This window comes from Arvicola amphibius, chromosome 4 (genome assembly GCF_903992535.2).
Source record: "Arvicola amphibius chromosome 4, mArvAmp1.2, whole genome shotgun sequence".
NCBI classification, from domain to species: domain Eukaryota; kingdom Metazoa; phylum Chordata; class Mammalia; order Rodentia; family Cricetidae; genus Arvicola; species Arvicola amphibius.
Genome location: NC_052050.1, coordinates 127,432,210 through 127,576,388, shown reverse-complemented (window position 1 = coordinate 127,576,388; position 144,179 = coordinate 127,432,210). Strand labels below are relative to the sequence as shown.

The 144,179-nt window shown below is 44.2% G+C and overlaps 1 protein-coding gene across 1 annotated transcript; it reads right to left on the bottom strand.

Annotated features, from left to right (window-relative positions):
- Window positions 1–23,437: 23,437 nt before the first annotated feature.
- On the bottom strand, window positions 23,438–130,794 carry Stox2 (storkhead box 2). Its single transcript, XM_038327095.1, is given in 15 exon segments — window positions 23,438–26,829; window positions 31,991–33,552; window positions 33,555–33,662; window positions 33,664–33,713; window positions 33,716–33,806; window positions 33,808–33,831; window positions 33,833–33,922; window positions 33,924–34,079; window positions 34,081–34,234; window positions 34,236–34,274; window positions 43,465–43,535; window positions 43,537–43,557; window positions 43,559–43,597; window positions 43,599–43,618; window positions 130,629–130,794. Coding segments are annotated over 15 exon segments (2,790 nt in total). The 3' UTR covers window positions 23,438–26,630.
- Window positions 130,795–144,179: the final 13,385 nt, after the last annotated feature.

Below are 144,179 nucleotides of genomic sequence, written 5' to 3'. Positions count from 1 at the left end.
TGCTTACCTGTTAACAGTTTGCAAGCTGAGACGTGCCACACCCCACTGGCTAACTGCACCCCACAGCCCACTGCATCCTCGCTGCGCTAGGCTAAATCTCATAAGAAACAGCTTAACACTGTCTTGTCCAAGGACCAATCTGCAGAGGATTGCATAGACAGAGTGCACGCACACAGAGAGTATCAGACTACATTAAATGACAATGACGTTCCTAGCCACCACCGGTAGGAGAAACAGGTTGATAAAGCCTGCTTTTGAAAGAAGAGTTAAAAAGTAACATTTCCCACAACTCTCTTTGTAAAGAGATACCCAGACAGGAAGAAAGACGGAATCAAAAAGCACAAAGGTATTATCTGTAGAGATACCCATTAAGAGACAGGATGCTCCACCATCCGGCAAGAAAGCCTACACCTCCGTGTCTTCCGCTGGCCGCTCTCTACACATCCACTATTGATGTCCTTCCAGATTCGGACTCAGTGAGTTTCAGGCCTTACAAAATGCCGCCAAACCACAAGAAAAAATGTCATAAGATGCTAAAGTGAAATGCATAATCACAACCAATTCGGGCTTCATTCTATGTCTGATATATTAGTTTAGTAGGGCTGACCTACATAGCACCACAGACTGAAGAACAAAATGTGATTATATTCTTCAATTGTGAACATAGATCTTCTTTGCAGCTCTGGAAAGCCAGAAGTCAAAGTAAAGTGTAGACAAACTTATTTCACCAAGTGTTCTCTCCTGTGCCTTCAAGCAGTCTTTCCTCTGTCTATCCATGTGTGGCTTTCTCTCTCTCTTTCGAGGACACCAGTTCCATATGTTCAGTGGATTATAGACAATATTATGAAAAACCTTATTTTACATACTTACAATCTGATTCTGAAATACAAAGTGTTAGAGCAGTGGTTCTCAACCTGCGGGTCGTGACCCTCAAATATCTTAAAACAGATATTTACATTACAATTCATAACAGTAACAAAATTGCAGTTATGAAATAGCAATGAAAATTTTATGATTGGCAGTCACCACAACATGAGGAACTGTATAAGTGCCACCGCTTATATAGGAAGGCTGAGAAGCCCTGTGTTAGCGGGTCAACATATGAATTGAGCACCAAGAAAATTCAGCCAGTTACCCTAAAATAGAAATTTAAGATATATGTCACTATAGCTGCTAAATTTATAACTCACTATTTATTTAGAAAAGATTTTATAGGTTAAAATTTCTGTTTATAATAAGCTTTGGATATTATAAATGCTGACTGCAATCCTACACTCATCTTTAAGTTAAATAGCCAATTAGTAGATATAAGCCTGCAGACACATTGTATCTCTCTAGCCCACACTTCTGTTTCCTATTTGGTGCATTTCTGCTCTGATCGCATGTTCCTGCTTCCGACCACAGACCACAGCACGGTCAGTAGTTCAGCCAGGGTAAGAACTGTTGTGTCCAGTTCTAGGATTTCTCAAAAGTCAACCCAGATAGGCAAGAAAATCCTCACATTTCCACCTTCAAAACACAGTCAAATCTGAACAGCATCGCTCCTTATGGTATAAACCATTATTGTCTATTGCCTGTTACATCTTTGATCTCCTAGCAGTCTTCTTCCTGCATTTGACCCTACACTCCATTTAATATTAATGGAGCACCCAGAAATGTACTAATAAATATTATGAGGTCACACAACTCCATCCTCCTTTTCTATATAACGTAAGGAAACGTCAAGGCCCTACCCTTAGTTCACAAAGCTCAGCCCCTTTTGGCTTCTTTGTTCCCCTTGGGCTCATCTTGTCCTATCCTCACGCTTGTCCAGTTACTTGTGACCCCTTGATGCCATTCCCAAACACCCAGCATACCTTCCTTTGTCATTGCCTTTCTTCAGCATCAAAGCAAGATGAATTCTTTACCTCCTCCAAGTCCTGGCTCAAATCTAACCTTAACAGGATGGCCTTGGTCACCACATTGGAAGCAGCAACTTGTTACCATCTCTGCTCTGGATAGTACCAGCTCCCCTTACTTGGTCTGTATTTTCTGTTGTGTAGAACATGCCCTCTATCTATGAGGCTTAATATTGTCACCGCCGCCCTCACCATCTCCCTGCTCTAGATTAGCTCATGAGGGGGGAATGTTTTATAAACTGATATACCCTCTTTGCATGGGACTCAAGTTGGTTATATAGTTGATACTACACACACACACACACACACACACACACACACACACACACATACACACACACACACACACATATGTTGACACATAGTTGGCTGAGACAGGATTTTGGGGTTTGAGACCAATCAGGGTTTCACAATGAGACTCTGGTTCACCAGTCAGTAAATGTTTGCTGGATAAATGACTAAATGAATGGATACAAGTACAAAATTATTTTCAAAAGTACTGTATATCAGAAAGTATTGTCAAATTACAATTGGGAGAATAAACAATTGTAATGTACTTGTGGGGGAATGGGTCTTCTAACTGAAGGAAGGCCAAGGCTCTTGAGATACTCTGATCTGATATTTCCTTGTACTTCCTACAACTCTCTGACAAATCCCAAAAAGCTATCTATCACCTCCTGATGACTTCATTTTTCTGGTTCCGACCACAATAACCCCAATGTTCACTTCTCTTCCTCAGGACAAAGTGTTTTCTGGAAGAAAATAATTTTTTGTGGAAATATGCACTATATCCCAAGCAGTCTGGGTTAGTACTCTGGTCTCTCTTTCATCGTCTGTACAGCAAAGAGAGCAATTGTAGACATCCCATTGGGTTGAATGAGATTAAAACAATGACTTAATACAAGGTCTCCAGGTCAGTGGATGTGCAGCAAGACCTTTCTAAGCATTGGCTACTTTTTGTTCTGAATGTATTTTATCACAAACAACCATGTTCAATGTAGATTTGTATTGTATTACTTTGATTTGTAGGTGGTATTTGTTAAATATAATAAGAACTAAAAGAAAAATTGTATCTGCACTGAAGAAATTATATCCACACGTTTTCACAAAATTTGGAGTGGTCCAACTTAAATATGGAATCAGTGGTATGGTCAAATTCACTCTGGAAAAGTTCTCAAAAGAACATCAAAAATGATGGACAGTTATTGTTCAGACCAGCAAAAGCTTGAGTATAACGAATGCCTCGCAGATTTAATACAGAAAGAGGTAGGTCCTAACTTTTAAGATGTTGCAAAAAGGGAAAGAGGGTCATTTTGAACTTGATGGCTGAGCTATGGATGATGAGCATCTGCATTCCGCAGTGCAGGTACTTAATTGCTCTCAAGTCCTTTTCATCTGAACAACCCTGCATAGGGTGACCCAGCTGAGAGGAGAAAGGGAAGACATGTTTGATCGTGGCTAATGTCTCTCCAGACACCTCTAGCAGGTCATGGAGCAAATAAAAACAAATTGATATTTTCGGGAGAAGTCAGAGGAGACCTACTGAGAATGTGTGAAACACAGCCTCCCACGACATGAAGTCAATTCAAAAGTGCAGGAAAATTTGGAATGGAGTTTAAAGATTATAAATACACTTAGAAATCATTGCTTTGCTGCTGAGAAAAAATTAATATATTGAGAGGTCCAGTAAGAGACAAACATGTACTCTTTGAGATAGCACTCCAACTTTAAAGATGATGCGAAAATAAGATGGAGATTCAAAGAGGCAACACAGAGATGTCTGGGGGGCGTGGGAATAAAGGACAGGGGGCTGGTCCTGCAGGACACTCCAAACATTTAAGAACTGAGTATTTTCAGATACCAAAACCATGACTGCACACAAATGGAATCCTTAAAGAAATAGCATAAGCAATAAGTCCTGGTGTGCAGGAAGGTGATACCTAAAGCTTTTTATTTCCAAAGATGACGAGTCTGTTTCTTTTATTATTTTTTATTACAAATAAAATATCCATGTTTCTGAATTTTTGTGGGCTCTCAACACGACCATTGCTTCCCTGTCTGATCACCTGAAACAAAACCCTCTTCGAGTATACAAATGCTCCAATCTACTGGGAGAATTTTACCCTTAATATCAATGGACCATCTGAGACAAATAAAAAAGGCAGAAGGGGAGTTTGCTTATAATAAACAGTCATTATTATAAACAATCAGGAGAGGTGATCCGAGAAGGAGGGGCTTGGGGAAAAACTAGAGCAAAGCCTGTTAGACTCCCAGAAACTGAAGACATTGCATCTTCAAAATGAACAGAAGGTTTGATAAATCAGTAGGAAGTAAGATAAGCACTTCAAAATTTGAAATATTGGAGTTGAGGGGTGAGGTCTGATTCAGCGGCATAGCCTGGGAGTGGATGTAGGCTCAGTCTCCTCCAGGATGAGAGTCAAGAAAAACTTTCAACAGAATAATTTGAGGAATGAATCAGGAAACCATCTAATGATTAAAACCAAAAATAAAAGAGATGACATGAGAGAAACAATAAAAAAAAACCTAAAGGAGAAACAATGCATAGGCTCGAATGAGAGTTTGGAAAAGAGAAAAAAAATAGAAGAACATAAACTTTCAAAGATACTGTATTTCTGCCTTTGTGTTCCTATGACCAAAATAATGTGGCATAAACAACTTAAAGAGAAAAACTATTTCATTTGGACGATGGTTTCAGAGGTGTCCGTCAGTTGTGATGGAAAGCAAGCAGCAGAACACAGCAGTTCACACGACAGCCAGGAAGTGGAAGAGGAAGCTGCAGACTGTGGTCCAGGTAGGACTGTCTTCCTGTGACCTCTTTCCTCTAGCTAGGTTCACCAGGTGTGGTGGTTGGAATAAGAATGGCCCCCAGAGGCTCATAGACATCCCTCGCCTTTGTGGAACAGGAAGCAGAGAGATCACAGAGACCAGATCTGAACTACAACCTCAACGCCTGCCCCTCAGTGACCCACTTCTTCCTGCTAGGCCCCGCCTACCGGAAGTTCCTCACCCTTCCAAGGCAGTGCCACCCACTTGGAGACCAAGTGTTCAACACATGAGCTGTGGGAATCATTGTGCATCCAAACCATAGTAGAGTTTATACAGAGCAATCTTTGACTAATACTGCTTGATTTCATCTGGCCCAAATCCATTTCTCTCTGTGCGGCTATTACACTGCCTACTCTCCTTTGCGGTTGGACGTGGTCACATGACTGAGCTTCAGCAAACTGAATAAAGGGTAGGAGTCCTATTTTTAAGTCAATCACATGAAAATTTTCTAAATTTTCACTTTTATTTGCCAATCAGATGTTAAGAATTGAGTAAAGAACCCCAAGTTGAATACTAAATTTTATAGAATTTTATAGAGGACTAAAAATTAAGAACACCTTCATATGAAGTTAAAGGAACTATTCTCCCAAAGCATACAAGTCACAAAATAAAAACATGAAAGAAACAAGACAGAATAGTTCTAAATGCCCATAAATCTTCAATGGCTAAATCAAAGACACTGTTGGGGATGAAATATTGGACAAGGAAGAATCCAAAAGATTGCTCTATTTATAATTATTGCTTTCAGAAATCATCAGGAAGCAGCTTAGAAGTATTAAACTTGCCTAGCATGCATAGGCCTAGGCTTCCAACTTTATAATAGCCAAAGCGGAAAAAAAATAAAAGATCAATTATTTCAAAAAAAGCTACAAATAAACAACTCTATAGATCAAGCATAGTTATACAAGACTTAGAGGTAATCTTGGCAAGGGGAGATGTAAAAATAAATGGAAATCTTATAATCGAAGAGCCCAGTAAATCAACTATGAACCTCAGTAAGGGGCATCCCAAAGACTCTAAACCAAATGGAAGAGAGGGCTTGAAGGTGAAGCTGATGGATCCCTACACTGAGATAGCAATAAGGAGAAAACCATGTCTACAAACCCCAAGGCCTCTAAGACATATTTGAGAGACAAAATGAAGAACTTTTAGCATCAAAGAGAGAGAGAGTATTGAGATAAAGGTTAAAGACATAAGAAAAAGTCTAGCAATATACAGCAAACCAACAGCCAACATCAAACTAAATGGAGAGAAACTCCCAGCGATCCCACTGAAATCAAGAACAAGACAGGGTGGCTCACTTTCTCCATATCTATTCAATATAGTTCTTGCGGTCCTAGCTAGAGCAATAAAACAACAAAAGGAGATCAAGGAGATACAAATCAGAAAAGAAGAAGTCAAACTCTTACTATTTGCTGATGATATGATAGTTTACATAAATGACAACAAAAATTCTACCAATGAACTTCCACAGCTCATGAACACCTTCAGTAATGTAGCAGGATACAAGATTAACTCACAAACACCAGTAGCCCTCCTTTACACAGATGATACATGGGCTGAGAAAGAAATCAAAGAAATATCACCCTCACAATGCTGTTTAGAAAGGCTTATGGTGGCAGAGAAACAAACGGGTGTTGTTGAACGACCTTCAGCAACCAGAAGCAACCTGACTATAAAGTGAGGCACAGACTTGGTCAAACTGTTTTCATCAAAGAAAATGTACAAATGGAGCACGGGACATGTAGTTCAGTGGGCAGGGTCCTTGCCTAGCATATACAGAGTCCCAATCCTCAGAATTGCATAAATCAGATGGGGTGGCCCCCAACTGTACACAGCATTCTGTGGGACCAGGTGGTCTAACACGTCATCCTCAGCTACACAAGGAGTTTGAGACCAGTTTAGGACATGTGAGACCCCATTATTTTTAAAAGATAAACAAATGGCCACTAAACATATGAAAAAGATGTTCAATGCCATTAGCCATTAGGAAATACAAACTAAAACTATAACAAGAATTGAAGATCTAGTTCGGAGGAAACATGCTTGCTTATTAAAGTTTTGATCTCTAGCATTATTAAAGAACATTAGAAATGGCGCGCCCATCTGAGTGGCTACTCTCATTCAAACAGAAAATAAGGTTTGGCAAGGATATGGAAAATTCAGAACCTTTGTGTGTTCTTGGTGAGAATGTATTAGGGTCTCACCACCGTAGAAACCAATATGGCTGCTCCTCAACTAAGTAAAAACAGAAGTAGCATGTAATCTAACAATCTCACTGTCTTATAAAATCCAAAGGATTGAAAGCAGAGTCATGAAGAGACATTTGGATAGCCTTGTTCACAATATCTTCACTCACGTTATCCAGAATGTGGAAGCAAACCAGGTATCCACTGACAGAAAGTAAGGCATCAAAGTGAAGTGGAAGAAACCCAGGCATCCCTTGAAGGTGAATAAAGAGCTAAGTGAAGTACATGTACACAACAAACTATGACCCAGGAACCTTGATGACTTTGCACAACGTGCAATTAGCTGGTTACAAAATGATGCCATAGGATTCCACTCACGAATTTAAATTGAGAGACATAAAGCAGAACGGCATGGACTGTAGAGAAAGAATGAGAAATTATTGATTAATACATAGCTTTTCAGCTTGAAAAGATGAAGCATTCTGAAAATGAGTGTTGCAGATTTTTATCTGAGACTATAGATATCTATAGATAAGTATGCTGGTGTATATACTTGGGTGGTTAAGATTTCTATTAAAACTAGAAGAGAGGGGGAATAAAAGATGAGTGGGAGAGAAAGGGAGGGAGAGGAGAGGATGAGAATACTCAGTTCCTTCTTGTTTTCTCTGATGTCATCTATTATGTCTGGGATTGACAGCTCCATAGACCATCTGGAACCCATCATATGACTTCTGCTAGAGCAGGGAAGGGGTGACTTCTGGGTCATCATCAAACATGGAGATATTCTATATGCCCACTAAAGGGAAGCAGGTTTTTCTAATTTAGAGACTGGAGGGAGAGTTCTCCTTTCGATAACAAGGTAGGAGTTCTCGGAACTGTGGCTCTCTAGATAAACACGAGTCCATCTGTTTCAGGGACTATTCAAGAAGCAAGCCAACACACTCCATTGTTCCCTGAACATAATCAACTAAGCAACATTTCATGGCCTTGGAGCCTCGAGTCAGCTAGGTTGAGGACATCTTCCATACTCAAGCGAGAACGGGCAAGGTACTTATCTGTAGACATTGATGATTGCACAGAACTTAACAAGAATTCTCTGTAGAGAAGACTAATATGCAATTAACCCTGGCAGAAACAGGCTACAGAGTGAAGAGCCATGGGTTAGACCTGCCAATAAACCTGGGATCATAGTTCGATCATTTTTTAATTCCCCGCAGTCTCCAAAGGTCTTGGGGGGAGTGTCTGGAGTTATTTCTGTGATGTCAGGACGTGGTTTTGTATAGACAGGAGCTGCAAGTTCAGCTTGCTCTAAGGGATAGCCAATACCATGTGCATACACACGGTGAACAGCCTGAAATGACATCAGCGTGATTACCAAGAACAATAATATTTATTCCCTGTGTCTACACAGAAAAGATGGTTCTGTGTCAAAAAGGCAGTCGAAATAAGTGATCTGTTCTTTTCAATGACTTAAAAAAGAAATATTTACAAGAATTTAAAATGCTTATTGCCAAGAAATTCATTTAACTGTTATTTTAAATTATGAAAAAAAAATGGTCTCCATCTTTCATGTGTTCAAAATCGTAACTGTTTATTGGGGGCAAGATAACTAAAACTTCCATTTTATTGCAGCTTACGGCATAGTCTCAGCTATTAACCTTTAACCGCGAACCCAGACTGTTCCTCTAAGTTCTAGAATTCTCTGGGAATCTAAACATTTTCCCTCAATATTCTTTTATTACTAACAATTTCTGGCTCAGTAAAAGTGCACCCCATTACAAGACTGCACTCAAAACTCAGAGAACTGTGTGTTCATGTCCTCCTGTACATTTTCTATTGCCTGTTAATAGGCAAAGAGTAGCTTGCTGCAGGGGCCTGGCTCTTTCTGAGCAGCCTAAGAACCAGAGCAGCTGATCTTCTTCATAGAGCATCTTTTTAAAAAATTTTTTTGACAATCCCTTTTCACAAGGAGGTCCCACTTATAATCTGTTCCGTACTAAACACACTATAGCCCAACCATTACCGTGAAAGAAAATGGCAAAGAAAGCTCTCCTTGGTTTAAGTACCCTCGAGTTTCTTCATTATGGACACATTTTAAAAACCTGAAAATCCTCTTGCATCCTGGGAATTGAATGTTAGTAACAGAGGCAAACAATGTCAAGTAGTCTTCATGTGTTTTACTCAGGGCTCCAACGCAAAACAGTTTCCATGAGTGGTTGTATCTTCATGGGAATTAGGAAGACCTTGTGCTCAAAGCCATACAGACAGAATAAAAGGGTCTAGGTTGTGTTGTCAATGTCTCCCCAGAAAACTGGGTACCAAATCATGTTTTGCATTGTGCCCGAGCACTTGAGAATGAAAATGTAAAAACAGTTTTGAATTTGAATATACTTTTTCTGGCTGCTTAGGCTGAAAAAAAGGTTATATAAGAAAAATTAAGCCGGGCGGTGGTGGCGCACGCCTTTAATCCCAGCACTCGGGAGGCAGAGGCAGGCGGATCTCTGTAAGTTCGAGGCCAGCCTGGTCTACAAGAGCTAGTTCCAGGACAGGCTCTAAAAAAGCTGCAGAGAAACCCTGTCTCGAAAAACCAAAAAAAAAAAAAAAGAAAAAGAAAAATTAATTTGTCTCAAAATATCTTTAACCAGAAATTCTTGGTTCGGTTTCTCGTGGTACTTTTAGAAGTACAAAAGTCAAGAAATATATTGTTAATATCCTAATTTATTCAAACTTAAAGATATGATGCCTTCATTGGTAAAGACTCAACAGCCAAAATGATTTTGCACAGTGCAGAACAGCCCAGTCATCAAATGCCAGTGGTAAACGAGTGGATGCAATTGGTAAAACGCCAATATGAAAGCGATCTTATGGTCCATTAGCTAATGTTAACCATTGGCGAGAATATAGGTGAACACAACAGATTATTCTAGGAACTGTGGCCACATGCTTAAAAAGTCTTCTGCGTGTGGGCAGAATTTTACATAGCAACTCTAATCCTAGAACACTTCCATATTTTCTCAGCACCATGTTGGCCGAAGCCGAAAAATTCAACATCAGGAACACGCCTGAAGAAACACTCGGCCAAAAGGCCTAGATGGAAGTTGGCCCAGGAGGTGACAGCTAAGCAGCCACTGAAAGTAATGCAACAGAACATTTGCCGTCAGTCACGGGAAATGCTGGGGATGTGTGTGGGGAAGAGGTGGGCTTTAGGAGAGTTAGGACTTCGTGGTTCCAATTATGCTCTAAAATATATAAAACTGATCAAAGAAATATGGTCATTTGAAATATATTTTTTTTGGTTGGCATAGTGATGATTGATTTTTTTTTTGCCTGTTTCCTGCAATGTACATATTTAAAAAAAAACAGCAGTTTTTAAGAGAAACTTTGGTTTCAGTGAGGCACAGTCATACACTGGGCATTTTGGGAATTTGCATCCACCCCTGAGCAGCACTTCCCTAGTCCCTCCCCTTTTGTCTACTCTTCCTGTATATATATATGTTCCCACTTGGACTTGGAGCATGCCAGAGCATCCAGAATTCAATGGCAAGTGGTCCAAGCAGTCACTAGTTTAAAGGCAAGGCTAAGACACTCCAGGATAAAAATATATTCCAGGATGATGCTGGCTGCCAAATCCCAGCTGGGGAGCTAGTGGAAAAGCTTCAAACCAGGATCTGTCGCAGACAGGTGTACTTTTCCGTGGCATGGTGAGCATGGCTGCATCATTCCCTTTCCACTCACAGGGCTGGCCTTCCCTTCTGAGTCCCTTAGGAAGTAATTACCAAATCTTTAACTTTGTATCTGAAGAACCTACAAGTTCACTCTCCTTAGGAGGAAAACACTGAACGTTTGCTACTTTAAATAGTCATTTTATCAAGATTAGTGGTTAAACAAGGCATGGCAGTGCACACCTAAAGTTCCAACCCTCGCAAGGCTGAGGCAGAAGGCTCTCCAGTTTAAGTCCAGCCTGGACTACTCCTTTCAAAATAATGGATATCCAAATTCTATTATGATAAATGCAGCTACACTTGTATAAACATGCTTAATGGACTTAGGGTCCTCACTATTCAATTCTAGATTTAGAAAAGTTGCACACAGGTTACAAGTTGAACATCTGCCTTGGTTACTTTTCTATTGCTGTGCAGACACTAAGGTCTAGGCAACTTACAGAAGAAAGAGTTTATTGGGACTTACAGTTTCAGAGGGTTAGAGTCCATGACCGTCATGGCAGGGAGCGTGGCAGCAGGCAAGCAGGCGTGGATCTAGAGCAGTGGCTGAGAGCTCCCATCTTGAGAGAGAACCACAAGCAGAGAGAGCCTTGTTTAACCACTAATTTTGGTAAAATGACTATTTAAAGTAGCAAATGTTCAGTGTTTTCCTCCTAAGGAGAGTGAACTTGTAGGTTCTTCAGATACAAAGTTAAAGATTTGGTAATTACTTCCTAAGGGACTCAGAAGGGAAGGCCATGGGAAAGGCCACTGGGAAAGGCATGGGCTTTGAAACCTCAAACCCTACCCCCAGTGACACACCTCCTCCCACAAGGCCACACCTACTAACCCTTTCCCAACAGTTCCACCAATTGGGGATCAAGTATTAAGACATGTGAGTCCAGGGGCAGGGCATTCTCATTCAAATCACCATAGCATCCCTAGTCTAAAAATCCAAAATTCTCACGTTGCTAGCCTCAAGCAATCAGGATAAAGGATACTCAGCCTACATTTAAACGTGTCCAATTAAAATGCCCTTTATTAGTATAGTGTTTCAGAAACCCCAAAAAAGACCTTCAGAACCATTCTAAACATCCATAAGAAGGCCCGATATTTTAAAAGGCAACCCCCATTAGTGGCCTACCATTTGTAAGCTCTATTTTTGAAATGCGTGTTTTCTATGTATTACAATTACGGTAAGAAGAAGCTAAGCCCAGTACTGGTTGGGAAGTACTGGATTCCCCAGTGTGTGAAGGGTGTCTGCGATTTTCCCTTGGACTCTGCGAGGAAATGAGTTAGCTGGGGCAAGTCGTTCAGGGAGTGGGGGGGAAGAGTTTAAGTATTTAAGCGAAGCTAAAACAACCTTGGCACCACGGTGCACACTTCAGTTTTCGCTACTCAAGTGGCTGCTGGGTCATGAGAATCACTTTAACCGAGAGTTTCAACGCTCAAAACGTTGATATGGAGAAGCCTTCTATATCAAACAAACAAGCAAAGAAATAAACAGAAAAGAGAAATGGCAGGAGAACATCTTCTGGTTTATATCGGCTATAAATGATTCATCTCTCTTACACGGCAGTTTTGCCTCTGACTCTAAAAGAATAAATGATACTTATTTTCAGTGCTGTCTGCTCCCCCTCTAACTCACTCAGAAACTCCTGGGTGAGTTTCCATTAAAACCATGTGAATTCGTTTGCTCAGTTAAAGAGGAGACTCATCAATATGCAGCTTGAAAAAGAAAATAAGGTTGATTATTTCTTTAGTGCTATTGGGGATGGAACCCACAGCAAGCACTCTGTCAGTGAGTTAGACATCAGCCATCAGTTTACCGGATATGTGGGGGGGAGGGGAGGTGCCAGTGTGGGGGTGAGAATATGGAAGACAGAGCTCAATCTGGGGTGTTGTTCCTCAGGAACAACTGGGACCGCTATTCTTTTGACACAGCCTCTCACTAGGTCCTGGGGTTTGCATCTTAGACCCAACTTCAGGAATTCCCCTGTCTCAGCTTCCCAAGTAGCTGTATTAACAAGCCTGTGCCACCCGACCTGCAGTAAATCTTTTTATACTTAAGAAAACCCAATTCAGCCTTCGCTGGGCAGGGGGGCATCCAGAACATCTGTGGAGGAGAGACTTACCAAGGCGAGTGCTGTGGAGCTTGAGGGCATTAAAATAAACCCATGTGGGTAGTCAGTCCCCCTTCCTTGCCTCTGCCTGCATAGCTTGGGCCTGGGAACCTGACTGGGGTGACGCTGGAGGGAAGAAACGGCAGACAGAGAGGAGAGAAAGAGAGAGAGAGAGAGAGAGAGAGAGAAGAGAGAGAGGTCGGGATCTGGTGGACTGTGCTCCCTCTAATAGAAAGACCTCTACTACACAACCCAACACAGGAAGAGAGGGGAAGGTAGCCTTGTAGGGAAGCAGTCTCTGCTCACAGTCATCCCAGAAGCTGGTGTTGTTGAATTTTGCACACTGTCAGCATCTAGACGCAGAGCGGGGGAAGGCTTTTGTCATTTCCGTGAGCCCTACCTGGGCTTGCCACTCCCATGGGTCTGAGGCATGGGGGGGGGGGGGGTCTTTGACATGGCCCCGCTTGTGTCGACAATACATGTTCACTCAGGACGTCAGCCGTTCCCCATGCTTCCTTCTGTTATGATCTCACATTCGTCACCATTTGCTTTGCCCACAGTGTTCTGACTTTAAAATAAACATCCTTAGAGTGGGAAATCAGAGCGGGCCAGCAACTGAAGCGAGGAGAGCTGTTGCCGTGGAGGCAAGACTTCTGTGAGGAGTGGACGTGGGCACCTGTCTTCCCTATGTCATTCAGGACCCCTCGCCCCCAGGGTACTTGTCTTTGGAGACCTTGTCCCTTGACCTGAAAACCAACTTCAGAGTAGGATGGTAACTATTGTGTCTGAAACCCGGGGCCACCAAGATGGCTTCATTCTTGTAACCCCTCTAAATGTTCCCACCCTAAGAGCTCAGGAAGACTGAAGTGTTTGGAGATTTCTGGTAGCATCTGAACCAGAGCAAGCCTAAGCCGAGATGGTGGCTTGTTAATTAGGAAAAGCAATTGAGGTTCAGCTAAACTGAGTATTGGAGAGGAACCACAGTGCTTTAAGATAGTCGACTCCCCAGTTAATCTCTAAGTCTCTATGTTATAGCTACAAAGTCATTCATATATATATATATATATATATATATATATATATATATATATATATATATATATATGGTTGGGGCAGCTATTGGAGGAAGATAGCAGAAAGGTTATCAAGAAATCAAATTCAAGGGTTTGTTTGAAAAGCGTGCAATGTGCAGAAAGAAATGAGAACATTAAGGTGAAAAATTATCCGAAGGCCAAACTCCCTCCCACAGATGCTTAAAGACAAAGAACAGAAGACTTTGGGGAGGGGGGAAGACATGACAAGAAACAGAAGAAAGAGGAACGCGTGGCGAAGACGGGTGGGGGTTACATCAAGAGAGAGAATAAATTTTTGTTATACTTTTGTGGGAACTTTGCCTAAACAATAGTCAGATGCCTTTAGATGGGAGATACAGCTAAAAGGAAACACGCTGTGCCTGAGCTCATAAATACTGCAGCCACTGGGGAAGCCCCCGCCCCATCTAAGGCCCAGAGTGCGCAGGGCTTCAGAGCCCCCTGCAAATGATCTTACGTTGCGCTAAACAACATTTCCCCCTCCGCAAATCAACAGTTTCTCAGAATTAGCTGGTTCTGTGGGTTTTCCTAGAATTCCCTCCCCCCTTTTTTTTTTGGTAAGACATGGAGTCTCATTCCCGTAGGAGCCCAGGCTGAAGCGGTTATGGAGCTGAAGATGGCCTTGACTCTGATTCTCCCTGCATCCACACTCTCGAAGGTGTGTGGGGCTGGGGATTGAACCCAGAGATCTGCGCATGTCTGAAGCAAGCGCTCTACCCACCGAGCCACATCCGCTGCTCTTCTCCTTCTACCTTAAGACGCCCCCTGCCTATGCCGCGTTGCACCCACCCCCGCACACTGGACACTGCGTGTAGAAACTACGCCCACAGAGTCTAAAGCAAAGGGACCCCGGGTTGTCCTAAGAAAGGCCAGACATTTCCACTTCATCTTCTAATCTTTTAACAACTTTATGACATTCCAAAGGCCAGCTCTTCCTTCCTGGCTTTCCTTAGCCCTCCCCAGCGAACACATTTTCAAAGGCTACAGAGCGGCAGCCTTCAGATGGTGTTCCACACGCTGGAAGTTCCCTTACAGCCAGCGCGCTGAGTCCACTTTTTGCGCAGCGAATCCTCCTGTAACTTTCCTCGCTCAATGGGGCACTGAGAACGCAGGATGAGTGGAGCCCCCTTGTGAAACGAGTTGTTCTGTAGAGGACGAGGTCTCGAATGACATTTGTCTCTAAGATTAGAAAGAAAACGATGAGAACACAGGGCTGGAAACTATGCAGGTTTTACCAGAGCATGGACGGAGAGAAGCAGGCTCAGGGAGTCCTTGTGGCGGCATAGCATTGGAACCTTGAAATATGCAGAAGCTAAGCTCTGCAGAGGTTGGAAGCATGGAGGAGGAGGTAGGGGCGTGTCAACTCCTGCTATAGTACCCAAAGGGTACCAGTGCTTTCTTCCCCCAGCAGAAGGGCCTGTGTATACACAGGCGGTGAAGGGAAACGAAGGGAAGGGAACGAAACCTCAGAACAGGAGACATGCAAGCAAATTTAATATGGAATCCTAGACAGGCTCCTGGAACAGAAAAATTATAGAATATCCAAAGTAAGGAAATGTGAAGGAAGTATGTACTTCAGTGTATAACATTCAAAAACCAGCAAGCTGGCTCATTGGGTAAAGGTGCTTGCTGCTAAACTTGACTAATTGAGTTCAATCCTCAGAGCCCACATAGTGGAAGCGATGGACCTATTCTTTCAAGTTGTTCTCTCTTCTATACACATGTGCACGTGCGTGCACACACACACTCATGCATGCACACATGCAACGCACCACTCAAGAAGTAGAATAAAATATTTTAAAGTTCTAGTAGTAATCATTAAAAAATATTAGTGCTCATTCATTAATAGAGACCCATGTACCCTATTAAAATGAGATGTAGCTAATGAGGGAAACTGGGCACAGGACAAGGAAGAACTTCGTGTGATTTCTTTGCAATTCTATGAGTTCAAACTATTACAAAGTAAAAGGGTTTTTCGTTTGTTCGTTTGTTTATTATGGAAATGCTCTGACCTAAAATCTCCACTAAGTGTCCTCTTGAACTCAGGAAAACCTTCCTACGTGCTTATAGTTTTATCGATTCACAAGAAAACGAGTCAAATGAAAACACATCCTCCAGGATGCCCATTTGCCTGACTTCTTATATGGCCCCTCGGGAGCCTCCCTGGTCTACTTCAGGTGGCTGTTATTAATGACAGAGGAGGCATGGAAGAGACACCTCTCTCCAAGACTGGGGCCTTATTCCAGAGACTCTTTGAACTTACCCAATCTGGACACTTTGCTCTTCAGTTCATATGCCTCGCCTCACGTGAGCTTCCTTCACAGAGCACAGGAAGGCCGCAGAAGGAAAGAAATGATTGTCTTCTCCGGTCTGCTAGAAGTCCATCTCACTTGTCCTGCCACAGTGATCAATGATGGGGCACGTGCTTGGCAGATGGGTGCCCCCCCATGCAATGACCCCTGAGCTGTTATTTCATCGTAGAGGAAGAGAAAAGGGTTCCACACTGAGGTTGGACAAAGAATGGAAGATGCTCGCCGGGCAGTGGTGGCGCACGCCTTTAATCCCAGCACTCGGGAGGCAGAGGCAGGCGGATCTCTGTGAGTTCGAGACCAGCCTGGTCTACAAGAGCTAGTTCCAGGACAGGCTCTAAAGCTGCAGAGAAACCCTGTCTCGAAAAAACAAACAAACAAACAAAAAAGAATGGAAGATGCTGGCTTGAAGCACAGATATTTTAAAAGTTGAGAATAATTTCCCCAAGTGATCTATCTTTCAGAGAGTCAGTCATTACAAACATCTTTTGTTTCACTGCCGTGGCAGAGGAAAAAAAAGATGATAGACTGATCAATGGTAGATAGATAAAAAATAGATGATACAAGATTGATAGAAGGATATGTAGATAGATAGGTAAATAGACGGACACAGTCAGATGATAGACAGACAGACAGTTGATAGATGGATGGAATAAAGAAAGCAGGATGATATGGGCAAAGGAAGCTGAGGAAGAAAGAGAAGGAGGAAGGGAGGAAGAGAGAGAAGGAAGAAAGAAGAAAGGAAGATTTTCTAAGGAAAAAAAAAACCATTTTTTACTCTTGGAAACGTAAAAGGCAAATGATCATAAAATATATTTTAGCACTTTGCAATAGAGATCTTGTTTGCTTATTTGTTAAGAATGTGTCTGAATGGATCTCCACAGGCCCAGGCTTGTGTTGCCCCAGTGCAGGCGACCACAGAAGGTGTGCCTTTATGATACAATAGCCATGATACATGGTAAGTCAGCATCACGGAGTCATCTCCGCCCTCCTTCTGCTCGTCTGATCTTTCGGCCCTCTCTTCTCCAGGGTTCTCTAAGCCTTGGAGAGAGTAATCACCATCAGTAATCCATCCATATACCCATCTGTACATACCCGCCCATGGCCAGTTATTTATCTGACCCCGAGTGAACACACATGGGTGACTCCCATAGGAGAGCTGGCAGTCAAAACGCTCCCAACACAGAAGTGAGCGGAAATGAGATGCTGGACTACACTGGTCTGTGGACTCGGGGCTAGGAATATTTCTATCCACGAATATGAATAGGAAATTTAAGATATAACTAATCCATTGTGGTTATAAATAATTGAGAACATTTTTAAAAATTATTTTCTTTTCAAGCTGTTTTAGGGAGTTGAAGAGAATGTTTCCTGTTCTCCCAGAAGACCTGAGTTCAGTTCCTGTCACTATATCAGACAGCTAACAATCACCTACAACTGCAGAACCAGGGTATCTGATGACTTCTTCTGGTTTTCACAGGAACATGCACACTGGTGCACACATGTGCATACACACACACACAATCTTAAAAAATAGTCCTAATGTTTTTTGTGCATTTGAATGTTCATGTACGTGTGTGGATGTGTGTGCATCATACATCATGTGTATTGAGATCAGAGGGCCATTTGCATGAGTTAGTTCTCCCCTCTTGTGTGGGTCCCAGGGATAAAATTCAGGTCATTAGACTCAGTGACAAAGGACATAACCTGCTAGCCATCTCTAGGCCCATGATCAAATGCTAATAGCATGACAATAATCACAAAAAATGTATTTAGGCAGTATAGTAATATAAAAGAAATCCAAGGTAATAGAAGATAATGTGTGGACTTTTGCCATAAAGAGAAACAAGGAAATACGAAGGGGTGTGACCAAGAAGGCCTTTGTTTGATGGAACCTGGAAGCTGGAGAATAAATACTTAAGCATGCATTAGGCTGAGACTCACCTTGGATTCATGTTGTTCGTCCACTTTAGGGTGTAGTAGATGCAGCCCCAAACTCCTAGACACGACCAAGAAGGAAGCAACATATTCATTTTTGCCCTTTGGATCCAAACTATGTCTTACTTTTCTTACCTATCAGATTGCATTTCACAGGGCATTCCCGTGACCCTTTCAAGATGCAGCAAAATCTCCACCCCGCCTAGCCTAAGTGCAGATGCCTTCTCTTTTCTTGCTATTACTACATGGGGCTGAGTGCATATATTCACCGCACACAGCCTCACAGGTTGCAAGATGAACTATTTGTTTGACAGGAAAAGTCTGGAGTCACTGGGCCTGAAAATGGGAGTATGAGTCAATCCAAGTATTCCCATAGTAGGGATAAGATTTTACAGTTAAGTACATTATGGAAGTCAGGTGACTAACTCCTTTTTATTATTCACTGTTTCTCCATTTCATGGCAGCAAACAGAGTAGGAAGCAATTATATTCCATTTGGATTTTCTCTATGGAGGGGGCGGGAGTCTCCCCACTCTGAAACATGTAAAAGCAAGTTAAATCCATACCATTTCCTTCGGAAAGAGAAGACTTTTACGAACTGTGACTGTTCTCTCAAAGGAGCCAGAAACCTGCTTTCAATCTTCTTATGAAGTTCCCAGATTTCTCCCAAGCATCCAGGTCCCTGGATTCTGCTGAAAAGCACACACAGTGCCCTTCCTTTGACCACAGCAGCCGGTGATGCTAAAGTCACCAGGGAACAATGCGCTGGCTCATTCCCATTTCACACCTGAAAATGGGAGTAGCTCTGCTGTGCAGTGTATATAGACAAGCTCAAGACAGGCTCAACAAAATGAGAATTGCCTTCAAAGTCACCACCTTGGGCTCTTCAAATTAATTCAAAAGATGAGATTATTGTCCAAGACATTTTGGGGAGTCTGGGTTAGGATTCTGCCTTTACAAGAAAATTGATCTTAATTGTAGCAGTCTAGTGTTCGGGGGTTATAGGCTGTTTCTTAGCTTAATCGTTCATTTGACAGAACATCATTTTTAGTTTAAGATAGACTTCATTCTCCAAAGGTCTGTCACCAGGGAGGGGACTCAAAAGAATGTAAAGGCATCCTTCCGAGCCCCAGCGCATTGGCTCCAGGATCCCCTCCCCAGATATTCAAATCCTCAACTGTAGCAGAAAATGCTTCTGTGTTTGTGTATAACCTATGCACGTCCAAAGATGACATCCTTTAAGCCATATCTAGATTATTCACAGTAACTATCGTGACATAAATACTCTGAAAGTAGTTATAGGTGATTGTTAATGGGAACTGACAAAGAATGACAGTCTGTGCGTGTTTAATACAGACACAATTCTATGTGAGATGTATGCATATGTGTTCATGTGTGTGTAGACATGCTTGTATATGGAGACTTTGAGGTTGACCTGAGATGTCTTCCTCAGTTCCTCTCTGCTATATTTTTCAAGACTGTCTCTCACTTAACCCGGAGTTCAACAATCAATCTGGCTTGACTCTTTGCCAGTGAACCCAGGGATCCTGCCTCTGACCCTCTACTATAAAGGAGAACCATTGTACGCAGAGTTTATGTGGGTACTGGGAATCTAAACTCGGGTCCTCATGTTTGTGAAACAAGTACTCTCTTGGGTCATCTCCTCAACCCTAGCCATAAAATGAAAAGAAGAATTCTTTTCAATACATGGTGTTTGAATGCTGTTAGGATTAGAAACCCATGCCTAGATCTTGAAGACCCCGGAACACGCAGGCATCCCTAACTTCTAACTACATGCAAAGATCCCAGTATTTACCTGCAAGACATTTAACTTGTTTTGAAATGAGTGATTTTTTTTAAAAAAAATCCCCCACATAACCATGTTGCTCTATAATTTCATAAAAATGGGGGACCGCACACAACTCTAACCATTGCTCTGTTAAATCCACCCCAAAATGTGATCTTTTTAAAACCCATAGGAAAATAATTTCGATGCAGGAACTCCATTTTTGGTTTTCAATTTAAAAACTGTAATAAAGAATGTGAAACAGAACTCTGTTACAAAAATCACATTAATCAAAGCGAAAACCCGACCTCATCTAAATGATTTTTCCCTCAAGTAGCAAAAAAAAAAAAAAATTCCACTTACACATATAACCAAATGTTATTTAATATCTTAAAAAGTAACACAATCCAAAATGGATATTTCACACAACACTACATAAACAACATGAACACAATATTACCATATGGAGGGACTTTCAAATATAGACTTACAAAAATCCCTGTCCTTTTTTTTTTCTTTTAAGTTATTATACTAAGCATGACAAGGAATCATCATTTACAATATGGTACACGGACACAATAAAAACCATGTTACAAATGTGCTGTTAGAAATCAGGAACATTAGGGAAGACGTTTCATGAACTGCAGTTATTTCATATGAAATACTATACAATATAAACAGAACATCCACCCTGGATGACCTTTACAGCAACCAGAGACCAAGTCATTTAAAGGGTTTTTTTTTTTCAGTGCAAAAACATTTTATTCAAGGCAGTCTTGGCTGCAAAACTCCTTCCTAACGCACAGTAATTCCCACTTGCACTTCTTAGTTCATTGGCCCTAATGGAATAGTCACATTCAGTCGCTCAGAGAAAGACACCTGCAGAACCGTGGTCCCTTGAAACTCGGATGCTCAAACTAAATTCTTCTCCAGATAGTAGGACGGATGTCACTGCTCTAAGGACTTTTAATCTGTAGCTGTTGATACGTACGTGGAGGTGACCCTAGGGCAGTTTGATTCCTAACTTGGCGTGCGTGCACTATACTGCACACTAGTCTGTTCTTCCAATGTGGAAACAGTGGTGGTGTAGGTAGCTAGGTGGGGGAGGGCAAGGAGGCAGAGAGGGTGTTCCTCCGTGGAAAGGAAGAGCTGGGGGTGCCGAGAGTGTTGTGTGTGATGGATTTCCTGGAGCTGTAGAGGACTGGCATTGGAGGAGAGCTCGGGTCTCGGGTTTGATACCTCTTTTGGGCGAGAGCAAGGGAATGGAGGTACCAAGGTCAGCCTTTGGACAGGGAGGTAGGCAGGTGTACAAGGACCAGCCGAGCTCTAGGCTTCCATTTTTGCCTTTCTAGAGCCACGGATGCCTTGCTCGCCAACACTTCCTTGTTCACAGGGCGTGTGTGTTCACAGGGTGTGTGTGTGTGTGTTCGCAGGGGTGTGTGTTCACACGCGAAGCCAACAAGGAGCATTTCGAGGCCTCTGACTGCCCGCGTACAACGACAAGAAGGCTTAGTTCCCCTTGAGCTTTGCCGAATTCTAAATTCTGCAAGTCATCAACTGTTAAGTCTATGAACAGCAGTGAAGACACAGAAGTGTGTATGGGAGGAGCCATCACTGGGGAGCCCCTCTGCATTGCTGATGCAAGACCAGGGAAGGGGACAGACGCCAAGCAGGGAGACGCCAGTACTTTTACAAACACATGAGATTTAATAATCAAATGTCTCATATGTATAATTTATGAAACGTCTCCTACAGAAAACTCCATGGGAAAGTATCAGTTATATCATTAATACTATAACACCTTCAGAGGATAACGGCCAATTGTTTTCTATTTCTTGGCCAGAGTCAGAGGACAGCAATGCTTTTCCTGACATTTTTTTAACTAACCCAAAGAAGAACAATGCCTCCCACGGCATTTGTGCTCATTGTTCTTGTTTCTAGCTTCCCCAAGCCTTAAACATGGGCCAAGGAGTCCCTCACTCACAGGACATTACTGGATGGCTTTGACAATGGGTGGGGGGATGGGTGGACAAGGAAGCAACCACTTCTACTTGGGTCCACTGTGGTCTGACACTACACTGTTAGTTAGATCGGGGACTGGTCTGTGGGAATGGAGAAAGCAGGCATCAAAGACCTTCTGCCTCATCATTTGAGAAAACACTTGGAACTGGACCAGCTTCCCAAATCTTGCAAAGCAGGGCTTTGTGTACTGTGGTGAACGTTACTGGGCTGAGCACTGCGCAGAGCGCTTATAAAGACTTTAAAAGTAACAAAACAAAACTAAAAACTGTTTCAGCACCTTCCACTGCCTGGAACATCCAGTGTTCCCGATGCTGGGGTTTACAGCAATTACAAAAATCCACTAAGAAACTGTAAACAAGTGTGGATGTCTGGGTTGGCCTTGAACGGCAAAGGCCTTGGTGTGGATTTGGTCACCTCCCACTTCCTAACTCAGTACCAGCAATTTGGGCGGAGGTGTTGAGATTCCAAACAGCCACAACTCTTTGAATGAAAATGGACAAGGTGTCAAGCTGAATTTGTTTTCTTTATTAGCACACATCAGAAAAACAGCATTGTAGTGATTTCTCATGATGGTCTATCCAACAGATAGAAAATAGGTCACTGGTAGCTGCCACTGTGTTTCTGGGTGACCATGAGTCACTCCGTCTGTTTGCCCCTGTCAAAGCACGGGGATCACACACAGGACCTGCTCTGTAATCGCACATCGAATGCTTTGGAAGCACTTTGAGATCCCCAGATGAGCTGCGTAACGTTACTAGTGGCTGAGTGTTACCCCTTCCGTTCAAGTTATGAACTTTATCTTCAAGTACACTCGGTGGACAAGTGGTAAATCCTGGGCAGAACTTTACAAAGCTGTGTCAACCTAAAAGAACAACCCTTTCCTACGGGCCACCATTCTAGTCTCGGCTGGTGGCTGCGAAAGAATTTAGATGTGCATTTGAACAATAGTGGCTGAGTTTTTGAAAAAGAGACATTTGGGAACAGCTGGTGTTCAAATCACTGCTCTTCCAGATTCCCTTTCGATTTATAGTCCCTGAACTTGGATTCTTCAACATCAAAGACTCGGGCATTTATTATTTCTCCCCAGCTAGCCTCCTCCCAGCGCTCCTATATGTTTTCTCTAGTGGGTGCACACACACACCCTTTCACACACTCATTAAGGTCTCCTGAGATGTGCAAAACACATCAAATGGTATACAAATTATTTAACAGACATCTCAGAATGCACAGCACAGCTTTTTTTTTTTTTTTTTTTTAAATAAAAAGGAGGTTTGGGCTTCATAGGGTAGCATATCAAAATGGCAGAGAGGCCCAAAGTGCTTCAAGTTGGCAGTTCAAATTTTTCACGTCTTTTGTTACTGAAAAAAAAACAAAAAACAAAAACAAAAGCCTAGCAATCCAATCGAATTTTTAAGGAATTAATAATTTCTCAAATGTTTACCAAGTAGCTCTTTGCCAAAGAGAACCTTCTTTCCTTCCTTCCTTCCTTCCTCCCTTTCTCTTTTTTTTTTTTTTTTTTTGTGTGGCAGGAATGGAAGAATGGGGAAGACAATAATTTTAAAACATTTTAAAATGTTCATTCACTTGTAACAAATCAAATGTGCTTTCACGGGGCAGAAAGGAGAGAGAAAGAAGACAACAGGTTTACAATTGGAAGCCACAGCGTGATGGGGAAGAAAAACCACGCCAGTGAGAAAGTTATGAGTCCAATGGGCAAGTCACGCACACACGGAACACCATGGCCTACCGCGGAAGCGTGTTTTCAACATTGCTTTTCTGAAGAACACACTTGAACACACTGCTGCCATCTCATCAAATTCATGGAGGTAGTTATATGTAAAAATAAAAATTACCATAAAGTAATATGCTGTATCATAATAATACATATAAGTGTGCAAAATGCTGACAGATGTGTTGACCCTTTAAAGTTGAATGCCTCACAGAGATTCAACCAGATTCAGTTTTGTAAACCTTTCCATTGATAAACGCTAAGACTAGACATGCAGTCATGTAACACAAAGCTAGCTTCCAGTGGAGAGGAATATTGGCAAAGCCTAGGGAGGGCCTCAGGGCTGTGGGCGTCAAGAGTCTCACCATCTTGATGAGGTCATCTTAGACACATAGACTTGTCATGTCTGCCATGTGCTTCCCACCACCAATGTCCCTCCATTCAAGAATCCAGATTAGAAACAGACAGGAGTGTTTCTCCATGGAATATCTGTTTATGTGGCATATCACCTTTGAAGTCCTTCGTTCTATGCTAATGGCTGCTGGTTACGGGAGGGTCTTTTGTTTCTTTCTGAAATCATGTACCCCATAGCGATTAGGCAAATAGCGTACACATTTTATTTGAATAACGTCTTCTGTAAACCTATTTCTTGCAGACCATCAAAATTCATGTCTTTAAAGCTTCTTCTCCTGAACAGAATTCTGTCCTTCCTGCTCACACAGTACTAGATTCCTTCAATGGCTATGTCCAGAGGGTCTATCAGAGTCTAATGTATTGTTTGAATGGTCCTATTATTAACGGACTGAATATGCCAAAAATTTGAGAGCAGGTTTTTGGGAAAAAGTTAATTTAGACAGACCAAATCTAGGAATCATGTGGCATACAGCTCCTCAAGCAAAAAGACTCTATAGAACACCAGATCCATGGCTGCTCATTCTGGATGTGGATACTTGGTTGCTCTGGACATACTTAAGTAATGAGAGAAACAATGTGTTTTTGAGTAACTGAGGCATGCCTGGGGGGGGGGGGGAGAAGGTATGAGATTCAAAACCCAATTGGCTTAAGCATTTCAATGACGTAGCAGTGTACTGCCCACTGTGCTTAAGTCTTACTCCAAGAAGCACACAAAAGCAATGTTTTATACCAAAGTTGAGGAGCCCAGTTTGACCCAATGCAGCTTCCGAATAGCAGGCAAAATGTGAGAGACTACACCTTTCCCACGACTTCACATGACTGTGTTTCCTCAAACACACCGCTAGTGATTAAGCCTAACACAGAAAAAGAAACCTCTCACAGATTTATGGTCACCACTGAGATCTTGGCTGAAAATACTTTACATTGATTTTAAAGTTGTTTATTTATGAATCAATTTATGATCCATGGCTCCAAAAAGCACCATCCAACACTAAGCTGAATAAAACTTCATGTCAGACCATCTACTGGGATCAGAGGTAACCCTTGAGTAGATAGATAGCTTTCCAGTGCCTACAGTAGGAATCCTATGGTATACAGCGTTTCTGTATAGTCTTCTGTCGAAGTGGGCCTTACTTGTAGGACTGAAGTGTATTGGCTAGTGGTTCCCCCCCCCCCCCACTGCGGAGCCTTTTGATACTGAGCATGGCATTGCAAACCGAAGTAGAGTGTGAAGAAATCATCTTAAAAGATGCCCAGTGAGTGAGCACACTGTCCACCTAAAACACGCCTCCTGAAATCGTTACAAGGTATCTGTAAACATTACTCTGGCATAGTTCATGTATGCATAATCATCATTCTGATAAATTTTAGGGGAGTACAAATTAAGGATATACCATACCAGCGGAATGAGGACATTCTGCTGTTTATTATACGGGTCCATGTAGACTTCTAATCAAAAATTACTTTAAAGGTTTTTTTTTTTTTTTTCTATAGATATCTTCCCAGGAATAAAAGGCCTGAAGTTCAACTCTCCCTAAATTTGCTCTTTCCTACAACCACTAAAAATTATCTCCCACAGCCTAATTTAGGCATTCTATTTAAAACTACATAAAATAGATTTATGTCCCTTCCATTAGAAAGAATAACACCCTCAGGCCACATTCTTCATTTGTATCATAAAGAACATTTTGCTTCCAAACAAGCTAACCACTGCATCTATGATAGGAAGAAAGCTCGTCCCAGTGTCACAAGGAGGAAGGTATCTTTCTTCAATATCTGATTCAGCCCTCCCGAAAGTCCACACCACCTTCTCCATCACTCAGTGCTGTGGTCCAGCGCGACCGACTGGATTCCCCTTCCTTTGTCCACTTCAAAGGCCTATATTCCCGTTTGTGACCGTGGAAGGTTAAACAACTCAAGACAAGCATCGAGTGCACTGGAAAACAGAATCCTGAAAACAAACACTCTAAGGACTTCCGGCAGGACCCTTTCTGACACGCTGCCATGGGCTCCTGCAAGAGTGTAGTGAAAACTCACAGTGAAAAATGACTGGCACCTAAAGGACTCACACACAAAGGGCTGGGGTCCCTTCTGCTCAGTTTGGCATCGATTTCTCTCACGGTGGACACCCTCACATTTACATTTTGTGGTGACTTGGCTTTTTTTTTGGGGGGGGGCGGTTGTCAAGGATTAGTTCCCTGGCCCCATTCCCCATTGGCTGGGAGCAACACACATCTGTGGCATTTCAAAATGGAATTGGCAACTGCATGACATTGAAAAATGCATGTTCCACTTACAGTGTTTAGACTTGCCTATGTGTGTTCAGATACAGTTAGTGAAGCAGAAGTATACATATCTCCCCTACTGCTATTCGGTTGCTACAGAGCCATAAATGTGAAAAGCAATACTCTGAAATAAAGATTTCTTTTTTTTTTTTTTGCCCTAGCCTACTTAGCAGCACAGCTCAAGTGACCCCCCAAGCTGTGCTTGAGATGTTTGTCTTTGCAAAGATGTAAACGTCAGCCCCAATTGTCGTAAACGTTACTGTATCGGACAAGACAGAAGGTCTGAGGCAGAGGGACAATCATACACTAGTAACAGAAGCTTGCAAGCAGTTGGAAGGTTTCTGTAATTTCTCAGCTTCGTTGGTCGGGGGATCCGTACTTGTGCGGAAGTTGAAGGAAGTTGGACCAGCTCCGCCATGGGCCGGACTCAGAGCAGGATTCTGACGGCGGTTGCTTTCAACAATGCTTGATGTGTTGGAAGCCAGGCTCTCCCGAGTGCTAGAAGAGTAAAAAGGGGTTGGTTTTGGTTTTGCTTTAAACATAAACAATTACATATTGAGCCCAGAAGGAAGAGCAAATGACGGAGCTAATGGATTTCCTGTTGGTGCATGAAGCCTAATCAGTACGCGTCTCCACTGATTATCCGCATGTACCCTTCCAGCCCAGGCCCTGGGAATCATGGGAGACACGAACTGCAGCTCACGCAGTAAGGGTCTTCTGCCTACCAGATGTGTGGCTTCCCCTGGTCTTTATGAAAATGACTTCAAAATATAATGTGACAGACGGCCATCACACTAGCTTTGACAAAGAATACGCATACCTGTGTGATGGTTTCACCAAAAGTTGACAATTCAGACTTCATGGCTCTCGAATAAACTCTGTAATTGGACTTAAAGATTCCCCTGTTTTTTGTTGCTTTTGAGTAGATGTTAATGTGGTGGGTGGACTTCAATTATGCCACTAGCTGACTTCCCCACAGGGATAGGAATGCAATTATTTGTAAATACTTTATACCCTTGTCTCTATTTTAACGCTTCAGTTAAAACACAATTATATGTTCGGATAAAGAGCATCTCCCCTTTCCCATTGATTTGTGAAGCTGCAGTTCATTCCTGTCTCCCTTTAGTAGGAATATTTTCATTTCTTAAGAATGAGGTGATCTTTAAAACTTCATTACTTCTGCTTATGTTTTCCAAGTTGGAAATATTTGAATCTTTTTTTGCCGCAAAAGGGGATTTAAAAGATTCATGTTTGAAAAGTCAGGACAACAGCAGAAATAAGATCACTCAGCAGACGGAGAGGGAGGGGAAAGGGTCTGTATTTAAGATCCTCAAGGTGACTTGAAGAAATTTACCCACTTACACAGAGCAGAGAAATCAAAACCACTCTCAAAATACCTACCCCACTGGCTAGATTCAAAGTTCACCTGGTCTCTGTATCTAGTCGAAGCCAGCTAAACCTAGCTATCATGTGAGCAACCCCAGTCAAGACACCACCTCCTCCATTGGCAGCCACTTCCAACGAGGTATTTAATCCTGATCCCTTAGCGACCCGAGTCTTCATCATCAAGAAGGTGGGAATTAAATGTTTAAAAGGCAATATGTTCACTGATTATCAACCAATCAAACAAACAACAACAATAACAAAACCCCCAATACTCATTCTGAATGTAGAGGATTAATGCACTTAACGAGCTAAGCCAAGTTTCCCCACCAAGCCTCTGGTTAGACGGGCATAACTAAAGAATGCCTCTCAGGATAGAAAATGCCTGACTTACCTGCTTACCTGCCTGGCCTCTTTCTCCAGAAAACCCATCAGTACTTCTCCCAGAGCTGTGTCTGTGGTGTGGGGTCAGTGGAGGAAGGGTGAGGGCAAAGCACATGCTGAACCCCAAAGGTTTTATGGCACGTTTATTCACTGCACTTTCAGTCTCAGTAGTGACTTTTAAAAAAAGATCTATTTAGTGTGTGTGTGTGTGGGGGGGTGCACACTATGGTATGTGTGCAAAGGTCAGAAGACAGTTTGTGGGAGTCATTTCGGATCTACCCTAATATGGAACCTGGGCATCAACCTGAGCTCTCAGGGCTGGTGGCAAGTGTCTTTTACACACTGGGCTATCTGGTCCATGAGAATAACTTTTAAGGGCATCTAACTTCCTCGTGTCTATAGTGGAGGGGATTGTGCTGTGATTTACCTACTTACAGAATGCCTGTGGAACAGAAACAAGCACTGATGTATTGGCATATTAAAGAGCCAGGGAAGCGCTATTTCTGCTATACATCTATTGTAGACTCATTTAAATAACTACTGTAGATCAGCTTGGAAATCTAATGATCACCAATGGTATTTTTTTCCTATGGAAAAATGGATTGTAGGGTCCAAAGGACCTATTTTTTAAAATAGCTTTTGAAGAATCAGCCTAACATTTATGAAGTGCCTGCTGTATTCTGTACAGTGTGCTTGGAACTAGAAACGTAAAGCATTCCAACATGACACGTTAGTTAAGAGATGTCTTTGCAAGACACCTTTGGCCACCTTTGAGCTGCATCCAATGCACTCGTAGGGATAAATATGCACAGTAGTCCAGTTTTTGCAAAGACTATATTTCATGACAGCTGGAATCACGAGCTCCGTTTGTGACATTCATACGGAGGGATCAGGGTATACTGATGGAACATTAACATTTATGGCAAATATGGCAGTAAAATTCTTCTCAAATTTAATTTGGAAGAGAAAGAAAATAATAGAATGCAACCTTTAAGATGAGCTATTTAGGCCAGGAGCCATGGCGCACACCTTTGATCCCAGCACTCAGGAGGCAGAGCCAGGTGGATCTCTATGAGTCTGAGGTCAGCCTGGTCTACAGAGTGAGTTTCAGGGACAGTCAGAACTGTGAAGAGAGATCATGTCTCAGAGAGTGCGGAGTGGGGGGGGGAAGAGGGGGAAAGGAGGGTTTAGGACTTCTTAGGTGGGAGGAGAGATTGACTAAGTGGCTCTTCTATTCATCCTCTTTCCAGTACAGGCTTTCTAGAGCACACGCCCATGGCAATGCGTCCTGTCTCTGGTAGTTGTGTGGATGTTGCTCAGCCAATTTGGGGAGTCTCACATTTGAAACTCTTCATTTCAAGACTTTTCATTTCAATATGACTTCTCACACACAGTTCAAGTTTTTATCCTTTTTGGGTTCTGTTTGTTTGTTTGTTTGTTTTATATACTCTTTAGTTTTCAACAAACGGGACTGAAAATGTGGCTAAACATGCTGCCCAAGTCAACACCAAATCCTTCAAGTGTAGAGAGAAACCATTTGTCTCAGGAGAATCGTAGTTGCTTAGTGGCCTGTTTTAAGGGAAGATGCCCACAAATAACTTAAACTTTATGCTCCTCATGGTAACAGAGCAGCAACTACAAGACAGTGTTATTTCACTGGGTGCCACTCACAGTGAAAGCCCTGGGAGTCCCGTGTTCTCTCTCATGCATAGAAAGGCAGCTTGGTGAACCTTAAAGTACATAGAAAGCAAGCCTGTCACCCCATTTTTAACTAAAGGGTTTTCACTATCAAACAGCAAAATTGGGAATTCTTGAATTGGCATCCTGCCTAAAATTTGTGGGTGATCTACATTTTCCCGGAAAGGAGATCCAATTCAACTACTACTAGACAGACCTGTGGCTAGTGGGTAAGCGTTCTCTCTCTCTCTCTCTCTCTCTCTCTCTCTCTCTCTCTCTCTCTCTCTGTCTGTCTCTGTCTCTCTTTTTCTCTCTCTATAATTAATGTTTCCTTCTACAGTGACAAGGCATTTAAGTACCTATTTAAAAATGAAAACAAACTTCTATAAGCTACCCACTTATAAATTCTACATTATACAGCCCGAGTTTCAAGATAATATATTCGTTGAAGATACTGGTTCAGCTATCTCATGGGTACTTCTTTTCATCCCTAAACAAATAAAACTTTTCAATATTATAAAGGGTTAGGAACCACTCCCTCCCAACATCCCCTTGATAACAGTCTTGGGAGTGCCACTATTTACTGCTGAAGTCTGGGTGCTGAGGGGCAACGTGAAGGGCATGAAAGAATAACAAGAAAAGCATTAGGCAGAGGAGTCTCCATGATAAGAAATAATGAGTATAAAGTACAAGCAAGTAAACCATTTTTTCTATAATCAATGAACTCTTACCACAGACCTCCAATGATCTGGCTCCTACTGCTAGAGTTTCCAAGAGAGGAAAAGGCACAGAACAGGAAAATCGGTGGTCAAGGACAGAGAAACTCATTGGAAAATAAAATCTGATGTGGGAGGGGGAAAAATTTAGCAAAACAGATTCTTTAAAAAGGCCAGGGCCACTGCTCCCAGGGTTTCCTGAGGATCCTTAATGCACTAAGAGGCCTGGGCTCCTGGATTCCCAAGCACTTTTTCAGAGTACCAACTCTGATAGATGTGCATTAGACATTGGAATTTCCATTTCTGGGAAAACTTGGGGTGAAAAGGTTACATAATCAAAATAGTAACAATAATAAGTCAAGAACTGGTCCTTCAAGAAATAGCAAATGCCCAATTATGGAATAAATATTATAAGAATCCCCAAGTCTGACTTTGAGATGATGTGTCCCCAAGCTACCCAGGAATAGGGTGCAATAATCACAATGGAATGAATTTCAGTTCTTAATAACATGAGTGAGCGGATATGAAGTACCTATGTGGGTACTTATTGTGATTATAAATGCTATCATATCGGGAATCAGAGATGATGGGGAATATGCATGTCTGAGTAGCATTTCTGCATCTTAGAGTCACCAATCTGGAGAAGAGTTTAGAAGCAAGATTCAGGTTCCAAGTGGCTGTTTAAGGAGAAGAAAGAGTTACAGAGAAAAACAGGAGCTGGGACGTCCCTGGGTTTGTGTTTGTCAGCCCTAAACAACCTCAGTGCGTTGACGAGGACCATCGGGTCTTATGCACTCCCAATTGTCAGTACTGCTGAACTAGCAAGACTACAAAACGACGGTGTCCAGATACCGTCAGTTCTACAAGCAGGAAAGCGAAAGCCCCGGCGACTGCTCTCGTCGAGTTATGGCCCCTTACTTCCGTGAGAGGAACAAGCTTCTGTGTCTCCATCCATCCACACACAGGTGGAAGAGGAAGACATCTGAGCAAGCAGAACAGACCACGTACGGCATAGGAATTAGAGTAGAACCAAGCTTTTAGATCCTTTGGAAATACTGCAAAGCCCATTACTATAGTCTCACTAGAGGGGCCATTATCCTGGAATCTATTTTACTACCCAACCCTTTCTTCCCACTGACTAACTATGTTATTTGTATTCAGAAAGTTACTTTTTTTTTGAAGGATTAAAAAAAAATCCCTTTTCCTGGGATTACAAATACAAATAGAAGAAACCGCTGGGAGTGTTGGTCTTAGTCTTACTAGACTGAGGCAAGAATTCGGGAAGGGACCAACCCACCAGTCCAGATTGGTGATCTCTACAGCTGCAGAAACATTTTTTTTTTCAATTCCTGAAAAAGAAGTTAGAAACAGGTTGTTAACAACACAAGTCACATAACCCATAGCCCTTATTCACAGCCTGAGACTGAAGTCAGTTATCTGCATAAAAAGCCCCGAGCCCCGGCGGGTGTATGTGGATGTAGAGGGAAACCTCTCCCTACCGTGGGGAGTTGAATCCACTGTCCACCGTGATGCTGCTGCTGTCCATGCTATCCAGGCGAGCTGAGTGGGTGGCTCTCTGGTTGCTGCTGCTATCAGTTTCTTTTGGGGTGAGGAGGGTGAGGTTCTTCTCAAACTTCCTCTGTAAATCCCGTTCCTTCTCCCTCTCAAGGAGCCACTGCATGGTGCCCACATCATCTCTGTTTTTCTCCTCCTCTGTGTTTTTGTTGGCCCCTTCCTCAGAGTCGTCATCATCGGAGACATTGTAATAGTCAAAAGAGGCCTCCTGGTTCCCTCCAGGCTCCTGTTGACGCTGGGACGGAGGCATGGCTTGGGCCACGGATGTCCCAAGGGAAGGTTCTAGTTTTTCGCAACGGCCTGGCAGTGTGTCAACAGGTGACTTCGGGTGAGATTTGAGGAGGGACAAGCTGGATTTGTGATAGCTGTTTACAGACAAGGTGCTGTGTAGGGGTTTGAACAGTGTGTCCTTGCTGAATATTTCTTTCCTTTTATCCAGGCTGCTGGGTTCCGCGCTATGATGTTGGACGAGGCGCCCATTGGCCATCCCCTCTGCCACACCACCGGAGGCAGCAGGGCCCCCACCTGGCCCTTTCGGTGACTCCTCCTTGTGCCCAACAGGTTCCCTGGAAGAATGAGGGGTCTGCCTCTCAGACGGAGACAGCTTTTTAACCCCCTCCACCAGGGGTCAACGTGTCCTGGTCCTCTTTATTCTTCCCAGAGGCGACGGCGCCGTGAGCACAGTCTCGCTAGAGGTGTTGCATTGGAAATAGTCATCCACAGCTGTTTTTGCTGGGCAAGGGCTGAGTTCCCCATAGGACGGCATACTCTCAGAGGGTTTGCCTGGCTCCAAAAGGCTACAAGCACTAGAAGGTTCCTTGCTGCCACCGACTATTTCTGGAATGCACACCTCTTTATAACTGGCAGAGGATATAAGAGCCCTTTGATGACCAATAGTCTGCACAGGCCGTAAGGTACTGTCGTCAATGTAGGACTGGCTGGGGGTCTGGTCATCTTGGCTGCAGCCTTCAACCAGGTCTTCCGGAGTCCCGAGAGAAGAAGCGCCCAGGGGGCCCTTGGAGTTATCCATGGACCGGGATCTCTCCTTGGCCTTGTTGGATCTCTCATTCCTGGACCTCCGGTCCTGGGTATGGCTGTGGCTTCGGTGCACTTTGGAGTGGGAGCTTCCCCTGGAAGGTTCGGGAAAGGGCATCTCCGTTCTCCTTTTGGCCAGTTCGCCAGACACATCCCACTCCGGCGTCATGGGGAAATGGGACTCGATCACGTTTGTGTTGTTGTGCATGATGAAGCTGTCTCCTTTGTGTTCGATGATGAAGCAGCCTCCCTGGGGGCCCTGGTTAGGGGGGTCGCAGAATTCATACTCCCTCTCACCCGGGATATCCAGATGTGAGCCATCTGAAGGATCACCTTTCGACACGCGGGTCTTGCTGTGGGACCGAGACTTCCCGTGGGACTTTCGGTGAGTCCGGCTCTTTTTACTCCGCCCACTGTGGTGGGCAGAGGACCCGGCCTTGCTCGGTCGGTGAAGCCTTTTTCTTCTTCAAGTTTCTTCATCAGTGCTGTGTGCCTCATGACATTTTCCACCGTCAAGTCCGGGTTGATACGCCGTATGATCTCCATCTCCACCTCCCGGGGGAATGGACGTCGGCGTGTCCTCGTCTCGCAGGGGCCACTCCTCGGGAGGAACTGGGCAGAGAAATTGGCCAGCTGTTTGGTCTTGTCTTTCTTAAAACTCAGCCGGAATAACTTGAGGCCAAATTTTTTGGACTGTTTTTCACCCGTCTTTAGGTTTCGAGAGAGTAGAGTTCTGTCTTGTAGGAGAAATTTATAGTACTTTTGCTTTTTTCAGTGGGCGGCACCTGGCCCAGTGGAGGAGGGCAGTAGGGGTCTTTGCAGTTCCTTGGCGGGTTTCCTCTGCAGAGTGGACGATGCATGCATGCTGTGCACGTCTTCTCGGCAGCAGTGGCAAGCAGAGTCGCAGTGCTTTCTGGGTAATGTCCTTTCCCTGACACAGCCTGAGGCAGAGGGCGTTATGGTTCCCGGTTGTGGCGAGGGTACACTGAGACCTGTCAGGTACCCTCTCGTCCAAGTGGTACCACTTACTGTTAGTTCTTATGAGGGAAGGCGTGATGAAATAAGTTTGTGGGGTCACAATGAAATAGCCTTCTGGAGTCGGGTAGATTTTCCTCTCCCGTACCAGTGTGTTTGGGATGCCGTAGGATTTCTTGGCTTGGGTTGGAACACCCTACAGACAAGAACAGAGATGCTTGTGTGAGAGAAGAAAGGAACAGGTGAGGAGCCCTGATTTTCAGAGTCCCATGAACATTTGCCAGATTTGAAGTACGCCCCAGGGCATGGAAGCAGGCTTCGGAGGTGTTGCTATGTTTAGTGTGAACCCCAGTTCTCTCTGATGACGCCTGTGCACGGGTACCACCCCTGGGGAGTGAAAAGGTGTTTAAATCGGAGAGCACCGGGGGGATGCAGATGCTAGCTAGAACGCTTTGTCCAGCATGCGTGAGACCTTGCTTGGGTTACTGAGGCCACACCAGAAAAACTGCTGCAGGATAGCGAAGGAAGTTAGACAGACTTAGATTGTCACCGCTACAAAGCCTTTCTTGAACATCTTGAAAGAAGACTATTTTATAAGGACAGGACAATGACAAGTTTCACCATGCAGTGAATAAATTTATGGAATTTTTTCAATAAGAACTATATATATATTATACATATAATATATAAAACTTTATTATGCACCAATTTTTTAAAAGATCAAGTTAAATTAAAATAATTTTTTTTGGTTTATTTTTTTTATATTTAAAAAATTTCCATCTTCTCCCCTCTTCCCTCCCCCTCCCTCCCCTCCCCCTCCCCTCCACCATACCCCCTCTCTTCAGGCCAAGGAGCCATCGGGGTTCCCTACTCTATGTTAAGACCAAGGTCCTCCCAACTCCCACAGGTCCAGGAAGGTGAGCAACCAAGCTGAGAAGGCTCCCACAGAGCTGTCCATGCAGAAGAGTCAAAGCTCAGGCCTTTGTCCTTGGCTTCTCAGTCTAAAATTAACTTTTATAATTTTATAAAAGGTAACTAAATTGACTACTCCTTTTTTTAAACTTCTTTTAATTTTGGACTATAATATAATTCCATTTCTCCCTTTCCTTTCTTCCCTCCAAGCCCCTTCTGTTTACCACGCCTGCTCTTTTTCAAATTCACACCTTATGTTTATGAATAATTATTATATGAATGTACATATATCTGCATACCACTTAATAAAAGCCCACTTCATTTATAAAATGTTACTCCCATGTATGTTTTCAGATGTGACATTTGTATTGGCAAATAATTGGGTGTCCTTCCCTGTGATTACACAATTTCTCACCCCTTTAGTTACCCACAGCTATACCCCTAAAATCTCCCCGAGGACTGCCTCAACATGAGTTGAAACAAGACAACAAGAGCTGGGGATGGGGGGGAAGCATCATGAGACTCAATCCCCGCCAAGAGGACTGAACCACTCTCCAACATGCCTTGTGACTTTGAAATCCATCACTTTGCATGTTGAAACTGTCTGCTGCCATAGTTTACAGTTAGATACAGCATTGTCTGTCCTTGGCAAGAGTCAGCAGAAGGAGGTGGTTCTTGTCCTAGTTTCTAACCACTGAGTCCTAACCCACACACGGTGAATATACATAGAGACAGTCTGGGTTCGATCACTAAGTCCCAAATATCGCATTTGCTAGAAACATAAATACAGGGGTGGGCGGGGCATGGTTTTCATTGTGCCATGTGCTTAGGTCCCTCCCTACTGAAAAGATAAAAATCAGGATGAGACGTCTTTAGGAAAGTGCACATCCTCCAAGCTGTAAGTCACTTCCTTATTTCTTGGATATTCTGCATTTACCAGTGTCAGGTACCATCAAGGGTGTGGTATCTACAGAAATGATCTGAATGGTATAATCTAGAAACAGGCCAGATCAAACTATATAATACTTCCAACACTTGACCCACAAAAATGGCAGTTTCGCGTGTCACAGTAGGAGGCAGTACAGTCAAGAATGAAAGCAAGCTTGGATGCCAAGGCCAGACTGTTAGATTGGAAGTCTTGCTTGTCTTTGATAATGGCATTAGTGGTCGAATTGTTCATTCTTTTTCCACCTCCTTCCCCTACTGTAGTTTAGATCTAGAATGTTCCACTAAACTCCCGTGCTAAAAGCTTGACCCTTGGCTTTGTTGCTATTAGGGGGTGGGTGGTACTTCTAGGAGGTCAGTTTAATGGGAGGTCTTTAGGTCAATGAGGCCCTTGATGGGCTCTGTGTGGCCCAGGTCTCTTCCTCTCTCCTTTGCTCCTGGGCTGTGAGCCTACCACAGAAAGCAGACTCACCATAGACCTGAAAGGAAGAAGCCCATCTAACCACAGGCTGAAACCTTTACAACTACGGCCCTAAATAAATCTTTCCTTTTTACGAGCTTTCATTGTTATAAGAAGTCAATGCCTCCCTGCCAAATTCACACCTTACAACTCTCACTTCTCCAGTACCCGCCTCCAACTGACCTTTGTTTGGAGCTAGGGTCTTTGCAAGAGTAGTCAAGTTGAAATGGGGGCATTAGAGTGGGTCATAGTCCATCAGGAGCAATGTCCTTCTGAAAGGGGAAAAATGGCACAGCTAGAGGCATAGATGGAAGACAGTGTGAAAAACATGGGTCAAAGATGACCATGCCACAAGTCAAGGAGAGATGCTTGGGACATACGCTTCCCTCACAGCCTTCAGCCCCGCTGACATAGTGATTTGGATTTCCGGTTTCCAGAACCCTGCACTCCTTCTGTTGGTTGATCTCATCCTGGTGGTATCATTAAGGCAGCTGGTAACCTAGCCTCTGAGGCATCCGTTCTCAACAGAAGCTGCTGGGAAGATGTACACGGGTTTGGGGCTTGCACAACAGTGTGTGCCAGAGAGCAAGCACTCAATACACGCCAGCCGCCGGTCTCAATTTTAGATCAGGAAGGCCGTGGAAACTCAGATTACCTTCACATAATGTGGTGCAAGTAACCAGAACCACTGGGTGAGGCTGGGAAATCTGTGTGCCCTCGGACCTGCCAAACAATGAAAGTGGGATCTAACACGTTAGAACCTGGCATTCTCAGGGAGAGGAAGCCTGTGGGTGCAAGGCAGCCGCCCACCTTTGAAGGACATCCTTAGCAAGGGGGGGAGAGGCTCACATACAGCACCCACCTTTGGAGGACATCCTTAGCAGGGAGGAGAGGCTCACATACAGCACCCACCTTTGGAGGACATCCTTAGCAAGGGGGAGAGGCTCACATACAGCCACATGGCTAAATGCAGTTATCTTGTTAGTTGCATACCTTCCTTTAATCTGATGATCTATTTTTGATAAATGTACACTGATTTTTTTCACAACTAAGTAGAAGACTGGTGTGATAAAGCTTGTTTTTAAATTCTTTGATACGGTGTACAAAAATAGAAAACTCTTTTTTTCTTTTGGTTTTTTCGAGACAGGGTTTCTCTGTGGCTTTGGAGCCTGTCCTGGAACTAGCTCTTGTAGTCTCTTTTTTAACGGAATTCGTGATATACTTCCAACCACGCAATTCTTGGGTGCTGCCATAAAAGAAAAAATAGCTACACACAGGTAAGCAACTTGAGTTTTTTTGTGTTATCCTCCTGAGATCCAGAGCCTGCTGTTGAATGGCAGAAGACCCCATCAGAATATGACTCCTAAGATAGGCACACACGCCATACTGTGCTCTTCAGATGACAAAGCTGTGGGCACAATGCCCACACAACAAACCTGGTCTTAAAATAGCATCTTCTATGGTAAGTTTCAATTTAAAAACCCACAGGTTTTTTTTATTAATAATCAGCAGGGAGTAATGGCTCATGCCTGTATCTCAGAACTCATAAGGAGAACTGAGCGAGTTCAAGGCCAGCCTGGGCTACATAGTAGTTTCTGATCAGGCTGGACTATATAAAGAAACCCCTTTCTAAAATGAAAAAAGAAACCTCATGATTAATTAATTTACTTTGACTGTTACTAAAGAAAGGTAAGTTATACTTCTTTTTATTTTCTTTTAAGTGTGTGTGTGTGTGTGTGTGTGTGTGTGTACCAACATATGTGTGGGTACCTGCACTGGTCAGAAGAGGGGCTTCACATCTTCTGGAACTCAAGTATCGAGTATCAGCCCAACATGTGCTCTGAGGACCTATCTTGGGTCTCCGAGAAGAGCAACGCGCCATTTCTTAACTGCCTAGCCAGCTCTCTAGCCCATGAATCATATTAGAGCAATCATAACTGCTGGTCTTGGAAAAACCCATAGATTATACAAAATCATGGCTATAAACATAATATATGCCTAATCACCATTAAGAAAAATTTCTCTAGCTCTTCCTCAATGAAGGGACAAGAGAGAATCTGTGAATCACATGTCTGGGAATTCTCAGCGACACCAGTCAAACCAGCGTTTACTTTGAACACAGAAACCACAGGCCCACGTTCTCCCTTGCCATCCAATCTAGTTTCACACTTCCACCTTGGCTTTTCTGGTTCAACTGAAAGCTGTAAAAATTTATACTTGTTACCATAAGTCTTAGTATATAGTAACTGATGTTTCCAGCCCTCGAATCTCACCCTGAGTTCTATCAGACACTTGTGGAGTAAACCTGACAAAGTGAGGCTCACGTGAATGCTCCACCCTTTCAGATTCTACACCAGCAGTTTATGGTGAATCAGGATCTGCCGAGAACAGAGGACAAGCTCTGTATTCTAACCGAGCTAAAACTGGACTCTCCCTTTCCCACACCTTTACAATCTTTTCAAAGGCCACAGGAAGGTATTTAAAGCTATCACATGACTATATGGTGTTTCCTTGGAAGCACATTTTTGCTTTTGCTCCTTCAAATCTGATTGGTTCTCAGAAACAGAGTACACATATGTGTTCTTTTGCTAGACAGTTTGGTATTAAAGGCACTTTCATTCTGGGGTAAGACCTGTGCACGTTATTCAAGACTAGCCTTGGTACTGATGGGCTCAAGCAATCTTTATCCATTACCTTCATGTAGTTCCTGAGACTACAGGCTCGTGACTTCATGTCCAGTGTTAGATTAACTGAAATGTTTAATAATTCAATTATTATTTTTATTTGTGAAGAACGCTGGCTGAGTGAGAATTCTGAACGATGAGACAGAGAGAAAACACGGAATGGGCATGCTAACATTCTGCAGTGGACGCTGAAGCTAGTTCCAACTCTGCATGCTGTCCCACAGCCCTCCACGTCCCTGAAGTAAGTTGGCCTAGCATATACAGGGATTAGCCCAATGTAACTGAGCTCTCATCCTGGATGGGTGGCTGAGCAGTTCTTCAGGAGAATGGAAAACAAGTATTCTTTTAAGACCTTTAGAAATATTCTTGGGCTGAGGGTGTGGTTGTGTGGTAGGAGACTTGCTTGGCATGTACAAGGCCCAGCAGGGTCATGTCTCTCTCAACACACACACACACACACACACACACACACACCACAAGCCCACCACACACACGTGCGCACCACACAACCTACCACACACACATACACACACACCATACACAGCCCACACTACACACACACCATACACAGCCCACCACATACGCAACCTACATCACACACCATAAACATACACACACCACACAGTCCACCACACACACACCACACATACACACAGTCCACACCACACACACACCATAAACAGCCCACCACACATACACATAGTCCACACCACACACACACACACCACACACAGCCTACCACACATACACACACATACATATACACAAACCACACAGCCCACAACACACACACATACATATACACCATACAAAGCCCACCACATACACACCCCACACCACACCACACACACACACAGATTCATACACACACCACACAGCCAACCACACACACACCGTAAACACACACACACACACACACATACGCGTGCACGCGCACAGTCCACACCTCCCACCCCTCCAAGCACACATGCACATGCAATTCTGTAATGGAAACTGGTACACAGAAGTTGCTGAACCGACTTTCAAAATTCAACTTACATTAAAATGACCCAGCCTGCCATTTGTTTCTGGTCCATTTTTACTCTTTGGAATACAGATGTCCGAAACAGTGAGAGGTCATATTTGAAATTATCCTTTTTATTTATAAAACATGCATCAAATATAAGATTTCAAATTCTTTAATAATACTGTTACATTTCAACATCTCTTTGTCAAACCGTAAACTACAAAAGAAGTAAATACCCTTACCTTTAAAACAAGGAAGGTTAAAAAAAAAAGAGGTAAACAAAGAGTTAAAAACCCTCCAGACTTTTAGTACTGTCAGTGAAAATGGACTTTAATTTAGAACTATTTTAAATTCTCAGTGATGTTTGGCTCTGACATAGCTGATGGAAAGCAACAAATAAAAGAAGGAAGAAAAGAAAAGAGGGCAGGTAAGGCAAGGAAATCTCCTCTTTTAGGAAATCCTAGTTAAATGTTTGGAGCTATTAAGTCAGGCATACTGGTGAACATCTGTAGAGGCAGAGTGATAAAGTTCAAGGCCGGTGTGGTCTTCACAGTGAGGCTGTGTCTCCAAAACCAAAATTTTAAAACAAAACCAAACCAAAGGGAAAAGGTAGCTGTTACTAAAGAAGAATTTCAATAATTATAACCATGTCCTGGGCCAGGGGTTGAGGGGCCAGTTAGTAAATACTGTAGGCTTTGTGAGTCATATGACCTAAGCGGCAGCTCCTCAACTCTGTTCCCTATCCAAGGAGCAGAGGCTAAGCCAGAGTTATCAGGGATGGCTGCGTTCTAATAAAACTTTATTCACAAAGACAGGTGCTACTAGGCTTTTGAAACGCTCCACCTGTTGCAAAGTCTACACGGTGTTTCTGCAAATTTCTGGGTCTGGCCCACAGTCCCCAGTACTACACAGATGGGAAACTTTAGATAGTGCCCCCTTACCATAAAACTTGGCAAAGCAGTTACTACTTTGCCAGGGATTCGTTTTGCTACAGTGTCTTGTAGCTTGGAGGCACTGTTTGTTGCTCAGTAGCGATGAGCATTTTACTATTGCTTATGGGTTCTGCATTCTTTCCTGGTTTACAGTCATGGGAGGCATGGAACCACTTCTGAGAAAGTCAGCTGGATTCTCGTGAAGCTGTGTAAATAACAATCTGAAGAGTTAAAGCAGAGCTGGACCTGATTCACTGTCCAAAGCAATGGCCCCTAGTATACAGCAGAAGGGTTGTCCTGTACCAGAGGGTGCTGTTTGCCAAGAGTATTGCCCTCTCTTACCTGGGGAGCTGCGTGTTCTTACTACCAGTGGAAAGGCATGCTGGGCAGCTAGAAAGGGAAAACAAATAGTGACGAATGTTTGGAGATAATAAACTGTTATAACATTTAAGATAATTTATAGGGCCGGGCGGTCGGTGGCGCACGCCTTTAATCCCTGCACTGGGGAGGCAGAGGCAGGCGGATCTCTGAGTTCGAGGCCAGCCTGGTCTACAAGAGCTAGATCCAGGACAGGCCCCTAGAAACTACAGGGAAAACCCTGTCTCGAAAAACCAAAAAAAAAAAAAAAAGATAATTATAGGTTTGCAAGTGTAGGTTGGTGCTACTGTTGGAATAGCATCTATAAAATTAAAAACACTGAAATTGAAAATGGAGGCAGAGAGCATGGTGGCGCAGTTCTTTTAATCCCCAGCACTCAGGAGGCAGAGGCAGGAAGATCTTGAGTTTTGAGGCCAGTTGGTCTACAGAGCGAGTTCCAGGACAGCCAGAGCTACACAGAAAAACCGTCTCGAAAAACTAAAAACAAAACAAAGCCGAACGAAGAAAGAAACATAATCAAACAGAAAACTTGAAGAAAAAACGGGAACAAAAAAAAAGAAAGGAGGGGAAAATTTACTGGGAAGGAAACACATTGCTTTGAGGCCAAAGAAAATGGAAATGTATGGAGACGCGGAGGGTGTAGGGTCATGTTCATGATCTTCACTGGAGTTGGTTCTTCTAGCCATATCCCTGTGTGTGTGCGCGTGCATGCATGCACGTGTATGCTCACGCACACTTTCACACCTTGGCTTCCGCCCCAAGCCAAGATCGCTTCATCAACGCATTAGAGCGTAAGATATGACCAAAGGTCAAGGATTTTTTTCCCCATAGACAAGCAGTATAGGCAGCACAGGCCCACCTTTCTCAGTCCAGCCTACTCCGGGCCACCCTTAGACTCAGGACATAAGCAAATGCTTATTGTGCTCGTCTTTAACTGTATTCTGGTTACTTACCACTCCGTTTTTCTGTAGCCAAAGCAGATTCAGCCAACAGCATATATCCTGAAGTCTCTTTGAAAGCGGAACGAACATTAAGTAGATCATGCATTGTTTGTTTTAACGTGATTTCTATTTCAGTCTAGAAAGCGGTTATAGTATTTCCCTAAGCCGGCAAACTAGAAGTCCCATAAGGTGCACACCTGCCCCATCTATTCTTTTTCCCTTTTTTTTTTTTTTAACGACAGGCATTCTCTATGTAAAAAAGCCTTGGCTATTCCTGGAACTCACTCTGCAGACCAGGCTGGCCTCCATCTATTTACATGTTAAAATATAACATGCACAGAAATTGCCTGTATCTAAGGAAATTTAGATTTCACAGCAAACGGGACTTTTGGAATTCTCTTGTAACGCTTAGACTTGGCAAACTCCGGCAGGGGCGCCAGCACTAGAGGGGAGTTAGTGGATCCCCTCCATGGAGATGGGGCATGGGTGTTTAGTATAGACCACACCAAACAGCTTGGCCACTGGAATCACCGGCAACCCACTGACAGCACAGCTTGTACCCACTGTCTTTATTTTGTAATAGTTAAGGGGAAAAAAAGCAATTTTTTTTCCTTTTTAAAATGAAAGTCTCAATTCATGAAGTAACACTTTATTAAGGGTTCCTCAGATGATAACACAACACATGCGAGGGTGTATTTATTTTAACACCATTTCTGTAGTTGAAACTCCTGGGACTAAACATTGCCAGCTGTTTTCTGGATGAACCCAAGTTTATATATTTAAGGAAGGACCGCGCCGAACTGCGATGAATGAGTAGACTCCTGGTCATCCTCACCGTTTCTTACAATGCTGGCTTCATTTTCCCCCCTTAGGCATCAAGTTAAAAAGTATTATATCAAAATACAAAAGTAAATGAAAAAAAAATAAATAAGAATAATAATAAAAAGTATGTATTTAAAGGAGTGACTTTGTGATTGTTACTAAGTCACAGAAGAAAAGTATCTAGTCAGTTTGGGTGAATGAAGCTTTTTTTTCCCTAGTGTCCCTTTAAAGTCATGGAGCCCACACCCCACATCTCACATCCGTAACACGGTCCATTTGGAAAGAGCACCATTTTCTCCTGTTACCTGGGAAAACACGTCGTCAGGTGTTCCATCAGTGCTTCTTGGGTGACAGGCTTCCTTGCAGAGTTCATTGCCGAGGATGGCCAAGCAAAGGATTTCCGCCGAGTGGAATAAACTGGGACTGGCTGATGGGGGACATTACTGATTGGTGACACATCACCTGCAAAAAGAGGAGTTTCAGGTGAGCGGGGGTCATTAAAACACACCACCATGTCCCCACCATCCTGGGCCTCCACCATGCACGCCCTCCCAGGACGACTCTGATCCTTGCAATATGAAGTCCATCAGTTTTGAATGCTGAAGCTTGTTGAGATCACAGCAAAATCCACTCGGGTGGCAAGACTTCCAAGCACAGTGGACGCTCTGATAATCTCAACAAGCAAAATTCTTCTTAAAAACCTGAGCTCTCATTTGAATAGTGAGAGTACTAATGTCTTGTAACAAATGAGGCTTTGGAAAAATAACTTCTGCTTTTAGTAGTATGGAGATGATTTAGGAAGCAACCACTGCTCACATTAAAAAAAAAAAATTTGTGGTGAGTAAGGGTGATTCGTCCTTCAAATGTTGAGGGTCTTTATGTGCTGGGCATCTGCCAGACGAGTTGGGAGCTCACACTGGAAGAGAAGCGTCCCTTCCACAGCTGCCTCTGCCTTTGAGCAGTTTTATTTAAGTGGAAGAGATAGACAGAGATCAAGGTCACAGGGCTGAGTGATGGGCGGAGAACAGAAGACTGGGCAGTAAGCTCGGAGGATAATATGGGACAGCAGTATATTTACCCTCTGAGGGGACAGTGGGACTCAGAAGCGGACTAGCGGGTTCCTTTTAGGCTTTGAGATCTGAATCTGGTGTCAAGGAGCAGGAGGGTGGCTGGGGGCTGGGGGCTGGGGATGAACTGGGGATGAGAAGAGCTACAAGCCAGTGTTTCTCCACAGAGTTGTAAAGAAGGGGCACAGCTCTGTAGGAGCAACCACGAGGCCACAGCTAAGTGCTCAAGGCTCTCATCGTATGAGAAACAGTGAGCCTGGAAGAAACAGAAAACCCGAAAAGACAGATGTGGCTCTCATGAAGAAGGCTGTGGTGGCCCTGCAGATGACCACCTGAAGAAGGCAGGGCAGATCAGAATGAAGTAGAGACCATGGCCCTCAGTATGCATCTCTGCCAGAAGGATGGTGGAGACTGGGAGGCTTGAAAACCTAGCATTGAAAGGTCAGCGGTTGTGTGTGTGTGTGTGTGTGTGTGTGTGGTGTGTGTGTGTGTGCAGTGCCCATGGAGGCCAGAAGAGGGCACTGAACTGCAACTGGAGTTACAGATCATTGTAAGCCACCCAGTGTGGATGCTGGAAACGGAATTCGGGTTCTCTGGAAGATCAGTACATGGTCTTAATGGCTAAGCCGTCTCTGCAGCCCCAGCCCCCCCGTTTTTTTTTTTTGTTTTCTTTTATTATTCCTTAAGCGTGCTTTCTCATGTAATAAGCTAACACAGCTGGCCAAAGACAAGACTCCAGTCAGTTTGTAACATTAATTAACATCCTCTCCAAAAGATGTTTGGGTGCCCTGAGGTCGATGGGCCTCCCTGCTGTCAGGGGACTTAAACTGAGCTTTGACACATCTCCTAGGTTGTGGGAGGGTACAGAAGACCCTAAGGAAAGAACTTGAACCCAACTTGAAAAGATTGTAATGAATGAAATTAGGCAACAGAGCTGAGTTCCCTGAGTGTTGGAACCAGTTCAGCAGGTGTATTGAAGGGAGCAGCAGAAAACCAGTGTCCAAAACACGAGGCTTGTACCCCTCGCGGATCCCAGCTGAGTTCAGTGCTCCCCTCCCCCACGGCATTACTTGGGGACTCCATCAGCTCTGTTATGACGTCAGGTGGATATGAGAGGAGTAGATGACACTACTAAATGGATCAAACTCAAATCTAGAAAGGGTCCAAGCAGATTTTAAAAAGATCAGCAGAAGAAACTAGGAACACATCTAACGGAGAGGACCTGCAAACTCTGGAGCGGTCCAAAAGCGGAGCCCTCTGAGAAGCTTTGATAGCATCTGGGGGAGGAGCAGCAGTGGGAAATAAATACGCAAGACTACAGCTGCTGCTGGGAGAGTCGGTCTTGCGCAATGTGGGGTGGGAGGCGCTCAGTTCGCACTGCAAAACTGCATGCTGGGATTGTCCGAGTGGGCAGGTAGACCGCAGTGTACTGAAGTTACTTTGTTTAAAGGATATGGGCATTGTTCAAACAAAATTCTGACAGAGTTGTTGCTCTGGCCATTTGCACCTCCAAGTCTCCTGAAGTGGTTTTAACAGTCAGGAGAAGGGAGGGTGGGGTCTTCCACTAAAGGGGAAAACCAAAGCAGATTCGGGGATCTTTGGAGCTCTAGATCACTTAGGAAGCAACACCTTTACCAAGTGTGCTATCGTAAGAAGAATTTCTCAGAGACCAAGACACAGAAGCATGGACTAGAAGTGCTTTAAATGCAGGTTGGAATACTTCATGGTTCTGCAGAGATTACAAGACTTCTCTACACAGATGCCAATTAGCGAAACAACTAGTTTCTGCTTGTCCTTCTGCTTTACGGGTCGTTTCTGTCATCTCCTCCGTGGGTTTCTTTGCCTTCGCTGCGTGCTCACTGGAAGAGGCAGAAACTGTGTGCGTGCCAGGTGTATTTTTTTGCCAGGACCTCGTTTCACCATAACAATGACTATGGGCAGTAACTTGGATACAGAGCAAAGTGGAAATGGGATGTTCGAGATATGTCTCCATGCCGACTCATTCTATACTGCATTAAGAGCAATTACCTCCCACTCCTCATCCCATCCCCAAATCAGTCCACACTGTCTACGCCAGCACTTCCTTGGGTCCGTTCCAGAACTCCAGCTGCAGGGCAACCTAGCCCATATCCCCCATCTCTACCGCAAATGGCCATCATCTCTCACCTGGCCTGTTATATTAGCTTCATGGCACTCTGTTTTTCTGCCTTAGTTTTTAACAGCCCCTTTCTTCAGAGCAACCAAGCTCCTCCCGAGAAGTCATAAATCATGCCACATCCCTGCACAAAACCCCACAGCCTCTTACACGGAAAGAGAAACCTGACTCCGCATGGGTTGGTTCCACAAGGCTCTGCAGTTTGGACCCGCCTAACCGCCTCTGTGGGATAGACCCCCATCCACTCACCACCGCCTTTCTTATTACAGGCTCGCAACCTCCTGTTCTTGGATCCTGCCAGGCTTTCCCCTAAACTCAGGCAGGGTCTTTGTCGTTTGTATTTTTGCTCCTGGCCGGGGGTGCCTCTGGGGTGGACTTTTCCAGGACTGGCCCCTTGTCATTACCTATGGCTCAGAAGTGAAAAGCCATACTCCCAGGGAGCTCCAGTCACATCACCGAAGCCAGTGCTGGACTTCCCTCTCTGAATGTGTGTGCTCACGTTTATAGCTTACTATCGGTCTCATCCACTAAACATGAGCTCCATGAGAAAGGAGACCTGAGCAGCCTGTGCCCAGCACCTACAACAACATAGTGCTTACACTAGACAGCCAGTACAGGCTGAGTAGAGGAGTACTTTCTTTAATAATGTAATAATACAAAGGGTTTCTAGGGGTATTTTTTAAACCACAGTTTTATTCAGATTTTTGCTAAGCAATTACAAAACAAAGACCAAATATACTAAACTGTTTGATTTTTAAAAAAAAGACTCTCCCTAATTAATTTTGAGAAGGAAGCCCCCCCCAACACAGTATTTATCATAGAAAAGATATCATACATTAGGTGAGGTTTTGAGTATGTGTTTAAGATCTGTTAAAGAAATCATAAGATCTCTCAGTACAACAGAACACATTCAGAGTTATCAAGATTTTCTGGGATCCCTATCAACATGATGAATGAGACAACTAGTCACTCTTAAAATATGTCACTAGAAAATTCTTCCAAGTACTGGAGATATCACTGAGCAGTTAAGAGCACTTGCTACTTTTACAAATGACCTGTCTTCAGTTCCTAGCATCTGTATGGTAGCTCAGAACCACGTTTAACTTAGTGCCATGTGATATGACACCCTCTTCTTGTTCTATGGGCACCAGACACATGTGCGGTTGTACATTGAAACATGCAGGCAAAACACTCATGCACATAAAATAAAAGCAAATTGTTCTTTAAAGAAATAAAGGAAAATTCTTCCAACTACTCCACATTTATTTTTTCAAACCGTAAATATTGTTAAAATATATAACTCAAAGATCCCAGGATTTTGCATAAACTATGAATCATAACTACTTGTCTATATCTTTATTTTACCTTATTTATTGGAATGTATGTGTGTTTGCCACGTCTGTGGGTGCTCTCAGAGGCTAGAAGAGGGTGTTAGGACTCCCTGGAGCGGGTAGCTGTGAGCCTCATGACTTGGGTGTGGAGCAGAACTTGGGTCTGGAAGAGCAGTGGGTGCACTCGCCCACTGAGCCATCTCTCCAGTTCCTCACTTGCCTATAATCTATAGGATGGATTTTTCTATTGTCAGACTGTGTTTGAAGATAGTTAGGGAAAGTCAACCATGAGATACTTTGTGGGAAGAATTCTTTCTGAACAGCTACCACTCCACCCTACTATACTTTAAAGGGGGGGGGGGGGGTAACTACATTTTATTTTCTTACAAAATTCGACTTAAATACAGCCCTTGGGTACAAATGCCCAAACTAGGATAATTCAGATACTATCAAGCTCAGTATAAGCATTCAAGGTGAACTTCAAATGTGAAAAACCTGAAAATATTCCAGTACTAAGTGAAGAATATTTAATGACATTTTGGACACTCTTTTCAAGTAAATGACTCTGTGAGCTGGTTAGCATGAGAAAGATAAGTTAGTGGGATGAATGATGAAGGGCGCCAAAGATGGTCTCCGGACCACTAGAGGCGAGAGAGAAGCCTGCAAAGCATGAAGGGACACGCTGAGCTGGAGAGCAGGCAGCTCCGGGGAGCGGGCTGAGGTGAGAGGAAGAGAAGAGCTGAAACCTGATCCTGGTAGACCAGATGGCTTAGCACTCATTCTCACTAATCAGGGCACTGGTTGTGTTTCCACGGGGTCATCATGTGACATGTTTGTGTGAGTCAGTCACTCTTCTGTGCTGACAACTGCCACTCCCACATAAACCAGGAAGGCCTGACACAATAGGACACCCTAGATGCCAGCTGGCTGTATCTTCCGGTCTACCTGTCTACATTCCTCTCATCCCCCCTGGGGAATGTCACTGTCTAGCACATTCTCACTATTTGAATCTCTCTGTTTTTCTCTTCCAATTTCTGGGCAGTACTTTAGTTGGAATTATTTTACCAACACACACACACACACACACACACACACGAGAGAGAGAGAGAGAGAGAGAGAGAGAGAGAGAGAGAGAGAGAGAGAGAGAGGGGGAGGAGAGAGAGAGACAGACAGAGACAGAGAGAGACAGAGAGAGAGAAACCATTAGATACTCAGACTCCAAAAGTGTAAAAGTGTTCTCTCTGGGATCTGGGTTCTGTTTTGGTGTGTGTGTGTGTGTGTGTGTGTGTGTGTGTGTATACAAATTTAAAAATAATGCAAAACACACAATAAAATGCTATCTTCTATGAATGTCATTTCTCCCGTTCAGTCACTAGTTCTGGCTTGCCTCATTCAACCTTTGCATGGCAGAAAGACTACATAACCCTTAACATGAAATATCCATGTTACACATGACAACTTACATTCACCCCCCACCTGGACAACAGAATCACTGTCTAAGACTACATAGACAAAGGCCACACACACCTATCTCATACACTTTTTTTAAGAAAAATACCTCTCCTTATAACGGTGTAATATGAGGAAAGTTGTAAGCTTTCCAAGAGCATTGTATCATAATAAATGGCAAAAAAAATACACCAGCATCCATGTTTGTGAACAATCTGTTCCACAGCGCGCGCGCGCAGCGCAGCGCGCGCACACACACACACACACACACACACACAACACACACAACAAGAGCCTGAATTCAGAATCAGTTATTCTATCTCTTCATGTCCTGTGTTTTACTGTAAATGTTCACTTAACCTCTTCTGTGGGTGGAAGGGACTTCCTGGAATTCATACCCTAGATTCTCAACTCATGTACCATATTCCCATTCTCAACAATTAGTTGGGAAACAGGGTTGTTTAGAATTGGGAAACCCCTACTCTGTGAAGGCCCTGGGAGAGACACAGCTAAGAACTCACTCTCCTCTTTGCTTCTTAAAATATCACGTGATATCCTTCATATTCACCCACTCTATGTTGGGACAGCGTGTATGCCACAGTGAACACAAAGAGGGCGGGCATAAACCGTGGGAACTACTTAGCACCTTCTACTACATGGCTCCCGGGATTGAAACGCAGCTCATCAGGGCAAGCACTTTTACCAGCCAAGCCATTTGACTGGCCCAGAATCCAGTCTCTTAAGACAGATATGGTAGCCTGCTTCCTCATCTGTAAAATAAAGGTTTGGATGGACTTGTAGTATGCCTTCTTCCAGCTCCAAAGGTTTGTGGTTCTCTACTAATTCAGCGGGATTTGGGCAGAAAAATCAACTCACAATACATTTCTCATGCCCAACTCTAGGTCCAGGTGTTGTAGAAATCATTCCCTGCTGAGCTGATCTGGAAGAGGCTTTCATTTTTAAGGAAAGGGCAAGCTATGTCAGCTATCATCTTTTCCCCCTTGCATAATAAAAAACTGTCACGGTTTGTTCTAACTCAAGTCTGATCGAGCTTTGTTCCTCGGGACCCAACGTACCTTCCCTTCCTCGCCTCCGCCCAAATTAACACTAGCATTAAATTATGGATGCCAGTACAAATTACCACATGCAGCAGCTATGGCGGCCCCTCATAAAAAGTCTGAAATGCACTTCTGAAATGCTCAGAGCCCACGGGGAGGAGACAGCTCTATTCCATTCCGCAGAATGTGCTACCTTTGCCAAGTTTTATCTCAGATGCCCCTGGGCGTGGGGAAATCATCAGCTCGCTAAGGTTACAGTCAAGTGAACAACTTCTCCGGTGCGCAGCCTCAGACAAATCTTGTGTTTTACAATTAATTCAATTTATTAACCCCGATTTTATGTGTAAATGCTGCTTGGTTTTTTTAACAGAAGATCTGCTACGGCATTGTCCAAAAGTCCTTCTAGAAAAGCACGCATCCCTTTCCCATATTGGACTCGCCAAGACCACAGCGGCCTGCTGGAGGGCACAGAACATCTGGCTTCATTAGCTCGCGCGCTGCTAAGAAAGTTTCTTTGAAACCAGATTACTGTACTTGACTTTCAAACTGCTTGCACTGAAATCTGGGAGAAAACTGACATTGAAAACGGCACTTTTACCAGTCTACTGTAAGTTTGTTTTCAAATGCCACTGGGCTTCAAAACTTAAAGGGGGGGGGGGCTTACTGCAATAGGCAACGAAGGAAACTTGGCAATTAAGAAGAGGAGAGTGTTTGGTCCTTTGAACTTCTAGGGCAGCCTTTCCTGATTAATTTCAACCCCAACCGTTCTCTGACACAAATCTAATTCTTAAGCTGTTATTTGAGGAGTAAGGAGGAGGGGGTCTATTATTGATGCTGAAGCTAATCGTGACGTGTTATGACTTCCGAAGAAATTTCTAACGAGAGCTGAGCTAAGAGCAATTTATGGTGACTTAGTGCGCACACACCAAAATGAGTCAATGGCCTCGTGTTACCCAGAATGCTCGGCTCATGGCTGTATGGCACAGACAGGTGCAGCTGGGTGGGATTAATCAGCTCATTGGTTTCCAGGAGAAAGTATCGTCTTCCTAGCTTCTGAGCTTCCATTTGTCATCTTCGCTAGCGAGACTCAGTACTCAGTACCTTAGTTACTGGAGTTTCTTGCTACCGAGACCTGGCTGCTGTTGGAAAGTTGTCACAGAATAAGGAGAGGTTAAAAGCATAGAGAAGGGCAACCAGTGGACAGCAGTGGGTGAAAACTCCCTCGGCATAATAAGAAACATCTGTCCTAATCACAGCAGTTAGGAATGCTTTGGACCACTTGCCCGTTGGCTATAGATTTGTAGCCGAAGAATTAGAAGGGCTATCGGAAGAGTTACATTCTTCAGTACATCAAATCTTTGCTAAAACTCCATGTTGTAAGCCACCCGCTGCCCCTGGGTATGTGTGAGAAATTAGGGGGTAGGAAAGCAGCAGACCACCATTTCCACATCAGGCGGTCAAGTGTATGGATGAATGAGAAGGCTCTGCACATCAGGAGAAGATCAGGCTTGGCTCTTGCTTCCTACCACAATGGTGGTGATACCAGCTATCTTCCCTGTTCTCTGCTCCCTGACTCAGAACTAAGTTAAAAATGAACTTAGTTATAAATTAGCTATATCTCCCTGACCTGAGATAGAAATCACGAGAAAATGCCAGTCTTGGCCAACAACAGCTAATACATCCCCTGAATATACGTAGTTCCTGTATGGTGCCTAGTTAGCGAGTGTTCCCATGGAAAGCGGAGTCTTCCTTTAGAGGGAATGCCTCAGATAGAACCGACTCTAAATTCCTCGTGGAATTCCTAGTCATCTACTTCTCATCCATTTCTACCATCCAGCAAAAACCCTGCCTATCCATAAAGATGTACAGGCATTCCAATTTTCTACTGATGAAAATTTTCAACTATAATTTAATAAAGCGGCCTGACATTTGCAGGACTGTTCTTGACATCAGGCTCCCCAGGGCTGTGTCTCGGCGACTGCTTTACTGCTTCATCAGCTGAGGGATCTGACCTACGCTGTGGCGGATTTCTGTGAAATAGAACTGCAAGCCAGCCCAATTAAATACAGGTCAGATGCGGTTAGGACAGCAGTTCCATACAGCACCCTGGACGGAACAGCTGCCACGCCACACCAGCCTCCTTTCTCGACTGCCACCTTACGCCCCCTTCCGACAGCCGGAGAGGTGGATGTTGAACTGGGTGAGAGTTTGGAAGGACAGGAGAAAGTTTTGTGGCTTTGAAACAGACTCAGAGAACACCCAACTCAGAGTAGCATTAAATAACTCTCCTCTCGAGCCGGGTGGTGGTGGGGCACACCTTTAATCCCAGCACTCTGGAGGCAGAGGCAGGTGGATCTCTGTGAGTTCGAGACCAGCCTGGTCTACAAGAGCTAGCTCCAGGACAGGTTCTAAAGCTGCAGAGAAACCCTGTCTCGAAAAACAAAACAAAAAAAATAATAATAACTCTCCTCCCTACATGTCAGGACAGCAACAAAACCCAATAACTCTGTTCTTATACCATGAGATTGAGATCTCCGCCCTGAGATTGATTAGCACGGGGGGGGGGGGGGGGGGGGGGGGGGTTTAATTTTTCGTGTCTCAATTTCTTCGTTTTTTGCAAAGTGTCTACGGCAATGGTTCTCAACCTTCCTAATGCTGTGACCCTTTAATACAGCTCCTCATGTTATGGTGACCCTGTTACCACTCCATAACTGTAATTTTGCTACTGTTGTGAATTGTAATGTAAATACCTGATATACTGGATGTCTGATATCCGACACCTGAGAACCACTCCTCTATAGTGACACTGACCTTACAGTGATTGAGGGGATTAGATGAAAGAATAGATGCTGAAATATTGCCCTTGAGACCTAATATTTAATAAATAGTAGCTAGTATTCAAAATATATTATCTTCAAGCCTGTCTACATTTAATCCATTTCTTCTTCATCGGTACTTGAATTATTCCAACGGAAAATTAATTTAGTTAGAAAAAGAAGTTAATTTAGCCATAAAAATTTAGTTATAAAAGCCCCTCTAAAAGATACCTTAGCCCATGCTAAGGAGAGCAGTGGTCCTTAGACCACTGACGACGAAGAGTGTCCTTCTGATACTTAGCTAAGAGGGCCTGCCTTTAGGAAATGGAGTATTTCCCTTGAGACACCAGGGGTCTTATAACTTCTGGGCTGGGAGACAATGGCCTTAGAGCAAACACAGGGCAATTTACGGAGAGTGTTGCGGGTGGTAAAGAAATCTAGCCCTTTTTCAAAACTGGAGGCTGGACCAGTTCTTCACCCACACTGCCTAAGAAATAGCTCCTGTACTAAGAGGGGTGACCTTGGGAGTTAGAGAACTTCAGATGGTTTTTGGGAGTCTTGTCACCAATATGGCTGCCCCTTAGGTAAAATGTCCCACAGCAGTTCGAAACGTGACTTTTACACAAAACTCAGGATTTTGTTTGCTCCTTACTTAGAGATGATTTGCCCAATAAAATCAAAGGAAACTGTTACTGAGGGCCACACTTAAGAGCTACACCCTCATGCTTGTTCCAATGGCACCAGTCCTACGCCACAGGCATGCATGGGCTTTCTCAGCTGTCACTGCTCTCAGTGTGACAACGGTCATAATTTCCAAAGCCTCGCACAACTTCTGAGGTTTGCCCTAGCATTCACACATCCCTGTGGAGATTCTTTTAAATTTTAATTTAGTCTTTAAAATGTATTTATTTGGGTATATTGGGGGGGGTAGTTAGGATATGTAAATTTACATCGCACGTGATTAAATGAGGGCACTGAGAAGCAATGCTTCTATGCTGCAACGCTTGGATTCTTCCATCTATTTAGGTCTATCGTAAGATGTTACTGACTATGGCTCCCTGTCAGCGCTATAAAACACCAGGAGCGACCCCCCCAATAGCTGTACTTTAGTCCTTACTATCTGACCCCGTCATACTTCTCCCCCTCCCCATTCCCAGTCTCTCATGGGCTCCATTTCGCTTCTCTTCTTGGAGAGACTGGCTTTTTCAGCTTCCACTAATTTATTAGAACATATTTCGTTTGTCCTTTCATGAGTGGCTTGTTTCACTTAACACGATGCTGTTCTGAGTCTACCAAAATTAATAGTGTATTAATTTAAGTACAAGATAAGTGATGCTTTTCCATAACTTCCTACTGAGCTCTTCTGCATGTGGAAAGTGAGAGGCGATGTGAATCGTAGATTGAGCATACATTTAAAGCCCTTGCTTTCGATGACTACAGGTCAGACATAAAAATGTGAAAAAAATAACAAAATGTTCAAATTAGTGTTTAAAAGCATCCTTTGAAGGACTGTAGCAAAAATGAGAGCAATAAACAAAAACGCATCACTAGCAGACTGTTCAAAGGACCCTAGCCATGGGAACGGACACACACGCTTGGGAGACAGGTAGGAGGACTGGAAAACAAGGGGCAGCCTTGGTTACATAGCAAGTTCAAGACCAGCTTTGGCGACATGAGACCCTGTCTCAAACACAAAGACAAAATGAAAACAAGACCCTCTAACTTAGACCCCAGTGGCTGAAGCCGTGACAACAGCTGACACGTGGAGTCTCATGAAGTTAAAAAGTGTCCCCCTGCAGAGGAAAGCCAACTGAATAAAGAAACGTTTGCGAGCTACACAGCAAATGTCACAGTGTGTGACACAGGATGACTGCCTTCAGTACACAAAACCGACAAAGGTCTGAAACAACGAGAAATTAAAGGAACTAATCGAGAAATGGGATGATGAAACAGATAGTTCTCAAAAGATGAAACACAAACAGCCAATAAGCGGAGTCATCGGAGAAATACAAATTCAAACCAGATTGATACTCCATCTCACCCCATTCAGAACGGCAATCATCAAAATTTAAAAATGCTGGCAAAGATGTGGACAAAAGTGGGAATGTAAGCTAGTCCAACGTGTATAGATAAAAATATGTATTTTTAAGAGAGAGAGAGAAAGAGAGGAGTTCCCCCAAAAGTTAAATATAAAGCGTTATATGATTCGAATATACCCATCCTGGGTATTTATCCAAAGGACCAAAGGACTCAAGTCATCACAGAGACACTGACAACACTGTTCACAGTAGCTAAATTTTGACACCAACTTAAATATGTAACAACAGAGGAATGGAAACAGAAAACGTGCATGTGTAAGTTCACACACACACACACACACACACACACAGCCCACACAGACCTTTTAGCCGTAAAGAATGAGGTTACATCGTTTGCCGGAAAATGGATGCCACTGGAGACAATCATATTCAGACAATGAAATCAATCTCAGAAAGATGAATAGCATATTTTCTCTTGTCTGTGGTAGTTAGATTTTACAGAGATACATAAAATCACGTACGTTACACGTGGCATGGAAATAGCAGGGGCCTGGGGAAGGGAGAAGGGGAGAAAAAGGAAGCTAAGGAGGTGGAGGGGTGACGAGACATGAAGCACCATCAACTTCTGCACAAAGATGTCCCCGTGTGATGACGCCTGTACAATGACCACACACAAGGGAAACCCAAAGGAAGGGAGATCGGGTGGACGAACAAACTTCATGTTGCGGCAATTTCCTCCATTGGGAGAGTTTATGTGGAAGAGGGGTCTTAAAGGGGGGCTCCAAGGATCAGCAGCACCAGCAGGCTGTGGGGTCCCCTGACAAGTGCTCTCCTGACCGAGCATCCTTTGAGACCGACTTGGCATCCTCAACTATAACGAACCAAAGCATCCTTAGTAATGAGAAAAGAAAGGCGCCACGCTTTCTTTCCCTTGGTGGAAGGGGAACTGTGAGCATGGCCGCAACCACAGAGAGAGAAGAGGGGACCTGCCAATCGAGATTTGAACTTATTTAAAACGTTCCAATTATGCAAATTACCATAAAGGACCTGATACTCTGAGACATATCGTTACTAAAGAACAATATTAAAACTACATTTGGGGAGGTGGCAAAAAAAATCATATTTTCAGATGCTGTTTTTGTGTTGGTGAATGCAATCTGGCAAGTATCTTTACCATTTTTTTAAAAAAGATTTTGTGTGAAAAGCTCATGGATGTTATAAAAAATGATAGCCCTGTAATAATCAAAATCCTAAACCAGATCCTAATAAAATATGCCAACTTTGTGAGTTCATAGAAGCCTCAATGTGATGCTATTCTTAGAAAGCCTGGCTCTGAGGGTGTAAATAGGACTTCCTCAGCCTTGACTTGGGGGCATGTGGTCTCTGAGTGGGTAAATCGGACTCCTTCAGCCTGGAGTGTGATATATGTGGGGTCCCAGGTCAAATAACACACATCTCATGAACTGTATATTAAACTGAAGAGCCAGGCGGTGGTGGTGGCCCATGTCTTTAATCCCAGCACTTGGGAGGCAGAAGTAGGCGGATCTCAGTGAGTCTGAGGCCACCCTGGTCTAGCAAGCGAGTTCCAGGACAGCCAGGGCTGTTACACAGAAATCCTGTCCAAAAAAAAAAAAAAATGAAGAGAAAAAAAAAAAATCCAAGGATGTTTTTCCCTTTAAGGAGTGAGAGAGACATGCAGAGAATGGAAATGCCAAGCACTCTAGTTACTTCCTAGCCTCGGATCTACAGCTGCTTGCTCACTGTCTGGCCCCAGTGCAGCAATGGCTCATGCTGGTGTGGTCACATGCAATGGGCAGCCTCCGTGGGAGAGTTTGCACTGCCTGTAATGAAGGTGGAGGGCACACTAACAGTAAGACCACTTCCCAGAGGTCCGCTCACCAGGTCACAGGTGGTATCGACATTTTAAACATATATAGATATATAAATTTTTTTCATACAACAATTTTTGAAATAAAAGCAGGGGAAACCTACCTGACCCTTTCTGGACTGGCTCCATTCCCCAGGTAGCTTTGATGCTAAAGCCTGGTGCATGCTAGGGGAACGCATCCAAGCACAAGAAGGAGCCAGTAACAGAAATGGACGTCCTAGAATCTGTAATAAGAAGAGAGAGTAAACGTTCGAGCAATCGTATCCTAAATGAGCATTTCAGATTGGTTACTGCAGGCCTGTGGAACACAACAACAAACCGGCGCTTTACCTTGGAAGGTATAAATATTTGAAATGGGCTAAAGAACCCTGGGCTCTTCTTACAAATCAGGGCTTGTGACACGGAGACAAGCTCCGTCAAAAGCACCTACCAAAGGCTCTGTGGGTGTACTTTCTGGTAATGGTTTTACAAACGGAGAGGGGGGAACGAATCATCTTTACCACCCTTTCGTCCTATTTGCATGAAACGGCTGGATCCTGATGCAAGCACGCCTAGCCCACAGATCCCAGCCATGAGGACTGAGCCAACATCCCACTGCGGTGTCTCGGGATCTGCAGCGTCATTCCTCTTCCGATGCCTCGCTGCAAAGTGAAGTCGCAGGGACCAATCAGCCTGACTTCTCACTCCCCTGCCCAGAATCCTTTGTGAGCTGAAATGAGTCATCGCTCCCAGAAAAGCTACAGCCTGTGCGTGTGTCTGTTAGATCCTTTGTCTGTGCGGTGCAGTGTGGGGACTTGGAGGGCAGGACAGACCCCAGGTGCAGGGGCTGAGGAGCACACGCTCCTCTCCAACGGACCCAGACACCATCACAAGCGTTACTTTCCCCAACACAATTTTTTTTTTTAAATCACCAAAAGCAAAAGGGGCACATACCTCCAAAATGCTTGAAGAAAGAACACACACATAAAATTTGATCTGGCATCATATACTCAACAAACCGCAATCAAAGACCTGCTACATTGTCCTATTTTTTTGTTTGTTTATTTTTAGGGCGGTTCTATAGCACACTGGATCAAAGTTCAGCCGCAGTGAGCTATTTGCAATGAATTCCAGTTACCACACAACTCTCTGCAAACCCAGGGCTTGTCACCCCGTCAGGCTGCTGCCCGGGGAAGCGGTGGTGCAGCTCCGCCACTGCCCATAAAGGCAGCATCGGGGAATGAGGTCACTATGTCAGGAGCTCAGGCGCAGCTTCAGGCTCTCCGGAGCTCATAGCACAACTGGTAGGAGTCAATAGGATCTGTGGTTTTGTGTCGCAGCTTTGTCTGCTTTTCAAATTTTTTAAAAAGAAATCCTATGTCTAAGATCAGGAAGGGAAGAAAAAGAATCAATTCTGTGTCTATGCAAAATATTAAAAAAAAATGTCTTGTTCGTTGCACCATCTGTAGCAAGCTCATTATTAGCCCACGCTGAATCCCTCCTACATTTATGTGTATATGTGTTATATATAAACACGTACAAACACACAATGATACACACACACACACACACACACACACGCACCCATGCACACACACGCCAGACTCTATAGGGCAGAAGTACTGAGAAAACATTCGGCTTTGTACTGACAGATGAAACGCCATCACAGTGTTCTCAAGCAGAGAAGAGGATGAAGGTGGACGGAAGACAGAAGGCAGGGACATCAACCATCACACAAAGCTCAGAGGAAAGAAAAATGGAGTCTGGAGAAAAAGAATAATAATGAAGAGAGAAATGAACAATACTGTATTCAAACAGCATCACTCAGTCCCCCCAGACAGGCAGCCTTACTCTCTCACCTCAGGACCAAACAGACACACCCATCAGTGACCCCCCACTCTCACTACCAGACAGATCTGGGCTGCAGATGATGTCTGTACAAGCCACCCTCTGGCGAGTGCCAGTCACTCTCTCCCCCATAGGGAGTGATTCCCAGTCTGGCCTTGGGAAGCTCTGGCAACATTCAACCCTCTTTGGCCTGTCAATGCATCCAATAGCTACAAATATCCATCAGTCTGGTTCCTATAAGCCAGACTGCCTCTTCTCTAGCGGCTTGCTACCTTAGATGCTCAGTAAGTATGTGACGCAGACTGTGTATTCATTTATTGGTCGATTGATATTTTTGATTCCAATGTTAAGCAAACAAGTCAAAAGCTTTGGTGTCTGTCATCTTCTGGCTCTTTTCAAATCCTCAGTCCCCGTGGGTTTCTTCCTTTGCTCACTCTTTCCATGCTGGGGACACCAGGGTTCCCCCTGTGGCACTACTGCGGCTTTGTCATGAACTCCACTCATCGATGAGTGTAGTAGACGTTACCTACTGTGTATCCCCAACAATCCCTCAGTAACTATTACTAAATTAGGTAATGCTTTGACTTATTGAAGCCTTTGACATATCAAGGCTTCATGCACTTAAAAAAACTATGAATTATACCATTTATGCTTTTTTTTAAGTCTTGAATTTCCCTTCAAAGGTATTCTTAACTCTCTCTTTCTGGTCAGTCACTGTAGTCTGAACCTGGGACTCAGGACTGGAGCTTTCTATCAATGCAACCCCCAAATAATCAATTCTCTTTTAATGTAGCTGGATCCTTTATTATAAATCCAGCAAAATCTACCCAATGCATCTATGAAGGTCAATCTTCATTGTCAACATGACTGGATTAAGAATCACCTAGGACATGGGCGGGGGTAGCATATGACTTTAATCCCAGCACTTGGGAGGTGGAGGCAGGCAGATCTCTATGAGTTCAAAGCCAGCCTGGTCTACAAAGCAAGTTCCAAAACAGTCAGGGCTGTTCTACAGAAAAACCCTGTTTCAGGGGGAAAAGGAAAAAAAAAACACCACCACAACAAAATAATCAGCTAGGCGACACATCTCAGGTGTCTGTTAGCGGTTTCCAAAGAGACTCAGCTGAGGAAGAAAGATCACTGAATGAGAAGCCAGTTGAACACCAGTATCTGTCTTTCCCCTTAGTTACTACGGATTCGATGTAGTCACCTTCCTTTCTGCCACCATGACAAAGTCATTAGCCCTCACAGCCTAAGGCCCTCCAGGGGAGTATCAGACCATTGTACCTACTATTAACAGCTAAAGATTCCACTTTCCTCTTTGTCTATTTAATGTCAAATCAGTGAATAAGCAAAAATAAAAGCCCAACCACCCAAGGGGATAGAAAACAACCACGAAAGAAGTTTCCAATATCTAAACATAAATGTTTCCACCCAGATATGGGTCTTTTCTGTTCATAGATAGAAGCACCTAACCCTTACAAGGAGCCTGAAAGATAAGTTCCGGTAAGATCCCCATTTTTAAAAGAGTCAACCTGCCTCCTTCCAGATGGTACAACCACTGAGTGCAAGGCAGGATCTGAATCCCAGACAATTGGCACACGTGCGCGCGCACGCATACACACACACACACACACACACACACACACACACACTTGCACACACACGAGTGCATATACACTATCTCTCAGCATAATAAATAACCACCAGAAAAAAAACATTTAAGAAACATATACCTCAAGTTTTAAATTAAAACCAAAGCCAACTGCTGACTTAGCACATGAAGCCAAGGTGGCTAACGTTGCAGGTCAGATCCTATCAGTAACAGGTGGCTCTATCCAGGTCTAGAGAGTCTGGTCAGCTGCACTCTGACCTCAGATGCAGCTTTCATTGAAAGACCATGCAGAAGAATTCAAAATACCTGTCAATGCTACAAACAAGCTTTCTTTGCTGTTCTGCTAATAGCAGGATAAACTGTATGATAGGTATCTATGAGCCTCAATTCAGAAACGTATGCAAGAGAGGCTGCGCTGATAGCTCATTTGAGCAAGCGCTTGCCTTGCAAGTACAAGTGTCCAAATTCAGTGCCCAGAACCTTAAAAAAAAAGCCTTATATAATGTCAGCCATGGAAGGGCAAAGACAGGCCAATATCTGGATCTCACTGCCCCACGAGCCTGACTTACTTTGTGAACTTCAGGTCAATGGCAGACCCCGTCTCAATTGTTTTGAATTGCATCATGTTTAAAGAATGACACCTGAGGTTGTCCTCCAGCTTTCACAGGCGTGTGTGCACCTGTGTGTGCGCACACACATGCACACACCTGCGCACACGCGCAAAATAATAACAGACAAGGAAAACATTTGAGACAAGTTTTAGACAAGAGAAAGCATGAAGGTCAAAAGTGACCCGCAGTCATAATGAGCAGCCCCCTCCTCCTCCTCAGGCCGCCTGCCTTCAGTCCCTGGAGTAATGGCTTCAGGGAGAGCGATGGTTTACAACCATCATCCAGGGGATCCCACAGGTAACCTGCCCAGTAGACGAGGTGTGAAGAAGAGGCGGTGCTTGGCACTGGAATGCCTCCTTGGCAGAAGATTACACTCCAGTGCAGCCTGAGTGACAGAGTCACACGGAGTTGTAATCAACATTGGGATGACTAACTGTCTGGCAAAGGCTTTGGGCTGCTCCAAGTAAAAAAGGAGAGAGCAGTGCACACACCCTTGAATCAACTGAAAATACCTGCTGGGAGCTTTACTGTAACCTCGTATGGTTACCAGGGATGGTTTAAATACGTACAACATTGGCATACATAATTCACGGAGTGTATACTTTTCTTCACAGATGACTTCTACCTTCAGAACTCAAAATATGCTGGAGTAGAAAAGAAACTCACACCTAACTACAAAGAAATACAGGGCAGGACCTGTCAAAGGCAAGGCAGTCTGGGGAGCATCCAGAGAATTCGGGAGGAAAGGACTGGGGCTGGAGCGGACGGGAATGATGTCAAAGGAGAGGTGAACCTCTTCCCGAACCTGCAAGGTGAAAGAAGAAAGAAAGGCACCCCCACTAGACCATAAGCTCTGGAAAAGAGGAATTTTTGCAGGCTTTGTGTTAAAACTGTGTTCCCAGAAAGTGCCTTGCCCAAACGACCTAAGTATTAAGCATACACTGAAGGAAGGAGTTACCAAAATGCGGAGTTTCCAGAGGGAGATAGAGAATAAGCCTTGTAGGGCTGAGTACTCATTCTGAGAAGGAAAGGGAGAGCAGGCAGAATGGGCGGTAAGACAAGGATCTGCCTTACAGTTGCAGCGAATTTTACTCAGCGTTTGTGAACTAGTTAAATTGTATCCCTTAGAAGCCTTTCACCTATGTGAACCTACACTCTGATAATAAAATTGCTGCTAAGCTTTTGGCAACTGGCTAAAGATGAAGACATGTTGATATATTCGAAGTGGCTTTCCTAGGGACTTCTACGCCTCCCTTACCACCCAAGAGTCCTCAATACCAACACTTTCTCCATTATGAAAGACTGTTCCAATAGACACGGGGGGAAAAAACCCTCCTAGTCTATAACAGTAGTCTAGTCCAAGCCAGGCATTATTTATTCTGTGAAGCACACAAGACACAGTGCTTAATGCTGAGGTCAATGGGAGCTAGGTTTAGTGCCTAGTCTACAGCTTTATAATTCACAGGAGAGGGAGAGTGACCCACGAGAACGAAGGAAGGTGATTGCTCCCGATCTGAAAGGAGACACCAAGGAAAGCATGGTGAGACCTGGCAAGCACTTCAGGGAGACGGAGGCAGCGAGGGGGCGCAGCACAGGTGCATACGGAAAGAGGGAGAAAGAGGAAAGACAAGGCCAGTTCCAGTCAAGTAAAGATAAATAGAGATGATGTGGTTAGAAGGTTCATGGTGTTTTAGAGAAGGGCTGGCTTCCTGTCCAGATTGGCTAAGATGAAGACACACACACACACACACACACACACGCACATACACACACACACACGCATGCATACACATGTATATGAAAGAGACAGAGACAGAGAGGGCCAAGCTGTATAATCTTGTGAAGGATATTAAATTGATGGATAAATGCATTGATTTATATACATACATATATACATATATTGCTATCGATAGCAAGGTTTCTTTGTAAGCAAGTATACAATGGACCCAACAAAAGAAAAAACCTATCGAGGCGTGGCTTTTATTTTTACCTATTGTGAGAGATCAGACAATACGTAGACTGCTTCATCAGGGAAGAAAATGACCAAGGGATATAAGAAATGATCTATTCTTTGATAACACACCAACAAGATTTTCTAGCATGAATAAATTAGGGATTCTCAAACATGCAAATGAGCTGCCAGTAGCTCAGTGGTATAGTGCTTGCTAGGAGGCATGAGGGTCGGGGTTTGATTCCCAGCACAGGGAAGGAGGGACGTGCGTTCCTTGGAGCGTCACACACCTCACACTGACTGCCCAGACTCCATACAAAAGTCTGGGCCAGAGCAGAGGCCTGGCATTTGGAGTATTGCACGGTGTGGAATATTAGTGCAAACTGAGAAAAGAAATCATAGAAGAGAATCCTCCACAGAATAATTCCTGAGCGCCAGCACCAGCTCGGATTTCCCTGGCTGCACAAAAGCCGATGAAAATACACAACTTAAAAATTCAACAAGAGAGACTTAAAGGAAAACAGAAAGTTCCAGAGTTTCCAGGGCCTCTCTAGTTCAGGATTTACTGAGCTAAGTGCATTTCTATAATGAGAGAAGAAACAATTTCAATTAAAGTTGGATTAGATGCAACAGAGGATGGAAAAGGCAATTAAGTATCTGAAGAGCAAACATTCTTGGTCCCCTCCAGGTAGGAGGGGACACAGACACGAGAACCCGGCGAGGGTCTGACCACTCTGCCTCCCAGCTTTGCAGCAGGCTTTTTAACAGAATGGTTCTCACGGGTCAGACTAGAGTAAGGATGGCTGAGACCTAAGAGACAGCAGAAGCTATCCAATACATTGTCACAGCCTAATCGGGAGAGCAGGCGTGATCAGGTGACAGAGTTAGAAGCTAAGCCAAAACTAGCACCCTGTCTTTTGGTTGTGTGTTACTCTATCAACTGTGTTAAATATTAGTTTATAAATACATTAAAAGAAAGTTAATACCTAGTACCTTATAAAATATATGAAAAGGAGGCTACACTCTAAAGCTTCTCCAGATGTCTTTCAGGTAAGAAAATACAAATTAAATATGCAGATTCCAAAGTATAGTGTGATGTCCACTATTGTTTTTCTTGCTTTTAGCTCCTCTAACCAACATCTGAAGACAAGAAAGGAAGAGAAGGAGGCACGGGGCTGAGTGTGGCAATGCGCACTTGGGATCCTAACTCCTGGGAGGCCGAGACAGAAGAATCTGAGACTCTGGAAAGCTGGCTACAAAGGCAATTCCAGACAAAGAAAGCAAAGTGGGGGCAAAAAAAAAAAAAAAAAAAAGAGCCTGTAGGATTTTTTTAAATTTTAGTTTTGATGAAAAATTTAAAATTTTTAAAAATAAAATGGCAAGAAAACTATGGAAACCGCAAACCTGAGCTATCGCCCTTCATTAGACTATTAATTATTGTGTCGTGTTTGGGTGTGTGGGGTCACATTGGTGACCGACTGGGCTAAAACACACCCGAGAACAGCTCTCAGACGCTCCTACTGTCTCCAGCTGCAAGGAGAGTGAAGGCGTGTTTTTAAAAGTCACAGTTTGTAGGGGTAAATGTGAGGTCCTATTGATTATTTACTCTTTAGTGTACGTATGCGCACGCGTATATGTGCGGAAGCCAGAGGTCGACTGCGTCTTCCTTAGTTCCTCTCCACTGTAATGTTTTGAGAGAGGGACTCTCACTGAGTCTGAAGTTTACTGAGTCAGCAAACTGGTTAGAGGTACCAACCCAGGAACACACCTGTAATGACAGGCACACCATGGCCAGCTTTTTAGAAGGGTTATGGTATCCCTATTTGGGTCCTCATGCCTACACTCAGCAAACACTTGACCAGATAGGCCATCATCTCTCAAGGCCCCAGACTCCATTTTGAAGACTTCATAACAGACTACTGTCTTGATCGCAAAAACTTTCAAATCTATTTATATTCTGCACTGGTTTCCAGAATTTGCAGGTGAGCTCCCCTTTGGGGAGTATCTATGTTTATCCTGCAGTTACAACCAAAGCCAGTCAGTGTATGGTCCCAATCTCTGGAGACAATTATGCCCCATATTGGAGAAGCAGCAAATCCACCTGAAAGCAGGCCTTAGAATGGTATTTCCCAATTAGTTTCTGTTGCTTTAAAGATACAGCGTTATTGAAACCTGAAGCTTTTTTCGCTGGAATTTGTTATAAGGTCAAAGAACAGAGAAACTAAATTACTCTATCGCTGGCTTATTTAATCATGGCTGAGTTACCGCTCTGTGGGCGTCATTCCTTTTGTAAGGTTGAATCGTGGGAAACATGAAGGGTGCAAAGGCTGCCACATTTTTTTAAAAAGAAGACGCTGCTATGGAAGTAACCTCTGGCGTCAAGGTGCTTCCAATTAAGTGAGGAATGGAAAGTCAACACACATGAAAAGGAGGTATGGAATACTTTCCCACACGGCACTGAGTGACAGGGAACAAGTCCAAACTAAGTGTAAAGCAGTACTGGGCAGAAAGATCCACCACGAAGCTGGACTTAGCCTGGCTGGAGTTGAATATGTACAGTGTGTGTGTGTGTGTGTGTGTGTGTGTGTGTGTGTGTGTGTGTGTGTGTGTGTGTGTGCGCGCGCGCGTGCGCGCGCGCGCACGTGTGTGCATGCATAAATGACTGAGTACATGAGTGTATGTGTCTCTGTATGTGAATGTGTATGTACATGAGTCTGTGAGTTCATGTGTCTCCCTGCGTGAGTATGTGCATGAGTGTGTGTGTGTGTGTGTGTGTGTGGTTGCACATGAGTTTAGGTGCATGTGTATACAAACATACATGGAGGCCTAAGACTGGCTCCAGTTGCTTCTTCTTCAAGGCAAGATTTCTCATTGAGCCCAGAGCTAGTTGATAGACTACCCGAGCCCCCGCCCCTGAGTTCCAGGCACTGGAGTTGCAACTGAGCCCCATCCTGCCTGTACCACATGGATGCTGAGAATCCGGAGCCCAGTCCTTAGATTTGTACAGCAGGTGTTTACCTACTGAGTTATCCCCCTGGGCCAGCTGTGACTTCTGTTAGCCTCCGCAGTGCTTGTCAGAGACAGCAATCCACTGCCTACACACACTTCCCCTCAGAGAAGGAGGCTTGAGATCTGTGTGCCGTTTTCCAGACATCTCAAGGTATCCTGTGACTTGCACTTGAAGCCTATTCTGCTGTGGCTCTTATTACCTAGAGTGACACAGGTTCAGACTGTGCCTGCCACCATGTTTTCAACACCTACCAACAGCCAAAACAGGAGTCACACTACTCCTCAGTTTCCCTTTTGGGGTTTCAGATACAGTTAATCATGAACTGAGAAGTGTAAATGGAAGATTCCAGAAATAAATAATTTGTAGGTTTCCTGTCACATGCCGTTAGGAGTAATATGATGGTGTGTCATCCCCATCCACTCCACCTGGGATGTGGACCACATCTCTGTCCAGTGTTTCCACGCTGTATATATTACCTGCACATCAATCACTTAGCTGGGTCTCTGCTAGCAAGCTCACTGTTTTTAGACTGTAGTGTTGTGTTCAAGCCTTGTTAACTTAACAAATGCCCCGAAGAACAAGATCAGTAGTGACTTCTGATCTTCCAGATGTGCTAAAGACAAGCTGTAAGGTGCTTGCTTCCTTTGGGTGAAAATACAGGAAGAATTTTGAGGAAATATATTAAGATGACTCTTATCACAGCATACTGTTGTTAAGTGTTCTATTTTATTATAAATCGTTGTTGATAAAATATTAGTTGTGTCTAACTTTAAAATTTTATCACAGGTAATGCATAGGAAAAATATAACACTACCAATCAAGTCAGTAGCTTCAGTCACCCACTGGGGAATCTTTGAACAGATCTCCCAGAGATAAGGGGACTCCATCACGTTTGTTGACTTAAAACTACTACCTGGGTTTCTACCTGCGCTACATCTTCCCTACAGACAACTCACCCACTAACACGTTTATGCTGAGCCAGCTCTCAGTATTTCCAGAACACAGCACTTACAGAAGTCAGATCACATATCTCTATCAAAAGGTATTACAACTAGGAAAGAATCCCGATGTCAAAAATAAAAATCAACCCATAGTCTCTGGTCACTTCATAATGTATGGATGAAAATTAACAGAATTTCAGGTCAGCATGTAGCCCAGTGGCAAAGCACTTGCTTGGTAAATGCAAGGTCCCGGCTCTGAGCCTCAGCAGCACAGAAACAAATAAAGATAAATAATTTATTCAGTTAATTAGTTGATTCAAATAAAATTAAAAGCTAGGTGTGGCATTACATTCAGGAGACAGAGGCAGGGGAATCGTGAGTTTAGGGCCAACAACCTAGGCTATATAGTAGAAACATGTCTTTTAAAAAAAACAATCCAACTAAATAAATATAATTTCTTTGTTGTCTGACATAACGATGTTAAAGTTTTCTAGATTGGTGCTGTCCGGGAGAAGAACTAGCATTCATGCATGGCCAATGCCAACTTAACTCTTAATCAATCAGATTAAAGAGTTAATTCCTCTATTCGAGTGCTCAGTGGCCACAAGGGCTATTATTTGACATACTGGAACATGTTTGTCACTTAGACATTTCTACTGAACAGACTTGATCTAGTTAATCAACAGGCAGTCGTAAGGAAACCAGAAACCATTTACTTATGACCATGACAACTTGCATTGTCAGCATAATATTTAAAAATTAACAGATATAAAACTGAGGTCTTCTGATAGAAAAATCTACAGATTACAGATTAAATGAATAATAAGTAAATAAATAAGTGTGACATCACATTCAAGATACAGTCAGCTTTCCAAAACTTCCCTTTACTGTTTCTAACAGACTTCTAATCCCTAGGAGCCACCAAGCCATTCTCTCTATCCATCATTTTGCCTTTTCTAGATTGTCCTAAGGGTGAAGTCATACTCTTTTTCCAGACTGGCTGATGTCATCGAGCACAGTGTTGAGATTCATCCACGACAGTCAGAATGCAACCTCTGGTTCTTAGGGTATGGATACGGTTAACTCCACTGGAACTGCTAAACTATTTAGCAGACAGACCGCACAATTTTGTAGTTCAAGTAGCAGCTTTTTGGTAGATTTCCTGTGAGTTTTCTCCCTGGCCCATCAAGCTCTCTGCAGTAAGATTAGCTTTATTTCTATCGGCAGGTCTTACCTTGTTGTGGCTAGGGATTCCAGCATGGTGTGGACCAAAACCGGGGAAATCTCTGCCCCCGTTCTCAGTCTTGAAGGCAGGCTATTTCATCTTTCCCATTATTCTATCAGTCATAAACTTTTATTATCAAGTCAAGAAACTTGTCTTTTATCCATAAATTATTAGAAGCTATTAAGTTAATTTTGTTGGTTGTCTGGTCAGTTATCTGAGCTTTCTTCTTTAGTGTGTCAATGTGGTAGATTACAGTCATTGATTCTCAAGCCCTGGATTAACCCTTCCACCTTAAGCCTTAAACCACAAAGCCATTACCTATTACTGTTTTTATATACTGTGGAATTCACATTACTAATAATTCATAGAGTTTTTTCCTGCCTCTGTTCATAAAGAATATAGTCTCTACTTTACAGTACCGTCTTTGGTTCCGGCATCAGGATAAGGACGAGTTTATAAAATGAGTTGGGAATTATTGTCTGCCCTTCTAGTTTTAAAGCAGATCACGTATTAGTTCGTCTAGAATGTTCAGTAGGGCTCTCTGGTGAAGCCATGTGGGCCTGGAGTATCCTGACATGTGACCCTTTTGTAAAGCTTCAGACTTACGTCCACTGAGAAGACAGGACTAGCCAGGCAACACATTTCTTCTCAGGAAAGTTCTGGTGGTTTATTTTTTCTGGAATTTGATTCGCTTAAATTATTGAATTTACAGAAACGGACCTGTTTGTTTGTTTACGATACTGTTACTGTCTGTGGAGACTGCAGGATTTCACCTTCCTTCACGTCTTACATTGGTAATTTCTTTTGTCAATCTGCCTAAATAATTTCCGATTTCATCAATCTTTTTACAGAATCAGGTTTCCATTTTATCAGCTTGTGTCTCTCTCTGCTTAAAATTCATCAATTCCTGCTCATTAATTCCTTCCTCTGCTCACTTTGGGCTTACGTTTGCTCTTCCCCCCCCCCCCTAGTTCTTTTAAGTAAGCAATTACTTAATCTTAAATTTTGTTTTCTTTCTTAATATGGGCATTCTATTTACATATCTCCCTCTGAGCCTTACTTTGACTGGTCACATGAATAATGATACAATATATTTTAATTTTTATTCCTACCAAATATTGTCTACTTTCCCTGGGGTGGGGGGAACCTCCTTTCTCATTCATGGGCTACATAAAAGTGTACGCTATTGATTTGTATTGGAAGATGTCTCAACTTTATCTTTCTGTGGTTGGCTTCCATTTAAACCCCTTATGGTAAGAAAACGACTTTGGATCATTTGATCTGCTCCACTGTGTTGCTTGCCTTAAACTTCAGTTTACTCTCAGCCTGCCTTGGGAGCGATCCTCGAGAAGCACACTCGGAGGAGTGTGCACTCTACTGTGCGGAGGAGGAATCCTAGGGAAGTCAGTCGGATTGAAGAGTCTGATGGTTTTTGGTCTACTCCTTCTTGCCATCACGCAGGGAGTCATCCTAAAGTCCAGATCATAACCATCCATGCTCTCCTTCCATCTTATTCATACTTTATGTGCATGCTTGCATACACTTGATAAACATCCAGTTTCTCTGCGTACTGATCCTCTGTGCCCTTCATAACTTTTCTCACCCTGAAGTCTGCTTTTTCTGACATTAATATGGCCACTTCAGCTTTCTGTTGGTTAAGGTTTGCACTGTAATTTTTAAAAGATCTTGTGTTTTTAAACCATTAATATTATATTTAAAAGATGTTGCTTATACATAGCATATTCAATCATTTAGGAACACTCTGACAATTTCTATGAACTGCTAAGTAGGTGATTCATATTCAATGTAATTAATGCTATGATGAGATTTAGATAAACCTTTTATTACTTTCTGTCCTACCCCGATTTTATTACGCCATTTTTTTCCCCTTTCCTATTTTCATTTGGATATTTGGAATGTTTCTTTATTCTATTTTCTTTACTGAGTTTTTACTATGTTTTGGTTTTGTGCTTTAGTTGTTGCTCTTGACATTTTAATATGCACTTAATTTTAACAGTGATTCAGGTTGAATATGAATTGTCCCAGGGACTCATGTTTCAAATACTTGGTGTCCAGATGATGGCATTATTTCATTGTGGAAACCTCAGGAAGCGAGACCAAGCAAGACGAAGTAGGTCTCCAGGGGTGAGTCATTGAGGGTGTATTTTCTCTGTCCACTTTCGGCCTTGCTCACTGCTCTGCGGTCAGCCCTGAGGTGAAGAGTCCTCCTCCACTACAGTCTTCCGCTGCCATGATGATATCATGTCTCTCATGTCTGCCCATGTGACCAAAAGTCCCATGAGGCAAATTCCTGAACCCATGAGCCGAAATGAGTCTTTCCTTCCTCAGATTTCATCTCTGCTGTGCATTATTTCAGATGAACAAGGTCACTAGCACCACCTCGTACACTCACAAGCACTATTTCACTTCTTCGAGTGGTGACCCTGACCACCACATTGGCTGGTCTCCTGTTCACGCTATAATTACCACATAGAAGGCTCCACTAGCCATTCAACACTTGCTTTCTACGGACTATTGACATTCTAATGAACTTGACAATCATTATATTTGCATAATACCTCCCACCGTTGGGGTTGTCTGCTTCTTCATGAAGTAAGGTATTATCTTCTCCTCACTATGTCTTTGAGACCAAGTCTTCCTCTTATCTGAGAGTGTCATCATCCCACCTTCACATGTGAAGGTCAAGCATTGCTCGCCCCAGCCTTTGTGGCTTCTAGTGGAAAATCCGCAAGCACGGCATCAGCTTGTTCTACTATACACGCTGCCTCGTTTTCCACCTAGCGGTAAGAGTTTTGTTTTGAACCCAAGGCTTCTTAAAATTCCCCATTCACAGACCATATGACCATAGCTATATAAAATAAGTATCCAAATCAAACATTCCCTGATAATAAGTCATTAAGAAGTTTACTTTAAGGGTTGAAACATTGGCTCAGTGGTTAAGAGCACTGACTGGTCTCCTAGAGGACCCAGATTGACTCTCAGCACCCACGCTGCTGCTCACAACCATAACCGCCTGTAACTCCAGTTCCAGGACATCTGACGCCCTCTTCTGGCCTTGGCAGGCACTGTGCATTGACATACATGAAGGCAAGACATCCATACGTGCAAAATAAAAAATAATAATAATTAATAAAAAATTTTAAAAGAAATTTATTTCAAAGCAATTCTTTAGTATGCGTATACATTTTTCACCAGCAAAAATTAAAACAAATTTGATACTAATGAGATGAAATTGCTCATTTATTTCTAGATAAAGAACTAAGTCCCAGCTTAAGAAGTTGGGTTTTAAGTGGTTTATTGCAGGTCTAGTCCAGATTTCCTTGAATTTCTCCCATTTACATTTGTCCAGCTTCCTAAATCTGAAAGTTTATATCTTTTATCAAAACTATCTTTTGTCCATTATTTCTTTCAGACTACAGTGTTCTGTGCAAAATGGTGGACATTTGTTATGTTATCCCACACATCTATAATGCTCTCTTTCAATGTTTTTGTCTCATTGGATAAGACTGGGTAATTTCTCTCTATTTTCATATCTGCAAACTCTTCCATTAACTACACTATCATCGAGGTCATCCACACATTTATAATGTTGGCGATTACATAGGGCCACTTTGTTCAGAAACCTATTCCCCAATCCCACAGGTCCCGACTGTGGCTGTAATAGTGATCTAAGGTCTTCCTCTGAGAATTCCAGCATCAATGCCACGGCCATGACTGTGACTGCTCACAGTCATTGCCCATGGGCACCAAGGTCACCTTGACTTCCTCAGATGCTAAACAATTTGAGCAATGATTATCAGACTCTGAGCACTTAAATCCCGAGGGTTGTGTTGAATTCATACCATGTTTTTAGACGGTGGTCAACATGGTTAAGTCCAGGGTGAGAATAGCCTCCTCCCTGCTATGACTAGACCAACAGTTGAGGGCAGAGGTCTTTATAAAGCTGTTGGGGGTCTATCTTCCATGCATCACACCATCACATGGTCAATCCAAGGCCCGTGGGATGGGTCTAGCACGTTTCAGCTCTCAGAGTAGAGTCGCTGCTTAGAGTCTGATCCAAACGGGCACACTGCAGAAGTGGGGCCAGCTGTAAATTCCCAGTAATTGCATCTCTGATGAGAAGAAAGAGATCATGGAGAGAACAGTTGCTTTTGTCAGCAAGAGGACTTCCCTTCCGTGCTGGTTAGAGTCAATTGTCAACTAAGAATAGCCTAAGAAGAGACTCTTAGTGAGGAATTCTCTAGATCAGGATGGCCCACAGATATGTCTGTGGGAGGATAGTCTGGACTGTTCAGTAATAAAGGTTCAAGACCCAGCCCACTTCGAGAGGCAGCATTTTATGGGCTGGATCTTGAACTGGCCAAAAGAGGATGAAGCTAGTTGAGAACAAACAAGCAAGCATCTTGTCTTGCTTGTCTGAACGTGGCTGTGGCTATGCTATACAATGGGAATCTGAAGCTACTGCCTCTGTGACTCCCTTCAATGATGGAATCTGGACTTGTAAGCCAAACCAGTCCTTCCTTCGCTAATTTGTCTTTAGTGGGGGGTCTTTCATCATAGCCACAGAAAGGAAACTGAGACACCATTGTGGTAGTTTGAATGTAATTGGCCCCCATGATCTCATAGGGAGTTGCATATTAGGAGGTGTGGCTTTGTTGGAGTGGGTGTTGCCTTGTTAGTAGAAGTATGTCACTGTAGAGGTGGGCTTTGAGATCTCCTATGCTCAGGATACCACCCAGTGTCTCAGTTGACTTCCTGTTGCCTACAAGATGTAGGACTCTCAACTACTGTCTGCCTACATGCCACCATGTTCATACCATGATGAAAATGGACCTCTGAACCTCTGAAACTATAAGTGAACAACCCCAATTAAATGTTTTGCCCTTCATAAGAGTTGTTGTGGTCATGGTGTCTCCTCATAGCAATACAAACCCTAAGATAGCTATCCTTCATAGCCTTAGGTGTCTGTCCAGCTGTAGCCACTATTGTACTGTATCACAACTGACTACCAATGAGAGAGGAGCACACACACACAGGGAGAGCACACATACACACACACGGGGAGAGAGAGAGAGAGAGAGAGAGAGAGAGAGAGAGAGAGAGAGAGAGAGAGAGAGAGAGAGAGAGAGAGAGAACACAGCTTGAGCCCCATCCCCACCCCCTACTCCATTCAATGGAGCCCCTTTTCCCGCTGCTAAAGTAAGAACATCATTCTGCCCACAGCAGCATGTCCTCTGGATTGTCTACCTCTGAGTCAGCTCTTCATAGAAGAACACTACACACAAAGCATATGGTAGCTGGGTTGTGTTTCAAATTTCTATGCCCCTGCCCCCGCTGTGTGCTTCCTACCACCCACTTTTCAGAGATCTGGAGCAGTTGGCATCACACATTCTGTCCAGCTAGCTTTACAGCTGCACTCAGTCACAGGGACAGGGAACAGTGGGCTTGCTCCAGCTCTCTTGGAGACAGAATCTGGAGGGACTTGTCATTGTTTCAAATGATACTGTTACTACAAAGGGATGTGTGCTCACCTTGGCCTTTGTTTTTAATGAAGATTGACTTTGACTTTAGCACCTCTCTCTCTTTCTCTCTCTCTCTCTCTCTCTCTCTCTCTCTCTCTCTCTCTCTCTCTCTCTCTCTCTCCCTCCTTTGTGTCAGTTTTAAAAAAATATTTCAAGCTAGGCATAGTGGTGCATGCCTTTAATCCCAACACTCAGGAAGGTAAAGACTAATAGATTTCTGTGTCCAAGGCCAGCTTGGTCTACAGAGTGAGTTCCAGGACAGCCAGGACTACCCACAAAGAAACTCTGTCTCAAAAAACAAACAAACAAGCAAACAAACAGAAGGTTCCCAAGCAGTTCACCTCCTTCCCAGGTTTCCCACATACCCAGTGCTTCATGCCCCACCCATCATGGCGATAGCAGATAGCCCCAGCTCACTAAACATTACCTGTTTTGCTGTGATTCTGGTTTCCTGGGCATAATATGCTCTTTGGAGTGATGAGAAGTTAAACTGACGGACACTATGCCAACTGCCCCTCCCTCAAGTCCATCCTGGCATAGACTTAATGAGCTTTGCCATCAGGGCTCTAGACTAGGAGAAATCACCCACAAACCAGATCATTAGCATCAGCTATAATCATGGAGATTATCACCTCTCATTTTAACCCTCCCTCTTTCGTCTACAGGGCAAAGAGAAGATTGATGGGTGTGTTCAAAAAACTCCCATCTTCTCCTTGGCTGAAGCCACTACAGCTTGGGGGAGAAACAGGTTAAGAGGCTAGACTTTTCCCTGAGAATTTCCACTTCTTCTGCCTCAAGCTGTTGCTACAGTAATTTGCAGAAGATCACTTCGGAGATGCTCAGCCTCTGAGCTAGACTTCTTTGGTGCAACAACTCAAAACATTCCACCACAAACTTAACCTTCAAACTTTACATCTCAACAGTAAGACTTTCCTGCATAAATAACAAGCCCCAAATTCTGATGACCTTCCCATTGGTACATATGACCCCAGTAGTAATCTAAAAAGACTTCCATGAAGGCCAGGTACACATTACATATGTTAAGCCTTTTGTATAGCAGGGCCATGAAATGTCTGTGGACCAAAAGCCTCGTGTAGACAGCAGGATGAGTGGGCAAGAATGTGTTTGGAATTCTACAAACATATCTGTTAGCAAAGAAAATATGAAAGTCATACAGGTAGCACAAGCAGATCTACAGAAAGGTTTGTGCGTAATAAATAAACTTTCCTACTTTAGCCAAATGGGAAATTGCCGCTCTGATCTACAGGTACTTTAGAGGGGACAGAGTGAGGCAGAGGAGGATGGCAGCGGCTGGACACTGGCTGTTCTTAAGAATATCTCCTTAGGAATCTCTCAAACACTTTCTGAAAAGATCCTTTCTTCATTTTTGGGTGTGGATGTGAGGCTACATGAATTTATGTGTGCAACATACACAGAGATGCCTAGTGAGGAGTGACGAGAATGAATGTCAGGTCCCCTGGACCTGCAGTTACAGGTGATGGTAAGTTGCCTGGTGGGAAGTCGGGTGTTGGGAACTGAACCTGGGTCCTCTGGGAGAACAGTGAGCTCTCTTAACCACTGATCTATCTCTCCAATCTGGCAAACACTTTTCTTGTACAAATGTGATGGCCACTTTTCCTTCGACATGCTTCTGCCATGAGTACTCAGCACCCTTGAATTTGGTGGGAGATTGTGGTTAAACCTGGGTCAGAAAATGGGGCCCAGAGTTTTCTCAGTTAAATAAAATGACCTCGGTCGAGTCAGTGTACTGGGGCTCCTGAAAGCATCCAATTCATCTGAGAAATCCTCACACTGCTGTTCACCTGTGGCTAAGAGATCTTGCACAAAATCTGTACGGACATGGCTGGCAGGCATTCAGTAGACTAAGGCTATGTCTAAAGTATTGTTCTTAACACCATTTACTGAAGCTGTGGGGTTTCAATGTGAGCAGAAACTCATTTCTAACTCAGACTCAGGAGAAATTTGGGTGAAACGCATGTGGGCATGCATGCACATGCGTGAGCAAACACACGCACACCACACACACCACACACACACACACACACACACACACACACACACACACACACAGAGTCATAGATGGAACCCAAGAACTGGCTAAAGAATAGAAAGTACTTGCATTGGTCTACGAGCAATATGGCATTGTATTCAGAAGGGGAATGGTCACTGATCTGCAACCTTTATCAGAACTCCAGCCACCGATCGATCAATAGTTTCCCAACGCCAATCATGAATTTAACACTTAAGAGCAGCAGATCCTACAAGTTTCAAGACCAGGGCTAATACACATTAAGAATGAGAACCAAAGCACACTAAGTTTTCACATTAAATGTTTGTGAATACTGAACTTTTAATGTTCTAAATTCATAATGCTTGGCCACAGATATTGTGGGTAGGAGTCAGATTAGACATTCTTTTTCCTCTTTCTGGTTTTTACCTTTTGCACCTTTCTTTGCTGAGTCTCAGCCACACCAAGCTGTTAATGTCATGGTGACACACACATACATTGATGGAGAGACTACAATGACCTGTGCCCATTAGTAAGGGTCTTTGTTACCTTCCCCCAGACCAGCATGTGTGCCCCATTCGCATCTTGTAATAATGGCGTCAGTTCTCATAGGAATAGCACAACTGCCCCCTTTAAAGTCCCACACCTCATAAAAGGCCTGTTTTCAGCACAAATGCTGATGAAGAAAGACATTATCCCCAGTGGGATACTCTATCCTATTTCTCTATGCTAGAATCAAAAACACTCCTGCCTATACAGTTTAGTCATGTGTGCTTCATCATTATACATGTGAAAGTGTTCCACGGTTTCATTTTTCACCATTTGCTCTTTATCCCTCTACAGTCACTCTCCCTAACCAGTCTACTCTCCAACAAAGAAAGAAAGAAGGAAGGAGGGAGGGAGGGAGGGAGGGAGGGAGGGAGCGAAGGAAAGAAAGAAAGAAAGAAAGAAAGAAAGAAAGAAAGAAAGAAAGAAAGAAAGAAGAAAAAGAATCCCCTAGTAACAAAGGTCCTTTTGATAAACTGACTTGAGGTCACAGAGCGGTCCAGGAGAAAGCACTGGTCTTTTCAAAAGCAGGAGTGTGGCACTAGAGGTGGCAGGATTTCTGTCTCCTGAGCTGTCCTGTGCTGGCCACCTGGGAGCCGAACCAGAACTCCCAAATCCTGGTGGATGGATTTGTGATGTGTGGACAATTATCTCACCCGTGCCCATGGAGAGAGTGAGCCATTAGGACATCATAAAAAGTTTTTATAAAGAGAAGTCCCTGAAATAAAAAAGTCTTTCATTATGCTCTGGGGGGGGGGAGGGGGAGTCCTTTCTTTTAATGCAGTAATGGTGACAATAGATGGTAGGGCTTTAAAAAAGTACTTACTTGCCAGAACTGAAAGTTTGCAGTCTTGCATTGATCTGTACAAACTTAACTCAAGTATTACTAAGCTGAGTCCACATCTCAAGGATCCTTGGACTGGATTTCTGATGATGAGGGGGGCATTGTAGGTCTTTGCTCTTTACAACACAAATACATCCTGAATCCATCCGCCAGCTCTACTGTGACACCCAGACCTTTTTTATATTTATTTATTTATTTATTTATTATGTATACGATATTCTGTCTGTGTGTCTGCCTGCAGGCCAGAAGAGGGCATCAGATCTCATTTCAGATGGTTGTAAGCCACCATGTGGTTGCTGAGAATTGAACTCAGGACCTTTGGAAGAGCAGGCAATGCTCTTAACCACTGAGCCATCTCTCCAGCCCACACCCAGACTTTTGAGATCTCCATTACAACCCCTGATATCCCTTCATTAATTGACATTAACATTTGCTTTCCAACTCCCTTTTGTTTGAGGCAAAAATTTTTTTAGTGTATATTCATTTATTTTTCAAGTATGTTTCTTACTTTGTGTTTCTTCTTTTATCTTCTCCTACTTAAAAAGGGGGGGGATGGTTTTCACCAGGTTTAGAGGGCATGTCTTTAGTGCCCATGCCTTTAGTGGAACAAGAGGCGGGTGGATTTCTATGAGTTTGAGGTCTCTGGTCTACACAGAGTTCCAGGGTAGCTATATAGTGAGGCCCTGACTCCATAAACAAACAAATTAACAACTAAGTATGAAAATGACTTCATTATCCAGCTTTCAAAGTCAGCATTAAAATATCATTTGTTAATGTTTATAAGTTTTAAGATATATATACATATATATATGTTTTACATATATTTTCTTTCAGGTATATGAGCGCGCATATGTGGGGTCAATGTGCACATATGTGGAGATCAGAAGTCTTGTCTAGGTATATCCTGAGTGTCACACAGCACTGTGGGTTAGGTATATGTTGCATGTCACACAGCACTGTGGGTTAGGTATATGTTGCGTGTCACACAGCATTGGGAGTTACATATACCTTCAGTGTCATTAGGTTAGGTATACCTTGAGCAGCAAATATACAACTGTCTGCTGTGAACCCCAGCCCCTGGGTTGACAGTATATGTTCTAAGGTCTCCTCTCCTTCCTTTATCCTTATGGATCCCAAATACAGTCATGATCCCTCACCGTCTTCAACCGCTTCTTCTCCCTTCTCATGCCTACCCAGGACCCGTGTTCTGACCTCTTTCCTCTGCTCTGTTAGCAACTGTCCTTTTTCGGGTGCCAGGGTAAAGCAAACATCACTGCAGGGGCTTTCCAAGTGTCATTTACGACTCAGAACAACCTTAGGAGGGTCATACCACAAATGGCACATTGTGGAGAAAAGTCTAGGCAGTTTGGATACCCTGTCCGACTTTATGAACTTGCCACAGTTAACCAACAGTTTGATGGAAGGCAGTCAAATCACTACAGTACTGGCAGAGCTACAAGAGGAACAGTTCTCAAATCGAATTTGACAAAGAATAATCAGCTTGTGTAAACAGCTCTCAAAAGTGTTGAGAGGTTGTCAGATTTTTCTATGTATCCTAGGTCACCTCCTCTAAGAACAAACTTATTTAAATAAGTTGTTGAAGATAAAAAAAAATGATTTTTTCATTTTGATACAATGAAGTTTGTGTGTGTGTGTGTGTGTGTGTGTGTGTACACCACAACTTGTGAGTGCAGATCAGAGGTCAGCTTCTAAGAGTCGGGACCCTTCTTCTAATACGGGTGTCCTGGGGATCAAACCCCTGTCATCAGGCTTGGTAGCAGAAGTCCTTACCCACTGAGCAATCTCGCCACTCTAGTAACAAGTTTTTTGGGTTTTTTTTTTTTTTTTTTTTTGGTTTTTCGAGACAGTGTTTCCCTGTAGTTTCTAGAGCTGTAGTTTCTAGCTCTTGTAGACCAGGCTGGCCTCGAACTCAGAGATCCGCCTGCCTCTTCCTCCCAAGTGCTGGGATTAAAGGCATGCGCCACCACTGCCCGGATAGTAACAAGTATTTTTAACTTCAGGTTTTTGTTTGGAAAGTTCAATGTCTCCCTTTTTCAATCTAGTCTTCTACATACATTTGAATGCATGACTAGTTAGAGGCAATGTATGGCGCCTAACCTCCCTGAGGGCAGCCTCCCAAGGTACCACCACTGGAAGGGATCAGGGGGTGATAACACAGAGGTTTTGGGGGGAGTGGACAGAGACAACTGCCTGAAAATGAAAAGCAGAACTAAGCAAGGTTGACTCTTCAGATTGGTTTCCGGGTTCTAAGCAATTGACTTGGGTACTTCTTTGTGGGCAACCCATTCTATGTAGTCTATTGGATGGAAATTTAATTTCCCCACTTGGGTCTTAGTTTCCTCCTCCTCCTGTAAGTGTTTCCTTGTTAGAAATAAACGTCCACAGGGCGTCCAACATCAGCCCTGCTTGTTCCCTGAGCTGCACACCTCGCCCATTCTTAGCCGTGAGTCCAGTCTTTCTCTGAAGGATTACAGAGCTGATGGGTACCAAGGTTCCTGCTCTGGTACTGAACTCTCCTCTGATGCCAGCTCTTCCTCTGCCAGATCTCCATCAGCAGCATCTCCATCAGCATCATCTCCATCAGCATCTCCATCAGCAGCATCTCCATCAGCGTCTCCACCAGCAGCATCTCCATCAGCATCTCCATCAGCAACATCTCCATCAGCAGCATCTCCATCAGCATCTCCATCAGCAGCATCTCCATCAGCATCATCTCCATCAGCAGCATCTCCATCAGCAGCATCTCCATCAGCAGCATCTCTATCAGCATCCCCCTTTGACATCTCATGGCCTCAGACTCAACATGGCCTAGATTAAATTTCTCTGTGCCATAAACCCCGCTCTCTCTCCTGTCTTCTAGTGTGAGCATTGGGCCTGCATCAGTACCACCAGGGTACAACAGGTGTGGGATTCCTGCTGCGTCTTCACCTACTGCCCCACGGCCCATGCTCTAAGGAGTCAGTAGAGCAGTCTCATCACTGTTCAGGTGTCGCTTTCCTTCTACCTCACTCTTGGCCAAGTCACTGCCCCTTAGGATAGTGCAGGCCTTCTGAAAAGCCATTTGTTAGTCTCATTTAGTGGTCAGAATTAGTTCTCCTTCCTTATATGTGTTGACTGTCTACGGGCAAAAACCTCAACACTCTAAATATATGAATATCAATTGCATCCTTTTATTTTAGTTTTTCTTAAAAGAGTATCACTGGGTAGTCCAGGCTGGCTTCCCACTCATGCTGTTCCTGCTTCAACCTCCCAGACACCATGATTACGGTGGTACATACCATATCTGTTTTATTTTTTATCCTATTTTTGACACTATCAAAACATGGCTGCTACATGAATATCTGGTAGCAGAATGTCCTAACTCTCTCAGAATGACGTTCTTACAGAGAAACCACAAGAGTTGAAAGAACAAATAATATCACTCCTAACGCATCCCTAAAGATATCTGGTGAAGGCTAAAAGAACTTGGTCCCTTTAGCAATGAAATATAATCAGGTATATCATTGAGCAGCTGCCTCAATGATATTGTATTGAGGTCACCTAACTTAATATCACCCTGTGATGGGGATATAACTCTGATTTCGAGTATATAGAGGTACTTGTTCTATACCTTCAAGCAAGTAAATGGTGCATCTAGTAGTATTCAAATAGGGTTCTTTCTGCCCGATATCCCAAACCCATGCCCAGTTCCCGTCACTAAGAACATGTTCAATGTGCAAGTACAGTGGATAATCAAGACAGACAAAGAAGAGAAGAACTGCCTTGATTATTAATCAATCATAACATTTCCGATTATGCTTTTTTCCACATTTCAAATTTCAAGACAACAAATGTTTAGATTAACCAAGAGAAGGCATGGATAACAGGTAACGCTATTTGGTCATAAGGAAAACCAATAGACAACACATCTAAGATGTTCCAAAAAAACCCTCCTATTTCCTGCTTCAGAGATCAGAAATAGCTCTTCATAAGTTTTCCAAATAGAACACCTCCTCTTTTTAAACATCTAAGATACATATATCAGAGTCTGGTTGACAGAGAGTCCTGGTCTCAGTGCGTTGACGAGATCAGAAAGACAAAAACATCGTGCTGCTTACCAATAAAAACCAAACTGCAACTCAGGCAAGTGCAGAAATATAGCTACAATTGACACAGACAGGAACTGAGAGAGGAATTAAATACAATCTCATCATAGTGTTATGAAGAAAAGCAGCTCCAAAAATACAGAAGCCTTTGATATATGAAAACCACATAAATGTGTAGAATAGACCATATTAAAGGCGATTCTAGGTCACAGAGTTCTGAAGGTGAATTATTTCTGAAAACGACAGCCAGATATTAATTAGCCCATCTAAAGAAATGCAGCCACTTGCAAAATCTATTCTCTACAGCAAGTTCTCTTCCCAGTATTTTTCAGTGCCATTCATTCGGCAACAACAACAACAACAAAAAACCCTCCCTTCGCAAACAGTCCTTTCAAACTAGCTCCTACTTCTGTGTTAAGACCCTGGATTGGCACAATGCAAGTTTGTTTACACCGTATCATAAACAGCATAGCAATTCAGATATAGATCTTCTTATAATAATAATAATAGATATCACAAAAAATCATTTTGTCCCACACACGGTGCTGTAGGACTGTAATCTGAGCACTGGAGAGGCTGAGGCAGGAGGACTGCACATTTGGACACATAATAAGAACTTGACACACCCAACAATCAAAAATTCATCGTGTGAATGAGGTTGAATGTTTCACAAAATGTGACCTTCTGATATCATAATAAAAGTTCACACAATAGCCACCATGATTTTCTCGGTAGGGGCAACAGCCACTGTCTATTGCTTCCGCCTCTCATGTAAAGAAACTTCCTGTACAGTAATGACCCGAGAGGGCACTCTGCCCCATGTCCCTCACCTAGGGTAGTGTAATAGCCTGTACTGGGGAAACAACAATCTAAAACAACAACCACGACCAAGAATTACACCCAAGAACTGCAGAACTGATATTTCTGTCTGACCCCAAAACTTGAAGACTCTTGACATTCTTCTGCCTTCCAAACTCCCCATTTTTAGTCTTTATATCTCCCCATTTTTAGTCTTTATAAGCTTTGTAGCTTCATGCATTTTCCACAAAGCATTGACTATTACAGCTAAATCCCTTTTGTAAACACGGGGCAAGGGTTGAGACTTGTTTGTAATGGGGCATCTTTCAAGAAAGGCATTTTTAATGTCTTGAATTGCTCCAATTATCTACAGCCACCTTTTCTCTCCCCCTCTAAGAGCCCTGGATGATCACATTTGGGGAGACTTTTGCAGAGCGGGGAGCATCAACAACTATGCATTATTCTGAGCAAAGGCCTCTGCTAAGCTCCTGGATCAACTTGGTAATATCAGCGAAGAAAGAGAAACAGGATAATGCTGATCCACGATTCATCTCCAGGCGTCGGGCCTCACATCGATCACAAGTCATTTGTTGTGGAACCTGTCACCAGACAGAATGGCTCACACTAGTTGGAACTTGCAATCACTCCTCTCCAAAAGGGGTTTTCAAATTAGTAAAAAAAAGTCTTGCAAAACGCAGTATACGCAACACAATGTTTCCTTACCTTTTATTTTTACTCCGTCTTTACCATATTAATTTTGCATATTTTAAATATTGTAGGTGGACTGTCTAATGCAGAGCTTGCCAAGACAGATGGGATCCATGAATCATACAAATCTCAACTATTTGAATTTTGTCACTCGATGAAGGAAAACAAGTTAGCGTGTAGCGCAGACAATAAGACATGCCTGCCTGTGATGATAAATACACAGAACTTCTCAGGTGGAGGAAGCTGTGCAGCCTGCAGAGTTGTGGAAGGTAAAAACCAATCCTCCCTTTAACAACTGGAGTTTGTTACCTAGGATCCAATCTCATGCAAACTCGGAATCATTAAATGAGCCTAAAATGGTTTAAATTGGCAAAGCGTACCTGAGATTTGAAATCATGACTGCCCTCTCCCCGGGGAGAGCAAGGTTACAGAGCGTTAAGATGTTTACCATGAAGAAGTGTCAGTCTTGCCAACAGGTGGACTTCTCTTCACGAGATCTCTGCACTTTGCTTTGTTTTAGACAAAGGACTCCAGCCCGCCTATCTCAAAGGCCTCTCCACTCCTGGCCTAAGGAACCAGCTGTGTGGTTCCAGAGTCTGCGCCACTGGAGAACAATCAACACACTGGAAAGAAGCCACAACCCACGATCGTATTCTTGCCATGGTGTTTTGAATTAATTGCTTAAAGACTAGACGCAACACTCCCCTTCCTCCTCTTTGGTAAGGTCTTTCTTTGCAAAGACACAGAAACAGAGTGAAAACCAACCAGGTTTAAATTCTTTAAGTAATAAAGGAAGTGAGATGCACAGGAAAGCCTTCTACTCACTCCTTACAGCTTCTAATTTTCTGGGATGGATAATCAACTGGCTCCAACCACAGGCCTCTGGCCTGACCTCAGATTTAAAGCTGGGCAGCTGCTTACCATCCTCTGCAGCCACGGAGGAAGCCATTCCTTGCCACTGATGTGGTTTTATTCTGTTTATACATTTCAAGACTCACACATTTTGATGAGCAGGCACATACAACAAGGTGACAAAACCTGTAACAGCTCACTCCAAAAGCTAGCTCACACACTGCCCACTTGTGAGAGGGGGAACGCTGATCGCCCAGTGCGGCTTCCCCGCCCCCACCAGCTAGGGACACCACCAATGGAGATGCTGCCCTCACCATCATAGGGCACCAGTTTATTATCGGTACATCTGATCAAACATTCTCAAACCACCCGACCAAACCCTGGAGAGAATCTAAGTCACTGTGTCACAGAGAACCAGGGTCAGAGCTTAGGGGTTTGGCTCTTGTGTCTCTGTCATCAGCCTCCTCCATGGATTTGTGTCACAACCCAGCCATCCACAGTCCCCCCCCTCTTTGCCCAGCTTCCCTTTTCAGATTCAAGGCATTCTTCAGTAGATCATTCTGAGGCAGTCAGATCTTCTGTTCAGTTAATGAAAGACCCCCATAAGATATGCATCAGGATATAAACTGGCTGATCTCAAGGAATCAAAAAAAAAAAAAAGAGCTACACTTACTAGTGAAGCAAAGCTGACGCCTCCTGCAGCCCCCTCTCATGGCTATCATAAACACTAATCACATAAAAGACTTTAAAAAGTAATCGACGCCAAAACAGTCTCCAGGTAGGAGCGAGTTTGCTTACCCAACACAAATGCACTTTAATCTATCATTTATCCACCAAGAGATACTGTCACTGCTGCCAGAAATCAAATGGAATGTTGACTCTGTGCAGAAGGAATAGCATGAAGGGTTATCTCTTTTTTTTTTTTCTCTCCTTTTTTAGAATACGCCTGAGATTCTATATGCCACGTCCACACGTGTTATCTATAATACACACATGCACATATAAAAGAACGAATAACGGCGGCTGCAAAACTTCCTCACGTGTGACAGTCAGTAATTAACGCAAAGAGAAAGGAAAGCACTCTGGACCGCAGTCTTTTGGAGGCAGGAGCTCGTAATCCCCAAAGATTCAGAAGCATTACCTCATTGCAGCCTTGAGACAAGCCGAGCATTCACTCTCGGTCTTACCCAGCATCCACCGGTTCACACAAAGACAACAGAGGCGTGACCAATCACATTGTGGCTAGCAGGCACTGTTTCAAAGCCCTCTCCCAATCTTACCCATTGACATGCTCGCTAGCAGCCTGCTGAACTTGTCGTCATGGCAACACATCCCAGCTGCTCACCGAGGCTTGTTACATTACTTTTCCTTTTCACCACTCACTTAGCTAATTAAAATTTTAGAACTATGTTTTGCATGTTGGACGCAAATTGAAACAATGGCAGGGTCCTTTCTCCTCTTTTCTTTTCGCCAGCCTCCCACCCCCCCTTTTTTTTTTTCTTCAATGGAGCTTTAAAAAATGCTGGGAAAAGCTTTCTGAAGGACACTCCCATGAAGTCCCAATATAACCAATCAATGAAGAGACTGCATGTAGCTGTAGCCAGATGGAATTTGTCGCTAAACCTAATCTGCAGCAAAGCAAAACCAAACCATGAACATCGCTGATGACATTCTTCCTGTTTTGAAATCTGTAAGCCAATTTGGCATAGATTATTTATGTTGCAATATTCAAATTGCACTTGGTCGAAACGTTCTTTTAAATGTTGTCATTTAACATGATGGTGATTTAAAGCAGCTTTACCCAGAATTCCATGATGCAAGCAGAGCAAATAAATAAATAAATAAGCACAGAGAGGATTGGGGCGGGGGGAAGCCCGCCAATACGGCATGTGCTTAGAGAGGTTCTGGCAAAATCACCATGCTGGCAAGCTGCCACATGGTTTCCATTATACCAGCAAACTCTACCACGGCTGCAGCCCTGCAGCTGAAAAGCCACGGACAGAAAATGCCAGCTTTTGTTTACCAAAGCAGAGAGAAATAAATCCAACATTCCAAACTGCTTCAGGGATGATGGCGTCTCCCACGGACCGTCTTTCTGAAAAATCCCCTCGGTGCCCTTAGACAAACCGTTGTCACCGGGGATGATACCAAAGGCAATCTTTGAAGGCAAGCATCTTAAATATGAAGGTAGCTGAGTCCGTCACGAACACAATTAGTGGAGCAGAAAGCAGATCGTGATTGGAAACTACGAACAGGGTGAACGAGCAGCAATAACAGTCCTCGAAGTTTACAAGGTGCGAGTGTTACAGCTAAGGAGCAAGGTCTGTACTGATGTGAGTCAAATGGAAAAAGCAGGGTAGCAAAACCAGACCAAGAACAGTGGCTTAGATTCTGTTGCCTCCACGGTCGGGCTACTCATCTGTCTCGGTGTGAAATGATACACAATAGACAGATTGGTAGCCCCGAGTAACAGAAAACAAATATCCAACCAGACAGGGTGGCTGTCCACTCAGCAGCCCTGCCCACATCACTGAATGGTCAGGTCTACTTCCAAGTACCAATGAAAGAAGCCCTGCCCGCTGGGACAGTCAAGCCTGGTGAAGAACACCTTACAGGGATCTACTTCTGCCCCTGAAGGGGTAGGGGAGCAATGCAGGATGGGAGATGGAGGCAGAGACAGATGACAGACAGGTGGAGCCATCTTGGATATCGAAGGTAAAGGCTGTTTTCTTCCTTCCAGGCTTCACATTCATGTAGCTAAGGGAAGGACCAGGTCGGATGAGCTCTCGTTAGACGTGGAGGAGAGCAGACAGCGCCCTGCAGCTCCCTAGGACGGCAGGACGTGGGATTTTAAAAGAGAAGACTACAAACAGGAAGATGAAAGCAGATGCAGCAGTCCGATAATTTGGGGGAGTTGGGAAGCAGACGGAGGAGAGGTGAAGAGAACTTGAGATACAAACAAGTGGAGCCGCCGACCGCGGACGGTGGTGTTGGTGTACAGCTCCGGAAATAATCGTGTGTGTGTGTGTGTGTGTGTGTGTGTGTGTGTGTGTGTGTGTGTGTGGTGAAGCTGAGAGAGTTAGGGAACATGTTGTAGGAGAAGGAAGACACAAACACAGACTCGGGAGGAGAGCCCTATAGACTCCAGTTCATCTATGGACCCTAGGAACACATGTGCCCAAGCGCGCAACTGTCACCAGCTCTGGCCACTGAGATAGCCCATGAGTGAAAAGGACGCCAGTCTCAACACACACACAGCACTCAGCATCAAGGGCTCTGAATAAATCCTACTATAAGAAACCAGGTCTTCTCTGAGAAATAGCTGACTCTCACATCTAATTGGTCAGAGGTGTGAAAAGCAGGTAAATAAATAAACCTGGAACTTTATGTATCAAACCCCAAGGCAAGGCAAAAAAAGAAAAAAGAAAAGAAAAGAGGGGGAGGGAGGGGGGAGAGAGAGAGAGAGAGAGAGAGAGAGAGAGAGAGAGAGAGAGAGAGAGAGAGAGAATCTATCAGGACCAGACTGAAAAGGGTTTCCATGGATGGCTGAAAAGGTTGAACATGATCAGGATTCCCACAAAAGACTCGGCATAATGAAATAGAAAGAACCCATAACTCCGCTGCACTGGAAAAACAAACAAGACACCATGGGCTGTGCTGAAATGAACAGCACATTAAAGAATGAACAATCACCAGTTCCCAACTGTAAATGCAACTCCGCAGTTAAAACATGACACTGTAGCAGCCAGTATTGCAATGAGCGGCTCAAGCAGAAATCACTGATAGATGCACGGTCAAAGGTGGAAGACTGTCAGGGAACAAGCCATTTTACAGTCTCAAAATATCCACACATTCTGCTTTATATGAAAGGAAAAGGGAAATGGAGAACACAGGCCAACAGCGACATCGTCAAACGATCAAACTTCAGAACCACTGGGGAAACAAAGAGCGTTCTAAGCCTTCCCCAGCTATGTCCCAAATACAATGTAGCACACTGTTCGCAGTATTCTTGCTTTTAAAATGTTTATTCTAGGCCTCGTCATGAAATTACCATACAGCTTCAAACTGGGGGGCATTCTGTGAAACTACTGGGATATTATGTTCAAAAGGTCAGAATCACAAAAGGCAAAAAGTAAATGGAAATTTGTTAAAGGTTACCAGCGGGCAGTGGTGGCTCGTGCCTTTAATCCCAGCACTCAGGGAGGCAGAGGCAGACGCAGAGGCAGGTGGATCTCTGTGAATTCGAGCCCAGCCTGGTCTACAGAGTGAGTTCCAGGACAGCCAGAACTACATAGAGAAACTCTCGTTTCAAAAAAAAACCAAAAAACAAACAAAAAATCCCTACCAGCATGCAACATGAAACCCTCAGAGCTTAGGCTTAAGTAGAGGATATGGTTGGGATAACAGGAAATTTAAAATATGGACGTCATGGGGGTAATCATATTAGAGCAAGATTTACTTTCTGACTTTGGTGCTCATCATCTCACTATGTAAAATAATGTCCTTGTTCTCAGGAAATGTACCGCAGAAACATGGGTGGGTTGTTGTGAACTTTGCAGTCAAATGGGACAGACATTAGACTTGGGCACGAGACAGAGCCTACCAACATGGCCCCGTGGCATCAGTAAGTGTAGAAAAGTGTGTCCTGATACTCTCTTGATTTACATTGTCACCTGTGTTACAAGAGATTAAACACTAAAGAGACGAAGGAATGCTAGCAAGCCTCTAGAACTTAGGTTTCTCTAAAAGGAAGGTGTGAACTGGGATTGGGAACTTGTGCGTGTGTGTGTGTGTGTGTGTGTGTGTGCGCGCGCGCGCGCGCGCGCGCACATGCATGTGTACTGAGCATAAGTGTGCAGGTGTAGGCGTCCATGTCCCCACATGAGGAGACCGGAGCAAGACACCTGGTCTTCCTCCGTCATTCCTTGCCTATTGCCTCCAGTCAGGGTTTCTCACTGAAGGCCAAGCTCCCTGTTTTAGCTAGACTGGCAGCCAGTTCTCTGGATTCACCTGCTCCACTTCTCAGTGCTGCTGTTACAGGTGTGGGGGGCTTTTTCTGTAGCCATTGGAGATTTGGGTTCTAATCTTTACGCTTGCAGAGTAAATGCTCATATCTACTGAGTCGTCTCCTTCAGCCCCCTGAAAACTCCATAAGCATCCAGTGCAGGCAAAGCCCCATTTCTCTAACACAACTGCCTCCCAAGCAGGCGGACAATGGGAAGTTTACATTCTGCGGTGATTATACAAGTTAACTGTGGATACTAAGTAGAATTGAGACGGGGAACCAGGAACTCAACAGGATTATGTAAAAATGAAAACTACAAATACCTTTGATGGAAATAAGAGGTCTGGCTAGAATCTTCCTTGTGCAAGAAGAGCAAATTTCAGCAGTTCATTAATGGATGTTCAGTGAGAACTGCTGGTTCCCTGCACACACTGACTGTGTTACTCTGACCAACTTTCTAATCGCAAGCGTATGGTTATTTTTTTTTGCATGCAAAATGCTATAAGAAAAAAATGCACAGCTCAAAAATTGTATATGGCCCAGAAAAAAAACCCTAATTCAGACAACTATTGTTCATACTATGATTAGTGAGAGCATGAGGTTGCCACTGAGGTACATCATGAACAAGAGCTCGGGTCTCTCCAACGCCTCTAGTGATGGGGAAAGACAGTCGTGAGTCGACGGCTACAGTACAGACACAAGAGCCTAAAGTGTGTTGTTAGATTTGCAGCACCCCGCTTTCCCCAGCCTGTTTCACAAGAGAATAGCATTTCCTAAGTAAATTCCTCATACAAAAGTGGTTGCAGGGACTGAAAAAATGGCTCAGTGGTTAGAAGCGCTTGGTGCTCTTGCAGACGATCTAGGTTCAATTCCCAGCACCCACACAGCTCACAACCTTCTCTAACATCAGTTCCAGGAGACCCAATGTCCTCCTCTGGTCTGGCCTTTCTTGGCATTGCACGCACACACGTGCATGCGCGCGCGCGCGCGCGCACACACACACACACACACACACAAGCTCATACACACAGGCACACTCACATACTCACAGTGACAAAACACTCATACACATTTTAAAGACTCAATTAGCTCTAGAACATACTTTTTGTGATGAATTCAGACTGGAAAACACTCCATGTTTTACCCCATCAGAGAGTCGCTCTTCCCACCAGCAAACGTGAGCCCCTCTCCAGCAGCAAGGCAGACGGGCTCCATTTATGTGACCCAGTCTCTCCCCCTCGAAACCTGACCATGAGCCTCTCTTTATGTTCATGAAGCCCAATATCACAAAGCTACCGACAGAGGTTTCCAAGACTATGGATACGGAGACATGTATTTTGTTTCTACTTTGCAATTTTTTTTAAATTCCTTTTCAGTCGACTCTAGTCAGCCTGACAGTTTTAAAAGCCTCCACATTTTGTCAAGGAAAATATTATTTTCATGGAAAATTCTCAACTAAATGACTGCGGTAAACAGGACCCTAACGTATATTAATGAGATGTGTACACACCTTCAAACATGATCACACTTGATTCAAAGCCATTCACTTAAAAGCCCTAACTTAAGGGTTTTAGGGGGAGAAGTAGTATCAAGAGATGAGGTTTCTGTTGTTTTTGCTTTGCTTTTCAGGGGAATGCTGTGAATCGCAGGAAACTGATAAGACACTTGGTCTTTGAAAGGCGTGGGGCGATCTCGCTCGAAAGCCCGCCTTTGAACGCCATTCTTCTGCAACAGCTGTCCTGTTTTGAATATGCACAGTGGATTCTGTGGCGCTCACTTGCTTCTCCTGCCTCTTGAGAAAGCTCATAAATACATTCTTTCTGTACTAGAGAGTTCTGAGGGGAAAGTGTCTGGAGCCAGCGTTGGATATCCCAGAGAAAACCAAACGGCTTTAATGTGGAGACTTAAAAGGGTGGTCAGAAGCACCGCCGGGTGCTGAAGACAGCAACAGCCTTGCTTTGAAAGAACTGGAGAGAGGGCTGCCTTCCTCCAAACTGTGACTGAGGATCTCTGAGGGGCGGCAGTGACCAGTTTCTTTTCTCTGGTCTTTCTTCTCTCTCTGTTCACCCCCAAATACTTGCTCCTCCCCATTTCCCACTGCTTCTCTTTGACCCCTACACTCTCCTAGAGTGAAGAGCTTCAATGCCCATGCCCCTTTCTTCTGCGAAAGCTGACGCCTTTTCAACATGGCTTTGAACTGCGACCCCAGCTCCCAGCTCCAACTGGGACTCTTCACAGTCATTGGCCCCTTCTTCACCCAGACTGCCTCGAAGAACTCTGCGCTCCTGTGTTCAGTCTTGGACTTCCTGGGGCACTGATGCTGCCCTGTTGTCTGAAGGCCCCCCACCCCCGCAAACACAAACATCACACATTTCTGGGGTACAAAGTTTCATGTACTATCTAGCTCCATAACAAGCCACCTCCATACTCCACAGTGTCTGTCACCAGCTGAGCCTACTGGTGCCATTTCTCCTACTGAAGTGTAGAAGGAACGGCGGGGCTGCGTCCCACCACCCGGCTAGCTTTACCCAAAATAATTACACGGAAACTGTATTCTTTTAAACACTGCCTGGCCCATTCGTTTCAGCCTCTTATTGGTTAATTCTGATATCTTGCTTTAACCCATATTTAGTAATCTGTGTAGCACCACGAGGTGGTCACTTACCAGGAGAGATCTTAACCTGCGTCCATCTCAGAGAGGAGAAGCATGGCGACTGCCTGAAGCGTCTCCCCAACTCTGCTTCCTTTCTCCCACAATTCTGTTCTGTCTACTCCGCCTACCTAATTTTCTGTCCTCTTAAAGGGCCAAGGCAGTTTCTTTATTAATTAACCAATGAAAGTAACACATAGACACTCCTCAATCACTGAAGGCTTTCAGGGACTTCTCGTAGCAACACTTCTCTTGGGAGCTCTAGCCAAGTGCCTCCACCCTGTACTCCCATACCAATTACACTGCAGGCCTGTGAAGGCAGGCAACACTTCTACCTTGCATATGAGAGGATGCACTCAAATAACTTCCACTTTTACACACTGCCAGGTAGGTACATGGTAAGTCTCTATGAACATGGGCTGAATGGATGGATGAATGGATGGATGGATGGGTGGACAGATGGGTGGGTGGGTGGGTGGATGGATGGATGGGTGGGTGGGTGGATGGGTGGGTGGGTGGGTGGGTGGAATGGCAAAGCATAGGTCTGAATCTACCTGAGGAAATACAAACTGAACGGCAGCTTCCCTGGGATACAACATATTATAATAAGAATGTAATGCAGCTGTCACATTAACCAAACATAATAAAAACATTGTGTGACAGTGATGGTGGGGGCATGTTTAAAATGAAACCCTCATGACTTCTCAGAGGAGGCCTTAAACTTCAGAGGGACACAGTGAGAAGGCAGACAGAGGTGACATGGTGAGATGTGGGACATACATGCTGAGCAGCACGAAGTCCTATGTGGAAGCACCCCAAGCAACATGTGGGACAGCCAGCCTGAGACAAGTGCTCCATAAGACAATAATATCGTTAACAGAATCCTCTAAAAATCATAAGACAGTATCATTAACAGAATCCTCTAAAAGCCATAAGACAATATCATTAACAGAATCCTCTAAAAACTGAAAATGTACTAGTCCTAAAATTAAGAAAGTACAGAAATCCCCAAACCCAAAATATTAAGATTACTACATTTTTTAACTAAAGATAAAACAAAAGAATAGGTGGGAAATGCTTCTGATTTTGTGTCTAAAGAATCCGTGGTGCTTGTGTGTCTTTAGTGACTTGGACCCTAGGTTTTGTGGCTTGAGTTCCATTTCATTTTTGGTAGTGCTGGGACCAAACCCAGGGCCTTGCGCCTGTTAAACGAGCACCACCACGAAGTCAGATTCCCAGCTCTCTTGAGTTCATTTCTGGTTCCTCCTCCTCTCCATCCACTTTGTATTTTTTTCCTTTCCTATTTCACCTGGTCGTCAGGTCTAAAGGGTGGCTGTGAAAACTGTCTAACTCTGATACCACAACTTTAGTGTCTCCGTAAAAACATCTAATTTATTTTACAAAACCACAGTAACACTACTGTGTAAAACTTTAGTTTGCATCCAGCACTTAATACTGTTCCCATGATCTCCAAGAATTAGCGTATTATTTCAGCAATGGTTTCATCCATCAGGGACAAAGAGAAGAAAAGATGCAATGTGGTTACTGAGCACAGTCTAAGTACCAGGGATACCAGTTCACCTCTCCTCTCACTAGTTCTGGATGCAACCCCAGCCCTGTAAACCAGCTCTCATCACACCTATCTTGAGCATAAAGCATTAAGAAGTTAATAACTCGTCCGGAAGCTAAAGAGTCACTAAACCAACAGTCCTGAGAGCGCTGGATTTCTGCCTGGGGATTATCCCCTAAACTGAATTGAACTAACAGTAACATGAAGTTAAATTGGAAAATACTCCACTTGCCACAGCGGCTGGGCATGGTGGCACATGCCTAAAGCCCCAGAGTGCAGGGGAAAGAGGTAGGATGTGACCGCGAAGCCCCCTCAGGCTATCCAGTGAGACCCTGTTTCAAGTGACAAAGCAGAAGGGAAGGGAGAATGGGGAAGGAGGAAAGAAAAGCTATTCAGTAACTTAAGAGCAAATAATAAATGTGTAACATCAACATAATGTATTGGCTACTCCTTTTTAAAAATAAATAAGGTTCCATATACTTGCCAAAGATCTCTCCCTATAGTAGCTCTTGAATATGAGTGTGTCAAAACAGAACCTTGCTGTAACATCCTAAGATAGTACAGAAACAAGCCTAAGTCGACTCATTCTGCTACCATAGGTCAACTGTGATGATATGAGCATGTGCAAAAGGCACTGGGACACAAATTGAGACTACTGTGCTCTGTTTGGGAGACTATGAAAACAGAAGAGAAGGTGACAAGGAAGGTCCTGGGAGGAGGAAGTGGGAAGGACCTTCCAAGCTAGGAAAACAGAAAGCCAAATAAGAAAGAGAGTGGAGGAGAAGGGAGAGCAGCAGGGAGGGAGGAGGGAGGGAATAAAGACTGAACAATAAGGCAGCTATTGCAATTTATCCTCACAAGACACCTCATGTGCTTTTTACGGACAGCAACAGAAGGATACAGAAATCAAGGCCAACAGCCCAAGGAAGAGCAAAGCTTGGTCTATAACCAAGGATCCCATACAGAGCCGATCTGGGAGCGAGTGTTTTATGAGCTGCAAAGATAAGCCCACTCCTAACTACTCAACTAATAAGCCAGGAGATGCTGGAGCCAACACTAAGTCTTACTTATTACTAGAATCTTCCTAAGAGCTGGCCCCTTTTGCACACAAAATTGCACTTAGTCTTCGCTGGTGTGGTTATGACAATGGCCATCGATACGTGAGAAGGGTGAAGCTAAGAAGAGCCCTGCCATTTGTCTAAGGTCACACAGCAAATAAAGGCTGGATGGAGAACCTGAGATCAAGTCAGTCTGGTGAGAAATCCCAGGATTTTAACCACTGTTTTAGCATGCTTTTAGGACTTTTGAAGGTGAACCTACATCTCCCCAACAGGCTCATGTGTTTCAACACTTGGTCCCCAGTGAGGTGGAGCTGTTTTGGAAGGTTATGGTACCTGTGAGATGAGAGCCTAGCTGACGGACCTATGCTACTAAACACCAACATTTCCTGTTGGTTCTGATCTACCAAGATGTGAAAAGCATCCATGGTAAGCTCCTGCCTCCCTGGACCAATCCCACCATCTTTTCCCACCATGGTGGGTTGTGAACTCTTAACCTCTGAACCAGAGCAAGCCTCACATTCCTTAAGATGATGCTGTCAGGCTCCGTGTCAGAGTAACAAGGAAAGTAATAATACAAGGGCCGTTTTATGAATGAAACTGTACTTGGTCCTCTCCAAAATCTCCAGCCCTGAGCACCCACTTACACAGGCAGCGTTTTAAATCAACCACTTAAAATACTGTATTCCTAAGGGAGCCGTGCAGCTACGTTCAGAGTTGTTCTATTTGGATTTAGAACATTAAGCATTTCATGACTGGGGTTGTTTTATTTCTGATTTTTCTTTTTAAGAGTTTAGGGAATCTATTCTGCAGGAGGATACGATGACTATAATATTTACCAGGGAAGGAGGAAATGGTGTGTCCTATCAAAACATGCTGAGGATAAAAGCACGCTCTGAATGGGGACAAGCAACATCTTAGTCAGAACCTAAATGACAAGTGTCCTTTGTCTCCACTAGAATGGTGTGCTTTGGTTTGAAGAATGGGAAACAACTTTGCCATATAGCACGCTAAATGGACTTGCTCAGCACTTGGCGACGTGTATAATCCCCCCAAGAAAATGGAATCGTTTTGTTTTCATAAAACTTGTTCCCCTGGAGAAAGGCTAAGCGTCTCGTGTACAAACGTCACTTCTAGGCATTCGTAGCACCACAAGTAGCATAGCCAAGTTCTGCTCCTATATGGAGACTACCTGAAAATGATGCAAGAGAGCTAAGGAACACAATATTAATATTTATAATATAATAATACCTATTATATACTATACATTACATATAATATAAATAATATATAATACAATTGATAATTTATCATTATAAAGCCAACTGAATGAATCAAAGACAATCAATAGCCATTCAGCCCGTTCCTGTACTTGCTTTCTGGGCAATGAATGACTGTACCATGGGTTCTTGACTCAGGATGCTGTTGGCTAGAATGATGTCTGTCCACACCTCCTCTTCTCCATCACCCATTCTGCAACAGGGATTCTCATGTGCTCTGTGATTTGAAGAAAATTTACAACCATAAAAGCATTCGGAAGTGTCTCTAGAAGACAGCTCCCCCTGAAACAATTGCTGAGATATTTTAATAATTTCTCATATTAGGAAATGAAAGCTTTGGGGAAAGGCACTGCATTCGTAGCTCCACGGCCAGAGTCAATCATGTTCGTGAATTGATGTTGATCTTTCTTGTACTTTTCTAAATGCTCTGACATTTGCAAAATGTGATGTACAAACAACATGTGGTGTTTTTATGTGCACAACCCAAATGCTAAACGAATGGCATCATATCACACATCATTCTATAACTGTAGCAATCTTTTTCTGTGGATATAGGACCGAGCTCAAGGCCTAGACCTGATAGGTATTAGATAAATATTTGTTGAATGAATAAAAGATAGATTTGTAATAGGGAAGTTCCATAATTTGCTGAATAAATATATCCCTCCAAATATTCTTTATTACTTGGCATCTTGAGGTGCCCAAAGGGCATCTTCACCCATACGTTTAAATGTGTACTCAATAAACACCTGACGAGTAATGATATATTCTTAATGTAGTATTGGAATACGTTATTTGCTAGAGCTTGGCAGATGCAGCCATCAGCAATGCTGGCAACCACTCTTCCAGTTATCAAGTCGTCTTCAAAGAAAGGCATGTGGTCCAGGACACGCGTGCAGTTTTGTCTTCACTACACACACCTAGTCAACACGCTAGCTCTCCAGCAAGGATGAGCTGATCAATAATTAGACTTATACCCAGATTTGGCAACCAGTTCTGTCACAGACTCCAAGCTTCCTAGGAAGATCCGCTTCTCTCTTCTTTATGTGTCTGCTTGAAACATTTGTAAGACTGTAATTTTTCTCTACACTGACATGTCTGTGTTGTATGTAGTAGCACGTGTGCTTCTCAAGGATTTGAGACAACTTGGATCTGTAACAGTGAGGGTAACGCTTACCCATGCATGCACACATGGAAGCCAAAGGCTGGCATGGGGATGTCTTCCTTAACTGTGCCTCCACCTTCTTTATTTTAGAAAGTATCTCTCACTGTCTCTGTACTCTCAAATTTGTAAACAGAGTCATTATTATATGATCTTCTTTAGTAATAATAATGAGTGAATGATTCAATATATTTACTAGTATAAGATCAGTGTTCTCTTCCTGTCTCTGTTTTCATCTGGATTAATGAATTTTAGCAAATTTGGAATCTCATGGTTTCTGCCATTCTAAAAACTGACTATATCCTAAACCAGTGGTCTCAGTCTTCCTAATGGTGAGACCCTTTAATACAGTTCCTCGTGCTGTAGTGAGCCCCCCAACCATAAAATTATTTTGTTGCTACTTCATAACTGTAATTTTGCTACTGTTGTGAATTGGAATATAAATATCTGTGTTTTCTGATTGTGTTAGGAAATTCCTGTGAAAGGTCGTTCGATTCCCAAAGAGTTGCAACCCAGAGGTTGAGAGACCCTGTTGAACACTACTGTTGCCCTAGCTAGAATTCAAGACCCCAGCATACAGGTGAGCTGGTAAGTGATGCTTTCCTAGCAATATGGAGCACAGAATTTTTTTTTCAAGAGAGAAAAAGAGAAGGGGGAGGGGGAGGAGGAGAAGGAAGACTCCTCATTTCAAACCAAATGAAAAAAAATTTAAAAAATTATAGGACAGGCCAAATCTTTGTAAGTGTGATGTGTCTTTGTTCCCTATGAACTGGCCCTGACCTTGTCCTTCTACAAAAGTCATCAGTGCGGGGTCAAGTTGACACTGTAATTGTTCCAAATTTTGCAAACAAGTGTATCTTCTAATACCCTTTGAGAACGTCTGAAAAGTCCATTTACAAGCATAAGTCATGCAACATGGAAGGCCTTGTTGATAAGAGAAGGAAGAACACAGCTGAAGGGAAGCCTGGGGGCCAGGGGCCTCTCAGATCCGAGTAACGAAAGCTCAAGGAAGACATTATAGGCAGCTCACAGTTCTGAGCTCCCGAAGGGTCAGAGCCAGGACTGGTCTTGCAATTCCAGAAGGGACATAGATCTGGTATCAGAGATCTGGTTAACAGTGAGTGGCAAGGTGTTCTTCAATGACCCAAGTATCTCTCTTTCTTTTTCTCCTCCATTTTTGTTCCCCCCCCCCCCCCCGTTCCCCTAGGAATGTCAAAACAAGAAGCTCCATGCATGCACCTACTGTAGAAAATAACTGTTTTGCAAATGTCTCAAGTGAAAGGAAATTAACTGGCTGATCAATCAATAGTAAATTGGATTGTGCCTTTGTTGACATGTCTGTACCCAGTGTCAAAGTTTATTTAACTGCTGACTGCTGATCTCAGAGCTGTTAACATTAAAATTACATTGATTGAACCCAAATCAAAGACCCCTCTGCTGTTTACACATTAGGCATGAAGGCTAATTACTTATCAATCTTTGAGGGTTTTAAACACTTCTGATGCACTAAATACCCCTGAGGACCAGTCATATGCTTGTAATGCATTGGGGACAGACCCTTCAACACATACAATCTAATAGCTTTGATATATAAGAATAAGATTGATAGATGTTGAGATATACCCTCTGTCGACAGAGCTGTTCTCTCTTGTCGCAGAAATCCCAAACTCTTCCCCTAACCAAAGAGGACAAAAGAAAATTCACAATCCATTGATTCATATGCCATCCCTATGTTCTTTCTCATGGAGCTTTTTGACATAGAATACATAAACTTAATGATTTTACCATTCATTCCCTAGATCATGTGCCAATGGCTTTCTATACAACAGGTACTGTGTGAAAATTTTAACCATGTGACATAAGCAAGCTTAGCATCTCCTTATCACAACACACCCAGTCTCCCTAGTGTACCCATAGGGCATAGATACATCAAGAAATATCTTATGGTTCGGTGTGGTGGCACATGATTTTAATCCCATTAGGGATTAAACCCCATGATGAGGCAGAGGCAGGCAGATCTCTGTAAATTAGGGGCCAGCCTGGTCTACCATTGTGATTCTAGATTCAGCAAGAGTCACTTGGCAATACTTTAAATCAATAAAGGAAAAGAAAAGAAATGTATCTTGTGAATGAATGAAAGAACTGAAGAACAGACAGAGAATCTAAAGAATGAGTAATTCTTTATTATGTTATGGATGAATGAATGAACATGTATTACTCAAGACTCCACCAGCCCATGATTGAATCCCTAATTCAATCATGCCATCAGTAAAACGACTTCACAAATGAAAAGATAAACCAAAGCATTTTTTGGCTAACTTATTATCCTCATCCTTCACCCCTGTAACTTAGATCTAACTTTGTTTTATAAAGTGTCCGGTTAGCCATACTGGATACCACACACACACACACACACACACACACACAGAGAGAGAGAGAGAGAGAGAGAGAGAGAGAGAGAGAGAGAGAGAGAGAGAGAGAGAGAGAGAGAGAGAGAGAGAGAGAGAGAGAGAGAGAGAAAGAGAGAGAGGAGCAAGCCTTGTGTCTTCTTCTTTATCTTTGTGTCAGCTGCCCAATGACATGTGCTTTTTTTGACCTGATACACCTCAGCAAGCCTTTATTAGAAGGAAATTTTCCAAGTTTTGAACGCTAACATGAACATATTTGACAATTCAGAAAGAGCAGTGGGATTGTAGTAAGATAGAAATGAAAATATTCAGGCTAACGAAGATGAGGTTTGTTTTGTTTATTTTTAAGAAAAATGGTATTAATTACCTCTCTTGGTGTTGCATCAAAAGTACCCTACAAAAGCAGCTTGACGGGGGAGGTGCTTGTTTGGCCACAGTTTTAAGGCTCAGTGCATCATGGCGTGGAAGTCATGGCAGCAGGAACCGGAAGCATCCGGTCGCATCGTATCCACAGGCAGCAAGCAAAGAACCGTTAATGTTGGTGCTCAATGCACTTTATCTTCATTCAGTCAGTAGAGAGCCTCAGCCATGGACGGTGCCATTGACATTTAGCTAGGCCTTCCCAGCTCAGCCATGGACGGTGCCACCCACATTTAGCTAGGACTTCCCAGCTTGGTTAACATAATCTAGATAACCCATAATCAACATGCCCAAAGGCTTGTCTCCTGGGCGATTCTAGATCCCGTCAAGGTGACAAAGCTGACTGACCGTCACCACGTAGAAGTCAGGTTTCCAAATGTCACTGATGAGGAGGTCAATTACTACTAAACTGGAAACTGATCCTTGGGCACTGCCTGGCATCCAGGGGACAGCCAGCTTGGGTGACTAAAGTTTTAAACTTAGGATAGGTTTGGTAGTTCGGAAAGAGCGGTGAATTGAGAGTCCCTTTCAATGGCAGCGTTTTTGGGATGCTAGCTGTTAGCAGCTGCTATGATGAACTCAGTGGGACAGAAGTAAGGATGGCCATAAGCTGCCAATCCCAGGTCTGAGGGGTACTGCATAAGGTGCACACATCCCCACAGGAATTGGGTTTATGGGATGGTAAAGCAAAATATTTTCCAAACTGTCAGTAAACTGATAGGAAGGAAGTACTTTTCTTCGCCATTTGGCACTCACTAATGAATAAACAGAACAATGAAATATTTCTTCTGCTTGAGCAGCACCACCATGGGACAATTACTAAAGCAGGAAAGGTTCTCCGACTGACAAAGTCAAAGAAGGAGAGACAGACTGTGAAAACATGATTTCAGAAACGATTGTAAATGTCTAAATCAGAGTTCACTGGGGCTAGAGAGGTAGCTCAGAGGTTAAGAGGCACAGACTGCTCTCCCAGAGGTTCTGAGTTCAATTCCCAGCAACCACATGGTTGCTCACAACCATCTATAATGAGATCTAATAGCCTCTTCTGGCCTGCAGGCATACATATAGGCAGAGAGCTGTATAAAAGAAAATACTGTTAAAAAAATTTAGGTTTTATTCCCGATGTAGCCAGCACAATATTTTTAACATAATACCCCTTCGCTCTGGTGTCTGTTTACAAATGAGGAAACTGAGTAGCACAGAGGTTAAGAAACAAACATGTCCCAGGCCACAGGCCTACGGGAACAGTAGGGCCTGAATTCAAGCCCAGGACCATCCACCCTGCACTCTGAGTTTTCCCACAGTCTGTCCCCTACCAGCAATGACAACAGCACACCACAGATAACACTTCAAAGACACGCAGTAACCCTACAATATGTGTTCATCTGCAGGGTCTCCTAGTGGTGCCCAAATGGTATCATCTAAGTCTTAACCCTGAACCCGTGGATGTAGCCTTAATTCAAAAATGGGGCCTTTGCAGATAAGACATCTCAAGATGGGAGGATTACCCCATGGTATCCGGCTGGGATCCACGTCCAGTGACAAGTGCTCTATGGTCGCAAGAGAAGATACAGGAGAGGGAAATGTCACATGGTCTCTATGACTTGGCCTGGCTTGACCTAGAGAGACACAACCATAAGCCAAAGAATACCCAGAGCCACAGGAGCTGAGGGGGACATGGAAGGATCATCTCCGCAGATTTGTCCTCCAGAACGTCAAGAGAATAAAGCTCTGTGATTGCAAATCAACTGGTGTGTCCACAGGGCTTCGTTACGTCTGTGCTATGAAACAATACCCCATCCTTCTGTCCCAGCCAGGAAATGACTTCGTCACAGGTTACTTCAAAAGCCAAGTTATCTGATTAGCTGCTGACAGCTTTTATAAATCCAACATCGGAAACCACTCTCTACCCAGTACATCCCAAAGAGCTGCATCTTCTCATCAGACTTATAGCACGGCTCTCATTTTAGAAACAAGTTATTCAAAGGAAAAAGAAATACCTGTAATGACCAAGAGCTCAGGATGACTGTTTTAATAAGAGTTGATGTCCTGTAACTTACAGACAGGGTAAGGAACTACAGGCAAGAAAAACATAAACCAAATTAAAAAATAAATAAATAAAACCAGTAATGTCCCCACTCTTGCGAGGTAAAGAGGGGCTCCCGGAATCTAAAAGACTTTATCCCATGACCTGGACAGACCGGGTTGCAGTAGACACTGGGCTAGAGTTGAACGTTAAGTTCCTCGCAGTACTAAAACCATTCATCCCTAATCACACCACTGTTTCCCCCCTCACCCCAGTCTCCCTCCCACCATTTCCGGAACAGGGAGGTAGACTTAGCCTTAGAATTGTCTTTGGGATTGGTTCCCAAGTACTACAGGGCGGGTCTAAGGGAAAGGCGGCCCTGACAATGAGCTTGTAGTCAGTTGTATCATCTTTAGGGTCAAAGGATAACAGACTTTCACTGCGTGAGCCTTGCTCAAACCTGGCCCTGGCACCTAGTAGCTAAAGTTCTAGGTTGTTTCAGGTTCCGTTTTGATTCTGACAGACCCGTCACCCCGCCATGTGATTTCCTTTTGTTGTTTGTTTGAGGGCCCACTAATGCAACATGGCTGACCTCGAACTCACAGAGATCTGTCCTGCGTCTGCCTTCTGAGCAGTGGAGTTAAAAGCCACACCTAGCTCAAGATGCAGCTCCTAAGCAGGCTTGCCAGTGTCTTGCTGGGCTACCATATCGAAAATCTGGGGTGATCTGCACTTAGAATTCCACCTTGTATATAAGCAGAAAACCAGCTTGGTTTCATCAAGGCAGAGCTGTGCAGGGCTGTGATTGGACTTGGAAACGTTTCCTCAAGAGAGAGCTCGTTTCATAAATCTAGCTCACCAGAGGCAACAGAGACGATAGGGTACACTCAAAAACCCTGCTAGCTCAGTGCGCATGTGCAATCATGATGTCATAGGAGGAGTTAAAAGGAAGCAACCTCTCGATCAGTGCGCATGTGCAATCATGACATCATAGGAGTTACAACGAAGCAACCTCATTTCTTTCTGAAGTGACATCCTAGCGCACAATGTGCTGTTTGTAAGCATGCGCGTACGTCAGTTACATTTCAGAAAAGGTTGAAAGAGGTTGCCAAAGTGCTTCTAAAAAATAAAAGCTGTTTTCTAAAGGTTTGTTGAGGCTAAAGAGGTGAGGAAGATCCACCACACTCCTTAAATGAACAACTGAGCAGAGATTGGGGAATTTTTGTTTTAATTGATTCTGGCACTAACTGCTGTATTACTGGATAAGTCAGTGCAAAAAACAAAAACAGATGACAAAGAATGTAAACTATAGAAGATAATTATAAAATTTTAATGACTAGATCAAGGTTACTGAATAGGATTTATGGTTTGTTTGTTTTTGCTTTGTTTTGGTTTTTGAGACAGGGTTTCTCTGTGTAGCCTTGGCAGTCCTGGAACTCACGCTGTAGACCAGGCTGGCCTCAAACTCAGAGATCCACCTGCCTCTGCCTCCTGAGTGCTGGGATTACAGGAGTATGTCACCACCACCCCCTAAATAGTCCTTTTGTCCTGATTTAGAAAAGAGTGAAGCCAGATAGTCAGAGAAAACTGACTTATATTCAAATAAATATAATATTTCTATTTTAATCTTTCAGTTGAAATTGGGTTGCTTTCTGATACCTCTCAGCACATGTTTTAAACTTTCTGTTTGTTACTGTTCTAGGATTGTGAATCTAGCCTACATCCTTATGTGTGACAGATAATGCAGCCCAGGCTGGCCTTAAATCTATTGTGTCTGCTTCCCCATGCTACAGTTACAGATACTGCCCACTCTGTCCAGCTCTTAATTAAAATCACCACCATCATTAAGTACCCACATTTAGCTCTTTCCAACTCTTTTTTAAAGAAATCATTTAACTTTTTATGAGTACTGATTTTCCCAAGGATCAAGACATTACCTCCTTTTTAAAATTTTTATTAATCTATTGTTTACACAGTGTTCCACCTGCATGTACATCTGCATGCTAGAAGAGGGCACCAGGTCTCATTCTAGATGGTTGCGAACCACCATGTGGTTCCTGGGAACTGAACTCGGGTCCTCTGAAAGAGCGGCCAGTGCTCTTATCCTCTGAGTCATCTTTCCAGACTCCTTCCAACTCATTTTCTCCTTTCCATTTTCACTTCTTTAAAATTTTTTGAATCATATATTTATGCATCTCTCCCTAAGACATCCTGAATCCTTTTCGTTCAGAGGGGACATTAAGGTAAAGTATAAGTAAATCACAAGTGTTCTTCCAACCATAAAAACACTAATTTTAGTTACCACATCCAAAACAGAAATCATCAGTACCGTCTGAGCTAGAGGCAGCTACTATACAGATCGCTTCTCTGGGGTGTTTGTTTGTTATGGATTTTTATGCAAACCTTTCCTTCAGTTTCTACAAGACTTAGACATGATGAAGAAAAGCCACTCCCTATGATGCCCTTTGCTTGACTGCGGTACCAAATTCAATCAGCATCATTGGGGATCATCACTTTGGGGATAGGTGCTAACATACCATTTGTATCTGTCCACAAACGCAGATAAATCCTGGGTGTGAACCTGATCGTCTGTTTTGGAAATCAAACAAGAGCTTAACGAGAATTACTTTCAATTGAATGCACATTAAAAATGTAAACAGTGGGCTAATAGAAACGCTAACTAATAAATCATTCAGAAAGCCACATTCTATTTCTATACCTCCCATTGCCATTCAGAATAAAAATCTGCCTGTTACCACCGTCCTATGTATAATCTAAGGGATGGTGGGAAAGCATGGGCTTTAGAATAAGTGCTTTAAAAATACAAGAGATTTTTGAAGTACTACTTGGCAAGAAGCTATAAATATTGCCGAGATGAGGAGCCCTTGTGGGGGACATTTATTGAGGCCCGAAGCTGCGGATCCACCCACACCTTCCATGTTCTGACAAGGAGCTGGGAGACAGTGCCATTGTAGGAGGCCAGCTTCCCCAGAGTCAGAGCCAAATTTAAGCTGCCTCAGGACGGGCGGCCATACTACTGTTCACGAGGCTCAAAGCAGTAACTAATTATTCAAGATTGCCATGATCCCTTGGGTGAATCGCAACAAATCTTTATCGGGATCATAAGTCATGAGCGGTAGCACGGGTGTGTGCAAGCCGATTTTCAGATTAACACATCAAGGGAAACAAAACGTCTCGTAGATACCTCCGCCTGTGTAACCTACATATCCCCAAATGGAACTCACCAAAGTCTGCCCCTCACCACCGCTACTCGTGCTACTCAGAAACCGCACCTCTCAGCCAGAAACCTGGGTGTTGCCACTGACTCCTCCCTCCCGTCCCTCTGCAGTATTTGTCAATCTCCAACCATATTAGTTGGGTTTCCAGAGAACATGTTGGTCCTGGAGTCCACCGTGCCTTCCACTGACAGACATCATTCACACCAGGCTCTCACTGGCATCCTTTCCGCCAATCCATCACTGTCTCCTGCCCAGATTCCTGGACCAGCCCTTACTTCTCCATGCAGCCCCCTCCAGCCCTCTCCAATTTGGCGTGACTTCTGTAATGAGTTATAACATCACTCTCCAGATTTAAAACCTTCCATGCGTTCTTGTGTACTCCCCTTTGATAAACGCGCTCATCTTGGTCCCCATAAGTAGAGCAGCTATGTGTCTACCTGAAGTCATCTCCTGACACGTCCCCTGCCCACGCAATTCCAGCTTTTCCTTCCTCCACACATCATGACCTTCCATGCAGTAAATCCCTTTCTAGATCTTTCCCCTCTCTCTGCACACTGCCCAGGAACAGAAGACCTTTGTCTTTCACTGTCCCTAGACATCTGTTCTCTACAGCTGTGCTTGTGCACAGGCACTAGACAGCGGGCAACCAATCGATAGGAGCAAGCCCTGGATAGTGGGTATCTCCATAATACATTGTGGTGGGATACAAACACCAAGATGCTTTGAGAAATTAAGAGGACGGGTGACTTTTTAAGTGGGAGGCTTATGAGGATTGCAACAACTGTACGCTGTAGTTTTTAGATAAACACCTGGGTCAAGGGCTATTCAGAACCTAATTAATAAAACATCTGTATTCACCCCCAAAAGAAATTCCTGGTTCAATACTTAAGGTTTATGCTCAGTCTCTTTGTCTTGAAGACATTTACAACAGTCACATAAGAGGCTGGTATATCAGGCAAGAAGGGAGGAAAACACAGTAGATCTAGATCAGTATTTTAAAACATCAAAAGAAAAAAAAAACAAACATTTAAGCAATGGTTTTCCCATGAGAAGTGAAACAGAACTGCATATTAATAAGCAATGTGTGTGTTTGTGTGTGTGTTTGTGTGTGTGTTTGTGTGTTTGTGTGAGTGTGTTTGTGTGTGTGTGTTTGTGTGTGTGTTTGTGTGTTTGTTTGTGTGTGTGTTTGTGTGTGTGTGTTTGTGTGTGTGTTTGTGTGTGTGTTTGTGTGTGTGTTTGTGTGTGTGTTTGTGTGTGTGTTTGTGTATGTGTGTACCCCTATATATCGGCCATAGATCAAATTAAATACCACTCACTACTTTAGTGCTATATCCATTTTTTTCTTTAAGGCAGGGTCGCGTACTGGCCCAGAACTTGATGTCCAATGAACTCCAGGGAATGGCTCTGTCTGCATCTCCCCAGAGCTGGGGTGGCAAACACTATCGTGTTTGCCTCTTCCTATATGGGTTCTGAGGCACAAACTCAGGTCCTCATGCTGTGCTGGGGTTACAAACACACCCACCATGTCTGCCTTTTTGACTTGGGGTCTAGGATTCAAACTCGGGTCCTCGCTGGTGCAGCGGGTACTTTACCTGCTGAGCCCCTACAGTAAGCTTTTCAACTTGGCATTAGGCAATCACTTCCTCTTTAAAACAAGAGTTCTATAGCTAGGCCAGTCACTTGTAATTTTTTTTCACTGGGCAAAAACAATCACAGAGCCCTGAGCCTGAATGCTGGCTGCTAGACCTCAGAAACACAGGGAACCGAGTACCCCTCAATTCTGTCACCTTCCTCACTCAATGCTGCCTTGGTCTTTTTATTCTTTTTAATATAATTACATCATTTCCCTCCATTTCCTTCCTTCCTTCCTTTCTTCCTTCCTCCTATTCCTCCTATGCTCCCCTTAACTCCTTCTCAAATTCCTGGCCTCCTGTTCTTTGCTTTTATTTGGGGGGATTGTTGTTGTTTGGGAGGACATTTACTTATTAATTTATTTGTTTTTGGTTTTTCAAGACAGCGCTTTACTGTGTACCTTTGGCTGTCCTGGAACTCATTCTATAGACCAGGCTGGCCTTGAACTCACAGAGATCCGCCTGCCTCTGCTTCTCGAGTGCTGGGATTGATGGTATGCACCACCACTGCCTGGCCTTCTCTTCTTGTTATTGCTACTTACACCAATACAACCAGCTGAGCTCTTTCAGTGTTGCTTGCACACACATGGTTGCAGGACTGACCACGTGGCGCTGAGAAACCAATTAGGAGGCTCATTCCTTGGGGGAAGTCTACTGCTCCAGCTCTCAGAACCCCTCAGTTGCCTACAGTTCTTTGTCTGGGGTAGGGCCCTGTGAGGCCTGTACCTTCCATGTTAACATGCCTATTGTGTTGTCCTTATTTGGCCATATTGTTGTGGCATCATGAATGACGCATCTCTGTCATCTCTAGGAGATACAGCCTCACAACATCCCTGGTCCTCTGTTAGAACCTTCCACCCCTCTTCCATCATGCTGTCTGAGCCTTGGGTGAAGGAGTTGTGCTGGTGTGGGTACACAGACCCAGGTGATCACAGATCATACTTAACTTTTCTCCATATTTTGGCTTTGACCGTTTTCAGTGTTATATAAGGTTGGCAGGAGAAGGGAGGGCTAGGAATTCTAAGCAGGGACCCTCTTTGCTCGTTTGATTTCAATATTTAGAGAGGCCTCAGAAGAACCTGGCAGAATCTATCCCAAAGCTTCAATGACTCCAACCAGTTCCCTTAAAATATTTTAATTATGACCAACAATTAATTGGTTATTGATATAAATTATGTCCCTAAAATACTCAGCTATAGCAACGACTCAACACGCTACTCTTTATGTAGGAAAAAAGAGAGAATGTGTATTCCTTCCAAATCCAAAAGATACCAGACTTCCCCTTGAATTTCCAAAACATTTATCTAAATTCTGTATCTGATTATTCAAGGGAAGGCAAATATTACTGCAGAATCAACAAAGAGCATACTATATCTAACTTAATGACACAGTCAGCTCTGGACAGTATGGGCCCCCCCCTGTATGGATCACAAAAGAAATGAGCCAAAGGCAATGCAGAGGCCCCAAGACTCTGGACAACTCCCATGCTATTGATTGGCAATATCCTGTGAAACTGCCCCATAGCTAAAAATTTAAACTATTGTTTTAGATCTTTAAGGACTGAGGATATGAAGTTTATGACAGCAAGCTGACATATCCATGTGAGGGCATTTGGGAAGGGAACAGCTCTCTGGTGAACCATCACCGTTACATCATACAAGGTGCTGTGTTTCATTCAAAGCATTTTCCGCTCTGGTTGAGAACTACGATTCTGTCTGATTTCTTCATTATCTGCTGGTGCCTATGACCAGCAGTAGTAGTTAGTGTCTTTTTAGGATCATTTTCCAGAAAAGGAGCCACTTTGAAAAGACAATTTCTCCTTTCTCAACAACTCTCGCGAATGGCAGGCTCACCACCAACTCAGTCACTGGCCATTGTCCACACTGCCAGGACACAGGATCAAACTCTGCCTAAGATGACATTCATATCTATGCCAGAGCTCCTTCCTGATCACACATTAATAAATGAAGTCTCCGATCCATTCTTCAACACTGAGACCTGCAGCTGCCACTTCCCCCATTGTCCTTTTGGAATTGGAATAGGCATATCTCAAGCATCCAGAAAAAATAAATTCCTGGAGACACTGAAGTGGTCTTTTACGCATGTTCTGGTTTCGTTTGGTTTTAATCCCAATAGTTTATAATCTTCTGTCTATAAAGACAGCTATTGATGGTCTATGGACGGTCTATTGAAGGTCTAGGAATTTGGAGGTTAAATGGAAAAGGTGCAAGAGATGAACAGGAGGACAATACCAGACACGGTGACGCCCTAGCGGTACATCTGCCCTGCTCCCTAGGCACACTAACCCGAACACGTGCACTCCAGACTCCAGACCACCTGGACTGAAAATGAATCCGTGAGAAGAAAGCTACCACAAAGCCAGCCAACTAAATGCAAGATGAAGTGAATGGCATAACTCCCTATGGGCTCCCAAGGACCTGGACGTGGATTTCCCTTTGTGTCCTCTCTACAGAACATCCTGGCTGCTGCGCTGGTCCCATTACAGTGTCAGAAGGACCACTGACCCTTAGCAAGGAGGGGGCGGAGCTCTGTGCATCTTTGGGCAGCTTTCTGAGAACCCCAGACTCTGCTGAGCACTGCTCACTTGTCAGAGGAGCAGGCCAACTGATGGCAGTTCCTCACAGATCTCATGACACAGTCTGTCCCAGAAAGGGCAAAACAAGACGATAATTAGGGTGGCTCACCAACACACACGCACACACTCCTACATCCTATCCAAAAACATTGGTTGGGAACCTCATGACTATTAGCCTTAATTGCTACTTCCAGATCAGCCACACGTGCACTGAAAAATACCATGTCTACCCTACAAAGCCCATCTCTTTGAAACTGTCTTTCAGATCCCTCCTATAGGTCAGGGGCCATTGTAATTATAGCCAGATAAGTCCTTCTCACTCCAGGGGAAAAGAGAGAGAGCGAGAAAGAGAGAAAAGCTCTTAGAAACAAGACCCCTTTTTTAGAAATCCCAAAATGGCCAATGCCAACCTTAGATGCTCAACTTATTAATAACAATAACTTGACTGACTAAGCATAAATGGCACACCAGCTAATGGTCTCACGCTCTACATTTAGGAAGGGCATTTAATCATCAGGACAGTCTCAGGAAGTAGGTGCCATCATGGTCCCATTTTACACATGGGACACAGAAGAGCTATAGAGCTGGCTACACCAGAACTTACGTGTGCCTCCACTCAGGAAGCCCCCTCTCACATTGCCAGCCCTGACCCACTAAGCGTGGACTCTGCTAGAGAAAACCCACAGAAAAGGTCTTCACGTGTGCAGAGAATCCCAAACTAGGGGGTTGAAAGAGCAACTCCGGCTATGAATAATGCGCCTCAGAATGCAGTGTTTGGATTCCCGTGGTTTACTGGCTGCCTCCCGGACTCCAGCACTTTCCTTCTCGGAGTCAACAGTCAGCTGATCTTTCACTCCTCGCCCAGTTTCCAGTGTCTGCTTCTCTTATGGATCTAGTTAAAGACTCTGCCTACTTTATCCTGATCCTAAGACAGAGGATGAAGTACCAACAGTTCATGGTAAGAAAACCGAATTGATCTCAATTCAAATCCTAGCTTTGCCATGCACCAGCTACGTAAAACGTTCAACCAGAAATTCTTTTTTTTTTTTTTTTTTTTTTTTTGGTTTTTCGAGACAGGGTTTCTCTGTAGCTTTGGAGCCTGTCCTGGAACTAGCTCTTGTAGACCAGGCTGGTCTCGAACTCACAGAGATCCGCCTGCCTCTGCCTCCCGAGTGCTGGGATTAAAGGCGTGCGCCACCATCGCCCGGCTCAACCAGAAATTCTTTATCCGTAAATGGACACAAAGATGCCACCAACTCCATACTTGTGGTTGTTGGGTCAAATGGGAAGATATAAATGTCACCTAACTGGCCCTCCATATGTGAAAGGTATCCCAAATTCTAAAATATCTCCTATGTCTCAGCAACATATTATCATTTAGGGTGCTTTGGTTGACTGTTTTCTTTAATTATTTAATTATTACTCCATCTTGATTTTATTTATTCAATTTTAGTCATTTATTTATTTGGGGGGCACGGTCTCATATAGCCAGAGCAACTTCCAATTTAGCACTCTGCTGAGAATGACCTTGGCCTCCCCAGTGCTAGAATTAAGGGCATGCTCCACCACGACCTTGAACTCTTGATCCTCCTGCTTCCCCTTCCTAAGTACTGAGAATACAGGTGTGTGGCACCATATTTGGGTTTTATATGATGCTGGGGATCAAACCCAGACCACTGTGTAGGCTAGACAGGTATTCTACCAACATAGCCGCACACCTAGCCCTGCCTTGAAAATTGTATCTTAAATTTCAGTTTTTTACTTTGTAATTTACCTTGACTATTTCGCCCATTTGTCTTGAATATTTACATAGGTATCATTTCCTCTTCAGTTTCAGAAGCGCATCTGTTCTCACACAGATGGTAGGGCACAAAAATATCCTACTGATTCCTCAATGTAACAAAGCCTCGTTTTCGTATGCAATCTACCAATTTTGAGTGTGGGGATTACGGGAGAGGGCCAAGTTAGCAGTCACTTTCCCTTTGGTTAGTGCAATTAAATGGTGTAAATAAGATTTCAGAGGACTGTATCTATTATTGAAGATGGAAAGAATTTTCAAATGCTAAGGAACTTCTGCCATGGCAACAATTGATATGCTAATTATAAATAATTTATCCTTTCGTTACATAGCCTAAGGACATAAAAGGAATAGCTTTCTTTCATTAACTATTCCATAACATTTAAATCTTTCACTTCCTTAGACAGCTCTTCCTCCCAATTATCTCAAATTAGTGCGGTTAGGTCCAAGTTAGATGTATTACATTGTCAGTGGAACATCTTATATATACAGCAAGTCATGCCTTTAATTTAATTCAATGATCAATTTTTCTTGACTACGGCTAGCAAGGATTCCTGACTGTCCTAAGGAAATAACCTTAACAATGGCAGCGCCTGCTTTGAAATATTCTTCAGGCAACTTTAGAAGTGAATTTGGTGGTTTGGTTTGAGAATTTTCGCCTTCTGTAGCTCGAAGACCCCTCTTTCTGGATATTCAGAATAACATGCTCAGAACTATACAGAAGATGAGGCGGAGCTAATGGGTCAGCTCCTCCCACACTGCACCTTGGCCGATGTTTCTCTACCAAGAACAAACCTCCAAAGGTAATGTCCCAATGGCTTCCACACGGGTCTAGATTCGGTTACATACCACAGGTCTGCTGTTTGTACTTCTGCTCTCAGATCATAGAAGACTGTCTATAAAAATTCCTAACTCATACAAGTTGGAGGCCACCACAAATTCAGGCCACACCCTCAGCCAACCTCTGTCTTCACTGTGGTTTTGACCCCTCCCCTTCTCCCTGTCCACCTCTCCCAGTGGATAGACGGTATCTGCTTCAGATATTCTGGGCGTGTTCCTCTCATACAGTACCCGTTCTCTGCCTACCATTTCCTCCTCTTGACTACTTAACTGAGATCCATTTTGGCTACTTAACCGAGATCCACCTGAGTCAGGGTTACCTTTCTGTAACGCAAATCCCAGCACACCACACCCCTACTTAAAATTCTTGGGTTACGTATTATTATACTCAGAACAAAACTACTGCTCTCGGCTTAAAATATAAGGTCTTTTTCGATGCTGGCTCCTCCCTTCTTGTGTCTTCGTCTCTCACCACACCTACCTAGCTTCCAAAGGGACAGAAGGGCTCATTGTGACCCCTCCTGTCTCTAGTCTTCCCCACCCCCCAATCTCCACAGCCCTTCTCTTGCAGGGATGGCTTCAATAAGCTTTTCCTGCTGGCTCGGGGCTTTATGCACCTTTCCTGGGGTCCTTCCTTGTCCCTTCCAGCTCTGTTGAGTGCCCCTGCTCCATGACATCCCCACTCCTAACTCTCCAGGGAGGAATGGGCTTCCGGAACCTAAGTTCTAAACGCTCTAGAGGAACACGCTGGCCAAGGCCTCCCCCACAGGCATTGATACCAGCTTAATGGACGCCAAGACAAGTAAATAAATGAAGACAGGGCAGCCCACAGTCTGAGACAATGGTAAATCAGTGGCTCCCAGACCCAAAATTACCTAGAGAGTGTTTAAAAACATAAAGTTCTGGGCCCGGTCCCAAGCCTACAAATACTTTGAGAATGAGGCCAAGATGTGTGGCGGCTTAACCAGCTCCCTGGATGATGCTGCAGGAGGACCGACTTCGACGCTGGTCCCCAGATGGTGTCTAGGAACTGCAGTCTACACAGAATGTCCCTGCCATGGTTATTTCCTGCTGCGTGCCGCTAGAAGGCAGGGACAGTGACAAGTGGGCGCTGCCAAGTGGAGCCTGAGGATGTCACACCACCATCCTGAGTCGTGTCCATCCCCATTCCGGTCCCACTCCCCCATCCCCCCACTCCCCCCACCCCTGTGGAGCTTCGGAACTTTACAGAGAGCAGCATTTTGGTTTCTGCAGGACACCTCCAGTATATTCTATGCTCATAACTTGAAGCAACTTGAAGGCAAGGACTGAAGGGCTTCATGCCCTTACATGTTACAGTACACGCTGCAGATGGGGATCAAAGTTGAATAATTAGAAGTTATGTTCATATTTAAACACACCTTCCATTTAGAACAATTTGGAGAATATTAATCGAACAAGAAAACAAGGAGGCCCTGTCTCTTAGTTCTGCCTTCCCTTGTGGTCATTACTGGGCAACTAGAGTCTTCATATAAAAAAAAAAAAAAAAAAAAAAAAAAAAAAAAACAGCACTGTGAAACCACTGATAGCTGTTCTTTTGGTTAAAAGTGTGTGTGTGTGTGTGTGTGTGTGTGTGTGTGTGTAGGGGTGGGTGCCTGAATGTTGCAGCATGTTGTGAGGAGCTCAGAGGACAGCCTTGCATGTCAGTCCTCACCTTCCAACTTGTTTGAAATAGTGTGTCTTCTTGTTCGCCATGAAGCACACCAGACTAGCTTCTGGGGACCGCAGTGAGTTATTCTAGATGTTTGTTTTACTTTGTCCTTCCTTATGTGGATTCTGGGGATCTAAACTCAGGTTCTCTTACTTGGAGGGCAAGAGCTTGCCTTTACTCACCCTTACCCTGAGCCCCAGTTCAGGTCCATAGACTTAAGATAGGTGACTAAAACTACTTCACGCTCACCTGCAGCCTTATCTAAAACAGCTAGAAAATCTGAAGTGGTGTTGAAATCTAGAATGGTGGATTGTACATTGTTGGCTGGAACGTAAAACGGGGCTATAGCTGTGAAAAAAGAAATAAATTAATTAATTAATAAAATAAAAATGAGAGACAGAAGCTTTGTAAGAGCCAACAATTCCAAAAGTTATTCAAAGGAATTAGAAGCATGATCTCAACGTAAAACTTTCTTAATAAAGCGTCCGAATCAAATGTTCATGGGAAGATGAATGTGATGTACACACACAGTAGAATATCATTTATCCTGGAAAAGAAAAGGCATCTGAGGAGGTACAGCATGGTTGAACTTTACAGGACCCGATGTGAAGTAAAATGAAGCCAGTCACAAATAAATCCTCCATGATTCCACATAGAAGGGCTTCTATGTGGTATCCAGTTACTCAAATTAACAAAGACAGAATGGCAGTTGCTAGGGACCGGGAGGAAGAAAATAGGAACTGAGTCTTAAAAGCGTACTTAGAAATGGGTTTACAGAATTAAATGCATTTTCACTTTAGGGACAAACTATTTTCTCAAAGAGACATGGCATGGGGACCTGGTAAAAATCTTCCTGCTCATGGTGTGTGGGGGGGGGGGGGGGGTATGCTGCGGTGGGAAGTGGTAAGTGGACATGACCAAATTACATGGTAAAATGCATGACAATTTCAGATTATACATAAAATATTATTTAAAAACAGAAAGTCTTATTTTTTATTAGTCCTTGTGTAGGCCTGTGGGTGTGAGATAAATTAAATCCAACGTAATCAAGAAGTTAATAAAATAGGAATCTGGGTGAATTCTTTCCATCTTCAATAATAGACACAGTCCTGTGAAATCTTATTTATCTATGATAAAGATATAAATGGTTAAAACTGGGGTAAATGAGTGATGTCTTTGCCAGTCAGTTAATTGGCTTAGAATATATATTAAATGTGTATTATAAAATCTTCCCTTGGGGTGAGGGCTACACAATGCCTGACATACACTGGGCGGCCTGCATATTGTTCACAGCCCCCCGCTTGACCCCACCCTGGCTGAGGCTGGAGCCTTATAGAGCCCCCAACCCCCACCCTTGTCCTTAAGTTGCAATTTACCACTCAGAGTTGCCCCAGCAAATCATTAGACATAAAATGATAACATAAAGTTCAAAGAAAAACCATGAAAATCATTTTAAAATTCTAATCCTGAGAATGGAACACAAGAGAACCTGACCTTTTACACACTGGTGCCTTTATCCTAATGTTTAAAAATTCAGAAAAAAAATATATAAATCACATTTTTTTTTTAGTTAAGAGCTATCAGCTTTGGATTTTATTTCTCCAACACTTTTGTTTATAAAGGATTGGAGTGTTAGAGCAGAAATAATTTCAACTACTTTTACTTTACATTTGGGAAATTTTGAGAAAACGTGATTAAAACCTTGACTTTTCTTATGTACACTGAGAACTGGGAGCTTCCCAGATTTTTGCTAACTTTCAGTGTTGCATATTTGGAGGATCTTATTGGCTCTAGATTTTGCAAAATATTTTTACCAGTAGAAGAATGAACTAAATTAAGACGATATCTCCATCCTGTTCCCATTCCCTACGCAACCCTGGGTAGTGGAACTCATCCTCCCGACACTGAGAAACCACAGAAAACTAGGAACTGTGAAGGGTTTTCTCAGATGGAGTCACTGCCCTATAAGGAGTCACAGGGACAGCCCACCCCCAACCCCAAGGGAAGATTTTATAATACACATTTAATATATATTCTAAACCAGTTAACTGATTGGCAAAGACATCATTCGTTTACCCCAGTTTTAACCATCTATATCTTTATCATCAGATTCACCCAGATTCCTATTTTATTAACTTCTTGATTATGTTGGATTTAATCTTATCTTACACCTACAGGCCTACACAAGGCCTTCTTTGCCTGATAACGTCATCCTGAATTACAGTGTGGGTCCTGTCAACTCCCTAGTGATTTGGCCTGTGGTTATCTTCAGAGTGTGTTTAGTCCAAAATGCTTCCAAAAACACATGGCAGAAGTTAAGGTTACACTTAACCCTTTTCCTCGGTCATTTTTACAACCAAAAGACTCCAGAAGAGTATAAGAGAAATTAAGAGAGCAGAAGAAAATTCTCTGCTGGGCCAGGGAAGATGGCTAAAGGCTAAGCACATGTACACTTAAGGATCTACCTGAGTTTGGAACCCCAGCACCCGCGGAGAAATCTGGGTATGCCATGCCTTTGTGTGCCATCCCAGCTCTAAGAGAGGTGGAGAGGAGACAGGAAGATTGTGGGGGTTTGATGGCCATCAGTCCAGCTCCAAATTCAGTGAGAGACCCTGTCCAGAGGGAAGGAGGTGAGGAGTATTAGGACAGCACACCCAGTGACCTTTAACACAGTTCCTCATGCTGTGGTGACCCCCAACCATAAAATTATTGTCATTGCTATCTCATAACTGTAATTTTGCTATGAATCCTAATGTAAACGTCTGATCTGCAGGATGGTCTTAGGTGACCCCTGTGAAGGGGTCCTTTGACACCAAAGGGGTGGCAACCCATGGATTGAGAACCACTGACCTACTTCCTGTTGCCTCTGCATGCACACAGACACAAGCACACACAAACACAAATGCACAAACATGACACACCAACACACTGTACTCACACATGTATGCATGCACACCACACACACACACACACACACACACTAAATATATGTATATATCTGTCTGGCATCATATACAAGATGTATCTAATAAAGAAAATGCTTTGTGAGTGAACAAAATGATGAGCTTACACCAGATTATGAATTTCCATGTGACTTCTCTCACTCAGAGTTACACAGGTGGTTGTCAGTCTCCTTTTACAGTTACGACCTAGGACTTGAGCAAAGTCAAGGCTGATCTCCCCTAAGGATCAGGGACATCCCCTGTGAGTGACAGCTTGATTACATCGAGCCAATTAAGGCATCAGAAGAGCTCACCAGGGTGTGAAGAAATGCACTCCGGGTGATAAGGAAAGGAAGGGCAAGAAATAGCTCCCCCCCCCCCAGCTCCCAGGGGCTCTATTACTCCCAAGAGTAGACAAAATGATCCATAGAACTTTAGCGGGCTAAAGAGGGGTCAGTCTCAAATGACATCCATAAATATTTAAATAAAAACTCATTAAGACGGGAATAATCTCCGAAACTGCTCCCCTCGGTTCAACAGAGGCCTCTCAAGGAGAAGCCACCTCTTCTTTCCCCTACTTTAGAGGAAGTATAAGGTAAAACACTCAGAATGAAAGGGAAAATAGTGACTCCTTAATCTAAAGCAGAAACTTGATTCTGGGCTGGGGAGATGGTTCTGCAGGTAAAGTGTATGCAGAGCAAGTATGAAGATGTAGGTTCAAGTTCCCAGGACACATATAAGATAGCCCACACCTATAACTCCATTTCTGGGACAGGGTGGAGACAGAGGTATCCCGGGGATTTATCCAAAAGGTCAGCTCCAGATTCAATAAAAGACCTTGTCTCAAAAAAATACAGAGCCAGGCAGTGGTGGCTGGCTCAGGTCTTTAATTCCAGCACTCAGAAGGCAGAGGCAGGTGGATCTCTGAGTTCAAGGACAGCCTGGTACACAGAGTAAGTTCCAGGACAGCCAGGGTTTACACAGAGAGAACCCTGTGTAACAAAAGCAAACACATGATAAAGAACGGTGGTGGAGCTGGGGAGCTGACTGAGCAGTTAGGAGCACTCGCTGCTCTTGCAGGAGACTGAAGTTCAGTTCCCAACACCCATGTCTAACTCACAACCTCCTGTAACTCCAGGCCTAAGGCATCTGACACCCTCTTCTGGCCTCCAGTGGCAGCTGAATGTATGTGTGCACATGTGCAACACACATTCATGTATGCATACACACATACACAAATATGCACACAGATGTAAATAAATCTTTTATAAAAATATGATGGCGAATGATATACACATATGCCAAACACACACACATATGTTTTTAAAGTTAATTTTACCATGGTTTAGATGAAAAGCCTTAGTTGAGCATTCATAATTAAAGATGTGTTGTGATCATGCATGAGAGTCGGTCAGTACACTGTGTGCGTGTGTACAAAAATCTGCCACTGGTGCTATTTAACATATTCTTTGGTGGTGGCCATGCAGGCTTCTTCTGGGGCCTCAGTGAGGTGATGGCAATGCAGTGTCTGGTATTCTGAAGATAGGGCACCAAAAAGAAAAAAAAATAGATGCCTGCCCTTGGAGCAATGTGAGTAAAATGTAAGGTGTCTGCCTGGACACCTACACATCAGAGGCTTTGTGTTTTATAAGGATGTAGTCAGGCGGTGAGAAGACAGAGGTGACCTTCTGACCCCTGGAACTGCCAAGCTTAGCTACACCTTCCAAGAACCTGTCTTCTGGTGACCTCCCTCCAAGTCAATGCACAGCCATTAGCCACATCTCTGATAAGCCTACAGCATCAATTGCAGCCAAAGGACCAAGGCTTCCCAGGAGTCTCCGTCTATGTGGCTGTGTTTGATAACAGCAGCTCCAATGCTTTGCCCATAAGACAGAATGTCCTATACTACTTAGTCCCATCAGTCACGGTTAAGGATGGAAATGTCCCCAACAGGTTCGATATTTGCTCCCCAGCTGAGGCCTTGCTTGGTGAGTTCTTGCTGGAGGATGTAGGCCACCGCAAACAGCCTTGGAGTTATACAGCTGGCCTCTCACTTCCTGTCTTTCTCTGCCTTCTGGTGACTGAGGCAAATGTGACCAGCTGCTTCATGCTCCTGCCAAGCCTTGCCTACCACCATCATGAAGGACTGCACCCCTCCAACTGTGAGCCAACATAATACTTCTTGCCTTGAGTTGCTTCTTGTTGAGTATTTGATCACACAATGGAAAAAAAAATAACATAGCATCCAAAGTACAGGTTCTGTGTCATTTTCCCCATGACTAAGTAACCACACATACACACACAAAAAGAAAAAAAGATCAGATGTTGACGCATGGAATTCCATATTCTCCAGAAACTAAGGATTAGTGGTGAAACCCAGGCCTTGTCTACTTACACACAAAGGCAGCTTTTAAAGTTTAACTCATTGGCCATGACCACAGAAAGCAAATTATTCCCACCTTTATGCTTTCGTTATATCTTTCCCCCTGGGTTTGAAGGAAGGGAACACTGAGGACCTGTGATAATTTAAAAGAAAATGGCCCCCCTAGGGAGTGGCTCTATTAGGAGATGTGGCTTTCTTGGAGTAGGTGTGGTCTTATTGGAGGAAATGTGTCACTGTGGGGTAGGCTTTGAGGTTTCCTAAGCTCAAGCTACACCCAGCGACACAGTTCACTTCCTGTTCTCTGCAGATCAAGATGTAGAACTCTCAGCTCCTTCTCCAGCACCATGTCTGCCTCATGCTGCCATGGTCTGTCATGAAGACAATGGACTGAACCTCTGAAACTGTAAGCCACCCAATTCAATGTTTTCCTTTATAAGAGTTGCTGTGCTTCTTCACAGCTATAGAAATCCTAAACAAGACAGGACCGAATGGGGCGACATACTGAAAATGACCAGGAATGACACAGGTAGTGACCAAGGAGGTCTCCAAGCTCCAAGGTTCCTGACCCTAGCTGGGTGGGGTTCCCATGAGGTTTCAGCTTTGATAGCTAAGCCGGGTGGCAGGCCCTTTCTCCTCTCCAGCTCATCTGTTATCTCAGAGCACCAAGTCAGGCTACAAACCATGTTCCTGGAAAAGCATCAGAGATTCACCTATGAAAAGTGGGTCCAAACTGTGCCAGACACGACCCGTTTTGTTTCTTACACAACTATCTCCAGAACTATTTCTACTTTTAAAGACCCATCCAAGGTGAGACAATGCACTTGGTTTAAAGGGGACATTGCCCTAGGCTTTCCCTCCAAATTGGCTTTGGAAAATGTTACCATCGTTTCCTGTTTCATAGTGAAATTTTGTGAGACCCATTTTTGTTGCACATGGAAACACATACACGTGGCCCAGATGGCACCTCCAAGAAGGCTCTTTTCCCCCTATATCCAAAAAGTCAAATAAGCATCTCCAGTCAATCCACATCTGATTAGATGATTTTGAGGGAAGTCAAGTTCTCTTAGATTTATATATCACAGGAATGTCGACGTCATAATGGTTCTTGATCATTTTTCCTAAGTTGGAAATCTGAGAACAAGACTACTTAGATAAATGAGGAATTCCATGGGCTAACCTCAGATCATGTATCAAGATCGGTAAGAAATGGAATATTTGATCTCTGATTAAATGACTCCGGAGTAAGAGGCTAAGAATCCAGCTTAGGTAGATTCTGAACTTGGTCTGACCTTGTGGACAAGTTGGCTGCTGGCACCCTCCTTCTGTACTCTCGGTTGTAAAACACCAGGGAATTCCCAGGTCTGTGTAGCTATGCTCCAAAAGACAACAAAAGTTTTCTTGTAGACAGTTGGTAGAGTCAAGAAAGTGAGCTTCTTTTACAACATTGCCAGAAGATCTAGTTTGGGTATTTTTTTTTTAAATCCTGAAGCAGAGGCTCCACCTGTTCACCCCAGTGGCCATCAAAATTGCTCCATTTTCCCTGCTTGTCCTTTGGGCTCAGCAACTGCAGCAAGGTGACAAATACCCACAATTACTCAGCAGGGCCTTCGCATCCCTCCAGGCGCTAACTATGCCTTGGCTCAAAGAGAATTGGAACCCCAAGTCCACACTGCCGCTGCCGGGAATCTGAACAAGCCTGTGTTCTCTCAAAGTTATACATGTACACTGTTAGCCACGATGTGTCTGAACCCTGATGGAGGGGTCACACAGAAAAGCGATGACCAGCATTCAGGGCTTGCAGGGATGTACGAGGGTGCTATGAGAACACAAACCAGCATTTCAAAGACAATCGGGCTTCCTCTAGGATGGTTGTCTCCATCTTCCTAATGCTGCAACCCTTTAACACAGTTTCTCATGTTGTGGTGACCCTCCCCCACCCCATCATAAAATTACTTTTGTTGCTATAATTTTGCTACTGTAATGAATCATAGTGTAAATATCTAACATGTAACCCCTGTGAATGGGGTTGTGACCCACGGGTTGAGAACCACGGCTCTAAGAAATTCAAAACACCAAGAAGGAGCGAACGTGAAGCTACCGTTGAGGCAAGAGGGGGCTATCATTGGACAAGTAAGAAAAGACTGGAAGCTTTTCAAAATGAAAGCAACATTGCTGCAAAGTGAAAACCAAAACTGTATTTGTTATATGGTTTCTATATCATTTTTTAGATCAATCATTGACATTTAAAGTGACAACCACTGCAGCTCTAATTGGCTGGGATTCTCAGCTACACGTAATACAAGTCAGCACTGGCTCTTTAAAAACCGCTAATAGTAAACAATTCCAGTCTCATGCCCCTAAGGCATCAGACTCAGTTCTAAGTGCTTATGCAGATGAATTCACATAATTCATCCAGTGCCTGCTGAGCAGGTACCATTATGATCCCCATTTCTCAAGACAGGAAACTGAGATCCTAGGAAAACAGCTAACATTTCCGCTGCCTTGCTCAGGCAGTGACAGAAAGGCTGGAATTGTGAAGCCAGGCTCCCAGGGTCTGCCTCTCAGCCATCACTCGCAAGGATCACAGCCTCTCAGAAAAGCAACCTCCTCTCGTCTAGTGTATATTAGGTGACTCACAGGTGACCAGGCAGGGTGGGAATGGCAGGCTTGGAACCCTGAAGACAGAGACACTCTATGAAGGGAAGGGTCTTTGTCAGAAGTCACAGCCAGTCCCAAAAGAGCAGCTGGCACCCAGAAGACCATCAGCACGGCCACACAGACACAACTTATGACTGCGTGGGGATTGCTACCCTACTGCAAGCCCACCACCATCACAGAGATTACACCAGAGCAGGAATGAGTCAGGAAGGGCAAGGGCATGTACAACTGAAAAAAAGAAAAAAAATAGGCCTCCAGCCCCATCTCCATGTGGAGTTGACAAGAGAGCAGTCAGGCAGCAACTGAGCATCTCCATAGAGAAGCCTGCCTCTGCCTCCCACCGACGATCCAGTGGTGGGAAGATTCCTGTCCTAGGGCGCCTGAAACAAGCAATACAAACCAGCAGAGAACAAGAGAAAAATATTCTAATTCCTAAGGTTGGATTACAGTGATCTGTAAAGCTAGTCCCTTCCAGGGCACTGGGGGAGAAGACACCGCAGGTCTCATTCCAGCTTCCTATGGCCAGCAATCACCGACCTTCCTTGGCTTGTGGGTACTCCCGTATCAGCCCCTTCAGTCACGTGACTCCCCCCCACTTCAACTGGAGTTCTTTCAATTTACATATGGAGGCAAAGTCCATCCTACCCCGCTAATCAGCACCTCAGCAAGATTATATCCAGACCATATTCCCAAATATGGTCATATTCACAGGCACCAGAGGCTAGAACTTGAATGCATATTTGGGGAGAACCTGTCTAATGCATCATGACGGGCTACAGAGCAAAGAGAGACACTCAGATGTGGAGAAACAAAAACGACAAGGGCATCATTTCACCCACTGATGAAATCATTTCAAAGCAAACAAGTGGGCACACAAAAAGCAGTAGAGACTGTACTGGCTGTCCTGGAGGAAGAGGCCAGACAGGAATGTGCAGGAGGGGTGAGGTAGGGTGCCAGCTGCTAGACAGTCCCTCTCTGAGAAACCACGGCCATCAGAAGGCTAGGGCCAGGCATCCGTCCTCTACCCGAATGCCCACAGGCATCTGCCAAATATCTCTCTTTTTATCTTCAAAAAGAGAAAACTTGGCCGGGAGGAGTCATCATGGATTAAAGTAGAAAGATAAATGGAGATTTTTTTTTTAAAAAACAGTGTGAGTTACCTAAGCCATAATTTTTCCACTGAATAGGTGTATGGCAGATGTTTGAAACATACGTGATTTACGTAGCTGGCCTCATCTTTTGTGCAGTGACTTGTGTCGCTTTCATGCTTTCCAAACCCGAGTAAAGATACCCAAAGCATGCTCCCGCTGCCAACCAAACAAAATAGCTACAGACGACTCAGTGTAAACACCAATAATGCTAACCTAAGAATTACACTACGCTTCATTCTTAAGACCAGGGGAGTAACCTGCAAGCAATCTCAATGACGGTTCTTCAGGTTTCTGAAAACCTAAGGAGAACTCAGTTGGCGAAATCCAGTTGACCCTCCATCTGCTGGAAATAAAAATAACTTAGGCCATCTGACCTAAAGCAGACCGTAAAGTTCAAAAGAGCCGGGCTATCCTGGCGCCAGCTGCTTCTCTGTATGGATGACCTCCAGCCCTCTACCCTTCCTCATTCACCAGCGTGCCTAAAGGACCACCCTGCTCCCGGAACTCACTGTCCATTCAAAGTGGAACTCATCACCTGCCCCACTTTTCGCAGCTTCCTGGTCACTCATTATGTTCTTCAGAGGCAACATCCTGATGCATGTGTGTGGTTTTTTTTAATCAGTGTATATTTATTATACAAAGCAATGGTTTTGTGACATTTCTAATCAAGTATATCATGTACTTCACTCATATTTGCTCATCAGCCTCTCTTGTGACCCGTTTTACTGGTCTCCCTTCCCAAATAAGACTGTGGGTGTCTCTTTGTTTGCGAGGGTGTGCCTGTGCATGTATGTGTGTGTGCATGCGTGCATCCTGCGTGCGTGTGTGCATGTAAAAATCTAGACTCCACATACGAACAAAAACATATGTGCCTTTCTGGTCCTGGCTTCTCTCACTTATCGAGGTGACCTCCACTTCCACTCATCTTCCCGCAAATGTCCCAGTCCCCTCCTCTTTTACAGCTAAGGAAAGCACACTGTGAACATCTGTAGCACGTCCTCTTTACCGTTCATGCTGATGGACAGCTAGGCTACCTCCATAACTTGGCTATTGCAGACAGTGCCGCAGGAAGCACGGATGAGCAGACCTCTCTTTTATATGCTCTGGGTGTGTCCCCAGGAGCGGTTCTACTCTTTGACTTTTGAGGACTCTCCACCCTTCTTTCCACAGCACCTACACTAGCTAACATCCCCACCAACAAGGTACAAGGGTCTTTTGTTTTCTCTTCTTAAAGCCAACATGTTCCAAAGAGTAATCCATCCTTCTGTCTGCCGCGTCCTCCCTAGAGCCGTCCTCCCGACCCTCCCTCCTTGGCCTATACAAGTTCCAGTTCAAGTACAGGTACACGGCTCCCGTCAAGCCGACGAGTTCTTTTCAGCTGGTTAGCTGGTTAAATGTTTTAATAAAGAAGAGTTATAGGTTCGTTTTAATGAGGACTCCAAAAATATAATTACCAAGTGAAACCTGCAATTTCACAGAAAAGGGGTTTTCTTTCTAACTCACTTAACTAAAAGGTGAATCAAGTTGGACGAAAATCTGGAAAGTACAGGGGAAGCTAACCGACGATGCTGGAAGCCTGGTCCTCATTGTGTCCCCGTTGTGTCCCCGTTGTAACAGCAGTGACTGTGGTGGACCTTTATAGAGGTGACTAGACACAACGGTGCTGTCCTGGGGAAGGGTCTGACGCCTCCCTGGAGGGAGGAAGTTGTGTCTGATATGACCCGACCAGTTCTCTTACAGGTGAGGGGCTGTACAGTGTGTCTAGCCCACGTGCTCACTCCCTTCTACGCGTGATCGATTCTACTGGGGCATTGAAAAATGAGGGAGGGCGAGACCCCACAAGGACATCTGCATTTTGTTACAGTCACTAGAGCTGTGTGCCAAATAAACTTCTTAGCCCCAGATAAAACAGTCTAAGACAAGTCGTGTATAGTTAAGACAAAAAGGACAAAGTGTGGTGTCTGACGTAATGAACTGTGGCTCTAGGGCGGACCTTTATCATCTGCTCGGGATCACCACGTGAGTCCCCTCCTGCAGATCTTCCAAGCAGCAGACACTCATGGCCATCCATCTACCCAACAACCCACGCGAGGCACCCCTTCCTCAAATGTTTCTTTTGCCAGTTCCCTCCTAAAGTCACAAATCTATTACTTGCCTCAAGATTCACCCAAATTTCAGGTTCCTTTCTTGCCTAGTTATACGGCTGCCTACATCCCAGGGTTACAGCATGATAAACTCCCCACAGCTCTGTGCCTGGCTCATACTGTTTCCCCAGCCTCCCTGAGTCCTTCTCTTTCTCCATCTCTTTAAGTCCTAGCTACTCCTAATGACCTCCAGGAAGTACCCCCTCCAAGTGCTCAGTGGTATCCTGCCCATCTCTGAGCCCTGTTCACCCTACACCAATCCAGACTTAACTGTTCTCCTTGGCTCCTGATTGTATACTCCAGCTTCCCGATTCCCAAAGGCTCGTTCATAAACAGCTGGTTCCCACCCACCAGTCACGTCAGGGGATGGCTTGATGGTAGGATCTTAAGATTGCATAACATAAACAAATAGATATTTGATACAATAATATATGGTCTGTAGAATCCTAAGTTATAGTAACGTCCCCCAGTTATAAAGAGATGACTCACAGCCCCACTTCCAGACATCCTTCCTTTCATCCTCTTCTTAAAACAGTCATGTCTTCGTCGTTCATCTAAAAGACACCCGAGTCCTGATACACGCCAAGCTCGGGGAAGTTGGCATGACGAAGGCGTGAGGGAAACAGGTGTTATGGGCGAACAGCTGGCTGTCCAGTAAAGGAAGAGACTAAGGGAGCTGCAAGCACAATGCAAAGCTGCTATGGCCCAAGCGTAAAGTAAATGTCACAGAAAGGATCTGGGGGAAGAGAAAAAGAAGGGGCACGCTGGGGTACACCTGCACTCTCAGCGACGCCAGAGACGGAGGCAGGAGGTTGAAAGGTCAAGCCAGTCTGAGCTAAAAACCTAATCTCAAATACAGGGGGTGGGCAAGATGTGCTGCTGGCTCTGGACGGGGAGATGGACTTCGATCAGACCTGAAGAGGTGGGGACACCAACAGTGTCATAGAAAAGTCTGCAGCAGACACAGCGGCTTGAGGGGCAAATGAGCATACAGAGCTCGCAGACACGGGATCCAGAGCACAGGGTAATGAGGAGGTTAACAAGATGTGGAAACAGCGGGGTAAGTCCCACCGTGGAGACTTCCTAGAGCCCACAGTCCACACAGGACTCAATCCACATGCATGAGATGCATTAGAAAGAGAAGCAACTTCTCCAGTTTTGCTTTGAGCCAGGTCGGGGGGATACCAAAAACAAAAGCCTTCTGGGGTCCCAAGAAGAATGGATTGGCCCAGAAAACTGGTCCCTTTGGGAGATAATAAAGACAAGCAGAAGATCTAAGTAGCTGGGATAAAGAACAAAGATGCAAATTTAAAAATATTTAAGTGGTAGAAAGCAATAGGATTCTGTGGCCAGCTGGTTACACATTCCAACATCACATAAAAATAGCCCGGGGATTTACTACTTAAGGAAAAGTTTATTAGCTCCTTTAAAAACCACTCGTGTCATTTCATTCTTGTGTGACTGTGGCCAGAGTAAATTTAGACTTGACTAGACTCTGCTCGCACTAGCCCAAGAAACCTTTATAGTCAAGACATCACACAGGTTCATGAGTTAGTAATGAAGGGCCGCACTAAACTCCAAAGTCTGTATGCTATCCCAGAAACCAGGACCTAGCCAGGGTTTACACCCAAGTCATGCTTTCAGCATAAACTATCCTGTACCAAAGAACACACCCTTGTCCAATCTAGTCCACATCTCTGGGAATTTACAGGGAATGTAAGACCTCAAATGCCCAGAAGTTATCAGCATCCTAAGGTATACATAGATAGATAGATAGATAGATAGATAGATAGATAGATAGATAGATAGATAGGTATCATATCATACTCTTTCTTTTTCAAATGAAAATTCTCCAGAAAGTGTAAGACATTACTTCCACTCAACTGATGACAACAATAAGTGCGGGGAGCTACAAGTAAGACCGTTGAAGAGCAGAAGAAGAAAAGGCAAGAAACAGGACACTGCTTATTATTAAAACTTGTCACCTATAAAATGCCAGGAAGCACGCACTCAACATAGGCCTAAGGATGGCAGGAAGCAAGACTCCAGCATGAGCACCCCTCCCTCCTAGAGAAGCGTGGGACTCCAGGATGTAGAGGAGGACAAAGGGCTCGCCTAACGACCATGTGCGAAGTTCGGAAGTCCCAAGCTTGCTCCTTATGAAACCTACATATGGAGGCATGGAGCCAGAGGACTCTTGATGGATGGAGGGAGGTCATCTGACTGTAGGGGGACACAGCTGGCTTGAACAGGTCATGATTAGAAGCTGAGCGTTCAGTTTCCACTTTCACGGCTCTTAAAATAAGAGCACATGAGGAACTGGATCATAGTAAAACCCCCGGAACCAGTTTCGGTAAAATGAAAACCAATAACCTAATCAAGTGGTGTGCCAGCCATGTCTCCCCACTAATCAAATCATCATCAGACAAAACTAATCCACGTTTTTGTAGGTGTTGTTGTTGTTGTTGTTGTTTGTTTTGTTTTTAGGATGTAGTGTAGGGCTTTCATTTTATCTCTCTTTCCAAATTACATAGGGCCATAGTTTTGAGAACCAGCTTTCTCCCTTAAAGGTATGACTTCAAGACATGAGAACTGACCTAAAACTAACCACCACTTAGCATTCTCTTTAACAGGCAAAGTCTTTATAGGCATGCTCAGAAGAACTGGAAGACTAGAAAAATTAACTTGTAATCTTGATCAGTGTTAGACAACCCACCAGAATTCTGGCAGCATTATACTTGGGACAAGAAGCAACAACTACCCTCAGTACAGCCCAAGGGAGAGCAAAGGCAATGAGAGGCCGTGGCATCATCTGAATGAATGGCTCGAAGGACACTCACGCAGGAACAGAGGGGGCTCTAAAGGCCTCGTGCACACAAAACTGAAGGCTCTCCAATCAATCCTTCCACACTGGTCTGTGATCATGGCTGCAACTGCAGCTGCCCTGAAAAGTACACAGATTTCCTTCTTCTTTGGGGAGCTTGACTCTCCCACTAGCTAACATCAAGATTTCTATCTAGCGGTAGAAAACTGAGGCAGAATGGCCCCATATCCACTGGATCTAACCTCCTTTCTTCTCACAAGGCTGAGCACGCTTTGCAGCCATCTTGGTTTGAACAGAAGGCAAGATCCCCACTCCACACTCCTTCCTAGAAGCAACTAGAAGTTGGGAAATGAATATACAGGAGGAGCAATGGACTCTTCTCCTGGCCTGTGAACTCTCTGGTTGCTGGGAGGCTGGGCACTCTGAGGATTATCAAACTTTAGGTTTGACAGCTGAAAAGAGGCATAGAAAGAAACCATGGCGTACACAACCAAAAGGCTCACGGGTTTCTAACCAACCGTCTCCCTATAAGACCTGGTCAGCCTCAGGTGTGTCTGGCCTGACCTCATAAGACTAAATTTTTCTCCTGAAGGGAGCAGGGGGGAAAAAACCAAGGCCAAAGGTCAAGCCCATTGCTGTAAATCACATATTCCACTTATTACCAATTAGAAATGGTGCTGTCTCATTAAAACTTATCATAAAGGCCTACAGCTTCATTCGAAGCACCTACCATGTGCTAGAGAGCTGCACTAAGTCCAGGACAGCTGTCAGTGAGTACCTGTAAAACCGTCCTGGGATTTCTCATTTCTCAAAGATTTTTTTTAAAAGTTATTTTCCTTAATTTTCATATTTTCGGGGGGGGGCGTGTCTAAAAGGTCTCAAACCCGAAGCTGCTCTAGACTATTTAGCACAGTTTTGAAGAGGCTGATCTCTGAATCCAAGTAACTCACCTACACGGCAAACTCTCCTTGACTAAAATGGAGCACGGTAACAGGAACTAGTGAAGCCAGCAGCTGGGCGAACAGAACCAGCTGTCAAACCTTCACGTTCCTAGGCTGCTTCATTTCCCATCATGCTACGAGACATGAAACGACGCTCCAGCTTGCACCCAGAACAACCAACTTGTTACGGCAGATTCCACTCACGACTTGCTGGAGGAAGAGCTTCCTCCAATGATCTCCACGGGTTTCACACAGCATCAGCTACCACCACCTCCCGTGGTGCTGAAAGGAGCCAAATTTGGGGAGGGATATAACAGAGAGGGTTGCCCTCTAGAGTCACCCCAACCAAAAGGCTACATGGGAGGAAGGGTCCACCATCCTCTCAATGTTTTTATTGTAAGCATTTGCCTTGGGATTCACAATTTCTTTCAACGAACCCTAGACCCGCTTTTCATTCCAGGTACCAGCTGACATCCCGGGCAAAGCCCATGCTCTGTCCAACCCTGGATCCTCACAAGAGTCTAGCAAGACACTGGTCTTCAGGAGCACTCCACCAAATGACACCGCCCTCTCCTTGGGAATGCTCTGATCTCAACAGTAACCTGACATTGAGTCTGGCCAGAACACCGCCAGTTTGTAACAGGTTATTCCAGGAAGGCCATCTGACCATCTGCAGGTCGCACACGGAACGAAATGAGAGAATCACGTAAAACTGGAAGACTCTTCCTCATGCCCTCAAAAATGTCTCACGGAGCTGGCCGTCGCGGAGTTCTTTTGCAAAGTCTGAAAACGTGATCACGAGGAAGCAATGATGAGGCAGATAAAAATAGACTCCGCGGGAATGTGCCTGACATTATCACACAAAGTCTTGCAGGCTTGTTGGAGAACTCATAGCACCCTGCCTTCAACCGCTCTGTCAATTCTGATTTCTTGGGGAGGGGGGAGCAAGAAAGAGGGGTGTGCTGAGGATGCAATGGAAGCATCCAAACTTTAGTGGGAGACGCCTAAGAATGGCCTAGCACCCAGTGTGGACACAGGTCTATGTACAGGGTAGAGTGGGAGAAGTCTAGGATTAGCCTAACACCCAGTGTAGACACAAGGTCTAAGAACAGGATGGAGTGGGAGAAGCCTAGGATTAGCCTTACACTCAGTGTAGACACAAGGTCTATGTACAGGGTGGAGTGGGAGAAGCCTAGGATTAGCCTTACACTCAGTGTAGACACAAGGTCTATGTACAGGGTGGAGTGGGAGAAGTCTAGGATTAGCCTAACACCCAGTGTAGACACAGGCTTATGTACAGGGTTTAGAGCTGGCTCTAGGTGTACAGTACGTTCACTGTCCTGATAGTAAAGAATGGAACAACCACAGCCACGACTTAGATTACTTAAGCGTAAACTGTGGTTGTCACTTCCTTTCCAAAAGTGGTTTTTCATGAAAGAGAAAATCCAGGGAATGTGATTGCCAATATAGCACGCAACATCCCTTATGTTTGCCCGATTTTGCAATAAAAAGGATACATTGATTGAGGCTTTTCCGGGGAATGGAGACATGGTCATGGGACATTTTTGAAGTGCAAGATACTGACCCCAATTTAAAAGGATTTGCTACTTAAGGAGAAAGTAACACTAGACTGTAAGTACCAACCACAGGCTTAGAACAATCTCCCCAGTTAAGACAGGGCTTAGGGTGTCTTGGTACAGACACTTAGCAATAGAATTCAGTCTCCATGCTTCCTTTACATGGCATTTAAAAGCAAATTAATTTTTTTCCAGAATGAAAACATTGGTATCTTCCCACCTCTTTGCATACAAGTAAGGAACACAAACCACAAGGTTCCCAGGCTTTTCTCCCTTCAGCATCTCAAGTACAGTATCCCTGGGTTCCCAAGCCACAAAGCAAAGCTAGCGAATGGAATTCATAGAGGACCTGCTCCTTCTAGGAGGCTCAGAACACTCGCAGCATTTTCACCGGAAACCTGTTTTGAAGCCTTCACTTCTGTGAACCATTGTGTTTGTCCTTCCCATCCAGCATGCAAAACACGATATAGCCTCCATTCCATCCTCAGCACTGATGCAACCTACGCTAAGTCCACCCACAATCCTTGAGTATTCCGTATGCAAACACGCCACAACCCCCGCCCCAAGCATTCAAGGAGCCCCAGCAGAGTCCCTGTGTGCAAATGGAACCAGCCTCAGATGGGCATGGGCAGAACCTCGAATCATCCAGAACGGTGCATGGAACCTGTTTCTTTTTTAGGGGCGGGAGGAGGGGTGTTGTCTGTTTAAATACCCTCTAAGGTAACTGGCCATAATGCAGGCACAAGCGAACCTGGCACTGCGGGCAACCCTAGACGCAGGCTCTCCTTTCACAAAGCTCAGGGAGGCTGCAGTCCTCATATCTCCCTGCAGACCAGATGCTCTGCTCGATCCCCCTCCCCGATTTTACCTAACTAATAGCTCTCCAACCCCATATTGAGAGGGCCTGCTGTGGATCTTGCAGAGGTACAAAATGGTGGATGGGAGCTAATTTTTCCCTGTGCTCTCCCCATAACTCGGCACATCCATCACAGCAGGTCCTCTACCCACCAAACCCCCAAACTAGCCGCGGCGCACCGAACACCGCCAGCGGCTGAACAGTGGTTACCAACCTGATGTCATGTAGCCCCGAGAAGCCTGGGGCGCGAAGGCCGCGGGGAAGCGCTTGTGCAGGCGGTAGTCCTTCTCGCTGCGGGACCTCATGCGGTCCGAGGCCCGGTCCGAGAAATCCGAGCTAGGCCAGGCTCGCCGCAAGGTTGTGCTCCGGGTCTTCTTCATGGTGGGCAAGAGCGACCCTGGTGCCCCGATAGTGGGGCCTCAGCGCCGGGGCGCAGCGCGCTGCTTCATCCGTCTACCGCGGCCACGACCCGGGAGGATTCTGCGCGCATTTTTTCCCCAGCCCCTCTCTCGTCGGTGTCTACACCGCCAGAGGCAGGTCCGAACCTCCCCACGCCCCCCCACACCCCCACGGCGAAGGCTCGGATTTTACACTCGTCCCACAATGCATTCCACTTCATTTGCAATCCTCCCGGCTTCCAGCTTCCAGATTCCTGGGGGGAAGGCACGTTGGGAGGCTCGGCTGCCGGGAGGGGGCGGCCGGGGTGGGGGCGCCGAGACTTGCAGCGTGGAAGCAATGGGAGCGCAGACAATGGCCCGATTCAGCGCAGGAGTGCTTAGCCAACAGTGCGCCACAGCACAAAAGACCCAAACAAATGAGGAAGCCGAGGCCTCCTGGGGCCGACCCGGGATCGCTCGCCCGGGAAGCTTGACCGGGCGGCTGCAGCCTCAACCGTACAGGGAGGCTTCAGCGCTAGGCGGCGTGGGGATGACAGCGTCCGAGTCGCGTCCCCCCGGACCTCCCAGCCGCGAGGCCCGCAGTCCCCGGCGCTGCCTGCCTCTGCTTCTCCCGCAGTCCTCGGGAGGCAGTCTTCATTCCAGAGGCTCGAACGGGGGGCGCGCGGGAGCACCGGGACCGCCGCTGCGACAACGCAGGAAGAGCCCAATGGGTGCTGACGACCGCGGCGCCGCGTCAGGCTTCCTCCTTCCAAGGCTGGCGGGGGCGCGGGAGGGTGGGGGCGCGTGCCGACACGCGTGGGTCCCCCGCCGCAGGCATACTCTTACTCACGGGCCGCGGTGGCTGCGGAGCCCGGCGATCGGCCCGCGCGCGGGGCCATCGCCGCTCGATGACTAGCGCGTAGCGCGTTGGCACGGCAGGAAGCGGGACGGCCACCCAGTGTCATGCTAATCTCGGGGTTGAGCAGAGGCTCAGCGGGGATCCCAGCAGCAAAGCCCCAGCGGCGGCGGCGGCGGCGGCGGCGGCGGCGGCGGCGACGACGACGACGACGACGACGCGGGGCCTGGGCCCTGCCGATGACACCGCGCGGATCGTTCCACGTCTTTCCGATGGTCCCTCCCCCTCGCTCCGAGGGCTAGCCTTCGTGGGAACGCGCCGATCCGCGGCGCCCGGCCCGGCCCACCTGCGCCCAGCCGGAGCCACGGGGCGCCGCGAACGCGCGGGGACGCCAGGCCCACGCTGCCTGCCACGCGCCAACGGCCTGTTCCCTCCGCGATCCTGAGTGGCAGTCACTCCCCGGTGGCCTGGTTGCGCTGGCGGACCCGGGGCCTCCGCACCCAGCTGTTTATGGTCCAAGCACCAATCGCTGCAGGACAGCGGTGCGCGCGGAGGAGGGGGCGCGGGCCAGACGCGAGGTCACGCCGAGTTAAAGGCGCCCGGCCCGGCCGCCAGCCCCGCCACGCGCCGCCACTCCCATTCTTATCCGCCACGCTCACCTCCCCACTTGGGTTGCCAAATATGCGTTTTGAGCTATAAACAACGATAATAAAGCTGATTGCCTCTCGAAGAGATCTGTCATTTCGCGTTTGAGTATTTTTTCTAATGCATCTGTGGCAAGGAGACGTTTCCAATCATTTTAAAGGTGGTATTCCACGCTGACGGGTGACAAGATGAGATGCAGAGCCAGCAATAGGAAGCCTTCATGGGAACTCAGCAGTCGGAGGGCCCTAAAGGGTTAAGATTCAGGAAACCCTGGCAAGACTTCCAGGAGGCAGAAAGGCAATGAGATCTAGTCTATCTATCTATTGCCAGTATGTCTAGTCCCCCCCCCCCAAAAAAAAAATCCCTGCGGATACTAAGGGGCGGGGATAAAAAGCCACAAGTCACATATAAAACTCATAACGACATCAAGCAATATTAATTACTAACTAGAAACTTATTAGCCAATGTTCAGCAGCCTCTTTATAAATCAAGACAGTCCCTCAAAAGGTGCCTTTTTGCTAAAATGCAAAAATCAGAAAGACTACTGGTTTAGAAAGTCTAAAGAGCCATAGAAATGGGTTTTTTAAATGTTTTCATAAATACGAGTTATGACATTTAGATATCTCAAATCAACAATTACTAGTACCTCTCATGAAGCCAAAGTGGTTACACTAATTATCGTAACAATTATGAGTTAAGAGCGATGGCAATCCTGTGAGAATCACTAACTGAGCAGATCGCGTGTGTAAAATGCCACATATGGCTCCCTGCAATGAATGGTCTAGTGGAAAAGAAATGAAGAAAGCTCCATAAAAGCCAAAACTCTGTGCCGCATTTTATGAAGATGCAGAACCTCCATGAGACATGGCAGGAGCTGAGGTCTATAGCATGAAGGCATGAAGAACTCCTCAAGCAGGGAAGGAGATGGTGTTTGGGGGCCATGGGAACAGCCGTGCAAAGGCCCTGCGGTAGAAAAGAATCTTGGTTTCTGTTGGAAGAAATGCAAGAAGGCCAGTATGGCTGGGATCAGAGCTGAGCAAGAAAGTCGTGGGCGATGAGGTCATGGAGGGAGGGAGAGTAGCTCATGCAGGGACTTGTCAGCCATGGTCAAGGTTTTATATTCCGCTCCTGGTGGACTGGGAGCCACAGACAGGCTCAAAGCAAAAATGCAGTCATAATTTTAGAATTTCTGTGTAGAAAGGAGCTAGAGGGTGGAATATAAAGCTGGGACTGGTTGGGAATTTGTGGGAAGTTAAATTTGAATTACAGGTCGTTTGTGGGGGAAACGGGGTGTTCATCTTCGCATGGTGAAACAATGAGTGGGCCTGCACATGTCTGAAGAGAAGAGCTATGGCAGGTCTCCGTCACCTGTGACAACAAACCTTGCAGAGAAGTGAGAGCCTCCAGTAGCGAAGCAGCCAGACTCCTAAGAACCAGGCAGTCAATGCGTCAGGGCTCTCGGAGCCCAGATGATGCCTTAAGCAGGGATGATGGGCCCCACTCAGTAACTGACTCACACCCACATCAGCTAACAATGTGCAATGGTCATCCGAAGAGAAGGGATAGGTACGCCCACTGTGAAAGTCAAGTTCAGCTTGTCCGTCTGTGCTACGGAAAAATCTGCTTTGCTTGTACGTGACCCCTGGATCCCTAGCCACAGTTCCTAGTCCCCTAGCTCTCCTGAGACAACAGCGTCTCTTAGACATGAACTATCCACCAAGGCAACCCATCTTTGGGAACCCCCAATATTCAACCTGGGAATTCACAAATATAATTTAATTGCCAGAGAGATAGTTGAGCTCCAAGCCTGTGGGCATCGGTTACAAACCACAACCCGTGTAAAAAGAAGCCAGGCATGGTGGCACACACCTGTAAATCCACTGCTGGAGGGGTGGCAACAAAAGGATCCCCGTGGCTCACTGGCCAGCCAGTCTACCACAATTAGAGATGTCCTGGCCAATGAGAGACACTGTCTCAAGAAAATACCAGTGGATGGCACCTGAGGAACACCTGAAATGAACCTCTGGCCTCCACCCACAGATGTACACTGTGCATGAACTCCCAGCACCACCACCCCCACACACACATATTCGAATCCATATACACAAATACGCACATAAACAGATGTCTGTGAATGTATGTGAATGCATGTACATAAAGACACACACACACCCATACACATAGAAATGGCTAAGCATATCTTTTTTATAATATTAAAGGTCTTAAAGAAGGCTTAAGAATTTGCATATTTGGTTTTCTGTATCAGATGAGAAATACTGATTAGATAGGTTTTTGTCACTTTAATTTGCTTGTGTTGCTGGCTTTGGATGTGCAAAGATGGAAAGTTGTAAGAGTTTTGACTGAAATTCTCATCATTTGGAATTGTTAAATTTGTCACCATTCAGTGAATTTAAGAGGAAGAGAAGTGTGGGCCTCTGTGTGTAAGACACGTCTTGTCTAGTAAATGATGTTCACTGCTCTCACTGGGTGACCAGAAAAGGCTTGTTAAACATGTTTAAGTAGAAGCTTTCCCCTGACAGTTATATCAATTGCTTTTTTTTAAAAAAAGTGAATATACTAAGTATATAGTTTCAAAACTAAAAGGAAAAAACAAATGAATTGAGCTTCGTTTAAATTTTTTAATTTATATACAAAAGATACTATTGACAGAAAATTGCCTTATACAGAATAGGAGAAAAAATGAAAATAATAAATTTAATAAGGGATTAATATCCCCAATACAGAGAGAATTGTTAAACCTCAAAGCAAAAAGACACACACAAACACACCACATAACCACATACACACAAACATATTATATATAACTTTAGGCAAACATCCTTAGTATCAGAAAATTACTAGCACGGTCCTAGATACACATAATATAAAATTTCCATCTTAGTCACTGTAAAGTGCTTGGTAAGATGGAATACATCAGAAATACTCCATTGTTACTATCCATTTCCTTGGCCACCTTCACCTTATGAAGCCGAAAGCCTCTGTCCATTACCCAGCAGCTCCCTAGCTCTTCCTCCTTCTGGCAGCCACTCTTCTGTTGGCTCTCGTGATTCTGACTTCGGCTTTACCTAAGTGGAGCACACTGTATTTGTGTCATTGTGACTGTGGTTCCCTCGAGGTTCTTCTATGGTGCAGCAGACATAAAAATGCCCTTCCTTTTGGAGGCAGGATAATATTCCACCATGTGGATAGGCTGCATTTTTTTTATGCATTGATGGAAACGAGTTGCTTTCACATTTTAACTTCGATGACTGAAACTGCGAGGCTCGCCAGTCTCCCTCTCATACCTTCCATTCTGTTCCTTTGGGAGCACATTCAGAGGTGGAATTACTGGATCATATCTTAATCCTGGTTTTTAATTTTTTGAGGTATTGCCATACTATTTTCCACAGTGATTATACAGTTATTCAGTTCTGCCAACCACATACAGGGGCTTAAATATCTCTACTCTATTGGAGCACTTCCCTCTCTCCTCTTGCCCACTCCCTCCTCCCCATCTTCCTCTTCCTTCCTTTAGCTAATAGCCTACCTACGGGTTATAAGGAGCACCTTATAATAATTTTGACTTGCATATCTCTGATGATTAGTGATGTTGAGGATTTTATGTGCTTTTCTTCTATTTTTGTTTATGAGCCTTGTCTTTAATATCTGAGTCATCTCTTCAGTCCAGCGCTTATGCACTTATTCTTATTGGCTATCTGGTGTATTCTTTCAAGCTTTAGGATTAGGTTGTTTGGTGTGTGTGTGTGTGTGTGTGTGTGTGTGTGTGTGTGTGTGTGCGTGTGTGTAATAAAATTACCCTACTAGAGGTGATAATGCTCTCTTCAAGATCCATAGTCTGGCTCACAAAAACCCCAGTACCAAGCTTGAGAAATCTCCCTTTGAGATCTTGGTCAGGGAAATTCAAAGAACTCCCAAAATAATACAGGCTATTTCTATTGCCCTTGGTTCCCTCCCAGAATCTGAAGGTAAGACCCTGTACTGAAGATACAACGTGCTTCAGACATAGGACTTGGAAGAACTGAACTGAATATGACCTAGAAGCCTCTTCCCTGAGCACTTTAGCAAGGTGTTAAAGGAGATAAGTAATCAGTTGTCCTGCCCAGCTGTGACTCCTGCCAACAACAATTACCTGAAGAGCAAGATATGCCCAAAGATGCTAGAACAGCAGTTCTCATTGGGAGGGAACCAACAGCTGTCTAACTGTACTTCAGGCTCACTCAGTGGGATGGAAACCATGCCTCGTACTGTAAATCTAGACTACCCATGACTCACGGGTGAGGCCATAGAACCTAAAGGAAATGTATTAGTGTTGCCTCTTCCTTAAGCCACTATAACCCCTAACTGCATTCCGGTTATTCTTTATGCCCAGAGGAGAATGTAAAATTGCACCCTTAGTCAGAGAATACTCTCTTTGCAGCAGATGGAGCCCATTGCAGAAAACCACGACGCATCAAATGCAGAGGAGAAGTGATTATGGGGTGCCCAGCCCCATTGGAGAACATCGCAGAAGAGAAGCCGGAAAGACTGTAAGAACAAAGAAACAGGACATTTACTGAGAGACTTACATCTTCTAGGGAATTTATACTCATGAAATCTCGACTATAGCAATGCCTAAACAAGACCTGAATAATCACAGTACCCCTGACATCATCCCAACATGGAAAGGGACGATCTCACAAAGACCTGCCCCTAAAGAAAGAGCCATAGACAATTAGTGGCTGATGGGAGAGGAAGATGATCAGTAATTAGTAATTAGCTCCCTAATTAGCTATTCAATACCAGGTGGTCAGCCCTAAACACATACACATATGAGCAACACTGAATAGACTCAGTAGGTTATATTTATATGTCCTGTGTTATTTATATTACATAGTTTATGTATTAGATACTATACATATATGTATTTTCTGATTTATAGTAACTGATAAGTACTTGTAATGGTAATAATTAATGAAAAAAAAGAAGCCATAAGTGTGAGAGGGGGAAGACACAGAAAGTATTGAAGGGAGTACTTTGAAATTGAAAAAATATAATAATAATAATAATAATATCATAACTAAATATACCAACTTTAAAAGTACAAATCAAGTTAAGAAAGGGTATTTACCTATGTCCCTGCATGAGCCTAACTAGTCAATAAAGAAAATTTAGACTCCAGTTTAACCTGATTGCTTACATCCACAATATCGCTTTCAATGGTACTGCCAAAATAGTAACCAAATGCTGCAGTGAAAAGCCAAAAAGGAGCCACCATCTTAGGGCAGCAGGCAGTGCATCAGACTCCTGAACACCAAAAGCGCCTTTTATTTTAAATTTTAATACACTGTTAACTTTATACACCAATATTTTTAAAATCTGAATTAAGTCCAAATTTTCATTATTAGATTATTTTTTTAAAGACCCAAATCAAGCTTTTCTCCACATCCATGATCAAACTCCACCTGCAAATTTGCACGCGGGGCCACATGTGACCTCTGTGGATCCAATCAGGTCCTTACAGACAGAAGGAAGAGTGCGCTGCCCTATGGCGTGTGACCTCTGACCTGAGGAGGAAGCAGCTCTCTACCTGTGCCCAAAACTTCACTCCTCGTCCAGCTCTTGCCTACTTTAGGAACTGTCGATGCACAACTGTTTGGGGTACAAGATGAAACCTCCACATCGCCCCACCACAAGCTTCAGAGAAGACGTCAATATCCGTGTACCAGGAGCCTAGCACGGAAACTAACGCAACAGAGAGAGCGGACAAAAGAGGTGGCATCTATGACACCATGTAGCAGCTCCGGGCTGACACCCCACAAGGTGTGTCTAGCATTTGAACAAATTCACAGCAAGGTGAGGCCCAACACAGGGGCACGGGAGCCTGGCCAGGAGTCAGCCAGCCACTGCATACTCTCAAAGGCCATCCAAGCTTTGGAAACACCAGATGGATCCCACATCGTGGGTCCCGAGACAACCTCGCCCCAGATTCTCACTACCAGAACATCTCCAGGACTCCTAAAGTCTATTCTTGAGCACTGGGTTCACTGAGCTGGTCCCCAGTCCCCAACCCTTTGAATCTGTCATCTCCCTCCTCAGAGAGTGGCCAAGTGTTCCAGAAGCTAAATAGAGACTTCAGGAGGAAGCTGACTGTTCTCTCTCTCTCTCTCTCTCTCTCTCTCTCTCTCTCTCTCTCTCTCTCTCTCTGTGTGTGTGTGTGTGTGTGTGTGTGTGTGTGTGTGTGTGTGAGAGAGAGAGAGGGGGGGGGGGGAGGGCACCAAATACAAATACGGTCACAGAGAGATCCTCTTCCCTGACTGGGGAAAGGCCTGGGAACTCCTGAAAGAGTGAATGCTGCTTTTCCGTATTCAAAAACAGCAAATGAAAGAAAAGATGAGAAATGAAAGACAAAAGTAGAGAAAGGGAACTGTGGCCACCTGGTAACACTGAAATGGCCCTACCCAGGTCTTCTACCTGCCCTGTGAGGTCACCTCACTGCTCAGGACAGCCTGGGGAGAGTCCACACCCACCTGTTCTTTACCCTGGAGCTCACTATTGGGAAGAAGAAAGGAGTGTTTTGTGCTGGCTAGCCTGCCATCTCTTCCAGGAAGACCTGGTGTAAGATAGGATGGCTTCTCCCGGGAAAGCCTTCAACTGGTGGAAGGCAGACTGAACACCCCATAAAGGAGAGAGGCAAATGGATATGTGTTCAAATCCCAACCCCGCCAGCTGGCTGCAGACAAGAGTGAGGGAAGGCTGGGACTGTGGGAATGCTGAGGGAAAAAAAAAAAAAACAAAAAAAAAAACAAAGAACTATAGTTATACACCTAGTGTATAAACTTCCTCAGAAATGTTGAACTTCACAGCTAAAATGAATGCTTTATGGAATCTACCACAAAAGCCATACCTCCAAACTGCTTTGGAGGTAACACTGATGAGCTGTGCTAGGAAGGGAGGGTAGCCTAGAGACCACAGCTGAGCTATACTAGGGAGGGTAGCCTAGAGACCACTGCTGAGCTGTGCTAGGGAGGGAAGGTAGCCTAGAGAACACTGCTGAGCTGTGCTAGGGAGGGAGGGTAGCCTAGAGAACACTGCTGAGCTGTGTTAGGGAGGGAGGGTAGCCTAGAGAACACTGCTGAGCTGTGTTAGGGAGGGAGGGTAGCCTAGAGACCACTGCTGAGCTGTGTTAGGGAGGGAGGGTAGCCTAGATAACACTGCTGAGCTGTGTTAGGGAGGGAGGGTAGCCTAGAGAACACTGCTGAGCTGTGTTAGGGAGGGAGGGTAGCCTAGAGAACACTGCTGAGCTATACTAGGGAGGGTAGCCTAGAGACCACTGCTGAGCTATACTAGGGAGGGTAGCCTAGAGAACAAGATGGCAGACTGGCAGGATATAAGTTTGAACTGGAATTCTAGCACAAAGTGGGTGAGGGGAAACAGGAAGCATTATCAAGACAGAGCCTGCAAGTGTTGACTCGTGGGGGCTGGGCGACAGGCAGAGGGCACAGGGTAAGTAGGGGGCACCAATCTTTAAGAGCTGATGACTCGACACACAGACTGGGAGTCATTTGAACTTTGGATACATTCTTTCCTGAACGGGGCAGGAAGCACTCCTTACTTACACCAGTCCTGAGTTCTTTTCAATCCCTTTGGCTGTTAGGTAAACCCTAATGACGTATACACACATTTGCCCTCCTGTTAATATGCACAATCATCTCTTTACTGACAAATCCACTCATGGCTTCAGTCCTTACGTGGTTTCCTGTTGGACACTGTTGTCCACTTCTTCCTCTTAGCTTGTCCCCACTGTTCTATTACCATTCTCCCCTGGTTCTCTGACTCCTTGGTGTCACCTCTGAAAGAGTGGCACGGGCTGTTTTCTAAATTTTGTCCAAGTCTCCCATCTTTATCATCACAAGCTCACTAGCAGAGCCCAACATCCCCTGCATTCTTTTAACCTCCTAAGTGAGTGTCTTCTAAAACGCCCCTACCATCCCGGTTCTCTCTCCCGTGTCTGCAAACGTTCATATCCTGCTATGAGTATATGTCCGTGGATAGTTCATGGAAAACCAGCTCATACTACTCACTGGACAAAACCCATCACCACCTCCTTACACGCCCAACTTGTTGGTTCATTTTTGTTCTCTTTAAGTGTGTTGTGCTCATCTGTGTGTGGTGCGCTTACATATGTGTGTGCTGGTGAGTGCTCAGAGACTAGAGGAGGGGTCGCGTGGCCTGCTCCCCCTCTCTTCACCTTCTGCCCTTGAAACAGAGTCTTTCACTAAGCCCGGAGCTAGTTCTGGCAGCCAGCATGCCCCAGTAATCCTGTCTCCACTCCCCGTATTGCTGGAGTTACAGGTGGTTGTCCGTACTGCCAGCCCCAGCTTTCCACAAGGGCGGGGAGATTCAAACGTAGGTATTTACACCTGTGCAGCAAGTGTTCCTCCTCCCTGAGCCATCTCTCAGGTCCACCTTAGAGCTGACCACGCTCTTATCATCCAGTTACCCTGGGCAGGAATCTGGAAACTATCTTCATTGCTTCCCTCTCTGGCACTGACCTTTCTCCCATCTAGACCCTGCCCCTAACTCCATTGGGTCACCATTGTGTTATACCCTGGAGCCCAAGGCAAGGCTCTCTCTAGGAAAGAGAAGGCAGGCTCTGAAATGAGACACAACTAACTTGCAAACAATATAAGCATTCATTAAAATAAGACTATGCTGCAAAATCTAAAAATTAAAACAAAATATATGAGAGTTAGACATGGTAGCAGACACCTTTAATCCCAGAACTCAGGAGTCGAAAAGACAAGGATATCACAGCCAGCCTGGACTAGAGAGAGAGAAGGAGAGGGACAGGGACAGAGAGAGGGACAGGGAGAGCTACAGAGAGAAGGAAGGCCCAAAGTACATATAATCATAAAAGTTATTTGTTAGAAGGTCTTCCAAAATAAGCTTCCTGTAATTTGAAAATCAAACTTGAGAATCAGCAATCTGGTTCAGTATCAACTCTTTTAAAAACCAGCATTGTACGGTATACCAAAACAATTCAATCTTTCAGTTGGTGTATTAACTAGCATGGAGAAGCCCCAATTCACAAATGCAGGCAGTCTGAGATAATGAAAATACTGAGCCACCTTCTGTGGCAGGGTCAGGAAGCAGCAGTGCAAGCCCTTAGTTTTGTCCCTGAACTTTGTTAGCAAGAGTTATTCTGCATAGGGTATTATTTAATAACACATAGCAGTCTTCTTTGGGAAAATACCCCCAGGGCTCTCGCATCAAGCTTACAAGATGCTCTTCAACGTTATTATGATAATTTTTACAGTCAACAAGATGACTCAGCGAATAAAGGAATTCACCACCAAGGAAGTCTGATGCTGTGAGTTCAATCCCCAGCAAAGCAAGGCCCTGTGTCCTGAAAGTTTTCTTCTCTATTACACATGCATGCAGTAGAGTGGTATAAGTCCTTTGCGACCTGCCCACACACACAAAATAAATGTTGATTTTCTTTTCCCAGTTAAACCTGGAGAGTCCCTAACTCACTTTAACCCGAAGACACCAGCTCACCAAAACTTAGTGTATGCCCTGTGAACCCAAGTATGCTTGCGTCACTTTTATTTCTTTCAATGTGTGTGTATGTGCAGAGGCACATGTATGTGTGGGTGGGTGTGCATGTGTATGCACATAACTGTGGAAGTCTAGCTCAATTCAGGCATAATTCCTCAGGAGCCATCCACCTCATTTTCGATACAGTGTCTCTCACTGGACCCTGAGATGCAACGATCAGGCTAGAGAGGCTGTCAGAGAAGACGGGGAATCCCTCTCCAGCACCACAATGCCTGGCTTTTTTTTCTCTCAACTAAGAACTGAGGAACAAACTTGTACAGGAAGCATAGCACCGACTGAGACATCTTCCCTGCCCCATGAATCAGCTTTAAAAATCTGTCTCATTTTCAAACAGGTTTTGCTCACACAGCAGCAACATCTGAGCATTTGAGGAACCGGAGTTGACTCAAGTCGGCAGAAATAGCACCATAACCTAATCTTTACAAAGCCTGGACAGACTGAGGACCCTCCCACAAAGAACGGGTTTGAGAAGTGATTCTCAACTCGTGGGTCTCTCTACCCTCCGGGGGTTGAACAACCCTTCCATAGGGGTCACCTAAGACCATCAGAAAACACAGATATCTGCATCACCATTCATAACCATAGGAAAATCATGGTTAGAAAGTATCAAAGAAAATCACTTTATCATTGGGGGTCACCACCACATGAGGAGCTGTGTTAAAGGGTCACAGCATTAGGACGGTTGAGAAGCACCGCTTCAGAGAGATCCTAAGTTTGTCCGAGATCCAAAGAGCCAACACCAGGTTCTCCTTCATAAAATCCAAGCTTGTGGACGAGACAAGTTGAAGTAGATGTCACAGGCTGTTGGGGGTGGCGGAAGAAGAAGTTCAGTTACCTGATTTAGATGGCCGACAATTTTAAGAACACCCCTCCCCATCTCCCACATAGGTCTCTGGCTTCTGCTGTGGAAATAACAGTGATCAGCATCCACTTCTCCTGCCAAGCTCCAAGAGGCAGAACAAGACTGCCTCCATGGTCTCTATGTGCTTCCTAATGCTGCTTATCCATGGGACCTGCGATCTGAGATCCTAGGATCTGGGAGTTCCTTGGGTTATCATAACTAATACTGACCTGGATGTATCTAGAAAAATTAAAATGAGCATGTGTGCAATCTTCACTGTTTCATAATGAAAAGAAAAACGCATACTTTATATATTTATGTTAAGCAAAGTAAATCCTTGACATATTTTGCTATAACATAACCAGTGGGTTTTTTGTGTAGTAGAAAATATATTCATGAATATATTCTCTCTCTCTCTCTCTCTCTCTCTCTCTCTCTCTCTCTCTCTCTCTCTCTCTCTCTCTCTCTCATTAAAAAAATCATGAAGTGGCTGGTGAGAAGGCCCGGCAGGTGAAAACCATTGTCACCCAGCCTGACAACATGAGTTTGATTTAGGACTTACTTGGTAGAAGGAGAGACTGACTTCTGAGAGCTGTCCTCTGACCCCCACCCTTGCCATGGCAACCATCCCAGTTTCCGGTTCTGAGCCTTGGTGCTTGTTACTTAAAAGATCACATGTTTCCACATGTTTTCTCTCCTGATGCCCTGGGGTAGCATCACCCTGGGCTTCTGTCTCTATGGATACAAAACACAGAATATAGTCAACCCCAAAAGCACTTCCTGTCTCTCGCTTTCTTGGAAATCATCCTGTTGAGGAGCACATGCCTCATGCATGGCTGAGAGGCCAGAACAAGACATTGGATATTCTGTTCTTTGACCACCTTATTTCCTTGAATCTCTTCACTGAACCTGAAGACTAAATTGGCCTGTCAGCAAGATCCAGAATTTCTCCTGTACACACACACACACACACACACACACACACACACACACACACACACGTACACACACACGTACACAGACATACACATACAAATAAATAAATGGATTTATTTATCCTGGTCGAGTAATAAGCGATAATACACCACTGGACAAAACCTCCTTCAGACCGTTATTAGGGAGTAATCTGTGTATTAGCAGATAGGACTTGCACCACGCCTTTCTCGTATCATGTGATTCCACAACTTAATTCCTTAAGCTGCCAAATATGGGAGGAAAGTTGAAAACAAGCTGTTTAAGTGGACTTGGCAGAGATCGGCAGTGATGGCATGTGTAGCACTCACTCTGCGTTAGCACTGGAGATATTAGCCAGCCTTCAAAGCCATCACAGAGACATGGGAACATCAGCGGAATTAATGAAGAATGCCTGTTATTTCCCTTTTGTTTTCTGTGTGTTATATGTGTATATGGGTGTGCTCATGCTAGTTA